We start from the raw sequence: 118,456 nt of genomic DNA, 5'->3' as shown, positions 1-118,456 counted from the left end.
CTTCCGCAATGCGACGGTCCCTACCTGGGCCTTTTCCTTCAACAGGGAAGATGGATGAGAACACCACTTGCGCTTCAAACTCCACAGATCCTTTCAAAAGGCACTCCCACCAGTGGGAGGAGGATCAGGGGTGCTTTGGGTATTCCTTTGGGGCTAGCACATTGACATTCTGGATGAGAGGCACAGAAATCGCTCACTTCCTTGTGAATGGTGGGCTAGAAAAATCTAAGGGCCCCTCGCTGTAGTGTCTTCTCCTGCCCCAGGTGTCCAGCCCAGGGCACCGAAAGAGCCAGAGGCAGCAGACCCCATGGGAACTTCCATGGCACCAACAGCTGTTGGAGTACCTCTTGGGTTGTGGATCCTTGGTCACCCAGTACAGGATCTCATTGTGGAACTCAAAGCGGGGCCCTTGTGGAACCTGTGGGTTGGCGGCCCCCTCCTCCTCGGTGTTGGTCACTTGCTCCCATGCATGACTCAATGTTGAGTAGTTCCTCATGAAATCTCCGTCGACCATCAGTCACTCGTGCCCGGCTTCCTCCAGCACTTCTGTCTCGATGGAGTGTGGTCTGGGGCCTTCCAACTGGTCAGGGGGCTCTTCCTCTGGCCTCCCATTCTACATTTGGCCTTGGAGCCACTGCAACAGTGGTCTCGGATTTGTTTCTGCTGGCAGTCAGCTTCCCCACTCCTGCATGACCTCCCCGAACCATCGACAGTCCTGTCCCAGGACTACGGGGTATGCTAGCATCTTAGCTAGGCTGACTGAGCATTTTTCCTTGTGACAGCCAACCTCCAGATTTATCCTGGTGGTGGGGTATAGCCATACATCTGTGTGGATGCACTGGAGATATATAGGGGCCTCTGTCCAGCCCAGTGACTTCATTAGGTGAGCATGTATGAGTATCTGGCTGCATCCCAAGTCAACCAGACCTGTCACTGGGGTGACGTTGACCCCTCTCGAGACCTGAAGTTTGGGAGGGCTTCTCTTCTGAACCCGCGAGTCTGCCACCCAGGCCTGACCATAGTTACAGGGGCAATCGCATCTGAAGTTCCCTTCCTGGCCACACTCATAACATCTGTCCCTCATAGTCTCTATTGCAGAATTTTGTCACAATGGTCCAGGTCTGCACCAGCTGGGGTTCCCCCCTTTGGAGTCTCATGCTGGGGTTCCGTGTGGCTCCTGGATTTGGGGCTACTATGCATGGCCTGGATCTAATCCTGAGTCCCCTTTCTTTGGCTTTGTGCTTTCTCATGGGTCCCTCCTGCAGCTTCTGGGACTCCCTGGTTTAAGTGCTTGTAGCCCAGGACCCTCTGTGGCTAAGTAATCTTCCATCAGATTCACACCGCCTCTGTGAGGATCATCAGATAGTGTCAATAGACACCCCCCAGAGGGGAAGGATCTGTGTAAACTGCTCCAGGAGAATGGCCACCGCAACTTGTGGTCCTGTCAACTTCTCGGGGTCCAACCACCACCAATAATAGTCCTGGAGTCGCTAAACCACTGCCCGAGGTTGAGCTCCTGTAAGGTCTCTCTTGTCGAAATCCACAATGAAATGTTTCAGGATTAACCCCCATGTGGTCCAAGATGGCAGCCTTCACTTTGGCACAATCGACAGCATCAGTAGGGTCTAGTTTCTGGGGGTGGTTTGTGCGGGCCTGGTCAAGTATGGGGCCACTAGGGTAGGCCAGTGATCTGGAGGCCAGCGAGCCGTGGTGGTGGCCCGTTCGAACGTGATGAAGGCGGCCTCTGGGATCCCATTTTAACCAGCCTCACCAGTAACCCCATCAAAGTGTTATCTATCCCCCAGCCCACCCCAGAGATGCTGGGCGGCCCAGAGGTTGTAGGAGCACCATCATCTGTTGAACCAGATGATCCTGTTGGACTTGGTGTTGTGCCGCTAGCTCCCTGATCAACTACCGCTGCTGTTCTTGTTGCATGGCCATTTGCTGCAGCGGCTGGGCCTGTTGTTGGGTGGCCTAGTGCTGCTGGCTTTCCAGCACCCACCATGTTGGCTGCAGAGTTTTATCTCTAGTCTTCCTCTTGTTGGTCCTCTTAACTGGGCCCGACCACTGCCCACATTCTCCACCATGTCTCACGCGGGACCCGGCATGTTGAGCGAGCCTGGCCCCATGCAGGGTTGGTACACCCTGTCACAAGGGGGCTGTAGGTGAGGATTGAGGTGGATAGGCAGAATGTTGGGGGTTGCCTTGCATACCTATTATCTGCATTATACCTGGCTTTAGCCAGAGCCTTTGGTCCTCTCACTTTCCTGGGTACTAAGGCTCCCTAAATTCATCCACAAAAAAAGGCTCTTGACTTTTGAGGCCACATGTAGACAGTCTCCCATACAAAAGTTCCATGGGGTGCTTCTGGGGCATTCAGTCTCTGTGCTCCTGCACTCTTGAATTTCACCAGATATCTTGAGTGGCAGACGCCACCCTCCTCCTGGTGTAAGTGACGCCAGTCTCAAATCCTCAGCTTCTCCACACAGCCTCGACAATGCATCACCCTAACAGGGAGTAAAGCAGTGCCCTGTGTCCCTCCTCCCAGCACTGGCAGCTCCTTCCCTGTGGGGCTGAGTCTGCTCCTGGTGTAGTTCATGGCCACACCAACGGGGAAAGCGCGGCCTGGCAACACAATGCCCTGGCTGTCAAGGGAACTCGGGACCTCAGCTCCCTGCACCAGGGTGGCGAGTTTATAAACCAGGTGTATAAGCCACATACTGGCCAGGAACTGGTACTGCCTTAAATAGCAGTATCTGAATTACAGATACAGTGACTCCCACTGAGCTTCAGATCCAGTTCCAGGTCCTGGTCCTCATCTACAAAGCCCCTGAAATGCTCTGACCTGGTTAACCCAGGGACCACCCACTGCTTCAAAGACATTGCAATCACCACAGACAACACAGGCTGGGGCTCGCTGGAGACGGAGACACAGGGATCCCCATGAAGAGCATTTCCCTACCACAGGGAATCAGGCTCAGTTTGCATCTCTCCTGCAACAGAGGGCAAAAGCTGTGTATGCACGTTGCCTTCCTCAGTAGAGGCAGCAGCATGCAGGCTGGGAAGCCCAGCTCTCCTTGAAAGTGCCTCACCCGAAGGCAAAGACCCCATGGAGCGCAGAGCAGAGCAAGCTGTCCTGCCAGGACTAGATTGAAGCAGAACTGCTTGTATGTGGTGACTAGATCCCAGGGTGACCAGAGGCAGAGGCTAGATTAGAGACACACGTGTACTAGACACAGACAATGGCAGGTCTCAGGACTTGTTCACTGGCTAAGCAGCTGCAGCCACATTAGGAGAGACAGCAACCATGAGCTAAGTTGCAGGTAGTCACGCCCTCATACCCCATCTAAATTACATCAAACAATGTAAGAGCGGGCTGTTAAGAAGGTGTTCCTGTCCTTAATAGTATCTACCACCACCAGATAAAGAAACAGATCTCAGGATGTTTAAAGAAAACTTTGCTTGATAGTATTCTGTCTAGCAAGGAATCACTTATCAACAGTTGTGGTTGTAAAAACTACATGTCTTATTGTTTTGTCTTGTGGTTCCCACATCTCTATTGTTTACCTGAAAGATTTCTGTCTGGTTCTTTGATTGTTTCTGTATGTTGCATAATTAATAGTGCAATATTTAAATCAACTAAAGTGGTGGTGTATGATTGGTTAAATAACTGTTTCATAATGGGCTAGGATTGGTGTTTTGTAGCCTTTTGTTTAAAATGATTGGTGAAGGGATAGCTAAGCAGGACCCAAGTTTTAACTATATAAGCTTTTGAGGTCCAAAAGGAAGTTCTTTGGAACCTAACTCCAGAACACAGCCCAACAGAACTGCCAGACAGACCTCCGCAGCCTGCCAGCCACATTGTGCAGCTGGAGTCCCCAGATGATCTAATCCTGAATGGCCACCAGGAGAAGTTTGTTTGCCTTGTTGGGAATGGTGCGTACGGTATGCTTAGCGGGTGTGTTCTGTTTCGGTAATTGTTAATAAATAGAGAATAAGGATATTACTGTGTAAGGCTTGTTCACTGGTAAAAGGCCCTACAAGCCTTTAGAAGATTATGTCTGGAGCCCTACAAATTGGGAAAGGCTGGATATTTAAATTAACCAGGTTATGCCTGGAGCCCTACGGCCTGGGAATGGGTGACCCTGAGCCCTAGAGTGTGAATTAGGTAAGGGTAGGTGCCTTTCCCCCAGAGCCCTACAGACTGGGAAAGAATGGGGGTGCCTTAACCAGGTTATGCCTGATTGGGGTAAAGGTGGAGTGCCTGAGATTGTGCAGGTAACAGCAATGGGAGACGCTGTTTGCCTCTGAACTCGGATGGTAGGAAGTTCTGTGCCCAGTGGCGCGGCTGGGGGGGGAGAAATGGCATGAAACACATCCCAGAACGTCAGCATGGAAGCCATCTTTCCCCCATCAGAAGGTGCAAAGGACTGAGTTCCCAGGCTTGCTCCCATCCCCGTGCCCTGTGCACATTCCATTACTGCCCCACGCCTGGCCTGTGACCGTTTGGTCTGAACGCGTCCCCACTGGGTAATAACACGTACCTTGGCAGGGCTGCCCAAGAGGTTGTCTGTTCCCTGGTCGGTGGTGAAGACAGGCGATCCGGATGCCAGGACAGTCTGGGCCAGCACCGAGCCTATGGCCATCACATCAATGCTGCCTGCGGTGGAGACGTGGAGGCCGCCGTAGGCCTTGGGGTGGGCTTCCGTGCTGTGCTGGTAATACTGGCGGCTGTTGACATCCTGCATGGAGACAGCGGCTGTGACAAACATTCGGAGAGGTGAACGCTGCCTAAGCCTCCTACAGCCACGCAGCAGGGGGACCGGGGGAGCTGGGAAGGCTGTCCCAGCTGCAGTAGCACAATAGTAGGAGCATTGAAGTTAGTTCATCTTATTAGTTCACCTAGTCCAGTGGCTGTAAAGCTGTGATGACCCCCCCATAGGTCTTCAAGGGGCTTGAACCTGAGCCCTGCAGATAAACGATCTTCGGCAGCTCCCACTGCTAACCACCGTTATCAGCAACAGGGAGTGTTCACCGTGTAGACAGGGGTTGTGTTCCAAGGAGGTTGGCAGACCCCTCTGCACACCTGTCACTCCTGAGGGGTTTGGATTCTTGCTGAGGCTGTTGGCCTGCTCGTTCCTGCCCAGGAATCCCTGCATTGTGCCCGCACACATCCCTCTGATAATACGCAGTGCCCTGGCGGGGTTTTCATGTAAGCATGGAAAGCACTGTGCGAGGGTGTGCAAGTGTCATCAGCCGTTTCCTTGATGAGGAAACAGAGACACAGCCAAGGTCACTCGAGGAGTCAGTGGCAGAGGTGGGAACAGAGTCTAGGTAGTGCCCTATCCACTGAACTATCCCCCTGCAAATACCCTGGGGGGTCCCTGACCCCCACCCCTCCACACCTGCTCAGAGATCTCCCTGGACTCCCTCATGCTGTTACACATACCGGGGCTCACCTGTGTGATCTGGATCTGGAAAGTGGTGTGGGGGTTCCGGAAGTGGGTCCTGTAGTGCTTCACTGCCTCGTCCCGCCGGTTGAAGCCGTTGCGGCAGCGGTAGCAGTGCCAGTGCGCCCCTTTGAACTTCTTCTCCCCTTTGATTGTGCCTACCATCTCGCAGTGACTGCAGCAGCGCAGGATCTTCAGTCCTGGCGAAGGCAAAGCCCCGTGAGGATCAATGGCTCCGCTACACACATGTCCCACCAGGCTGGGTGGTAAGGGCCTGGAGAAGGTGGAAAGACTCCCCTTGACTAGTGAGAGCAGGATCAGGCCTTGCATGCTGCATTCCAGGGAAATTATCACTGCCCCCCCCCACCCCTCCAGCTGAGCGGGTGAAGCTGTCACTTCCCGGAGCCAGGAGGAGAATGAGGCATCCCTGACCCAACCACATTGTGCTGCAGCTGTGCTGCGGAAAGCATCTAAACATTTCCCATTGCAGCTAACACCAGCTCAGCATGGGGAGCCCTAGTATAAATGGGCTGGCGGCAGCCACCCCTGTATTTTAACACTGGGTCACATAATCCTTCTTGCAGCAGGTCTAATCAGTGTGGTGTTTTGGAGGCCTGTCTACACTAGGGTGACCAGATGTCCCAATATTATTGGGACCATCCCGACATTAGGGGCTTTGTCTTACATACACAACTATAACCCTTGCCCCCACCAAAAAAAGTGTCCTGATTTTACACACTTGCTATCTGGTCACCCTAGTGTAGACACTAGGGCTCCCAACGGTGCTTACACTAGTGTGGTGCTGCTCAACCGGCATAAGGAATGGCAGGAAATGCTGAGAATGTGTCCTTAATGTAGACAGGGCCAGGCAGTGAATGTAGGGCTTCCCAGAGACCCTCTACCACTGCAGAACAAAAGGGAGGCTCTGCCACTGTCATTTGCCAGGTGGGCCCTCTTTATAGCAATACCACCCCAGATCTATGAGTCATAAACATGCCTACGCCTGAGAATCTAGAAAATGAGCACATTTCTGGGCTCTGAAGATAAACTCCGACATGCTTGGCATTTGCAGGGTTAAGCCTGACCAGTGCTATCTCTCCAGCAGGTGTTTGTATTCGATTCTCTTTAGTGTCTGCTCTGCAAAGAATACCGGTTTCTAGCTGCTCTTGTCTCTAATTACAACAGTGCTTTGGTCTGTGAGTAACCTACAGTTACTTTAATGTGCAATGATACAGACTCCATTTGTATTTCAGCACTAGTTGTTTAAACACATGCTATGGGCTGGCCCTTGTTCAGTCTGCTGGAGCCAGAAATCCGGATGTTTTTGTGTGAACCAGGAGTGTAGCAGTGTGGGGAACTGAGAGGAGGAGTGAGCGTGTCACACCAAGGGTCCAAGCACAGATCTGTGACCGGGCATCCTCCAGGACTGCAAAAAAACCCCACCCCAAACACTGAAATCAAGAGTTACAATATAAAGAACAAGAAAAGTCCTGAAACACGAGACAGAGAGAGAGTTTGAAGTGTGAAGTGTGAAATGTAAACCTGGAACCCTGGGATCTTGAAATCCAAGAAAGCAGAGAGAAAAAAAACACTCGGTGAGGATAAGGAGCTCAGAGGACAGGCTGTAATCTGAAATAGAAGCCAGGAGTCCTGCAAACTTGTAACCCCGAGAGAGAGCCATGTAAGAAGTCCTGAGGCCCATGAGCTCTAGGAGAGAGAGGGCTCCTGAATCCCCAAATGCCCATCTCTCTGGGCACTGTTGTAATATTGCTAATGATGAGCCCCGAGAGCCTGAACTCCAACAGAGAGCAGGTGCTCCGGGTATCAGCAGATTGCTGCAAGCAGGAGAGAAGACAGCATGGGAAAGCTAATCCTGGGACCCTGAACCTGCTGGTGGCTGTGGCGCGTGAAAGCAGCACGAGGCGTTGCAGGGGCCCTAGGAGCAGCCTCCGGCCCCCCAATCCCTGGGAGAGGGAGCTGAGCATGTGAACCCGCAGGGTAGACAGACCAAGGGTGATCCATGTGGGGACTCTAAACGTCACAGACATTCCAGCAACGTTAAAAATAACACCAGTATTTCCAATTAAAAGCTCTCCCCCCACTTTGCCCCAGTGCAGCAGTGAGCTGCCAGCCACGGGCTTGCTCAAGTGCAAGGCAGACTAAGTGACTGCCGGGTTGATCTGAAGGACTTGCCGGCTGACAGCAGGTGACGGAAAGCTGCTGACGGCTGCTGGCAGAGCCACCAGTGCTGCAGTGGTTCTGGGACTGCAGCAGTGCACTCGCTACCTCTAACCAGGCTTGCGTTTCGTTGGGGGATGGGGAAGCAGCAGAGCTCTTCGGGCCTTCGGAGCAGGTGCCCAGCGGGGTCCAGACAATCCGGAACAGGCCAGATAAGGTAAGGCGGTGGCTTCACACCAAACCAGCAGCCAATAGGATTCCTGGGAACCCGGGTCTCCACCCTCTCGTACGAGGAGCTCTGCAGAGGCGGCTTTTCAGAGCCCCAAAGCCAGCCAAGCTGTCAGATTTATGGCCTGGATTTGCTGCAGGAGAGCGAGCGCACTCCCCGTGCAGCCCCAGCTCCACGCCACGTCCAGGCTGCCTCTGCAGAAAGAGCCGACCTGGCTCCCAGCAGCAAGGGCATTGACAAGCAGCCAGCACAATGTCTCACAGGCTCTTCCATCCCCACTCCGGTTCCACGGCCTTCCCTCCTCACTCTCATCTAGGAGTCCAGTTTCTAGATCAAGATCATGCCTGGCCGGGAGCCGGCTGGGGCAGCTCTCCAGTCAGAGTCTCTGTGTCAGGCTAGGCTTCCCAGGGTCACGGGCGTCGGGTCCAGGAATCAGGCTGGTGTTTGCAGTAAGATCTCCTGCCAGTTGATCCAGCCACCCACTCTCTGGATCCTGTCATTGCCACTCCAAGAGCCAGCTGGGGCAGGAGGTGTCAGGGGGAGTGAGGCGCATCCACACAGCCCAGGGTATTAGAGCCAGGTTTCCAAAAGAGCTCGGCTCCATTTGCTCTCAGTGGGAGGGGGAGGGAATTTGCCACTGTCCCACCCGGGGGTGGTAGTTCTCCATTGTTCCCATGGGAGTGGGGCAGGATTTCACCACAGTTCATCCCGGGTGGTGGGAGGGAGCTATGGTGGGCTGAGCTGAAAAGCTGACCCTTCATTTAGGTGCTTCACTGGGACAGGGGTTGTCTGGGTGATCAGCAGTGCTCTCTGCAGTGCTCCTGGGCCCTGGACTCTCCACCTCTCGCAGGTTTTAGGGCCATGTCACTCCCTTGGCTTTACTGGAGTCATTTCGGATTCCCATGCGCCCTGAACAGTACATCAGGGCCCTGAATTCTGGGCAAGATGGACTGGCCCAGGAATGCCCCTGCTGCTGCAGGGTATCACAGCCCTCCAGCTGCCACCAGCACCAGAGGAAGTAACGCAGCTGGCTGGTGCTGCTCCCAGGGAGCAGGGAGGTAAGCGAACCCTCCCTGGCCTTTGCAGGAGTCACCTCATACCCTGAAGCAAGAGTAAACTTAGCACGTAGGCTGGGCCAGAAATGGGAGACCCTTTAGGGAAGGGAAAACAACAGACCAGAGAGAAGGAGCGGGATCCTCAGCACCACCCAATGAGGGCATCATGAGGGACCTTCCCCCAGATGTACAGAGCAGTCCTGCCCAGCAGTACAAAGTCCAACCGCAGCCGCACTGCTGCAGCAGTTCCTGAGCAGCTAGTGGGTATCATGCCATTTACATGCATCTGTCATGTGTCCGTATTGCACCATCTGCACCAACACAGCTCCCTGAAGCAAGGGCTGTGTCTTCCTCTATGTGCTGTACCGTGCCTAGCACAGTCTGACCAGCACTCAGTAAATAATAATCAGTGGAGTGTTGGAAGTGTTCATTACAGTTCACACAGTGCGTTGAGGTCCTTGGGTGAAATGCTCTAACAGGCTGGCAGAGTTTGCCTGAAGCACCCCATCCTGTTAACCCATTCCCAGCAAGATCAGAAGCTGCTAGGTGGGTTCTCCCGACTCTTAGAGGCAGGTGACTCATGATCCCTACCTGGAGAGAAGAGAGATGGGAGTGTATCTCTGGGGAGAGAAGACCTAGTGTGTGAGCTGAACATCCCTTAGGGAGGAACCCTAGGAAGGAAGGTTTAAGCTCATCTTTATGATGGTTTGGTGATTTCTTTTTTCATAAAACTAAGCCCCAGGAAGGGGCAAGTTTGGACTCTGCAAAGAGCATCGGATGTATTGGCAGAGCAGCAAGGAGAGACTTCCAAGTCCTGTCCTCCTCCACATTGTAAGGATTGTCCTCGGTCAGCGGTTACTCCGAACCACGTGTTCTTTACATTGATGCTTTACAGCAATGAAGCCACTGCAGAGGAATCTGGCCAAAGGAACTGTTTATCCAGGATACCTGGTGTCACATTCACTCCACTACGGATGAATTAAATCTTCTCTCTCTCTCTTTTTGTGTGTGTCGAGACAGAAGGACAAATATGCTAAAAATAAACAGTCACCTGCTTTCCCAAAGCTCCCAAATCAGCAGCTGAGCAATCACAAGAGCATCACCTCCAAAGGACACTTTCCAAGGGGTTGATTTCTCTGTAACAGATGCGTGCAATCGAAGCCATGTCAGGTCCAGTGTGTATCTCCACCCCAGTTACTGAGCTAAGCACAGAAGGCAGCGATCGCCGTATTCACAGGGCCACAGAGCTGTGACACAGATCCTTTCAAGGCCTCCAGTACTGCACTCCAGCTACTCCATCCGCTGCAGGAGCCCCTGCGAGTCACTGCTGCTGGGCCACACGCTAGGACAGCCCTGAGGCTGCTCTAGCCTGTGCTGGGGCTGGCGAGGGATAGGGAAGAGGCAAAGGTAGCAGAAAGCCATCAGCTCTGTGGCAGGGATGAACTGGGCTTATGTTGACTGAAGCTCTTGGCTTTCCAGGGCGAATGGCACAAAGACGTCCCCATTAAACAGCAAAATGTATACTCCCTAAGCTGTCCCTCCGCTGGCTGTTCTGTGACATGAGCAGTTCTGCCTACAGGGGAGGATAGGTGCAGAGATGGGGATGGTACAGGTACTCACTCAGCATGGCCTGGGTTACTCCCTCTTGGATTCACTCCCCGGAAGCGGATCAGCCACCCCAAACTCATACTGATGATACCTTTCTACTCCACTTCACCATCACGTGTTCCACATGTACTGGTACACGTGCGTTAAGTAAGACATACTCAGCATCCCGGCATCGAAATGCAGCCACTGCTTCACCAGGTGAAACTCTAGAAGGGTGAAATTCACCCCGTGCCAAGGCTTCACACAACCACTATGCAGCACCTATGACCCAAGCATGTGGGCTTATGTGGGACTTCTGTGATGCATGGCGGCTGTGTGGACCCTCTGCACAGAGGTGAATTTCATCGGAGGTGAAGGATGCCGGTGTTTCTAACGCAGCTTTCAGGGTGCTGTACGGCAAAACAGACACATTCAATACAAATGCCACTATCATTAATACATCATCTCGTGACCGATAAGCAACTGGAGGGGTACTAGAGATAGGAAAGGCTCGGCACGAGGGCCAGCAGTAGGAATAATAAAACCCACAGGAACTGCCAGATTGGATCAGATCCAAGGTCCATTTAGTCCAATAGCCAACCTCCAGTAAGGGACAGCACCAGATGCTTCAAATCATCTTTGGCAAAGAAACATTCTGCAGGAATATCCAGCTGAACCTGCAGGGGGTTCTGGGTGGGCGGAATGTAATGACACACATGGGAATCTGGCCAGGGCACAGGTAACCTGTATTAGGTGACACAACCCTACAGATTTCTGCTCTGCTGTGTCCTTCCTGATGTTGACAGTGTGTGGATGACTGTGTGTGTGGAGGGGGGGGGGGTGCCTTGCTTGCTTAAACCTGTGGTCTTTAAATATCAAATCTATATATAAAAGCTAATCAAAGGGTCATATGACTGGCTTGAGACAGCTTTGTAATAGGATTTTGGAGTGGCTGATGCTAAAGCTGCATAGCCACATCGACAAAATCTTCTTTCCTTACAAAATAACGGGCCACGCCTCTTTTTCCCCCAATCAAATGTAACAGTAATTCTCAAAACTAAACTTTGATCCAGTGGAAGCAAACATGAATCTGGAGCTGATACGGCTCTCACGCATGCAGGTTTACATTAGCAGTCCCTCAGTCGGAGACGGTGGGCCAGATGCTGGCCTCCAGCACAGCTGGCATCAGGCAGCTAGAAAGCTCGCTTTACTGGCTACCTGGGAACTCCCTTTTAGGGAGGCGACGTTGAGCCAGTGCAGCGTCACTGTCCCAGAGTGCAGGGGTGCAGCCGGATGAAATGGGGCCTGGCTGGAGTGCCTCTGCGTTTCAAGCTGTTTGCAGCTGCCTTGGGGCCAGATGTAACCAGGCAAAAATCAAGCAGCCATCAAACTGAATTATGCTGGGGACTGAAGCAGTCTCCAGCCAGCTGCAGAATCGAGGGGGCATGCAGGTCCCTCCCCTCTGTGCAGTTCAGAATGTGGCTTGGTGGAGTCAAACCAGTCTAAAAGGTTGGTCCTTTTTGCTGAACAATGGCTTCCTCCACATTAACAGCAGGCAGCTTGTTTAAAGGGACTTTGTCAAACATGTCTCCGTAGATTTTAATACACACACCTGTGCTCACACACTTCCCATTGTTTGTAAAGCCCCCCCACACCCCCAGAAACTGTCAAATCAAAGGGCTTCCCCGCTCCTTTCTCCCTTTAGCGTGGAATATATTTCCCTTCAGGTTGGAGCTTTTTAAAGGGAGTCAGGTGTTGAGTCTGCAGTAATACTGCCTCAGGCTATGAGCTTGTATCTAAACAGGTTCAGCCCAGACCATTAATGCATGGCTGGTAGTGCAGGAAATGCTGTTATGGAGTCAGTAGGTGGTGCTCTTCCCCCTGCAGGAACACTGTCCCAGCATTGTGTTAGCAGGAGCAAGGCTGCCTGAAGGCAAAAGCTCTATTTATTGACCCCTCCGTCCAGTCCATCTCCCTGACAGCGCAGGTGAGAGGGGCAACCAGGCGCCTTCCCCACTGGTGAGCGTTAAAAATCCCCAGGCACCTTTTGCAAGGTCAGGGGTGTGAGCCCAAAAATCCTGACCGGATTCCAAGCTCGATAATTACATTCTGCCTCCCTAAAATTCACCCTGCACTTTCCGATGAATGCGGGACTCTCCTTCACTTCCTGTCCCAAGCCTTTGCGTAGCGTGCACTTTGACAAACGAGTGCCAGCTGCAGCAGTGGTTTTTGTGACGTAGGCACCTGGCCATTGACCCACTAGCTAATTTCACATGAGCCCTGAACAGCATCAGATGGTACCAACCTTTCAGTCTCCCCTGCCCCAACCCTGGGCTGCATCCCAACTGGCAACCTAGGCTTTGTATTCCATTATCATTAGTCACCACCTGAGTGTGTATTTTGAACAGAGGCATAAATCAACTGGTTCCCCACCACACAGAGTAGCTCTGGCAGATATAGGGATATCTGGTGTGATTCAAGCATCACTGTGGGCTGCAACTTCTGCAGAGAGTACAGGAGCATTTCCAGATGCTACAATCAAACCGAACAAGCTGTCCAACCATTTCAGAGTGGGCTCTTACCTGCAAAGTCAAGCCCCTTGTCCACGTGTTTGACCCGATAGTGAGCCCGGAGAATGAATGGGTCCTGATAAGCCTCCGAAATGCTGCAGAATGGGCAGTGGGTGTGCCTCCCTTTGATACTGGCAGCACACTGGTCATCTTGGCAGAGGACTGGGCTGTAGCTGTGTTCTGTTCCTTTGATGCGTACCGAAGGATGAGCCTGGAGAGACAGGACAGCATGGCAGTGTCACAATAACACGCAGAGCAGGCAGAGTGGGATTAAGCACTATCCACAGAAGGGCATGAGCGAGAGCCTTCTCAGTTCCTCCTGCTCCAGATTCTCCTAGCAGAAGTCACACAGGAACATTGGCGGCACAAGGATTCATAGCATCCCAGGCCCAGCCTCTCCCAGCAGGAGGTGCTGAAGGGATGGTGTAGGAGCATTGTGTGTGGGAGAGCTCCCAGCTACTGCAGTCCTGGCTTCTCCCAGCAGGAGGTGCTGTAGGAGCTCCCAGCTATTCCAGTCCCAGCCTTGTCCTAGGTCTACTTTTAAACAAAAGCAATGAGTTCAGCATTCTTGTTTGGGAAGGAGAGGTACAGTGCAGTGCGGGAGCACCTCCCATTTGAAACCGGAGCAATCCAGACACAAAATGGCAAGCCAAACCCTGGCATGCGTTATTAAGAGGTTAATAAATCTTTGAGGTCACCTCCTGTCGGGAGCTCGCCAGACACTAATGCTATTAAAAGCCATACAGTGCTGCATCCCTAATGAGAGGCAGGAGCCGGAAGAGGGCACGGCTGGGGCCCAAGAATCATTAGACTGCAAGATATTGGAGACTGCAGCTGAGGAAAATGCTGCACTGGGCTCTCCGTTTCATTTCATAGCCCTCCTCCCCTCAGCACACACACACCTTGGCTGAAAACTCTCTTGCTGCAAATCTGTTTTTCCCTGAGTGGAGGATTGCAGTGAAAAAACCCTCCTGCCAGCATCTTCCAGGGAAGGCATGAGCAGAGTTAGAGTGCGACTGCAGGGTTCCAACACCTGTCCCTTCCTTTGGCTTCTTAGAGCTGGGTGCCCACAAACCAGGGCATTACTCCTCGACAGCCCCACACACGCCAGATGCCTCCAACCCCAGCACACTCAGCCCTAGAGAAACACTCAGTCACAACAGGCTTGCAGTGCTGGGAGCCAGGTGCGTCGGTCCCTTTGTAATAATGTGTCACATTAGCAACTTAGAGAATTTAAAGCTAATGCATCCCCCCCACGTCTCAGAGCTGCATCTTAAACAGGTAAACCTGGGCCTTATTGGGCTAGCACTTCCTCCGTGTGAGGAATCCTCGAGGATCCTGCCCATTTACTTCTCCCAATCTCAATCCCAATGATTCCTGCATTATGGCAACCCTCTCTCCTACCAGAGGGCACTGGACACAGTTCCTTGGCACTGTGCTGGGCAACAGCTAGAGGATATGGGATACATTGCATCAACGGATGCCTCCACAGCATGTCACCTGCCCCATCTGCAAGAGACAGGTCCAGGGTTTAGCAGCAAAATGCTGGTGGGGAGAGTCCTCTCCCCTTTAAAGCTGGAATGAGAACAGACACAGCTCAGGCTGTGTAGTCCCCAGTGAAATGTACCAGTGCGTTTGTTTGAAGGAACCAGTACAGGGTTGTAACAAGACTTCGGCCTTCTATAGCACCTTCCAGCCAAGAGTCCCAAAGTGCTTTAGAAACAGCAATGAATCACGCTTCACAGCATCCCATCTTGTCATTACCAGATGGGAAACCAAGGCACAGAGAGGGGAAGCGACTTGCTCAAGTCAGTGGCAGAGCCAAGACCAGAAACCAGGAGCCCTGACTTCCAGCCCATTGCTCTAACCAATAGACAATAATCCTCTCCAATCTATACCCTCTGCCACAGCAGATGGTGGCCAAATTCTTTGGAGAAAGTGGCTTCAGTGGAGGTAAGGCCAGGAGAGAATTTGGCCAGTTGATTCCATCTCAGTCCCAAGGTGCTGGCAATTCAGAGTCCATCTTGTTCCAGATGTGCAGACATGCTGCATTGACCCTCCTGCCCTAAATTCTTTGCTATCGGATGTAAAGTGCACTGTATATGTGAGGCTCTTCATAGCTGAGATTTGTTTCAGGCAACACCCAAATTCAGGAACGCATCACAGGAGGTTATGACGCATCCCCTCTCACTGCTGCTGAGGAAAGGGAGTCATGAGAAAGTTGTAGCACACCATCCGTTCTTTGGAGGGAGTACATTCCCTACCCATCCCACCCCACCACAGATTCAAGTCCTCGGGTTAGAAAATGCCATGCCGCTAGCGTTAGAGAAATGGTTTGCACGGTGCAGCCCACGATGCACGGTCCGTGGAACTGTCTATCGAGCCCAAACGTGAGCGGCAGCAGATTTATATTGCTTCTGGACTCAGACAAGCAGAAATTTCCACTCTGCTCTTGAGGGAAGACCCAAGTACTGGCAAATGGTGTGGCTGTGTGCATTCATTCCTGAATTAAACATTTATGGCTATGTAAATTAGTTGCAGACTGGTACATAGCCAGAGAGGCCTCCAGTGTCACAAAGGATGAGTATCCTGCATTACAGTAACTGCAGTGGTATTTATTATTAAACTAAGGATCATCATATTGCTTAGCAAGCACTTTTCAGCAAGTCATGGACCCAAACCCCATTGTGCCAGGTGCTGTATAACCGCAGAACAAAAAGACAGTCCCTGCCCCAAAGAGCTTGCAATCTAAGTACAAGACAAGAGACACCTGATGGGTGCAGACTGACAGATGGGGGAGAGCCACAGCGCTCAAAGCTCTTTTCAAAAGAGGTAATCATAATTACTCCACGTTTCATCTGGGGAAACTGAGGCACAGAGGGCAAAATGACTCCCCCAAGGCCACACTGAGTCAAGAGCAGAGCAGGGAACAGAATCCAGGTCTCCTGTCTCCCAGCCTGGTACCCTATCCACTGAAGGAGGGGTTAAAAAAATCACAAATATGCAGTGATATTCCAGTCCCTGCTAACATCAATCAGCAGCTGCAGATGTGCTGTGGGGAGTGGCTCTCCGGTGGCTTAGGACAGCAGTCTGCTCTCCAGCTGATGGACATCTCCACGGAATACCAGCTGTACCACACTTTTCCTTTCCCCTCACAACCATGTCCCCGGGAAAGGATCATCATGTCTGGAAAAGCCATGGTTCCAGGTCTGGAACCAAGAGACACCTACTGGGGAAATACTGCAACCTAGTCTGCTGGGAGCAGACCTACAGGAGTGTGCTGTGGTGCTAGTGAAAGGGTTTGATTGGTCAGCAGAAGTGTGGTGGATGGAGCCTGATTCACAGGCGTGATGAAGTCAATGGGGCTGTTCAGTACCTGTCAGGATCAAGGCAAAGTCACAGAATACAAAGGCAGGGCAGTGTAAGCTTCTCACCAAGGTGACTCTCCTTCCTCTGAAATATCTGTGTCAGGAGGCATCTTATCTCTACAGGCCATTTATTTCCCTGTCACTGTTTGCTAGTCCCCGGTCAATGTTTTTTATAGCCCAGAGCTAGGATGCTGCTGCACAAATATAGCATGTGCTCTTTAAACATGACTGGCCCAAATAGGTTGCACAGTCATGTACCAAATCAACCACATTTTAGGCCTGATTATCCTCCCCTTTACACTGGTTTTACACTAATTCACATCCACTGGAGTTATTCCTGATATACTCCCATGCAAGAGGAGAATCAGAACTTTTCTGTTTTATTAGTAAGTGTTTAGGAGACACAAGCGATATTAGCCCTTTGCACATGGACTGAAAAAAAAAATCCAATAAAGAAAAACACATTAAAAGAGCCTGGTCATTAAACATTTGGGTGTGAAACTGATCCTGCAAAGTGCTTTAGGTCCCACTGAATTCAGCCTCTTTCATGATGCGTGTGTGTGTTTTAGATCATCCAGATAAGATGCAGGGAACAGAAATAATTACACGGTGGCATCAGAATTCTATTTATGTCAATTGTTTTTTGCAATGAAAACTGATTAGACAATGCAAAGGACATAATGCAATAAGTACAACACACGTCTCCTCATCCCTGGCAAAATCCAGCATCTGTATTTCAAGGCACAGAGGGGTCTATCTGAGTGTTATTCAATCTACCACCATTACTGATAGCAGTGCATGTGTTGTTTTGCACCATTGACTTCTTGGGTATTTTATTGCATGAGGCAAGAGGTGGATCCAACACATTTGGGACCTTACACTTTGCATAAGGAAACCTTCCTGCCCTGAAAAACATGACAGAGAGAAATGTATGTGCCAGACAGGGTGAGGCTCCCTATGCAGCATCAGTTGCACACCAAAACTTTCAATAAGGAGGGTCTTCCACTGTGTTTTTCTTTACTGGAGAGCAGTGAAACAAGAAGCATCTCTAGGGGGAAAGTGAACTGAGTGCAGTGGGAAACCTGCACATTTACTAATGGCCCCAGTGCCAGCCCTGACAAATTGGTTATGACCCAGCAGAATAGGGATTCTGGTGACTCACAATAGCAGGTGTGAATCTGGACTGCGTCTCTGGCATTCCCTAGCATGGTTGTGCTGCTGTGTTTTGACTGGGCCATCGTGTTGTATGACAAAGAATGAGCCCTGCTGCATGAAAAACCCATTCTCTCGGAGTGGAAGGCTTTGAAAAGACAGCACAGAAGCAGGGTGTGAGGCGCACACTCGCCTGCTGTAACCTGTTAACACCTCAGCCTGGACCTCTCGGGGTATGACTCAACCCGCTGCTGAAGCGCTGATTCCCAGCACATGTTCTCTCCTTGCTGCAGCTCACAGGCCAGGCCTGCTCCCTTCCTGGCAATGGCAAACTGGCAGAGACCTGCTGAATCTACTGCATCAGCAGCAGCAACGACAACCAGTGAGTCACACCCAGTGAGATTCAGGGAGGGTGAGGAGCAGCAACAACAGCTCTGCCTACAGACAGGGGGGCGGGACTGGGGAGAATCAATGAGAAGGCAGCTGCAGTGACCCCCAATGAGAGCCAAGGGGGTCCCCCCAAACCTTTAATAAAAGTTATGTGTAATGGTGCTGCTAAGCCCTTCCCTGCTGACAGGGCCAGCCCTCGGGTGGGCAGGCTGGGCCACCGCCCACCGCGCCATACTCAGGAGGTGCCATGCTGGTACCTCCCACCCCCCTGACCTGCCGACAGCCATCAGCGCTTAGGGGCAGCCAGGCAGGTGCGGTAGCATCTGGAGAGGACAGACGGACGGAGCTGGACCAGCCAGGTAACTCCTCTGAAGCAGGGGTGCCCATCCTCCCCCGCTGCCCTGCTCCACTGCCATCTGCAGCCATGCCTGCTGCCCCCACCCCCACCCCCACCCCCACCCATGGAGCTGCCCTAAGCCAAGCTGCTCTGGACCTGGAGTCTGCCCCTGTCTGCTGCGCGGAGCAGGGCATGGAGGGGATGCCATAATAATTAGAATAATACGTTCCCATTCTTAATAATAGAGAAAAAACCCATAATCACATGTTAAAATTAAGTAAATACATTTTTAGTGGAGTGAAAAACAATGGACTAAAACCAAGTTAGACAATGGCAGTAACACAGAGTGTCTGTTAGAGAAAGTAATCAGATTTATTTGTATTTCTCTCTCTATCAAACTTGTATTTCTGATCTCTGTGTTAAAGCTCCAGAACTGATACCACAAGTCTTGGGATTGTTGTATTGTCCCCTGATTGTTCTAAATTTACTTATAAACTTAAATGTATTCATAAACTTAAAATGTGGCTTTAATTGGTGTTTGTATATATATTTTTTCTTTTTTCTTTAGAAATTAGATACAATGCCCCTGTCAACTAATTTCTAAATTATTATCTGCAAAAAATCTAGTTTTCAGGCTAAAGTTGTGACCCCACCAAAATCTGAACTGGTGCCCCTGGTGAGCCAGGAGTGGCCAGAGGGCTGCGGGATGGCCACGGGCTCCGGCAAGATGCAGCCCCATGCGACAACACAGACCCCACCGCGAGCTGCAGGCCGAGCACCAGGCACCACAAGCTGCTGCACCAGTGCTGAAGCCAGAGTGGCAATGCACCATATATTCCATGCCACCCTGACTTCTGCAGTGCTCCTGGCAGCGGCATTGCTGGGCACCAGCTGCCCAGCCAGTGCTAAATTTGTGCAGGGCTGAGTCCCGGCATCTCTTGCCACACAAATTAAGCACTGGGTGGAGCCTGGAGGTGATGGGGGGAGGGGCAACAGGGAGCTTGGGGAACCATGGGATCCGGGGTGATGGGGAGCCCGTGGGGGCCGGAGCGATGGGGTGGTGGAGCACGCGTGGGGCTGGGGCGGCAAAATACAAGTTCACCCAGGGCACCATTTTCCCTGCCTGCTGAGAGGCCAAACACGTGGCTGGAAAGCGGTTTGCGCTGTTTCTGTTCAGTGCTTTTGAAAGCTGCTTTGGACTGACTGAAGCCCTTATTCATACACAGAACACAGCAGCCAACACAAGGGGCTTCCAACAAGGGTCTTTGTGATGTGGGCGTCTCTGCGGATGGAACTAGACTGAGACCCACCACACTCAGTTCACCCATGCCACAGAAAAGCCAAACTGATGGTAGCAACTTTGGTCACAGCCCAAACCCACCCAAGCTGGATTTGAACTGGTGACCTGCAGAAGGAAGGCTCTGGATCCTATGCTGATGCCCCTAAACCACCCAGCTAAGGTGTCCCACTGAGCATCTGTGCACATGCATGGAATGTCAGAGCAGGACTGGCAGACAGGGCTTAGTGGACATGATGGGCAAACAGCTTGCCACAGCAGGTTTAAAGAGCAGCAATGCCATGCTGGGGTGCTGCCTGCATGGTTATGAGACTGAGTCTCCTGCAGTGTGCCCGCTGCTGCAATGCTCTGTTATGAGAGCACACTACAAATCACCCGTGCTGTGCTGTACATTTAGGGTGAGCTGTACCTGTCATGTGGGCACTGGGACGCAAGTTTGCACACCAGCCTGTATACAGGGCTTGTGACAAGCCAAGACAAAATAGGCTGATGAAGAACCACAGATCTACACAACCGATGCCTGGCTCTCTCCCGATGGTACGTGCAACCCAGGTAGAGAACCCTTGCTGACATGAAATTCAGCGCCTTTGTCTCTCTCACGCGCACATGCAGGTCGCTTCCTGCACACTGCCGTGGCAAAGCTGCCCTTTCAGATCTCAGCTAGCACATGCAGTCTATCTGAGCCTCCCGCCCCGTCCCACTGTATACGGTACAGGACATCCACCCAACATCTCCCTTCCACGCTGGTCGTTCACCCAACTCAGCCACTCTTAGGGCAGGAGCCTCCTGGCATTTCCTAGCCTCACTGATTGACATCTTTTTTAAGATCTCATCTGAAACCATCCTTTCTCCCTTGCCTGAACATCTGTTTTCTCGCCCATGCTGCTACGCATTATTTATCCCTTTAACTGTAGTTAGATATGTGAAGAGCTTTAGGATAGGTTTTGTACTAAAGATTCTTTACATTACTAAACAGAGCGGGATTTACTATTATGGTATTGAATGGTTTATGAGGCAGCCAACACCGCAGTGTCTAGTCTAAACCCAGCTTATTAACAGAACCTGCCCACAATGGACAGGAAAGATAAATAATTCACCTTCTCCAACATTGTCCTGCACCCTCCCAGATGGTCAGTTAGTACAGTGATGGGGGCATCAAAAAACCTAGACAGATTAGAGAGAAATGCCTGGGCAAAAGATACACTCGCACTCATGCATTCTCGCACTCACAAAAACGTATTGCTCCTTGGCCTGCAGAACGGTGAAAAATACCAGTGTGGGACACAGCAGGGCACAGACTCCCGCCCGCCTTTTACAGGCTCAGTCAGAAAAACTATCCAAGCTGCACAGCCTGGGCTTAGTCACAGCCCAGTCCACAGGATGCCCTCAAAGCATCATACAAACATTAATTAATCTTTACTACACCACTGCCAGGCTGGTAATCATAGAATAGAATCATAGAAGATTAGGGTTGGAAGAGACCTCAGGAGATATCTAGTCCAACCCCCTGCTCAAAGCAGGACTAACCTCAGCTAAACCATCCCAGCCAGGGCTTTGTCAAGCCACAGCTTAAAAACCTCCAAAGATGGAGATTCCACCACCTCCCTAGGTAACCCATTCCAGTGCTTCACCACCCTCCTAGTGAAAAACTTTTTCCTAGTGTCCAACCTAGACCTCCCTCCCTGCAACTTGAGACCGTTGCTCCTAGTTCTGTCATCTGCCACCACTGAGAACAGCCTAGCCCCATCCTCCCTGGAACCTCCTTTCAGGTAGTTAAAGGCTGCTAGCAAATACCCCCTCATTCTTCTCTTTTGCAGACTAAACAAGCCCAGTTCCCTCAGCCTCTCCTCATAAGTTTTGTGCTCCAGCCCCCTCATCATTTTTGTTACCCTCCGCTGGACTCTCTCCAACTTGTCCACATCCGTCTAAGCAAAAAGTCTAGGGGCTCTGGTGGGGGTTGAGCACTCCAGTAGTCTAGAGACCATCATGATCTTTAGTCTGACCTCCTGAATAACACAGACCAGAGAACCTCACCCAGTCATTTCTGCAGAAAGCCCATAACTCCTGTTTGAGTGATAATGTCTTTTTTAAAAAGTCATCTAGACTTGATTGAAAGAGTTCAAGTGATGGAGAACCCACAACACCCCTAGGTAAGCTCTTCCAATGGTTTACTCCCACGGGTTAAACATTTGCACCTAATGCTAGCTGCAAACAACAGAGCACTGTACCTTATTCTCCAGAACCGGTTCTTGACCTTGCCTGTTCCACACAAAGAGGAACTCATGAGAATTTACCCAGTACTTGAAATACTTCGCACAGCTGACAATCTATGCCAGAGGGTGGCAAGGTCTGGTAAGGAATGAGGGAAGAGGGAAGGTGTTTTGTGAAAGCATAATCTAAATTTTCAGGCTTCTAAACCACTTGGTGCTCTTTTCTTCCCCACAAATGTAACCTTGACTTAGAATTTGCTGTCTTTCGAGTGCTGGTTCCTTTTGAGAGAGAGAACATTCTAATGAGATCTTCAGCAGAAGTAAGTGAGACATTGTTACCACCGTAACTGTCTCTTCATGAAGCTTTTTGTCTGGGAATAATTCCTTCCAACCAAGATTTTAAGAAGCTCCTGTTTTCACTGCAGGGGAAGAGGAAAAGATTCGGAAATAACCCACTAGTCTTAAATCTACAGATGCCAAAGAAATGATAGGAGCAACCAAACCAAATACCTCCTCTTGTCAGACTGCCCCTGAACACAAGGAAGGAGGAAAAAAGATACTAAAGACCAAGGCCTAATGCTGTGAAGTTTATTGGTGTATTCTGACCCTCACTGCAGCACGACATCATGGCAAGGGTGGACAAAGTGCAGCTGTTGCAATGAAAGAAAACATGCCAGCAACAATGCCACAGTAAAGTTATGCTAAGCAGGAAGCTATTGGGCAGGAGGAAAGAGGAGCTATTCCCCGTGGTTATTATGGTGCAGGGCTGAAATAACTCTTAAAGCCGTTTTTATTGGACATCGATCATCCTGGTGATGCAGCAAAGCAAAGTCTGGGATGAGCCTTAAAATGTGGGTCTGCTCTGAAAAGCGACTATCTAAAAATAGCCCCTTCTCAGTCCACAGATCTGCCTGCTCTCTGCATCACTCACATTTGCTGACCAGGATGACTAAAGCTTGTATTGCTTTTTACTGCTCTGAACCCTGCAGACCCAGCACAGCAAGCTCAGAGGGAGCTGAAGTCTACTCCTTCTTGTGCAACATCAACAGAAATGTTTATTAGGTTCCAATCAGTGACCCCTGTGCAAACCCAATGACAGCCATGGAGACTGCACAGGTGTAAACTGAGGGCCGAATTCTTCCTGCAGAGTTATTATTGCTGGTGATTATATAGTAGAAGGAAAGAGCCCAGAGGGAGTCTGAAATGTTGACATTTAGAAATGAGAGGCCCAATTCTCCTCTCATACTGATTTACACTGGTGCAAGAACAGAATCTGGTCTGATATCTTTTTACATGTGAACTAAGTAAATCTGATCTCTTTTTTTCTGAATGAAAGAAACCAGGCTTGTGACCTGGAGACTTTGCAATATTCTCTTGAAGCCATGGACAAAAAACATTTGCTGCAGTGTGATGTGGCTTAAACTGGAAGCTTGGATTTGAGCTAATAGTCTTCAGGAACTTTTAGCAAGTAAAGAACTTTAGAATAATTTATAACGGCCTTAAATGTAGTCTGTGGAGTTTCTGAATACAGCCCCCTGCTTCGTCTTTAAACAGGACACTTTCCTGAAAAAGTGTCATCAACTTCCACAGAGCCTACATTGTGGTAGTGAAGAAAACCTTCCAAACATGAACTGACTGTAATCAATAGAGTGCTGTCTTGCTGAGTCAGCAGACAGCTTCAGTGCCTCTGCAGTTGCTCAAGGCTTTGCCAAGGTGCAGCAGAGTGAAAGGTGATCAGAATACTGGAAAAAGAGATAAACCAACTCCCTGCAAGACAGATGTAAAAGTATTTGGCAAAAGTATTGTTTGATTAATTTCACAACATTCATAGAATAACTTATTTGACAAATTCTTCTGCAGTATTTGACCAACTGGTCAAATATTCAGCAAATATTTTGTTCAACTAACACTGATGTAATTTGTCAAATAATATATTCTATAAATGTTTTTCAGCTATTTGGTCAGCTCTCATAACAAGTTACATTTTAAAAAATGCATTACCTAGGAAGTTGATGGACAATATGCAAGGCGCTGTGTGCTTTTATTCAGGTTCTTATATGGCTCTCATCACTGTGGTGTCTCAGCACCTTCCAATTATGCATTAAATGAAAATGTTGTTTATTTTTATATTCAATTCAAGGTATATTATTTTCAATTTCTGATGAGCCTCAGAAGTTTGTACTGAGGACGCACAACTACAGCATAGAACTGGCAGAGGTAAGGTTGAAACACTTTGGCAGCTGGGTATGAGACTGTTGGGATTTTTAGTACCTGGAGAGGAGCGAGAGGCAGGTTGGGACTGTGAAATAAGCACATGGGCTGATGTTTCTGCAAAAATAATTAGCAGTGAAATAGTTAACAATGTTGCCACTTATATTGCTATTGTTATATTTCAGAATCAACCTCAGTGAGATGAGTGGGGATAGCTCACATCTGTCACCACTTGTTTCAGGCTCTCTGCAGACTCAACACTGCATCACCAATTCCACTCACCCATATTATCCTTGCAACCATGAGAGCTACAGACACATATATACAACAAAAGCTGAGATTCTGGGCACAACTCTGGGGCAAAGAGTGAATTTGAAACAAATTCTGCAGCTGTGGAATCATGGGACACCGAGGCCCTTGACAATAAATTATGATTAAACAGTGCACAATCATTCTATTCCTTTCGATTGACAGGACTGAGCGTGGGGAGGACAGCATACGTATCTGTCATTTTTCAAGCCCTATTTTCAAGACCAACAAAGGGAGAAAAATGGGGTATGTGCCTCATTTTTTGCTTCTTTATGCTGTTTAAAGAAAACTTGAAAGGGGTTTCTGTACGTTTCTCTATCTGCTTATTGTTTTAGACAGTACAAATATCCTAAGAATCTTCTACTTTAGAAATATCAGGCATGTCAAGTCTCATCTTCCTTGGTTTTGCTAAAGGACTCCATGGATGACAGAACTTTATCAGCCTTGAAGCAAAGGGGGGGCGGGGAGAGGCTGACATCTTATCAAAGAGAATATCTCAGTCTGAATAAAAATCCCTTCCTCTCTCAGTAATGTTTCACATCTTTGGTATCCGTGTTCTCACAAACCTGCTAGTCCTCCAGTCATCCATAAAGCTCCATGACAAGGTAAAGTAAAAACAAGCACGGTGAAAAAATAAACTTTTATCCCTGGGGCAAAAAAAAAATAAAAAAAATCTTTCATGCTTTCTTTAAAAACAAAAACAAAAACCTAATATACTTTTTCCTTTACAAATCCCCTTTAATATGAGTTGTGACCACAAGAGACTGCAGCTCCCAGCACACATTCCTACAAATGGTCCCTCATCAGGAGACGGGAACTATACAAAAACCTGAGATAGACAGATACTCCTCTCAATCTAGGCAGCCTCTGCTCAGGTCAAAATAAGAGCACTGCATACTGGGGCCCATTGTCTCCATCTGTCACACCTCCTTATTAAAGATGACGGGCAACTGCAATCTGCTTCACTTCATGCACGTTTGTGGTGGCTCTTGGAAAATTGCTGCCAGTTTTTTCTACTGGGTGGTCATCCACACACATCCCTCCATGTGCATCATGACATCTCGAGCAAGACACACAAAATGAGAATCACAGTACCATTGAATAAATGCAAGCAAATAAGCTTCTGCTACTAAATTAATATCACAAACATTTCTAAGCAATGTTACTGCTATACAGTCTCTTTGGTCTGATCACAGCTAAAATTGTTTTGCCAGAGCCTCAGGTTGTGACTAAGTGGGATCTGTTTTGCATGCACGCTATTCCCTGTATGCTGCAGTAAATTTGTTGCTTGTCCCATCAAGGGCTGGTGAAAACATTTTGAATATTTCCCTCATTAAAGAACACTCCCATTAAGTCCATATTTTATGTATCTTGCATGTCCCCTCTCAAATTTGCCTTAGGCGCTCAGATACTTCAGTGATGGGGAGGGCTGTTTAACTACCAGATACATAGGTTTCGTTTCCCAGTTTCTCGTTAGTCCTTTGCAACTATTATCCTAAGCAAAGCACCTAAATAGTGATTCTAAAGTTACTCCATGCACAAGACTGTGTGTGGGTGTATGAGAGAAATCAGAGGATTGACCATGCATTGAGTCTGTGGGGTCTCAAAAGCTCTTTCATTCCGGGCAATATTGGATAGGATGTTGGGGACAGAAAAAGGGTTCTGGGGCTGGGTGCAAGGGGCTGGACTCTGGAACTGTGCAGGGGCTATGAGCGCTACTCTGCCCTGGGGACTGCCAGGGTCTCCTCATGCACAGCTTACTGCCAGTATGTCTTGCCTCCATCGGCAGTGAGCAGGAACCGCACAGAAAGGGGTCTATTAGCGGGAACCCCACAGAAAGGGGTCTATTAGCGGAACCGCACAAAAAGGGGTCATTAGCGGAACCCCATAGAAAGGGGTCTATTAGCGGAACCCCATAGAAAGGGGTCTATTAGCGGGGCTTCGCAGGAGCCCCCGATCCCAGGTAGAGCAGGCCAGCAAGCGGCTCCAGAAACACAGGCTCCGGCGGAGACCCAGGCCCCGCCAGCAGCTGATTCACTGGGATTTCCCGCACTAGGCCCTGCCGCACACTGCCCAGCCCGCCTGCCACAGCCCTTGGGCGCACCGCAGCTCAGCTCAGCTCAGCCCAGCACCGGCGGCCTGGGGCAGGCAGGGCGGGCACCGAGCGCGGCCCAAGGAACGAGAGCGCTGCCGGGCTGCGGGGGCCCAGGCCCAGGCCGGGTCCCGCGCGGTGTGGCCCTGGCCCGGTGAGCAGCCGGCCCTGCGGGGCGGTCGGGGGCAGGTTGGCAGCAGGCCCGGCCCGCCCCAGGGAGGGGAGAAGGGCCCGGCCCCACCTGCCCAGCGGGGACCTCGCCCCGCCCACGTGGGGTACGATGCCCCAGCATGCATTGCGGCGGGAGGGGTCCCCCTCCCAGCTCTCACGGACGGCTCTGACAGGACGGAGAGGACCCAGCATGCAGCGGGGCTGCAGGAGGCCTGATGTCCCGGCATGCACTAGGGCTGGTCTTTACTCTCCCATCATGCACTGGGGCGGCAGATAATGGGGTGGGGTCAGCGACCCGTGCCTCGCCTCCCCTCCCGGGTCCTGGCCCCTGTCCCCTGTCCCCCAGCCCGGTACTCACGAGGAAGGAGGCCATGTCCGGGCCGGCCACTCGTGGAGAGGAAACCACCGCCCGGGGCCGGACGGTACCGGCCTCCGAGCGCGCTCGGGCAGCTTCGGCAACTCTCGGGCTTTTCCGCCCTCCCCCTTCGGGGAGCTTCGGTAATGCTCGGGCCTTTCCGCCTCTCCCCGCTCGGGGAAGCTCAGACCCGCCTTCGGCAGGACTCGGCAGCGTTCGGCACGTTCCGGCCCCACTCGGGGGAGTCCGGCGGCTTGGCCACAGCGGGGACTGGCTGGGGGGCGGGCGGGGACTGGCTGGGGGCGGGGCAGCCGCTGGGCCGAGACATTCGTCGGTGTCTAAGATTTGCAAATTGCCCCGTGACCAGCCGGGCGCGGTGAAGAGGGGGAGGGGAGGGGACGGGGGGTTACAGGCGCCTACACCAGAACAGCTCCGAACAGCGGGGCTGTCCCGGTACAGCGGGAGCTCTGCCCCGCCCCGCCCCGCCCGCATCTCTCGGCCCCGCCCTCCAGCTGCGGAGCGGGCGGCCCGGCCCGGCCCGTCCGTCGCCCCGCCCGCGCTCAGCTGTCTAACCGGGGACGGGAAACACCGGCCATGGGGCGGCTGCTTCCGAACCGCTGCCGTCTGCTTTCAGCCGCCGGGCACGGAGCATGGCAGAAGCGCGGCCCTGCTGCAATCCTGGCGGGGCTGCAGGTGTCTGCATTGCCCCCGACACGGGCCTAGTCCCAGACCGTGCGTGGATTATGCTCAGATCCCGGTAAAAGGCAGTAAAAGTCATGCCTCGCTGTCATCTTTGCCCTGCCTGAGGAGAGGGGGCCAGGCTGACTTATTACTCTGGGGCTTTCTTTTTCTGTGTGCTAACATTGAAACAAAACTTTAAAAAGCCCAACACCCTGCTGGGTGATGGGGGGTAGGGTTACCAGTGTGACTAAAATGCTAAGTCACACCTCTGGCAGTAGAATGAAACACACAATGCAGCCGCTGGGGGCTTTTGAGAATCTAGGTTCAGAGAATCCCCAGGAGGGCTCCCCACCGAATGGACAAGAAACATCATAAGGATTTAACATTAAAGAAACCCAACAACTATGCAATAAAAGCCCTTCCGCTCTCAAACGTAGGTCTTCACAGGAATTTCATAAAGGGAAAGTCGGGTGTAGATCAGCCTTATCTCTGAGAAAGCAAAACACTCAGTGTAAAAAAAGCTGACACATCTACCCGTGTTTCAGAGGTGGGGAGTGATTTCTTTGTATTGTCCCTTTTGAACCAAAGGGCTAGAAATAATTCAGGGTCTAGTGGGCTGTTCCGATTCGCAGAAAAAGTTGGTGACAGTGAGGTATTTCTTGGATGCAGTTTTTTAATTACAAAGAATGTACGTACACAGTCCTGCATCCCTGAACACGGAGTGAACGGACTAGCAGGAAACCGCACCAAAGCCATTCATTTCAGCCGGCACCTCTGACCCAAAACACACTCCTCAGGCTTCTTCCAGGGTCATACACTACGCTTCCAGCTGCTCCCGCAGGCTGGCTGTGTCACACCCAGGCTCTGTCCACTTAGCCCAAAACTCCTGGGCGGGTTCCCAGACCTCTTTTATTAAATGAAGGGTGTGTTCACACACATCAGCCTCTAGGAAGTTTGTGAGCTGTGCAGTCACCTCAGCCTGACAGGATCACTACAGAATTAATTGTACTATCCTCAAGTGCGGTACATGCCAAAAGTGAGCAGTGCTTGCTCCTGTTATCTGTAGTATTTCCTCCTTCCTTGTCTCATCCCCTCCCTGCGTTTTGTTACCAGTGTTTGCCAGCTCTTAGCTCAGTGCTTCCCAGTCTTTTTGGCTCGAGGGCCACAGATATCATTTTTATAACCCTGAAAGGCCACCAGTCTCTGCCAGCAGGTCCCCGCCACTGCAGCCAGATGGAAGGAGTTCAGTGAGGAGGCTGTCTGGCAGTGCTTGGGACTGGCGCCGTAGGATACTGTTGCATTGTTACAGCGGGTGGGCTGTACTTTGACGGGCTGTACCTCGCAGGCACTAAACCGTCATGGTCTCCTCGTCAGTCCTTCCTTGGGAAGGCAAATGGGGCTAACTTCAGGTTCCAAGTCACAGGCACGCAGCACATACGTGGAAATGGCTGCCCATTTAGTCGCACTGTCAGTGCCATGGAGTTGTTGGACTCATTGTAAGTACCAAGTATTCAATACCATTAACATATATCCCCACGTAAACCCCTAGCTCTTAGGTAGCACGTCACATCCGCAGCACTCACAGCACTTTACAAAGGAGGTCAGTAGCATTAGCCCCGTTTTACAGATTGGGAAACAGGCACGGGGGGAGTGACGTGCCCAAGGCCACAAGCAACCAATGGTAGAGACAGGATTTAAACCCAGGTTTCACAAGTCCTAGTCCAATGTTTCAACCTGTAGGCCACACATGGATTTTCTTAACCTCATGCATATTCATACGGTACAAAAGCTGGATATCCTTCTCTTGTTTTCCTTGAGTCCTTAAATCACAGAAATATTGGGCTGGAAAGGACCTCAAGAGGTCATCATGTCCTACCCCCTGTGCTGAGGCAGGCCTCAAGTCAACCTAGCCCATCCCTGACAGATGTGCATCCACCCTGTTCTTAAAGACTTCCAGTGATGGGGATTCCACAGCCTCCCTTGGAAACCTAGTCCCTTAACGACACTTCTAGTTAGGAAGTTTTCTTAATAAACCAGAGCACCAACTGGATGCATTTCCTTCATTACCCCATACTGTACCTATTCCCAAGTGAGACATTAATGCACTCCATGACATTCATGACCAGTTAAATTAGAACAAATAAAATATTCAGCCACACAGTGTGTTGTCCAGCTACACTCTTCACTTATGCTAAGGGGCATCAAGTTACACATCTGGGCTGGGTTTGGCTGACACATTCATTGCCCCCTGCCACTAAGGGTTAAACATAGTCATGGTGGTTTGGGGTGGTTTGCTCAAATTTAGGAAGCTGGGTCTATTGCTTTGTATAAAATATGGATTGACCTCGATTCTCCATTCAAGCTTTGATGCAGATCAGACCTGGGCCTTTTAAAGGGAAAGTTCCAGTCGCTTTTTGTCTAGTTTTGTAAGTTTCTGCACTTTTGGGGTTTCTGCAGCACATAAAGCACAAAACAGGGTCTGATTCCTCCACGCCAGGAGCTGCCCCGGAGGCAGAGGGAAGCTGGATGCACTCAGATCTGAGGTGGTGAAGGCTAATCACTACTTCCTGTTCGTGAGAGAAACAGGATTTCGGGTCCAATTTCCAGGCTGAAGAGGTTCTTCGAAGCATCCAGACCTTTGAAGGTTCACTGTTCCCTAGCAATCTGCTGTGCATCCCAAGTGACTTGTAACACTAGTAGCTGAAAGACTGGGTATAATTTGTAAAGTCATGTGGGAAAGAGGCAAATATGTCTGAGAACTTAAGAACTGGCTGGTAACAAACCACGAGTCCCCATGATGATTCGACCTGGTGATATTGTAAACAAGAGGAGCTCTCAGCTCTGCCTGTAGCTGTTCCCATCACTTCAGCTGACTCCACAGACATTCCAGGCTTCAGAGTGACAATGCTGGAATCTTACTATGCAGATTGACAACCTGGGCAAGTCGGGGCCTTGTCATGCTAGGGGTTTGCAAACAAATGAGAGTCCCTGCCCTGAAGCTTACAATCAGAAGAGCTGTCCATCAAACCCAGACACGGCAGATCCCTGCCCAAACACTGAAATAACCCTTTATCCTCCCAACGTCACTCTTCCCCAAGGCACACCTACACTCTTAGTCACATTTCCCCGGAGCTGCTGGAGGCGGTCTGCCTCACTAAGTGATCAAGACATGTCTGACACCTAAATCCTACGTGCGTCTTTGTATTTACTGCTCATTTAAACTACACAGATTGTCTTCTGAGCTTTCATATCTCCAGACTCCTCTGACCTTGGAGCTTTCCAGTGCTTTCTTGTTCGGATTTTGCTGTGGTGGCTTTATGGTGGGCTATTTCTTACCACTGTGTATTTTAGAAGCAGATATCCGCACAGGATCCATGGGGCCCTCCATCCCTAGCCTCAGATGTCCCAGCAACCATCACAGACTCTGCTGAGTGGCAGCTTTGTGTGATTTATTTACATTCCCCTCACCCATCCCATCCTGTGCAACAATATCATATAGCGAGCTTCTCTACATTTAGCCCAGGGGTAGTGAGTAAGTGGAGCACAGGCCACAGCTGGACCGCCAGATGCTTTTGAACGGCACACAAAATCTTTTTACTTACTTATCATTACTGTTACTGCAGTGGGAAAACGTTTCTCTGGAGTCTGGACCTTGACAAAAAATAATTGACTATTCCTGCGACAGCCCTTTCCCACGGGAGCAGCGAGTAGCTTCCTTGAGAGCTCTGCACACACTGGACTGAGCTAGGCCAGGTTACTCCCTCTCCCTGGTAACATCTTCCTGTCCTTCCTACATCCTGCTGCTGGTGGATTCATTGGCTCATCCAGCCTGACAGGCCAATGAACGTGCACAGCCCCAATCAGCCTTCTCCAGGTGAGCGGACTGATACCTGAGTGATGGGAGTCCTGGCTCACCTGCCGGCTCCCGGCGCCGTGGCACAGGTAAGAAACCAAAGCCTAGATCTGAAGCCTGGCTCCCAACTCTGAGCACTTCAGTGCATGAGGATTTAACATCATAACGCAGCTCTGGACTAACCCCATTATTGGCATGGTTAGATTCAGCCTCTACCAGGGGGAGGGTCAAGACATGAATTGGCTGAGCCCAAAGCCAGAGCTGAGGGATTAGCTGGTAGCCACTGCACCAAAGGAGGACTGGGAGGTGTCTCTGCATCGTACACTTCAGTAGGAGCAAGCAGAGTTTTCCTGGTACTGCTGAGACCCAGATATGGCATCGTGGGCTTTAAAATGTGCATGACAAAACAACTCAAACACAGCTATAGACTAGGGACCGACGAGCTGGGCAGCAGCTCTGCAGAAAAGGACTTGGGGGTAACAGTGGATAAAAAGCTGGATATGAGTCAGCAGTGTGCCCTGGTTGTCAAGAAGGCTAATGGCATATTGGGCTGCATTAGGAGGGGCATTGCCAGCAGGTCACGGGAAGTGATTATTCCCCTCTATTCGGCATTGGTGAGGCCGCATTTAGAATATTGTGTCCAGTTTTGGGCCCCCCACTACAAAAAGGATGTGGACAAGTTGGAGAGAGTCCAGCGGAGGGCAACAAAAATGATTAGGGGACTGGAGCACAGGACTTATGAGGAGAGGCTGAGGGAACTGGGCTTGTTTAGTCTGCAAAAGAGAAGAATGAGGGGGGATTTGATAGCGGCCTTTAACTACCTGAAAGGGGGTTCCAGGGAGGATGGGGCTGGGCTGTTCTCGGTGGTGGCAGATGACAGAACAAGGAGCAACGGTCTCAAGTTGCAGGGCGGGAGGTCTAGGTTGGACATTAGGAAAAAGTTTTTCACTAGGAGGGTGGTGAAGCACTGGAATGGGTTACCTAGGGAGGTGGTGGAATCTCCATCCTTAGAGGTTTTTAAGCTGAGGCTTGACAAAGCCCTGGCTGGGATGATATAGCTGAGGTTAGTCCTGCTTTGAGCAGGGGGTTGGACTAGATGACCTCCTGAGGTCCCTTCCAACTCTAATATTCTATGATTCTATGAGGGCCGTACGAGTCATGGGGGGCGGGGGGATAGTGGGAGGGAGGTGTTTTGTGGGGGCAGGGATCGTTTTTCCTTGTTTTTTTGCTCCGACCTCAGTTTCCTGAGCCAGCATTTCTGAGGAGGGCAGTCGACAGACAAGCAGCCAGGTAACACAAAACTTACGTGAGCATGACAGTCAATTTGAATCTAAAAGGGGGGGTCCCTGCGAATTGTAGGTGGGGAGGAGGGAGGCTGGTGAGGAACCGAGGCAATTTGTTTTTTAAACTGTAACTTTAAAAAGTGAAATAAAATCATTTTTAAAATCAATGACACCACATATAAATCTAGCAGCCTTGGAATAGCAGAGACAGACCTTGGGGACCTTACAGAGACTTCTCCCTCCATGACCTTGAGTCACTGTAGGCATGGGCAAGGGGTAGCTCTCCAGAGGTGCCAGCCAGCCAATACAGTGTAGCCGCTTTAGTCTTACTGAGTATTGACTCCACACGAGGGGTAAAAAAAATTGCTACAAAGTCAAGGACAGACTCTGGGGTCTCAGGGAGCCCAGCAGTGCTGGATCTGAGCTGTCTTAATGACACTTCCACCAGTCTAGTCGGTCTGAGAATCTCCAAACACGTTACAAACACTAATGACTCATCACCTGCCAGGATGGGTCAGGATTATTATGCCCATTTTACAGACGGGGAAACCAAGGCACAGAGAGGGTGAGTGATTTGCACAAGGTCAACCAGAGAGACGGTGGCACAGGCAGGACCAGAAATTTGTCACACTCCAATTCTTTTTGTAAGTGCCTAAGCTCCTGAATCAAACTCAGGACACGTTTCCAGGGAAGTGTTAAATCCTTGTTTTGATAGGGCAGTCCCCAAGTTGCATCCCAGCAGGACAGCTCGGAGTAAATATTGCTACCAACTGACCACTCTTTTCTGGCTCCATGCAATGAGTTTGCTTGGTCTCAGTCCATGCCAAAAACAACCCCATCACAACTGGCACTAACTAAGCTTCTTGCTCACGGTCTCTGCAGGCTGGCCAAGGACTGACTGGAAATTGGTCCAAGAGGGAACTCCCCAGGGTCGGTTTGGCAAAGATGTCACCCAGCACACCCCCCCTCGTGACCAGAAGTGATATTGGAGCACCTCTGCCTCCATTTCCCCAGGGTCTTCTCTGACCTACCCTGGTCATCAGCGTGCCTTGACCCTCGAGCCAGGCCTCCTGTCAGAGCCTCACCCCTTCTAAGGCCTCAGAGTCCACTTAAAGTCAGACATGAAATAGCAAAACAACAAAATCACCAACCCAGCCAGGCTCAGCCGGCAGCTCCGGCCTCGCAGGCCAGCCCCAGTTGCTATCAACTGTCCTAATGCCGGCACATTCGTGGCCTTACCTCTCACCACCCGCGACCTCAAGCACTCTGAAGTTCCTGCTCAGCCCCTGTACTGAGCCAGGCTCCTTGCCACCCCAAAGCTGCTCATGGCCAGGCCAGGCCAGCCTCTAATTCCTGGGCATCCCCCGTTTAAACTCCCTTCTCAAGGTAGACGGCCAATCCAGGGACAGCAGAGAGGCTCCTGTGCTTCAAACTAACATCCTTTCCAGACATGGGTGGGGTTTGTACACCACAGCAGAGGCCCATTGCCTATCCCTGGGGCACTGAGCCCTATATGCCTGGGAAAAGCAGCAGTGAATATGGCGTGATACCTAGCCCTTTCCCGAGAGTGATATGGGGGTGCATGGGGATAGCATCATCTGAAACCACACCTCTTCCATGGCTTCCCCTGGACCACGCCACACAGCACCCCCCATCCAGACCCAACCCCTGGCTCCATTTTCTGCCCTGTGCTGGATCTGATCCCTTGTGCCAGGGCCGCTCAATGTGCAGCCCCCCTTTGGGGCTTCCTGATGGGCTAGACGGACTCTCCGACCACTGGAAATCTGAGTACACCTGGTCATAACATTTCTGGATCCGATCCCACCACCACCCCTTGACACAGCTCATCCCCTCATGGCAGAAACCGGGGGGCCAGGGTTGCCTCATGTAAATTGGAGCTGCGGTCACAGGCTTTCTTCTCCCCTCCCTTCCCACCCATCAGGGGTCGTGGGGCACCAGCAGGGCTGGCATTCCCAGCTGACCCAACCCCAGTCCCTGAGCTCGGGCAGGGCTTCCTCCCAAGAGCAGATGGAGGTCACAGGCTCTGACAGAGTGCTGCATAAAGCTCTCTCTTTGGGTCCCTGTCTCAGGGTCTGTGTGTGTCAAGGTCGCACCGTTCCCTAGGCAGGACGTGCTAGCCCAGCTTTCGTAGCCCACAGCGGCTGTGGCAGCCAGATGCGAGGGAATGCAGCTTCTTACAGGGCCGTGTGCTCCAGCTCCGTCACTGGAGTGAGTTCACACTGGCCGGAAAGCTCTGCAGGGTAGGCTATAAGGAGCTACCCGGGAGCCCGATTCTCCCCACACAGGATGCTGTGGGGAGGAGGATGGGGCCTGAGCAGTAGCCCCCAGAGATGGGCTAGAGAGAATTATGCAAAAGGTCTTTTCCATCTGTAATTTCTCAGGCCTGGCCCTGCTCCTGCACTGCTTATTGTGCAAAATGCCCCTTGAGCTCAGCGGGGCCTGGCATGAGTGAGGACTAACAGGATCAGGCCCTGCAGTTTGGGAGCTTCCAGGAACCCTCCTCTTCTCTCTGATGAAACCCCCGCCCCTGCCCCCACTGTTCAAGGCCTGCAGCCACCAGTGCTTGTCTCTAGGGGGGAGAGATGGTCATGCAGGTACAGCCACAAGGGCCCGTGGCATTGCACGGCCTAGCTTTTAGGTGCCCTGCTCCTGCTGCCCAGTGGAATTCACAGCCACAGGCTGGGCCCCAGGCTCCCGGCACAACACCTGGGGAGAGCGCGGGGCCCAGGGACAGGAATCACAGAAGCCAGAATACTGAGCGGGGAGCCAAGGGGGAACCTCTGCCATGAACCCTTTCCTGGAATTAGGCACCTAAGCCCAGCCAGCTCTTTGTCATGCAAACCCAGAGAGAGAGACACACACACCCCATGACAGGCAGTAGCCCAGTGGTCAGGACACTGCCCAGGCATGGGGGAGACCTGGCTTTAAATCTGCACTTTTCCTGATCTGGAGCAGAGAGATGAACCCAGCTCTCCTGTATGCCAGCAGAGTGCCCCAGCCACCGGGCTCTTGGCTCCCTCTGATTCTCTCCTGTTGAAGCTGCTCCACTTTGTAGACTAATTAAATCCTCAGTGGGGAAGGGACTTGAACTTGGGTCTCCCACATCCCGGGGGTGCCCTAACCACTGGGCTCGAGAGTCACTCATCCTGCGGCGGGGGCAGTGGTAATGAAAAATTCCCCTTGGGTCACCCCAGCTGTCTGCCATGTGTGATAGGCCTGCTCAATGCATGCCTCCCAGCTCAGGCCCCAGCGCGCTCAGCAGGGGAACGCCTGGTGTGAGAATGCACCAGGGCTTAGCGTGAGTGGGGGCTGAACAGGACGCGGGGCGTTGGCACATGGTGGAAGCTCAGGCACCTAACAGACTTTGCCAGCGAAATGTAGGCGACTAGGCGCTGAGGCAGCGGCCCAATGGGAATTCAAAGGATCTCAGTGGTGCCTCAAGTGCTGGACCTTGGGATCAGCCCTTGGCAACCAAGCCTCAGCCACACGCACTCAGGGGAGACCTTCCTGCCGGGGCTGCTTAGCGCTTGCCTCTGCTCCTAACAGGGCTAATTCCATTTGGAAAGAAAATCAAATCGCTCCTTCCTAATGCCTTGCAAATAGGATCATCTGGCTGGGTTGCTTCCCAGTCCCCCCCGGCCGCAGGCTGGCCAAAGACTGATGCAGTTCCAGAAAGAGGGCCCTTTGTGCACCCCAATTCCAGTGGCAGAGCGGGGCTGGGCCAGCTCCCCTCCGAGTTCTCTCACTCCCACTGCCCAGGTGGGACTGGATCAGACAAGACAAATCCTTCCTCTCTCCTTCCACCCCTCCAGGGCTCCCCAGGGGGCGAGGCCCTCTCTGCCCTCCATGCTTCCAGAAAAATCTGTCTCTGCAGCAAAGCATTCAGAGGTAGTTGCAGAGGCTGCTGATGAGAGCTAATACCCCTGGCCAACTAGAGCTGGTGAGAACCATCATGTCCTGGGGCTAACCCTCAGCGTAACGGTATTTTGCACTTGTGAAACGCCTTTCACTCAAAGATCTCAAAGCATCTTACAGATGGGGCCACTGAAACACTGAGAAACACTCACAGAGCAAGTCAGAGAGTGCAATAAAACCCAGCCGTTCTCACTGCACACACCAACCCAGAACCCCTGACTCCCAGGCCGCTGTTCTAACCACTAGACCACGCTCCCATCCAGAGCCCCAGGAGTCCTGGCTCCTGGTCTATTGCTCTGAGCACTTGATGACATCGTCTCCCCAGTGTATTTCTTCTGTAAAACTGGGTTTCAGTTTAATTCTGACCTTCTGTATGTGAAGGAGGTGCCATTTCCCCCTTCCGACTACACCCCCACTGCCTCACGTCCTGCTGTCACACGGAGCCGTCTCAGTTCTCCTGACAGCTCGCAGGGCTGCCAAGATCCTCTGCTTTATTACAGACAGCAGCAGCCTCCAGCAGCTCCTGATGACTGGGGCAGGATTCAGGATGCTCCTCTGCAGCGTTTCTCATTCCTGGCGCGCCAATGTGCTGAGCAAGTGCAGCTCGCACTGGCTCCTGCTGGACTCCTGCAGAGCGAGCGGTGAAGGCCTCGGAGCCACGTCTCACCAGGCTGTTCCTGTGGCTTTAAGAAAAGTGCTAGCTCATGTTCAGCCGCTCCCTGTTAACAGGAGCATCCCTGCTCCTCTGGGGAAGTGCAGAAGTTGCTCTCAGTATATTACAATTAAAGGGCCAGCACCTCCCACTTGAATGCTGCCAGGGAGCGGGTGCCTGAGGCGCCTGCAGTGAAGATTGTCCTTGCCTGGCCTGGAGCTTTGGTGGCCAGTCGTGTCTTCTAAAGCCTGAGCTCTCAAGTGATGAGAGGAGGGGTCGGGAACCCACCCCAGGCTCCCCAGGAGATCTGGGTCTGTCACGTAGGGGGATGCCTAAGGCAGCGTCACCATCTTCTGCTACAGGGGGGCTGAGCGTGATCCTCGACTCCCCAAGGCTGAGGGGCGGGCAGCAGGAGCTCTGTGGGGGCAGGGAAAAGGTGACCTCATGCTCAGGGGATGAGACGTGCACAGGCTGTGGAGGCAGCATCCCCAGCTGAGTGGCTCAGGGAGATGGTAAAGGGAGCCTGGCACTTGAGGCCACTAGCCCGAGTGGACAGAGACTGGAAGATGCCCCCATCTGATGCACGCTTGGTGGCTATGAGAAATGGGCTGTGGACAGGCTCCCCTGCTGTCGGCTCTCTGGGCTGGATGGCTATGACGGCTGAGCTCCATCTTTCCCCCCTGGGTCAGGGCTGAGCACATTTGTGGCTAGCAGTGGGTGCGCCTCTCCCACAGACAGAGATCGCCCCCCCCCCCACGTGAAACCAGCTCAGCAGTGACATTCGTAGACGTAACATCCCACTCCCAGCTCCCCCCGCATTGAAATCAATCCCCTCCCCAGGCAGCACCAGGGGAAGGAACCAAGAATCCCCAGCGCAGAGCGCCCCTGGCTGGGGTTGGGTGACTTTCCTCAGGGAAGCTGCCCCGGGGACTTAGGTGTGGCCAGAGGCTGGCTGTGAGCGCTCAGCTCACAGGTACCCTGCAAACAAGCAGTGATCCCCCCCCGGAAAAGTAGCGTGGGGAGGAGACGGGAGAGATCCAGCCAGAGCCTTTAAACACCCCAGAGCCCAGCACAGCGGAAGGAGGGAGGGGTGCTGTCCGTCTGCATAGCTGGGGGCCGCCTGGGGGGAAAGGGTAGGAGAGGGACGGGTGGGCTGGAAATGCAGCGATACAGGGATAGCGGGGGCGTGTGTGGAGACAGACAGACAGACAGATCTGCCTTGCCCACCCGCCCAAGCTCTCCCGTCCAGGCTGCCCCCGGGGCAGGGCAGGCCAGCAGGCGCTCAGCTCGCCCCGCCCTTGTGAGGCACCTACCGATAGGCCCGGCAGCACCCGTGAATTGGGAGCGAAACACCGGGCCAGGCCGGTGTCATTCTCCAGACCTGGTGCGTCCTCTGAGCCCCTCTGCCGCTGCTTCTGCAGCCCCTCCTTTCCCCAGCGGAGGCCGGTCTGCGGCAGCGCCCGGTGGTGCATGGGTGACACGAGTTTGCAAGTCATCAGCCTGTGCTGTTCCCGTGCCGGCAGGAAAACGGGTCCTGCGCAGCCGGGATCGCTCCTGCAGCCCTCGGCAGAGGAAAGTGTCTCTCACCGGCCCCCCCCGTCCCGCCCCAGGCTCTAGTTCGGCGGGTTACCAGTGGGGTTCCCGGGTCTCTCGCAGTGAGCCGGAGGCTGGGGTGGGGGGGCGGCGGTTAGGGATGGAGCCACGGAGAGCTGCGGCTGGAGCCGCGCTGGGGAGAGGTTCCTGGCCCTGGCCCTGCCCCACGCGGCCGGGGGTGGGGAACTGCCCCGCGGGGTGACCACTGCAGCGCGCCGAAAGGAGGAGCCGAGAGCCGGCCTGGCGGCGGGCAGCGGGCCGCCCGTCCCATCCCCTGGCTCCCCGACCCCCCTGCCCCGCTCACCCCGGCGCCAAGGGATGGAGGTGGCGGCGGGTCGGGAGAGGGGCTTTCTAGGTCCGGAGCCCCCGGCTCTTGCGGGGGTGGCCGGCCCCGCTCCCCCAGCGAAGAAAGGGAGGAGGGCGGGGCGGGGGGGGTCTGTTCAGCTCCAGGTCCTCTCTTCTCCCGGCGGTTCGCCGGTGGGGGGTCCCCTGGTGGGAAGGGGAGCGGGGCCTCGCTCATTCCTGGTCCCCTTCCCCCGGGTAGGACCCACCGCCCCGAGCCCAGCTGCAGACACCTCGCGCTGCTCTCCTGCCTTGCACCCCGTGCTCCGAGCTGGCAGCGCAGCCGGGGAGGGAGGAGAACCACCCCCCCCCTTCCCCGGCTCCGGCAGGAGGGGGCAAGTCTGCCCTATATAAGCGGCGGCTCCCCCTCGCCTGCCGCAGTGTGCCGGCCGGACCGGACCGCTCCGCTCCCCTTCGCCTGCCGCAGTGTGCCGGCCGGACCGGACCAGACCGGACCGCTCCCCTTCGCCTGCCGCAGTGTGCAGGGCCGGACCGGACCGCTCCGCTCCCCCTCGCCTGCCGCAGTGTGCCGGGCCGGACCGGACCGCTCCGCTCCCCCTGGCCCGCACCATGATGAGCTACAGTGTGGACGCGCTCTTCGGGGCCAGCTCGTACCGCAAGGAGAGCGCCCGCAGCCTGCCCCGCTCGCTGGCCTCCAGCGGCTTCCACTCGCAGACGTGGTCGCGGGGCTCCACCGCCGCCTCCCCGTACCGGCGCGGGGTCGGGGTCGGATCCGGGGCCGGGGTCGGGGTCGGATCCGCGGCGGGCGGCTACAGCCAGCTGGGCTCGTCCACCGAGAGCCTGGAGTCGCTGAACGGCGAGCCGCGCGGCCGCTCGGAGAAGGAGATCCTGCAGGCGCTCAACGAGCGCTTCGCCGGCTACATCGACAAGGTCCGGCAGCTGGAGGGGCAGAACCGGCAGCTGGAGGGCGAGGCGGCGGCCCTGCGGCAGCAGCAGGCCGGGCGCTCGGCGCTGGGCGAGCTGTACGAGCGGGAGATCGGCGAGATGCGGGCCGGCCTGGTGCGGCTGTGCGGCGAGAAGGGGCAGCTGCAGCTGGAGCAGGGCCGGCTGGAGGAGGACATCCAGCAGCTCCGGCAGCGCCTGGAGGACGAGGCCCGGCAGCGGGAGGAGACCGAGGCGGCCGGCCGCGCCCTGGGCCGCTACACGGAGGAGTCGAGCCTGGCGCGGGCCGAGCTGGAGAAGAAGGTGCAGGCCCTGCAGGACGAGGCGCTCTTCCTGCGCCGCGTGCACGAGGAGGAGGTGAGCGACCTGCTGCTGCAGATCCAGGGCAGCCAGGCCCCGCTCGAGCCGCGCGAGGCCGCCAAGCCCGACGTCACCTCGGCGCTGCGGGAGCTCCGGGCCCAGCTGGAGGGGCACGCGGTGCAGAACACGCGCCAGTCCGAGGAGTGGTTCCGAGGTGAGCGCCGCGCCGGGCCGGGCCGGGCCGGGCATCTCCCCGCTGCGCGGGGCCGGGGGTTGGGAACTTCCCCTCTGGTTTGCAGGCAGCCCGGGGCGCCCCATTCCCTTGGGCTCTCCCCCGGGGGGGCGCGGGAGCCGCCGCTGCGCGGAGTCAGCCCGAGTCCGAGGCGCCGTCGGGGCGGCGCCGGGCAGGGAGCAGCGGCGGCTGGGCTCGCCCCGCGCGGGGGGGGGGGGGGGAAGCGCTGGAGGCGCCCGCGAGCCTCGCGCCCTGACGGCGGCGGCGAACTGCGGAGCCGGGCGGTGCTCGGGGCCGGGACACGGGGGACGGAGCCAGCGAGGAGGCGGCGGGCGCCCGGCGGGGTCCCTCGGCTCCTGGCGCCCCAGGCCGGGCCCCGCTCCCCGCTCCCCGGGGCCGGCTCAGCGCACGTCCCTTTGCACCCCCCCCGCCCGCTGCAGCCCCGCTCCCCCCCGGGAATCCGGCCGCAGCGATCCGGGCCCCGCTACCGCCACCCGCCGCCTCGTTCGGACCCGGCCTCGCTCCCGGGAAGGGCCCGGTACCGCTTGTGCCAAGGCAGGCGGGCGGGCGGGGGTCGCTGCCCCTGGGGGCTGCCCGGCCCGAGGTCGCCACTGCCCCGGGGCTCTGCGGCCGGGCTGCGGGAGGGAGCTGTCCCGCCCCATGGCAGTCAGGGCGGGCCGGGCGCGGCACCAGCACCCTGGACAGCGCTGCTCCCCCCCCCCAGCGGGGTGCGCCCGGCCCGAGTCCGCCGGCGCTGGAGGGTCGGGCTGCGGGGAGACCAGACACCCTGGGGAGCCTCGGGCCCGGCGCCGCGGCTTCCCCCTGCCCTCCAGACAGCTCCGGCCGAGGCGGGACGGAGCTGCCCGGCCTCCTGCCCACGGGCTGCGGAGCGCTGCGGCCCGGCCCCGGAGCGGGCAGCCACGGGCACCTGAGAGCAGCCGCCCCGCACCCTCCCCGCGCAGTCCGGCCCCGGCCCGGGATTCCCTGCAGCCGGGCCCGGGGCCCAGGAACCAGCCGCAGCGCGCTGCCCGGCCGGGAACAGCGCCTGGCCCCGCTCCCTCTCTCTGCAGCCGGGCCGCCGGGGCTGGGAGGCTCCGGGACCCGGGGACGAGTCGGGCCCGCAGTGCGGGGGAGGTCAGTGATGTTTAACGCCTTCCGGACACGCCCTGTGCCGGGCCGGTAGCTGACCGACAGACGGGGAGGGGGGGGCAGGGATGCAACGTACCCACGTAGCCCAGCCCCGCTGCATGGCTGCCCAGACCCCCGCCGCAGCCCCGCCTGCCCCTGCGCTGCGGCTGCTGCTAGAGTGACTCCAGCTGGCTGCCGGGCCGGCTCTAAGCCGCTCTGTCCCGTTCCTAGGGGGCATAGCAGCTCGGGGCCTGGCCCGTACATGGGGCTGGGGGGGGGGGGACTCATGGGGTGTGGGATTCTTGAACCGCTCTGGGTATTTCCGCCTGTTGCCCCACTCTGGAGCCCCTATAGCATGATCATGTCCCCCCACCCCAGACGTGCCGGGTGCAGCTTCCTCCTGAATGCCAGCGGGATTGCAGCAGGCTGAGCTGGCCCGCCCCCAGCCTCCTACCCAAAGAGGGACAGCTCTGCAGCCCGCCCAGCTTCGCCAGACAGGAGCGCCATTGGGGCTGGAGTCTGGGGCTCAGCTGTCCTGGCCCGGCGCACAATGCCTGCTAACTCGCACGGGTGGGCCTTCACCCTGCAGGGCGGAGCTGCCAGTCAGAGATGCAAACCCTTGATTTTCTGGTGCTATTAGGGAGGGGTTGCAGCTGGGGCACGCGTTAGCACCGTGGCTGCCCTAGAAGGAGGTGTGAGAAAACATGACTCCAGCAACAACGTCTCGGGAGCCCCTGACACGAAGAGGAACAAGCTGCTACCTCGACAGCAGAAAATTGCCCCTGAAAGAAATCCAGGTCCTTTCTTCCGGGGCGGCCGGGGACTGTGAGCTGGCTGAGGAGGGCTGGTGCTGGCTTTCCTTACCTGCTTTGCAAAATCAGATGGACAAGTTTCTGAAAAGAATGTTAATAAGGCTAAACCTGTTCCCAGATCTGCAGCTCCATGGTCCCTCTCAGGCAGGTTCTCCAGGGTCTTTAGTCAATTTCAAATACAATGGCCATTTAGCCTGTGAAGGACTATATAGCTTGTGCTTTCCGGGAGATGAATGTTCTGAGCTAACAGGTCCTTTTCGTCTTCTCTGACAGGGGGTCTCTCGCAGTCAGTTTTGGGCAATGTTGCAAGAGAAAGGAGTGGATTGAATGTTAGGCTTGCATTGGAAAATGTCTTTCCATAATGGATAAAATATTTCAGCAGTTCGTCCTCTTCTGACAGCCTTAGCGTCTCCTAGTCTTTCAGATGCAGATCTTGGCAATGAAAAGAAGCATTGCACAAAATAAATTGGTGCAGGGTAAATGAGAGAATCCAGGGCTGCCGGAGGTGTCTGCAGGATACCACCTCCCTCTGAGAACCTCAGAGGAGGAGGGGGAGAGATGGGACTGAATGACAGGCACTCTGATACTAAGGGAGGGGTGCCATAGGAGAACATAGACAGATGCAAGGATTTATTGAGTGAAAGACGAGATTCTCTCTCTTCTTTCCTCTCTCCATCTCTCTCTTTCCATCCATCACTGCAGTGAGGCTGGACAAATTGTCAGAAGCTGCCAAGGTGAACACGGATGCAATCCGCTCTGCTCAGGAGGAGATTTCTGAATACCGCCGGCAGCTCCAGTCCAAGGTCACTGAATTTGAAGCCCTCAAGGGGACCAAAGAATCCCTAGAGAGGCAGAGAGCGGACATAGAAGACCGTCATCATGCAAATGTCTTGTCCTATCAGGTAACAGGCAGTGGAGGACGTCCCCCAGCTGCCAGTGTCCCATGCCGGCAAGGCCTGAATAACCCTCTCCCCAGAAGTGCAGGGTCGGGACACAGGGTGGCACAGCCGAGGGTGTAGGGCCTGGCAGCTCGTCGAGCTGTAGGACGGCGGCATTATGTCCATGCTGTGAGCAGAGAACACACACACTGTGTGAACCCAGCCCTGAGCCTTTCCTGAGGACTTGGCTTTGTTGGTAATTCAAATACCACCAAACCACAAACGTCAGCCGAAGCTTTCTCCCCATGCTTGGCTGTTACTAAGGTTTATCTGCAGGACACCTCCTTGCTCTGCCTCAGAGAGACACTCCAGAGCCTCTTAGGTTGGACCAGTTTGATCTACCCCAGAGCAACTCATCAGACAATCCCTCCAATTCCTTGACAGGGTTGAAGCACCTGCCAGGGGCATGGCTCAAGGGAGGAGCCCTGAGTCGCCGGCTGTGTCCTAGACTCTGCCCCATCGTTGCACTCACTACGAAGGAGAACGGGCTTGTTTTTGTGGCTCTGGGAACTTAGCCCGGTGCTGTGATCTGCTGGGGATAGCTGCACCTCAAGTGATCACCAAAGAGGACCTGCTTCTCGGTGGGAGGCGGGCAGACTCAGTCCTCACTCGCTGCTGGGATGGGATATGACTCCTCATGTTGTCATCAGACTATCACAGAGCAAACAGATGGGAAATGCAAAACAGCTGCTCCTCCCTAACATGGGGGAGACCTGGTGGCCATTACACCCTGACTAACCTGGAGATAACTTTGGCCTAGCAGAGAGCTGCCTATATGAGCACAGGGGATAGCGAGACGAGAATGATCCCAGTGAATTGCTCATCCGCGTCTAGCTAGCACTGCAGTATCTAAGGCACTGATGGATGAGCTCTGGCCACCAGGATGCCCCCAGGGGAGCTGCAGCTCAGTCCCTGCTTTGCTTGTGGAAATTGAGACCTGGGGCAGTCCAGCCTGGAATGCAGCTCTGTTTGTGTTTCTGCCGCAGGAAAGCATCCAGCAGCTGGACAATGAGCTGAGGAACACAAAGTGGGAGATGGCAGCCCAGCTCCGCGAGTACCAGGAGCTGCTGAATGTCAAGATGGCCTTGGATATAGAAATTGCTGCTTACAGGTACAGAGCGACACGGCTAGTGTCAGAAGGGGTAGACGTGCCAGCCTGGGCCTGAGCCTGATGCTCGAGTCTGTGCTGGCAAGTTCCTGGGAAATATCCAAAGTCAAGGCTGCAAAATAGCCACTAGCACTGGATGCTTTTCAACCTCCCCCCGGACCTCCACATGCACTGACAGCATCTTCACCCCCACGTCCTACCTTTCAAAGGCCACCCCAAGTCGTGTAACAGCCTTTCCCGAGACCCTCTGCCAGACAACCACCAGACTAGGCCATCACCCTCCTCCTGCTGCGGCTCTGTCTTCACTGCCGCTGAGGGGCACTCCCCACTCAGGGAGACATTCCCGGGCTAGCTTGCATCCGGCTGCTGCACGAGAAGAGCCGTGAAGCTGCGGTGGGGCAGGAGGCAGGAGCGGCTTGCTGCCTGGCCCGGGTTGTGTTTGCACAGCTGGCAGTGCCTGTTTTCGCCTCCTCGCTTGAGCAGGGCTAGTGTGCGTAGCCCACCCGAGCCGGGAACTACCCCTCCCAGCTGCAGTGTAGCCAAGCCTCAGTTACACACATGGCCCTGCCCTAGGCAGAAAGGGAGCGAATATTAGCTGCTCCGGTCCCAGGTTGTGCCTAGCTCCTCAGCTTATCCCCAGCTGTGTGCGCACAGCGAGGCAAGGGGAGGGAATTCTACAGTAGGCATGTAGGGAGAGCAAGCGGGGCTCCCCGGCAAAATACCCCCACCCCAAGGAGCTGGAGGGTTGAATGTCAAATGGAAGCCAGGACCCCAAGGGAGTCCTTGGCCAATTAAGGGCCTGATGCAAAGCCCATTGTGCTTAATTGAAAGACTCCCTGAGTTCAGTGGGCTCTGGGTCAGACCGTAAGTGTTCACAAAAGCAAAGTAAGATTTACCAGTCACATTGTCAGGGTTGCAAAGTGGACTCTGACTTCCTTTCTCTGTCTCTTTTGCCCCCAACAGAAAGCTGCTGGAAGGAGAGGAATGCCGCATCGGGTTTGGACTCGGACCTTTCCCCTTCCCCGAGACAGCCCCGAAGCTGCCCAGCATTTCTACCCACGTCAAGGTGAAACGCGAGGAGAAAGTCAAAGTGGTGGAGAAGTCCGAGAAAGAAACGGTGATTGTGGAGAAGCAGACAGAGGAAATCCAGGTGACTGAAGAGGTAACGGAGGAAGAGGAGGCCGAGAAGAAAGAGGAAGCTGTAGAGGAGGGTGAGGGTGAGGAAGAAGCTGAGTCAAAGGAGGAAGAAAAGGAAGAAGCTGAGGAAGAAGCAGAAAAGGCCAAGTCTCCAGAAAAGGATGAGGCAAAGTCTCCAGAGAAGCCTGCGTCTCCCACCAAAGAGGAAGCCAAGTCTCCAGAAGCCAAGTCCCCAGAAAAGGATGAGGCAAAGTCTCCAGAGAAGCCTGCGTCCCCCACCAAAGAGGAAGCCAAGTCTCCAGAAGCCAAGTCCCCAGAAAAGGCCAAGCCTCCTGTGAAGGATGAGGCCAAGCCTCCAGAGAAAGAAACAGCCCCCCAAAAGGAACCTGTTAAATCACCTCAGAAAGAAACGAAGGCACCTGTAAAAGAAGAGTTGCGGGAAGAGAAAGAGGAGAAAGCCCCAGCTAAACCGAGAGTTGAGGAGAAGGAAGACAGCAAGAAAGAGGAGGAGCCAAAAAAGGAAACCCCAGCCAAGGAGCCGCCCAAACCGGAGGCTAAGGTAGAAGAGAAGAAAGGGGAAGAGAAACCCAAAGAAGATGACAAGAAGAAAGTGGCCAAGGCTGAGCCCCCCGCCCCCGAGGAGAAGAAAAAGGACGCTGTAAAGGCTGAAGAGAAAGAGGTGAAGGAGAAGGAGCCTGCCAAACCAGCCCCAAAGCCCAAAGACGAGAAGGTGGAGGAGAAAACTGCTAAGAAGGAGCCTGAGCCTAAAGCTCAGGAGAAGGAAGCCAAGGCCCCGGAGCCCAGCAAGCCAGCAGAGAAGGAGCCGGAGAAACCAAAGGTTGAAGACAAGAAGGAGGAACCTAAAAAGGAGAAGGCTGAGCCCAGAAAGGAGCCAGAGGAGAAAGCGAAAGCTGAAGCTAAACCCAAAGAAGAGTCCAAGACTGCCAAGCCAGAACCCAGCAAAGACCCCAAGGAGACCCCCAAGGTGGAGGCACCCAAAGACACGCCAAAGGCTACTAAGCCCAAGGCGGAGAAAGTAGAGAAGTCCTCCAGCACGGACCCGAAAGAGGGCAAGCCCACGGAGAAAGCTGCCGCTGGCGACGACCAAGCTGAGAAGAGAGAGAAGTGAGGAGCGGAGGCTGGGACGTGCGAGAAGATGGGCCGCCCAAGAGAACTTTGCGGCTCTCCCTGCCAAGTGCCCCTTTCTATTTCTGTTTCCACACGGTGAGGTTTTGCTTAGGGGACAGGCGCCCGCCTGCATCTGAGCTGGAACTCCCGGGAGCAATATGTTTATGTGAAAGAGACCCCCAGCCCCCAGCCCGCACCAGTGGTGGTTCAATTATGTTATGATAGCTTCACTAGCCGAATGCTATAGCTGCAGAATGCCACATGTAAACACCTGGATTATAAAACCCTGCCGAGTAAGTGCATTTATTTCCTGTCTGTGCAATCGATGGACAAATGCAATACCGAATGTTCACTGTCAGCACTATATTACACCCTGGCGAAGTACAGTCGGGTAGAAACTCAGCCTTCTCATTTTACAGAGGAAATGACTGAACGCCTCCTTTGCAGACTACACCATCTGTGGCTGACTTCAAGAGAAGCAGCCTAGACCCTAGTCGCAGAAACACACCGAGAAATAAGACATGCACTATACAAACTAAGTCCACTTTCAATTGCTTCTGTGCAATAAGAAATAAAGTGCTTACAAACAAAGCGATCTCGGTCTCCTCTCTGCCAGATCCTGCCTGCCCGAGGAGCACAGTTCACCAGTGAGCAACGGTGGGCAGGGCTGCATGGGAGCAGTGGATTGGGAGCGCTTAGTACAAACAGCTGGAGTTCCCATTCAGTCGCTCTTAGCAATTGGGCTGTATGACAAGACTTGGGCCCAGATCCTCACTGGGCCCAGCTGCTCGAAGGAATTCAGGCTCCTAACTTCCATTGGAATATATGGGAGTTAGGCACCTAATTACCTGTGAGAATCTAGGCCTTGGTCTCTAAAGAAGGAAGTTCTGCTGTGGAATTAAAGGCTGTCCATGAAAAATAGATGGGCTAGAAATATTCCCTGTAGTCCAGCACTCACCGCTAGTATTACTTAATGACCTCCTACGTAACATTTGTATGTGTCTATGTGCAAGATAAGTGTGATCGTGTGTCTTGGATCAGGACACGAGAGGAGTACAGGTCAGGAAGGAATTTCTCTTCCTCCCATATCCAGCAGTGTACAGCTAGCTGTCTAGACTCCAGGGGTTGTGTCACCTGCCCCTGACACACAAAGTTCTGGCCTGGCTGGGGACAGGATGGCAGAGGATCCAGCAGAGCAGTGTTCTGCTAGAGCGTGGCAAACCCTCTGGAAATGGAACAGCAGTGACAGGTAGACAACCTATCTGCTGAGCAGAAGCTAATTCTGTGCCAAGTCCATGTCGCTGTGAATGAAGAGGTGTCCACAGGTGAGCTGTGTGTGACACTGGACGCAGGGCAGGAGCCATTCTTTGCTCCCCTTCACGGCAGAAGGGAGATGGATACCACAAGGTGCCGCCTTCCCTTCCCCTTCCGCTCCCGGACATAGTGTCAGGTTGCACCAGGAGGCTCAGTGCTTAGCAGGAGCACCCGAAGCTGTTGAGTTGGCCACAACTTCAGCATGAAGAGCTGCCCTGGGGGTCGTCGTGGAATCGGCCCAACTGGGACAAGACTCGGGTTCCTAAACTCGGTCAACGTGTAGGAGGACAAAGGGGAGTGGGAGCTTTTCCTCCTGAGCCTTTGCGCCCGGCTGCTGAGGGCAGCTGGGCATTGTGGCGTGGACGGGCGAGCCTGGCAGCTGGGCCTTACACTAGGAAGTGAAGGGCTGGCTCATGCAAAGGCATGCAGTGGGAAGCCTCTGGGCACCCAGTCACGCGTATTCCTCTGCAGACGACACACACACGTGGTGTGGTAGCAGGGGAAGAGACGCAGCTGCCACCCGGCGTGGGGCTCAGCCCATGGGGAGCACTTCCCCTTCATGCCTTTTCGTTCTTTGGAGGCTTGTTAATGACTAGCTCGAACCAGGACTTCCTGCCTGCCCCCCAGCACCTCATCTTCTTCTTGGAAGCCTCAAAGCTGCATGTACCTTTCTGTTCATTTCCCAGGCCAGAGCTCATGAGCATTGCACATGCAGGACGGGGGCTTTGCTGGAAGATCACGCAGCAGGAGAAGCCGAGTTGGGAAGGGCTGAGTCCTTACCTAGGAAAAAGGATCTGAGCGCACAGCAAAGGGAACGTGACTGAAGAACTGGCCCAGGGCATTTGGCACTCCCAGGGCAGAGCTGGGCTCACACAGAGTCCTTGGGATAAGGCAGGTGTGCAGCCCTCGCATTCAGGGTGTGGGTGCTGGTAGATGGGGGTGGGCTGGGATAGGTAGGAGGTCTGACCACATGGTCTGGTAGTCCCTTGTGGCTTTAAACTCCGTGACCATGGGATCACGTCCCTCCCCTTCTCCAGCCCTACGAGACCCGTGTTACCCCACTCTCAAACGGGCAAGGCCCTCCTCCTCAGGGCTCGGGGGGCAGCAAACCTCCTGTAGCGTTTGGGAGGCCCAACGTGCAAAGATGGGGGTAACAGTGGCTAAGAAGCCGGCTATGAGTCAGCAGTGTGTCCTGGTTGTCAAGAAGGCTAATGGCATATTGGGCTGCGTTAGGAGGGGCATTGCCAGCAGATCGAGGGAAGTGAATATTCCTTTCTATTCGGCACTGATGAGGCCGCACTTGAAGTATTGTGTCCAGTTTTGGGCCCCCCACTACAAAAAGGATGTGGAGAAGTTGGAGAGAGTCCAGCGGAGGGCAACAAAAATGATGAGGGGGCTGGAGCACAAGACTTATGAGGAGAGGCTGAGGGAACTGGGCTTGTTCAGTCTACAGAAGAGAAGAATGAGGGGGGATTTGATAGCAGTCTTTAACTACCTGAAAGGGGGTTCCAGGGAGGATGGAGCTAGGCTGTTCTCAGTGGTGGCAGATGACAGAACAAGGAGCAACAGTCTCAAGTTGCAGTTGGGGAGGTCTAGGTTGGACATGAGGAAAAAGTTTGTCCCTAGGCGGGTGGTGAAGCACTGGAATGGGTTACCTAGGGAGGTGGTGGAATCTCCATCCTTAGAGGTTTTTAAGCTGCATCTTGACAAAGCCCTGGCTGGGATGATTTAACTGAGGTTGGTCTTGCTTTGAGCAGGGGGTTGGACTAGATACCTCCTGAGGTCCTTTCCAACCCGCATCGTCTCTGGTTCTATACGGAGGGGATTTGGTCTGTGCCCCAGCCCGTGGGCTCTGGAGGTGCAGCGGCAGGGAAGCCAGCTGTGTGAGAGGAGGGCCTGCACGGCGCTACAAACCATGGGGGATCGAGGCTGCCATCAAGAAAGAGGAAACGAGATGAAGAGGTTCAGACGAACGGAAAGCCGAGCCAGAGCCCTGCTGGTGGGAAGAGGCAGCCTGTGTGAAGGACTGGGAGACTGGCATGTGAATACGCACAGCATGGGCAGGGGCTGCTGCTACCAGGGGTTAGGGGGGTTTAATAGCGAGAAGCCCAGGGGTCTCCAGCGACTGGTTTATTCCAACAGCAGCCGCGCAGTCCCACACTGCACTGCAGAGCTGCCACCCAGCCCCTGTACCTCCCTGCCCAGAGCTGTGGGGCTCAGGCCGTGGGAGAGCAGAGCAGCGATGGGGGCCAGCAACGGCCAGGAGGGAGCGGTGGGACCAGGCGAGTGGACGTGGGAGGAGTTCAGGAAGCGCCCTTGTGCCCGGCGTGTGTGGGTGCAGGCGAGGGGGTCCCGTGCCGGCTGCCTTACACTCCTTGCCGGCCTCGGGAGTGGATCAAAGAGAAGCCAGCGCTGCTCTGCCTGGGTCGGCTGCCACGGAGCTGGGGGTCTGGAGAGCAGAGGCTTATTGCTGGGTACCGCGGGCTGACGTGGAGGGGCTGGGCTCCCACAAGGACACTGGCAACTCATTGCACCCCTGCAGGGCATCAGCCTCGTCAGCAGGAGGGGAGTGAGCCCCCAAGAGATTAATGGGCCCCTCCTTACAGGCAGCCATCCCACAGGGAGGGGGCCATTCCCCTGCCCAGAACACCACTGCACATTAGCGCTACCCCCCACTAAAGATCGCAAAGCACTGTCCACAGGCAGGTCAGTACCACAGAACCCACCTCCTCTGCACATTTAACACCTGGGGAAACTGAGGCACAGAGCAATACAATCTCTGTCCCAAGCTCCCACGTGGCAAGGTGAGGAACAGAACCCTGCATCCTGATGCCCAGTGCTGTGGTCTGACCCCAGCCAAGACCTGCTGCCACCTTCTCACAATAGGAGCCCTGGCACCTCTCACAACACCGGCAGTGAACACCTCCCCCACACCTAAGACAAGCGCTTGATTATTAAATGAAAGCGAGCAGGACAGACACGGAGAGCAAACCGGGCTCACCAAAGGAGGCAAAATCCTGGAGCCATGACCGCAGATTCCAAGGTGGCCAGCAGCAAGCCTGAAGTGACAGCTCCACCTACACAGGAGAGGTGACAGACTCCAGCAGCTGAAAACCTGCAGATACTAGTGCTAGACACAGTGCTCAATTTCCTAGCTAGTCCATTCCCTAGTGCCCGACTTGTCTTCCCAAGGCGGCACCGTGGCCAGGTCAATGGCAGCTCAGGTGGTGAGAGTTTGCCTGGCGCCAGCGAGTGTGTTGCTTGTCCCAGAAGGGGTTAAATAGCTCACCTGGCCAAAGCACGAAAGGGCATAGGAATGTTTAGCATCTCTGGCACGTAAATACCTTACAACACCGTCTGTAACAGTGCCACGCTAATGCCTCTTCTCACTTCCAGGTGACATGGTAAATAAGAAGCCGGCGGCATTATCTCCCGTAAATGTGAACAAACTTGTTTGTCTTAGCAATTGGCTGAACAAGGAGGAGGACTGAGTGGACTGGTAGGCTGTAAAGATTTACATTGTTTTGTTTTTGGAGTGCAGTTATGGAACACAAATTTCTACATTTGTAAGTTGCACTTTTGCAATGAAGAGATTGCACTAGAGGACTTGTAGGAGGTGAACTGAAAAATAAACAAAAGAATGGTGTCTTTGTTACAGTGCAAATAATATAAAGTGAGTACTGTCACTTTGTATTCGGTGTTGTAATTGAAATCAATACATTTGAAAATGTAGAAAAAATCCAAAATATTTATAATAAAATTAAATGGTCATTCTATTGCTGTTTAACAGTGCGATTAAAACTGCGATTAATTGCTTTAATCGAGTCAACTCAAAACAAATTAATCGCTTGAGTTAACTGCAATTAATTGACAGCCTTAATCTACACAGCAGTGCATAGACAAGCAAAGCATTTCCATTTCCACCGCTACCTATGCCACGCTACGAAGGCTGGTGTTCTCCTATGCTTGGGAGAAGTGCTGTGTGATCTCACAGCCACACAGAGCACAAAGGAAGGTGATTTTGACTATTCATCCCCTGCAATTCAATTCACCTGCTGTGAAGAGCTGACTCAGTGCTGCTGGGAGTTGTGAATGGGTAGTTCCCGGAAGCCTAGATGCTTCAAACCTGATGCTTATGAGACTAAATCATCCTTTTGGGTCACCAGCCTTTGAAATTGAAGTATAGGCCCATTTTCCGTTACTGAGCTAGGATCTTACTGAGTTTTTAATTCATTATTTTATGACAAAGCCTCTTTCTTAGTCTCTCAATGAGGTGGGACGAATTCCAGGAAGCGAAGCTTTGATTGTCAGCATGGAGGGAAGACGTACCCATTATTTTTAATATTTCTTCAGAACCTCTAACTCCCTAATGGAGCTGTAGCACATCCCAGCCATCTGTAGCACACCGGCCTGGCCTGTCGTGGATGCAAGCTGTTCCCATGGATGTCGCAGTCACACTTGCTTAGCTCCCAAATTTGCTTCAAAGAAGCATCAGTAGCTTTCGAGCAGGGAAATGTGTCAGCCCTACATAAGGCTCTGCTGTTCTCTGGGAAAAGGGTCATTCAGGGGAAATACCCCCGTCACAGCCAAGATTAAACAAAGGCAGCCATTTCAAGATGGAGACCCAGGACAAATTAAAGGCCCACGACTGTTCACCTATTAATTGGTGAGCTAGCTAATTCTCCCCACACTTGTAGACACATTAAGCTGCAGACAGCTGAACTGCGTGGGGCTTGGTCAGACAAGGAAGGAGACAAGGAAGGCTGGGACTCGGGAGTAATGGGCTCAATTCCTGACTCTGCCCTAGACTTCCTGTGTGATCTTGGCAAAGTCACTTAAGCTCCACGCCTCAGTTTCCCCATAGGTAAAAATAGGGATAATGGTACTTCCTTTGTCTATTTAGATTTCAAGCTCTTTGGGGCAGGGATTGTTTCTTACTACGCGAATGTACAGCACCGAGCCCAATGGGGCACAGATCTCATCTGGGCTCCGAACCCCAACCTAATGAAGACAGTGTTCAAACAGAGCTTTGACACTACAGCTCCCATGCTGTTTTCTTCCCTAAGGCTAGGAGATTGCAGTTTCTTTCCCGTTTCTCTGCCCCCCAGCGTTATGCAACATCCTACGAACAGGGTAGGTGCAGGAACGGCATGGGGCTGGATTCTCGCAAGGGAGGAATAGATCTTTCTTGCTGTCCCCATTGCCTGGGGTGGGGGTTACACACATGACTAGACTAACAGGGCGTGGCTTTGTCTGTAAAGCAGCGAGGGACCCTGGGGCAGTCCTGGGACTCTGGGACACAAGCTGGGATAGGAGCGTTACTGCAGCGGCATCACGCGGTGGGCACAGGGCCAGTCGGCAGTCCGGCACTTGCCACAGCGGATCTCCCTCGGCAGGTACCTGCGTGGCTCAGAAAGGGGCTCCGGGCCGCGCTCCATGGAACGCTTGCTTGTGATGCACGAAGAATTGACTCCTCCCCTTTCAGGCTGCAGGCTCCTGGCTGCAAAGCAGAGCGTGAGCCCAGCTGGAAAACAAGAGGGAGCCGACGACGTCCCAGCAGGAGGCGAGGAATAGCCAGAGGAGAAGGGAAATGAGGCACGGCCAGTGGGGAACAGGACTATAGGAAGGGTTTTCAATAGCATCTCGGTGATTTAGAAGTGCCCTTGCCATTGAAAGTCAATGTGTCGGGGCAACAGGTGCAGGGAGGGAAGATGAGGAGGCAATCGGAGCAGCACGCGCAGAGCAGAGCAGAGCAGATGGGGTAAAGCAGCGAGGGGCCTGGAATGGAGAATAAAGGAACTGCTTCCAGAAAGGCCAAGACACCTACTGCGACAGACAGCTCCAAAGGCAAACCCTGCCCTCCTGTCTGCCCTCATTAGCAATTGCTGCAGGGATGCTACGCGATGGCACACAGAGCGAGGCTGGCCCTACCGCAGCCGTTCCTTCGGCAGCCAGTCTCTCCCCTGGCTGCCAGCCAAGTCCTCAGCCGAAGGAGAAATTACCCCCCAGTTTTAACGCCTACATTTCTGGAGGCTCCACCCGCAGGGTTCACTCTCTGGGGCTGCAGCGCCGCACACGCACTGGGGTAAAATGGCACAGCTGCCCGAGGACAGGCAGTTACCAAGGGGAACACGCCGCCACGGCTCTTCCCTAAGGGAAGGGGAATGCGCTGTACTGGGCTAAGCGCCTAGCATGACCTCACCTCACCCCCCAAATCCCTGCTTGCAGCTGGGTGCAGTAATGCCAGGTTACCCCTCCATTTCCTCTTTCAGATTCCTTAGAAAGGCCACCCTAAGAGCGGACGTCCAACATTACCCACACCTGGGCCGCTTACTGCCCCACACCGGGCAGAGAGTTCCTTGAACGCCCCTGGATCCCCCCCGAGTGCAGATCATTCATAAGCCACCCAATACACAATCCAGCCACGCAGCCCTTTTCAGCCTCCTGGCACTGGCGCTCTGGCTCAGGAAGGTCCACAGACTGGCCCCTCAGCTCATCTCCGACCTTGGCCTCCCCCAGGGACCTTCCTCCCAGTCCCAGGGCTGGCCCAGGGAGCGTTCCACTCTGTGCAGATTCCCCCGGCACCTGAGCAGGCCTCTGTCTTCTCAGCCCCTCCCTGGAACCTGCCTCCTGCTCCAGATGGCTTACTTTGCCCTGTTCCCCTCCTAGCCTCCAAGCCAGATTATCTCCTGACCCCACGTGGTACCCTGCCCCAAGCCGATCAACCCAGTTCAGTAACAGGAGACCCGAGACCCCCTTCCCTGTGTCAACACCTCTGCACTGGTACAACTGCAGCCAGACTGGGGGCTGCCCTGGTAATAGCAGTAGCAAAATCACCCCCAAACCAACCAAATTCGACCAGTACCAGATGTGCAGAGCAGGCTAATGTCCAGGCAGGTTCTGCTCTGGGGCACGCCGCTGGGGTTTTGCAGCACATTCCCCGACTGCAGCAGAAGCAATGACCTCCGTGCTGGCTCCAGGGGGAGATTTCCAATGAGTGGCCAGAAGAACGTGGTAAGGCAGCAAAACCCAACGGAGCCAAGCGTCTCCGAGATTTGTGCAGCGGACGCGTGTAAACCTGGCCTGTCTCCGCACATTTCGTCCCCTGGCAGACAGCTGGCAAGAGCAGCCGTGACGCCTGCACCAGACCTGAAGGCAAGTTCCGGCTACCATCGCTTCACTGCGCCAGAAGCGTCGATGCAGCCTTCCCTGCTTCAGACACTGTCCTGGACCTACCCTTCATTCTGGGGCTGAGAGGCTTAGCAGCTTCCCCTTGTACCTGGGAAGGGGCCAAGCGGGGAGTGCTGGGCCTCTGCACCTGCTGTCTCAGATTGGCACCCAGAAAAGGCGTCGGAGAGAGGAAGCAGCAGAGAAGAGTGTGGGGGGTGATTGGAGGAACAGGCCAGCTGCTGGGTGATCAGGACCTACCCCACCGTGCCACTTGGGAAAAGGGGCAGCGGAGAGTTAAGGGGTGACTAATGCTGATCACCTCTACAGCACTTTCCCTCCACAGCTCTCAGAAGGTGGGTAAAGTAGCATCAATAACATCTGACAGATGGGGAAACGGAGATCAAGCAAGCCAGTGGCCGTCATCAACAGAACGCAGGCCTTCTGCCTCCCCGTCCTGTGCTTTGTCCACTAGACCCTTCCTGGGACACAGAAAGGCTGGGGAGACGTGCAGGAGGGCAGAGTTCTGCACACATGAAGTGGGAAGGCAGCTAGGACAGAGGGGAAGTCCCCTGAGAGCCCTGGAGATGGAGTTAATGAGAGCCACCTGCTCTGGTGACCAGGCTGAGTCAGCTGAATAAGCTCCACATGGAACCTAAAGCCTGACACCTGATTATCGGAGGTCCCAAAGACCCCTTCGCACACTGTAAACTCTCAGGAATTGCTTTGGCACTGGACAGCCGCCTCCTGTAGGATGGAAGGCATCAGCCCCAATACACAGAACCAGGAGGGGGAGGAGAGGATGTATGTTTGGTCAAGGACAGAAGGGAAAATCCTCCTGTAATGGGCAGCCCCATGAGATCTCTACTGTCTATGCAGAGCCGACAGGACCGGAGCAGGAACGTGGCAGAAGCCCTCAGCACAGCAAACAGTACGGGACTCCCGGGATTGCTTTGGAGGACTTTGAGCCTACGCTGAGTGTAGAGTGCAGAGCTCCGGGGCCTGGCTTTGCAGGCGATGGCATGGCACTGCCAGCCAGACCAGGCAGGAACAAGTTTGCCCTCCCTTCCCCCAACTCCATTTCCCACTCCGCCAGAAGTGCTTTTTCTGTCAAGTCAGCTGGCGCTCCGCCAGCCAGGAGAGCAGTGATACAGCCTGCAGTGCAGGCTCCATTAAGGGGCTATTTTTATCCTCTGTCTCAGTCTTATTCAGCACATGCAGTGGGGAGGGTGAGCTGGGACGCAGAGAGCGAAACAAGCCGTGAGAGGCAGGCGAGATGGGCTGGGGGGGGATCTGTGACACGTCGGGGGGGGGGGGGGAGGGGAACTGACAGAGCCAAGCAAGGGGCAGTGAATAGCAGGGCCCCCCATCTGAGAGCAAAGCCCCGAGCCAGCAGACATGCTCTCTTGTCTTCGCAGGGGCCCAGCTACACTCCTGCAGCTGTGGGGTGACACACACCAGCCCATCCCACTCTCCATTGCCAGGGCTCACGGGGAACGGCTCCTGGGGTCAAAGGAGCCGAAGCTGCTCCCACAGGAGCTGGGATAGGCTTTTCCATCCCTGATCAAAAGAGCTGCTTCAAGGCATCAAGTGCTGGTGCAGGAGGATCAAAGTCCTCTCCTGGGCCCAGCAGAAGGGCAGGACAGAGGGGCAATGGGGTGGGTGAAAAGGCCCCCATGGGCATGGAGAACGAGAAGGGAATGACAGTCCAATGACATCCCCTGCGCTAGGGACACAGACATGTAGGAGCCTGGGAGCTGCCACTCAGCACGGGCTGTTCTCTGAGCCAGGCCCTGGGGACAGCTGCCGGGGCCCCTTTCAGGAAGCTGTGAGCAGAGCTCCTCCAACGGACACCTCCAGCAACGATCCAGCCGTGCCCCAGCCAGACCCACCCACCGGGTGCAAGTGACGTTCACACACGTGGATCAGAGGCAGACTTGTCTCCATCTAGAATTTAATATGTTTGAAAACCCCTGCCAACAAGACAGCAGAATGAGTGCGCTGCGTGGAGGGGCCGGACAGGGCTCCTGCGGGGACGAGGCTGCCCCCCGAGCAGCTGCGAGTAACGGTCGCAGGGAGAGTCGGGTGCTGGGGGAGGAGAGCGGTTGGAAGCAGGAGAATTCCCGGGGACGGAGTCAGCGGTGACTGAAGAACCCCTGAGGATGGTTGTACTTGAACGGTTTCATCCGGCTGGGCCCCCTGGAAGGGAAAAGGCGGGAACGGGGAGGTTAGGATGCCGCATGTCCCAGGCCTTTCGGTGAGGGGGATCTCCTGACTGGGGGGCAGTGGAAACACCCCATTTGGAGTCACTGCTGCATGGAGCTTCACAGCCTCCTTCCAAGGGCCATTTGCCCCAGTGCAAAACTGCCAGGCCACCTTGGCTCAACGGCAGGTGCTGGCCAGGGATCTGCAGGGCAGGGCAGGACGGTGCAGTGGGAGAGGGCTCGGGTGGAGGCTGGGACTGAGACTGGGACCGCAGCGCTAGATGGGGGACTTGCCCAGCGATGGCGATTGGTGAGCGTCAGTCCAGTGCACGGAGAAAGGGACGAAAGGCGAGAGGCACCTGCCAGCGCAGGAGAACCTGCTTGTCAGCGTGAGGTGTGTGGTGGATTCAGCAGGAGACCCCCCAGCTGGGGGGAAGCTTCGGCCTTGGTGCAGGACAGACGATGGGACGCACAGTGTAAGGCCATGGGGCCAGGCCGGCAGGTGTGGATGAGCCCATGGCAGACTCCTGGCCAAGGAGCAGCTGCCGTCTATGCTGTACCATGGCAGAGAGCAGGGGGCAGCTACCAGCACACTGAGATGCTCCGAGTGCTAGGAGGGAGGCGTCTGCAGAGCTGCACACTCAAGGCAACAGTGCAGCTCTCTAAACCACCTCATTAGACAGCCTTTGATTCACTTCATATTAATCATTTACCTCCCTGGCGTCTCCCCCATGGCGTCATGCTGGCCAGAGAGCTACGTCTGGTCCCTGTGTGCATCTGGACTGCTGATCCAGGCAGCCCTCTGCCCCTCCTGAAGGCCTCCTGGCAACGGGCAGGGCCCTTACCTGACCAGACGCAGGCACATCTTCTCCTGGGGGAACTCCTTGGGCCCTTCCACACTGGTGTCGTGGGACTCGGTTTCCAGGTAGACGTCCAGCACGACGCACAAGCGCTGCAGCTGATTGGTTAGCAGCTGGTAGCCAGGCCGTGGCCCGCAGAGCTCCCTGTAGCACACGTTGACCTCACTCTCCATGGCCTGCAAGAGCCAGTGGGTTGGGTCAGTCCCGCAGGGAACTCTGGCCAGATAATCACTTGTTACTCTCCCCTGCCTACGTTACGGACGTTGTCAGCTCCAGGGACCCCGAGCTGCTGCAGGAACCTCCCTCTTGAAGCAGGTAGTTGTGGTGAGAGGGGCTGGCTCGACACGCCCTGGGAACCCAAGGCCTGTCTGTTTATCCCCCCGCAGGCTGGCACCGTTTCTACCCATGTGCTTCAGCCAGGCCACCTCCAAAAGGCGAGAGCGGAGTTCAGACTCCACAGTCCATTCACCCCTGGCCTCTGCCGAACCTGCTGATTACACTGTGCCCACCAGTCCCTAGGCACTGCCCTGAGACCAGCGCCCTCCACGGCCAGCGAGCGGCCAGCACACAGCAGCGGCCCTGGCGTTGCAAACCACACCAGCTCTGACCCAGTGAGAGAGGACTCCTCCAAGCCGCATCGTTCCCTGACCCCTCTTCCCGCTCCCCGCAGCTTACCCGAATGTTGTCGTCATTGCTATTGGTTTTCTCCCCTTTCCAGGTCAGACACAGGCTAACGATGGGTGGCATGGAGGAGTAGCCCGGGTTCAGCACAACAGCTGCCTGGAGCTTGGCTAGACGTGGAAGGAAGAGTTCTAGGATCACACACCACCTATGAACCTCCCCGCTCCTCGGGGAAGCACACGGCCCCTGCACGGCTCTCTCGGGCTCCAGCTCTCAAGCCAATGGGAAGCTCCCTGCCCCTCTCATCCAGTTTGGCTTGTTTCCGGCGCAGCGGATCTGCTTTTCTGACTCTGTAGGCTGACGGCCTGGGCCAGACTGTCTTTCCCAGCCAGCTACTGACAGAGAGCACCAGGGCATTCTGCAGAGTGACTGCATGGGCGCATGTCCTGGAGGCACCGATGGAAAGCAAGGCAGTCTCTTATGGGAGAGCCAGGGTGCAGGCCGAGTCAGGGAGGAGGGACGCTAGCTTGCCTGGCTCCCAGGTGGCAGACTGAAGCTGTGCACTGGCCCAAGGCAAAGCCTGGAAGGGCCCACGCCAGTCACTGACAGGAGGAAGAACGGGTCCAGTCCAATACCAGGGGACAGCTGTCCCCAAAGACTGAGACCCACCAATTTAGAGTGTCCTGAAAGCTGCTAACACCTGCTCCAGATGTTTCCCCTCTCCAGCCCTTCGAGGGGAGTGGGCCCAACACCCCAGCACGGACGGCAGCTCTGTCCGTCCTTCCGACCGCGAGGAGAAGCACTGAAGCAGTCGCTACAGCCAGACAGCGCCTCTCGTCCCTCGGCCTGCGAGATTCTTCCTCTCACCACACTCAGTCTACAGCCACCCGGAGCTCCCGCACTGAGCACGATCCCCATTAGAAGTGCCTGTCTCAGTCCCCTCAGTACCGATGTCGTGGGGACAACACTCGCAACCCCCCGGCTGGCTGCACGTCAAGCGCATGCGCCTCCGGATGCCTAGACACTCAGTGATGTCTCAGCCTGTCGAGGACAATCAGCATGTGCTAGTGCCTCCTCCGGCCTTGTGGGGCGCAGATCCCACCGCAGAACAGCCGGAACCAGGATGCTCTGACTGCGTCTGAGGGGACAAAGGAGGCCACACGTGGCTCGCCCTGGGAGCCTGAGACTGGAGGAGGGGGAAACGCACCCACCTGTCCCTCTTTCCACCAGCGCCATGTAATAGAGGTGAGTGTCTTCAGCCAAGCCAGCCTCCACGACGTCTTTAGTGTAGGACAGCTCCTGCAGGGGAGACGGCCGGGAAGGGGGATAAACAAAACCGTGTGCTTGGCCCTGCAGCGCGGGCGCCGAGCACGGTGACGCGCCGGGTTACTGCTCTGCGTCTGCAAGGAGTGGAGCCGGTCCCTTGCTCCAGTGCTGCACCTACCAGGTAATCCTCATAGGGAAGCGCGGCCCACTTCACCAAGCGCGACACGACCTTGGAAGGGAAGAGATGCTGGCACTCACTGGAGACTGGCACGATGCCATGCTCTGAAACCAACGACAAAGCCGGCTGAACAGCACGGAAAACCCACAGGCAGGATCCAGCCCCACTAACGTTGTCTGGGACGACCGAGACAGAATGGGGGTCAGTAGCAGCTCAGGTGAATTCAAAATTGAAGGCCAGGGGCCTCTCTAATTTCGGTTGATGTCCATAGACACTGACTAGAGGGGTGCGCTGAGCACATCTGAACCTCGCCAACCTGTGCCGTGATCCCACCAGAGCCCCTAGGCTGGGCGGCGTTGGGGCAGGTCTGCACGTGGACGGGGGAAACTTCAGCATAGTGCAGGCCGTGCTGCGAGCGGTTCAGCTCCCTCCATGTGTCGAACTGTCCCAGCCTGGTGTTAGAGGGCAGAGCAAAAGCAGCCCACAGGATCCAGCCCAGCTACCGGGGGGAGACCGAGGGGGAGCAAAGCCTGCCTGATGCATTAGCAGTAAAACTGCCAGCTCCTCCCTGTCTGCAGAGCCTTCCCGGCGGGTGACAGTGCCAAAGGCAGAAAGAACAGCTGGAGTTTCCGCAGCCAGGTGGAACATGCAGCACTGGCCAGTCAGACCCATCTTCCATGGGGCATGCGGGCCTTTTCATCTGGCCGTCGGGAGAGACTCACAGGGCCATTGCGAGCACAGCTCCACAACAGGGAGGGTCAGAGACAATCGCTGCCAGGACCAGTCGTGCTCTCCTGCTCTGAAAGCAGGACCCGCGCACTTTGTCTGCAGGGAGGACGAGGGAGCATGTGTGGTCCCTCCGAGGGCCAATGCCCTATGCTCAGGGAGGAGGGAGTCCGCTGGGAGGATGTGGGGTCCTTACCAAGTGAAGCAAACTGCTTGTGGAGAGCCAGGCGGGACTGCAGCCTCGTCCTGAGCAGCTTCATAGTCATCTCCATGTGGCTGGCACTCAGCGAGTTATCGGCGCTCACCGTGTGCTGCAGACAGGAAGGGCTGTGATCGACGGAGCCTGGATTTCCCTCCTCCCCCACGAGCAGGGGCCGACAGCCAGTTGTACTGGAGTCCTTTGACCGTAGCATTCCACGGTACAAGGCACCCTGGGAAAATACGTTTCCCTCTGGGAGCAAAGGCTTGAAATGCAGCTCGGCTGACTCCCTGGGACAGGCCCAGCCCCCTCTGTCTCGTCCGCCTGCAGGGCAGTATCGCGCACTGGGAAGTGGAGCTAGATTTAGCTCTCACCAACCTAACAAGGCTGGGCCATGGCAGAGCCGGACTGTGGAAATACCAGCCTGGCCCCCCCAATTCAGCCCTAAAGGCGAGGCCAGACCCCTGGGCTCAGGAACGACTGCCATGCGACACAGCCGCGGCCACCAGCACTGGCTGCACCAGGGCTTTGGAGCTTAGAAGAACGGCAGCCGACGGCTTGAGACCCCAAGTGAGAGACCCAGGGGTGACAACAGCCTGGCAGGGCCTCAGGAAACACCTTCCATCACTAGGCCTTTGCTTGCCAGCGGCATGCCTCTGCCATACCTGAGGCTGATCTTTGGGGAAATGCAGACCACCCAGCTTCTGCACCCACACGTAGGGGTGCCCCAGCTCCGCCACATAATCATTCAGGGTCAGGATGCTAAGGAGACAAGAGGAAAATATCACAGTGCCACGTAGGATGGAGAGGGGGTTTCCCCTCCGGTGCGTGTGAACCAGACCAGCAGACGGACCATCTCCATCGGCAGCCTCCCCCACCCCCCTGCTCCCCCAACCAACAGTACGACTCTGGGGGCTCCTGATGCAGCCACGCACAACCAATCGGGCAGGCATTTGCGTCCCGAACTCCAGGTATCCACATTCTTTTCCCAGCTAAACAAGACTTCCATTACGTACGAGCCACCACCTTGCCCAGCCGGTCTGGAAGAAGCAGCCCTGTCCTTACTGGAGGGTACTGCCATATAGAGAAAGCTGCACCCCAGCGCACACTGGAGGGATAAGCCCTTCCGGCTCCCACACCGTGATGGGAAAGGCACGAGCACCCCGGTATCCTGCTCTACGCTGCCCTGCCTGCTGGTGCTGGACAGGACAAACTGCCGTGCAGCCGACTCACCCGACTTTATCAAACTGGAACTGGTTGGCTGGATTTGGAGTTCTCTTCCCGTGATCGCCAGGATACAGGCAGTTCAGAAGGGAGCCTGGGGACAGCAGGTCTCTGGGGGGAGGGGAGGCCACAGTTAGCCAGTTTCCAAAATGCCAGTGCTTAGGGACCATTAAGAGCAGAGTTTCCTGGCCATGGACGAAGCGCATCACAAACAGGGCCCCACAGCCACAGATTTCACCCACTGAATCTCCTTTTCCTGGAAGCTGTCTGCCCCCGCCTGGCTGTAGCTGACTTGGAAAACACGACCTGAGTGTAACCCAACGGTCTGATGTGCTGAGTTTGTGGGAGCCTGGAACCACAGCTGAGAGGGTTGAGCTATGTCAAGCCCTCCGAATGGGTGACTCGGAAACCGAACGACGGGCAATCTGTGGCCTCTTGAAAACAAACTGCAGGGTCGGTGTAAAATAACCGGCTGCGGATCACCCAGCAGACAAGAGGTGCAGCTGGCTGATCACCCCAGGCACGGTCACATTTCGTGCAATGGAAACCTTCGTTTTCAAGGTGTCTGCACTCGCCACAGAACCTGCACCATGCCCCAGGGGTCTAAGGCTGCTGCTGCAGAACAGAGACTTGCTGCAAAGCACATGGGGCGCTGGGATGGGGGGCAAGCTGGCGAGGGCCAGCTGCATGGGACAAAGGACCCAGCTGGGAGAGTTGCAGGCAGCCCGGTGCCAACTGCAACTCCAGCAGAGGAAGTGTTTGCCGCACAGGAACGCATCTCTCAGGCTAGCGGGGAGAAGGAAGTGAGCCCCCGCCCTCCTCCCCCCACACACACACTGGCCAGCGGGGGGGGGCCCTGCTGTGTGTGAGCACTGCCATCCCCCCGAGCCAGTGATGGGGAGCACCACCACGCAGCAAACCCCACCCCCACACACACCGGCCAGCGAAGGGGGGCACCCCTCCTCCCCACACATGGCTGGCAAGGGGGCAGTGCCATGGAGGACACTCTCCGAGCGAGGAGACCTGTCCACTGCCCTGAGGAAGCGCACGCTACGAGGTGCCCAGACAAGCAGCCCCCACTTCCCGTCTCACCCCGGAGCTCCTTCTGCACTGGGCATTTTCTGCTGAATTCATGTCCAGGGCAGGTTTCTGCAGCTGCAGTTTCAGCCCAGTTCTCCCATTGATCAGACTAGGATGGGTCTGGGCGTGCTGGAGACGGGGCATTACCCACTGCCAGGTGAGCCACACAGCAAGAAGGTGGAGGAGAGAGCCAGACACAGGCGTGGGGAAGGGAAGAAACTATTCATCTGCAAGATGGTAATTAAATGCGACAAGCAGATGAGATGCCCAGCTCCTCCTCTGCCTGGACGCGAACTTATTGATCCGGGCCCGCTGGCTGCGGCAGCAGACACATTCGGCACGCCAAGGGGAGAAGATTTCACTCCAACACATGCCGGTTATTTTCCCAGCGAGCAAACCCACATGACCATCTCCCTTTCCCCTGATCTCTCTGTCTCACTGCAGATTAGAGAAGGGTTCTGTCTCTGTAACAACAACTCAGTCCCCCCCCCAGGATTGGAGCCGAGTGCGTCACCATGGCAGCTGGCCGACAGGGGGGCGTGGGACGGGGCCCCCTTGCTGAAGGGAAGGTCGCTGCACGAGCAATGCGACATCTACAGCTCTCCCTGCTGGAAGCCTCATCCCCCTCTGCCTGACCCAGGCCCGCAGAGATAAAGGCTCGTGGGCTGCCCAAGCCGAGGCAGAAGGAGAAACGCAGGCAGCTTTTCAGCTGAAAGCAGCTGGTAACATGGAAGCAGGGGAAGGGTCTCTCACAACAGCTCTCCCCTCTCGGCCCGACGCTGCTCTTTAGAGGTCAGGGAAGAGAAGCCCTGCTAACCGCTCTGCTGTGCTCAAAGCCATTCAAGCTCTGTCACTTGGAGCCAGCAGCTCTTCTGCGGTGAGAGATCAGTGCCAGACAAATTCCAACCCCAACGCAGGGACTGGGAACAAAATCAGCCTTGACTGGCTTACCCAGCGCTGATGGGGGTGGTCATCTCTGCAGCAGTGGTCACCTTGGTTTTCACAGTCATGACATTGAGGTTCATCAGGTAGAAGAAGATGAGGTGGAGCACGCTATCGTCTGCGCAGAGACATCGGTGATGGGCATGGGGAAGAAAAGTGATTTGTGGGGATGAAGGAGCAGGGCAGAGAAGAAAGGAAGACGACAATCAATAGGAGCAGAACCCCATGAATGCTTTCACTGGTTTGTGTGGCTGCTGGCTCTGACTGGCCAGAGTTAGACGCTGACACCAAATGGGAGAGAACCATGTACAAATCTAAGCTAGAAAGATAAGGGAGGCAGTGACCCAGGTGAACTGACGTGCAGGGGGAGTTCTGGGAGGCAGCATGCAATAACCCACCCTAGGATCTGGCTAGGCCACTGGGGTTAACACCCCTTCTCAAACTAGATGTGCTGGGGTCCTGAACAAGCAGGGGTGGGCCACGCTTTGGTTCTAGGTCTCTTCTGAAAGACTGTCTGGTCCCCTGGCCTAAGACCAGAGCACTGGACCAATACTGACTCAAAGCCAAGCGCACCCCTTGCTGAACTACCGGCACCCCTTTTCCTTGGAGCTTTCCCATCAAGTGCTGACACAGCCTGATCCTGCTTGGCTGGTGGGACGGGATAAAATCCACAAACTGCTACTGGGGAATCCCACAACACGTGGCCCCGCCCTGGCCAACAGGACAAGCACTGCCATGTCTGGAAATGGCACAGACGAGCCCTTTGAAATGCCTGCGCCAGCACATCCGCTGTCCTGTGCTAGGGTGTCCCAACTGCAGGGCGAGGCTCCCAAGAGGTGGTCCTGGCAAATGGGAGAGTAACCCAGGGTGGCGGAAGCTCCCAAATTCTGGCATCGCAGGGAGCCACGCTCATGCAAAGGAGTCTCTGTTGGAGGAGGCAGAGCCGAGCGTTTCCACGGGAGTCTGGGAGCGCAGAGGCCAAGGGGCAGAGCCTGAGGGCCTTGAGTTTTGCCCCAACAGTTCTATGTTCCGAGGCAACAGATAAAACTCGGATCTCTCTGTGCCCGAGAGCAGCGAGGAGAACAGAACAGAAGAGGGACGAGTGAGGAACAAACGCCCTGGCCCGTACAGAGGGCATGAGAATACCACACAGTGGGAAGCCAGGCACATTTCTCTCTGCAGCACAGCTGCTTTGGCAACACCACCAATCCCACAGCTCGGGAATTCCAGAGGGTCACCAAGAACTGATGCAGGGTGTGGGGGGAAGAGGGGCACCTCTTGTGTGACACATCCCCCAGCTACGTGGAAAGGCGGATCTTTGACACTCAACTCTTGGGGCCGCATTCTGATCTTACGGGCGCTGGCGTAAATCCAGTGGCTCAGCTGAAGTCAACGGATTTACGCTGAGATCAGAACCTGACTCAGGCCCTCATACCTTTGCACTTGAGGTCTATGGTAACAGACAGTGGGTGTCTCTTCAGCATCTCCTTGCGCTTGTCGTCCAGCTGCACCCCCAGCGTGGGGCGGCGACGCTTCTGCAGCAGGGGAGAGCAGAATCACAGCACCTGAAAACACAGCACACGCTTTCCACCCACACCCCTCCTTGTCCCTGGCGATATGCTCTGCACTGGCAAATGGGACAAGCACAACAATGCTTTGTGCTTACCCCGTACGTTAGTTAGAACTACTCCATGTAGCATCCAGGTGCTGGGTAGGGAATTTACAGACGGGGAGACTGAGGCACAGAGCTGTGACTTGCCAAGTCCAGAAAAGGCAATTGGGGTCAGATCTCAAGATGTGCTGAGTCCTCTCTCTGATATCATCTGCATGCCTGACTGCCCCTACCCCGTGTGCACCTTCTCCTGCAGCACTGAGCCCTGAGCCCCGCCAGAGCCACCTATGAGCAATGCTTGGCACACACACAGCCCCGTCCTAGGATGGGATTTTCAAAGGCACTTAAGGCAGTTTGGTGGCTCAGCCACCACGGCCTTTGAAAACAGAGCCGTTAAAAGGCTCTGCAGACATTAACCCTCGCATTCCCTTCTGGGGAGCTGTGACTAAGGGAGAAGTTTGGTAATATGTTGATTATTCCTATGGGTGCCTCAGTTTCCCCCTGTGCTTTGCATTGCTATGCATGGAGTATAAAGGGTTAAAAAGATGCTCTTGGGGCACAGGCGGGGATATGAGGTGTTAGGTCACCTAGCTGTCTGGGGTGTGAATGGGTTGTTTGGGACTGGCTGAAACTGACCCATATCAATGAAGGATCCAGAAAGGCAATGGGAACCCCAATGGGCAGGATATTCACACCTAGCAACCAACAGCCACGATTCTCCTCCCCCCTCCACAGGGAAGGGCCGAACAAAGACCTCAAGCTGGAGAACAAAGGGGAAAGGTGTCAGATGACTGGGTTAAGAGCTGGCCTTTGGAGAGACAGACAGACCCACTCAGGCTATGTACACACTGAAGGGGCGATAGATTTATCGGATCGATTGTGCAGCAGTGAAGACACACTCAATTGATCTGGAAGTCGATCTAATAAAACCACTTCCCCAAAAAGCGTAGCGCTGCGTCAGCAGGAACGCATTTTCCATCGGCGCAGTGCAGTGGAGACGGCGCACTAAGGGGAAGTTTGGAAGTCGACAGGAGTTATGCAAACTACTCTGTGTAGCTTGTATAACTCCCGTCGACTGCCGCTGAATTTCACCGGCAGGGTAGACCAGGCCACACACACTGGGGTCTAAGGAGAAAGGGACAGATAAGCAGCGCTGGTGCGAGAAGCAAAGATTAGGATACTCGCCAGGGCAGATAAAAATTTTTTTTAATGTTTTTCTTGGTTTTTTAGAATCAGATAGTATTTAAATCAGATGGTTTTTATTTTGTTATTCAAATGATAGTAAGTTTTTTTTTTGTTTTTTTTTTTAAAGTAATGAACAAAAATGAGAAGTGAAATCCATTAGTTTTAAAAGTCTGAAGGACAGCCCAAGTGACATAGGAAACTGTCTTATTTTCATGAGATTTAATAAGTGAGTAGGAACTTGTGCCTATGTGAAAGTGACTGGAGCTTATTTGAAAATTTTCCCAGGCTGACCTGAAATAATCAGTTTAATTCTACATTTAATTGACTACAGTTTGACTAATTTAATTGACTAAAGTTAATCCCTGTTTAGTTGTAAATGTGAAACATGTTTTGATAAGAGAAGTTTATGTATCCAAAACACTGAAAGGTTGGTTTGTTTAATAAAAATAAATCTTATAAATACTGTTTTGTGTGTTTAATTAAATACTGGTTACCATCCTAATGCAGCTTGACACAAATCATGAGCCAAAACTAGTAAATAAGCAATATACCATTCACCATTTTCTACCATACTAAAATGTAATAATAATCTGAAAATATTAAGATATATAATTACTTTAATAAATTTATATAGTTAGTTTATCCCCCTAGGTAGCAAAAAGATATACAAAATCTAGTGTAAAGGCTCTATTTAGTTGTAAATCAACATATTTTAATGGTTATATGAACCAATGAAATTGTATCTTTCTTTATAAAATCACTGAAGTACAAATGGAAAAGCTGATTACAATCAGTGATGTAAATGAGGTTTTCCTCTTAGCGATTTAAATCATGGTTCACAGGCTACGTCTTCACTGACGGCGGCAAATTCATCGCTGTTAGATCGACTTATCTAGATCAACTGAGCGGTCACTGAAGACCTGCTCAGTCGATCCAGAAATCGACGTATTAAGACCACCTTCTCAAGTGGCATAGCGCTGCGTCGTCGGGAATGCGGTTCCTGTTGGCGCAGTGCAGTGAAGATGGCGCGCTGAAGAGAAGTCGACGGGAGTTACACAAGTTTTGTGCGTAGTTTGTGTAACTCCGGTCGACTGCCGCCGAATCTCGGAGGTAAGTGAAGACAAGCCCACAGTGTGGATTTACATCGCCTTGATTTAAAACAATCCACACGCACACCCCCAGGCTAACCAAAGGACTTCCTGATTCTGCAGGCCAGGTGCCTAATAAATTGTTTCCTTCTTTTGGAAAGGCTGCCTGGCATCCTTGCAAATACTCTAGAGTCCAGGATAACCCTCATGCAGGAGTCTGTCTTGGCCGGATTTGCTGCAGGAAGCCACGGAAAGAGACAGGGACTGCTGGTGCCTAAAGGCCCAGTTTGGGGTAGTGGTGGCACATTAAAGGGGTCACTCTCTAGGGACTGGTTGCTCGCTGGGCATAGAGCAGACTCTGTGATCAGTGACAGGAGGCATCGTTGTTCCTGTTTTACAGATGGGCGTGTTGAGGTGCAGAGAACTGACTTGCTCAAGGTCACATGTCAGATCAGTGGCAGAGCAAGGAAGAGAACCCCCAACCACACTCGGTCCCCCCGCCCCCCAGCTCTATCCAACACTGCGCTGGCAGACCCAGAAGCAGGCTCGCCCACGCGAGGCGATGTTAGAGCATGCCCCAGAATGGCAATACTGCCGCCGTGCTAGTCCCTTACCGTCGTCTGCTCCTCTTCGGCATCGGAATCGCTCTCGTCATCTGCATGTTCAAAGAGAGGGATAAGCAAGAGCCATGCAAAGGAAGCCATGAGACACTCTCCAAACAGCGCAGTGGGAGGGAGGCACCCTGGCACCACATGCACCAAGGACCCACTGTCCCTGCATTGCAGTGTTATTCCTAGAAGCACCAGCCCTGCCTGGGGAGACACTGGTGAAACACAAACGGGCACTTAGCAGAGCTGAGCCCTCGACACATTACCTGCCTTTTGGTCCTTTTCCAGCCCTACGTTATTGAGATCCCCCATGCCGGAGGGACTCTTGCTAACAGTCGTCCGCGCTGGACCCCTCCTGCTTTCAGCTGGTCTCTCCGGGAGGGGGAGTCGGGTGTGGTGGAGGTGCTACGGCTGTTTAAGCAGTCACTGCACAGTATGAGCTACAGAGCTGTGTCAGCCCGGCCAAGGAACTGCTTTGCTCCTCAGATCCTTTCGCCACCATCCCACCTTTATCAGCTTCCAGCTCCCAGACTGGGACACCAAGCCGAAACCTACCTTGGGAGTCCTCTGGTGGCTTGTAGAGGGCTTTGGCTTCTTCCACACTCCCTTCAATTGCCACGGCCAGCTTCTTATCTGTGGAAGGCAAAGGGCCATTCAGCATCTCTCGAGGTGGGACACTCGACGGGAAGGCTATGGAGAGGCATCGAGCTTGGAAGCAAGGATGCCAAAGAGCTCGTCAAGTTACTTCTGTAGCCTCTTCCCCACTCATAAAGGGAGATTCAGGGCCTGGTGGGCAGCTGATCTGAATCTGCAGCATCACAAACTGTGCTGCTGAGATGCAGGACATTTTGTTTGTAGTTGTGGTGAGATCAGCCTCCCAAACAATGCTCTGCGCCTCTCCACAGGTGCACCAGCAGGAATGACACAGACACTCAAGTGACATCGTGGTGTGAGGGGGAGCACAAATTTCCCACTCCGATTATTGTTTCACATGGTTAAAGGTTTTACTTCATCAAGTACATTACCCCCCATCGATAAGCCCTGTTCCCAAAATGTAGGTATCCCCTACACCAGGGCAAAACACCAGCTGGGTTGTGATCCTGCTGTAACTGGATTTTGTGCAATGCAACAGGCTCATTGCTGCAGCAGGTAAGTGCATCTGGGCTGAAGAGCTCAAAATGAGCCATTGCAAGAAAAAAGAGGAGCTGGAGATGAAAGCTGGCCAGAAGCGTTTGGGATGCACATCTCTGCATGTCAGCAGTTCAAATGAGTAAGTAGAAAGAACAATTCAAAACTGATCAAAAGGACATTCTTTTCCACACAACATTTTATCAGACTGTGGAACTCATTGCCACTGGAAGTCGTTGAGGCCAAGAACTCGGCAAGAGTCAAAAAAAGGACGGGGCATGTACATGGGTAACAAGAATCACCAGTTACATGAATGATGACATCGGGTGCTTCAGGACATAACTATTTGAGAGCCGAATGAGACCTAATATGGAGGCACATTATCCCACATCTGCTACTGCAGGGTTCTTACACCTTCCTCGGAAGCATCTGGTGCTGGCCACTCTTGGAGACAGGGCTAGATGGGCCTCAGGTCCAATCTAGTCTGGCAATCCCTAATTAGTCTCAGCCCCAGGAGCTCAGCTGTGGGATTGATTCAGGGTTTTCCAGGGTGCTCATCACCAGAGTATCCAAGCACTGCACAGAGCATTAGATCTGCACAGAGAGGGCCACTGAGGATACGCTGGGGATCCACAATGTGCCCTGCTGGGCTCTAGGAAGCTCTACCTGGGATGGGGATTTGGTTATTTTACAAATAACCTTCTGATGCCAAGGGGGCTTCTGGCAGGTCTCAGACACAAGAAAGGAAAGGTACGGTCCCCCTGCCTAAGGACTGGGAGGAGAGTTTCATGTTAGCTAATGGGGTGGGCCAGTAAAAGGACAGGAAGGAGGGAGAGGGAGGAAAAGAAGTGCTAGCCCGTTGCTGTGTGTGTGGAGAGGCAGATGGCAGTTGAACAGGCCTCAGCGACAGCGAATTTGCCAGGCAGGGAAGGGGGCCCTTGAACTCTGGCAGATGAAGTTACAGGAGCGCACGGAGCTCCCGTCAGTGCAGAGGGCATTAGCCTGGGCTCGCCTGGGAGCTGCCCATCCATGTGCTTTGACAGAGGACTTGCGGGGTTGGATCACCTCCTCACTGCACGCGAGCCAAGCCATGTCAATGTCAAGGCTCTGCCCTGGACCAGGTCTCCCTGACAAGAATTATGGTCTCCAGGAGCTGACCCCCACCATACACAGTGAGCAGGAAGGCCTGGTCTGCACTTCAAACGTAGGTCGACACAGATACTCGTTCTGGGGCGTGAAATATCCAGTACAGACACAGCTAGGCTGACAGAAGAATGCTTCCATCAAGCTAGTTACCATTCTTGCAGCGCTGGTTTCCTGCCCCAATGGAAAACCCATTAGGTCAGCTGCATCTCCCACAGGGTTATGCCTGCATAGCTGCACCCACAGAGTTGTGCTGCCATTGTCCCACCAGCGCAGACACGGCCTTTGACACACCCTTCCTGAACAGTCCTGGATCACGGCAGCCCAACAGACAGAAGTATGGAGTGCTACCCCCATCCCACGCGGGCTGTTCACATATCTGAGCCAGGATGCTGGCTTTAAAGCCGGCACTGGTGCAGTGTCCACAATCCCTGGTGACCTTGAGTGGGGCGCACCAGGGATGGAGGGGGCAGAGGTTTGAAAAAAAGCTCTCACAGCAATTCTTCCAGGGGAGGGGGAGAGGGATTCAGCAACAAAGGAATTAGGTTCTCAAATGATGCTGCTTCCTCAGGCTGGCTCCCCGGCTGTGGCTGTGCCCAGGCAGGCCCTGAGAGCGGCAGCAGGGGCGGAGCTACGCAGGGGCACATGGAAGCGGCGGAGGCAGAGTGGATCGGATGAAGCAGAGTCGTCCGCGAGTCTCACAGCAGCAGGTTTTTCTGCAGGCAGCTGTGAAATTTGGCCCCATGAAGGACGGACTCCCCCGCTCCCCTTCAGATCACAGCTTTCAATGACACAGACAAAGGCTGTCTTAGCACGCTCCTCCTCTGCCACTGATACTCACCACACGCTTGACCATAGGCATTGGCTTGGACAAAGAGAACGTAGAGAGGTGGTGGCAAGTGTCTAGCTGTCTCGTACTGCTTGTGCGCCTGGTCGAAAGGCATGAAGAGATACTCCTGGACAGGGAGGGAAGCCTGGAGGGACACAATCACACACACACTGTTGGCACTGGAATTGTTTGCATACTGCCCAGTCGCTCAGCAGTCTGTACTCTCTGCTGCAGAGCGGGAGACCTGGCACCCGTGCCAGGGGCATACACGGCCCATTGGGCAGCAGTCAGCAGGAGTAACTCTGATGGACTCCACAGGGAAGCTCAGCTCTCCTTAGCGAGAGGCCTACTGGCTCTGCAGATGGAAGAGAACCCACATCCTTCTCCTGCTCTTCCCAGCCAAGTCTGATGCAAGGGAATGAAGCCACGGATTGCTCTCCACGGACGGTCCCATTTAACAAGTCTTCTGCCAGCACCTCGGCAGGGGCCTCCGCACAAGCAATGAGTTTCGACAGGAAACCCTCGCCCCACGAGGGCTGGGAAGTGCAGGAAAAGCAGCAGGGAGCAGTTCCAACACTGCCAAACAGCCTCACCCCCATGCTCCCAGTGCCCTGAACGTCCCTGTTAGGGGATATAGCCAGCCTGTCACCAAGCGCTCCACCTCCCACAACTGAGGGCTACAGGGCAGCACAAGCCAGGCCAGCACAGAGGACTCTGATCCACCTAGTAGGAACACACAGCGTCTCACTGCAAGCAGCCAGTCTCCAGGCAAAGAGGAGGGTAGGATTAAGCCCAGGAAGTACCTGCATGATGCTGTTAAGCCGGGGCTGGAGGCTGCTCAGATATTCCTTCTTCACTTCTATCTCCTTCAGGATCTTCTCCTTGTTGGCCAGACACTCCTTATACTTCTGTGCCAGCCTGCAGAAGAGAAAGGCAGTTACAGTAACACGTTCACAGATCAGAATCCCTGCTTCCTGTTGGTGCATTTCTAAACCTCAGGACCCAGGCCTCCTGATTCCATGCCAGGGGCTTCTGAACCGAGATTGGCCAGTCTATGCTTTCAAGTCAGCTTCAGAGCCTGTCTCAGTCAATATCTGACCTTGCTGTCACCTCTGAAGTGATGTGATAAATGAAGAGTTCATTAAAACCCAAGGGAAAGGGAAGACAGACAGCAAGAAACTTAGCAGAGCAGGAAAACTAGGAAAGTTGAAAAGAACTCTGAAGAGAGTTCAAGAGAGTGTGAAACTGCTAAGAGGTGGGATCTCTGCACGGGTCTTCTCAGAGTCGAGTGCCTGTGGAAGCAGCCCAAAGTGGCTGGTAAAGTTCATTTCAGACTGGCTGGTCCCTTCTGGCCTTGGAATTTATGAAAATAAAACTGAGGAGAAGCTACTTGAGAAGCCTGAAGAGTAAAAGTGCCATTTAGTAAACGCAGCAACATACTTCAAGTGCTGCTCTACTCTAAGAAGTGATGACAGACGAACGTCTCCTCCTTACTCACCAGATCTACTCCCGTGTCAGAGTCTCACCTGCTGACTTTAGCAACAAAGGACATTCATTCTGATTTGTTGCATCTATTAGCCCCCAGAGCCAAAACAGCAACAGGAGAGTCTTTTCCATCTTGTGCTGTTGTCAGAAGCATTTTTGTTTTTTAATTTTTATTAAGTGCCTATCAGCAATAGCTGTGCAAATCCCTGGAAGACAGTGAGGTTTCACATATCACTGACGGACTTATTTGGCCTAAAGATCCTTTCCTCTTGACTCTCAGAGCCCAAAAGGTGAAAAAAATACCCCATTTTTAATTGCAAACTGAGGATTATTGCTGCTCAGAAAATGGTTCTTACCCCCTGTGATTTTTTTTCTCATCAAAACATGGAATGCCTGAAAATTAAAATATTTTGTTTTGGAAATGCCACCGCAGTGCCTAATGGGGGTTGTAGTTTGGGTGCCTGATGCTTCCATTCTGCTCTATTCAGGCTCCTTGATTGGACTACATCTCCCATGATGCACCACGATCTCTCCTCTTGAAGAGGGAGGGCTGCATCATAGTAGTTGCAGGGCCACTTTGCACCATGACAGATGAAGTCCAGCTGGGGGCCTGGCCCCTACAGAAGAATGGAAGCATGAGGCAGCCAAACGACAACTCCCATTACACACCGCGCTGGCATTTCAGAAGCAAAATATTTCAGATTTTCACCCAAAACAAATCCAAGTTTCCCACGAAAAGCCAGCATTTTTGTGAAAAATTCTGTTTTGTCAAAAACCCGATTTTCCTTTGGAACAAGTTTGGACAGAAAGGATGAGGCTGTTTGAAATGGAACTTCTAAGACAAACATGGAACCCGCAATGCCAGCTTTACAGAGACCCTCACTGAGGATTACAGCTTTATATATACAGCACAGCCATAAATATCACAGGGTGTCATGGGAGGGGGAGACTGACTGGATATCGGCAGAAACGGAAAAACCACAGAGCTCCCATTCCGAAGAGTTATAGAAATAAAACCTACTTTTAAGCTAGTTCAAGAGACTACATCCCACAACATTAGAGTTGCCATGTAAGGAGAAAGAGACCATGAACACTGTAGGCACTATGGTTAGGATTTGCATAGGTGACTAGTGATTTAACCACACAACTTCCATTCACTTTTATGGGAAAATCTCACCCCAGCTCTTTGCTTTTCAGACAGTTTCCAATGTGCAGATATTTTTAATGGGACACTAAAGCAATCCTTTGGCAGGATGCTCCTCCTGAAGTTACCTATTGATTGATGATTTAGGATTGATGATGGCTGGGGCCCTGTTAATAACCCTTTGGAATGCAGCAACGGACAAAAACCGGACAAAGAATTGCATGCTCTCAGCTCCCCCCAGTGGTACATCTAATGTGCGCAATTAGCACAAATTCACAGCCATGGACTTGCCAGGAGTTCTTTATGCCAGGCCAAGCGTCATGCATCTCTTCTTTCCATCAAGGTTTGCTGTCTGATCAACCACACCAAAAAGCCTAAGGCAATCCCCCGTCTAGTGCAGGATCACGCGCCAGTTCCACAGCCAGTCTCCTGGACACAGACGCACAGCTGCTCAGACCTATGCACGGCCACCACAGCCCACTCCTTGCTACAAGAACCAGCCACCAGAGTCACTGATGCTGACAAGTGGCCCTAGTTAAAAAGCCCGGTTCTACATGGGGCTGCCGGAATCAACGACGTCAGAGTTATAGTCATCATAACATACACCTCCCCTTCCTTTGAATTTGAGGGAATGGGAATTAGAGTTGCTGGCTAGGCATCCCTCACACTCATCTGAAAGTTCTGATGCTTTCAAAATGCAGAATTACACTCTTCACAGCTTACTCCAGTGAAACAAGGGATGCTGCTCCTCTGGAGAGAAACCAGGGCCCAGCTCTGGCTCCCTTGAATTAGTCACACGAAAGAAGGCTCCCTGAACTGAGAAACAGGATCAAGATACTGTTAGAAATAAACTAGAAACTACTGTGTGGTAGAAACAGTTCTGAGAGCCAGGCCCATCTATGGTACAAAGGGATCAGCCATTTGTCCTTCTGTAGCTAGTGTAAATTCACTGTGTAGCGTTGCTTTGTTGTTACTAAAACAGCGAGAGTTCTGTGGCACCTTAAAGACTAACAAATGTATCTGGGCATAAGCTTTTGTGGGCAGAAACCCACTTCATCGGCTGTTGTTACTGTTTCATTTAGTGACTGACAAGTATAATACACAAAGTTATTTTAAAAGAGCATGCCCCTGGGCTGTGATATATACACCAGCAAACGCTTGGTGCCAGGTAGAGACAGAGCTGATCTGAATGCTGGTCAGATGGTCGGCTGGCTCACCTTTTGCGCTGCTCCAGCTCCCAGTCAAGGCGGGCCAGGGTCTGTTGGTGGGGCTCGTTGAGGGTGATGTCGGGCTTGCTGATTTCTGGAGGAGCCTCTTTGTAAAACTCATCCACACTCACTAGCTCAATCTCCTCGTGTTTTGACCTGCAGAGTGGGAGGAGGGATCAGTCTCGGGAATCCCCGTGCAAGGTGATCCATCACCAGCGATCTCACAACAACAGCATGCACTGTTTGTTTCTCAGTTTGGAGACCACTTTGCAACATGAGTTACTATGGTCCGGGAGAGCAAAATGGCAACAGTTCCTGTTGAGTATCTGGTTTGTATCTGAACAGGACCATGCCTTTCCTGGGTATTGGCAACGTCTTCCCACACGGGTGTGTGTCCTGGAACTTACTGAGGAGTCAGCCTAGGGACAGCTCAGAGACTTGACTGTGGAAGACTCAGCTCTGGAATAACTATACTGTAGCAGTTCTGTTAACCATTTTAGAGGCTGATCCAAAGAAAACTCCCTTAGACCAGCACGATCCCTATAAAAAACCGCACAGTATTTATCCGGAATGTCCTTCTGACTCTTCCCTATGCATCAACATCTCCTTCCATTCACCTAGAAACCTCCAGGATACCACATCACATGCCAGATTCTCAGCCTAATATGGTGGCATTCCAGATCCTCACAATCCTACAGTAACTGTCCTTAGACAGTTGTGAGTCTCGGCACCATATCCTCCCTAAGCCCCGTTGCTTCTGCCACGTGCAACCCAAGTTCCAGCCTCCTCCTCCCTTGCTGCACTCACTTAAACTCCAGGCATTTGGTGATCTCCTTCTGCAGATGCATCACCTCGTACAGCAGGTTCTGGAGTTGCAGGTGATAGGCATCTACTTTCTGCTTTGCCTGAAAGAAGAATGTGATCAGATGAACGTAAAAGACACAGTGCAGATAAAGCCAGAATTAATAGAGCAATGTGCCCAACAGACGGCCAGAGAGACGGCTGCCATTTGGAGATGGCAGATTTTAAGGGGTGGTGATAGTGAAACCCAGCAGACATCATGGACATGACTGGCACCCCACCACCAACCTGTATAAAATGGTCTTGAGCTCATTATTAGTGAGAAGATCAGGGCATGAGCGGTGAGAACCAAATCAAATTTGATGTGAGATACTATCAAGATGACAATTACTGGTGCTATGGTAATGGTGCATTAGAAATAACCAGAGAGAAGATTCTGATCCATACAGAAATCTGGAATCTGAATAAGCAACTTGATTCTCCACATTAAAAATAAAAAAAGAATTGTATTTAAACTTCACGGCAGGAGCAAGGGACAGGCCATGCCATGTTCTGGGGAAGTGGCTGCAGTGATCAGCAGCAACACAGCTTCTTAGCTCACTCCGTGTGTGAGTAAAACTAGATAAGACCACGAGTAAAGGTTTTTCTGAAACACCCATCACTGTGTCTCTCTCCCCCTCGCTGTGAGTGATCTGATTGTACTGACACAGACGCTTCCAAGCAGGATCTCCAGATAGAATAGGAGGAAGAAAATGCAGTGCAGCACAGACTGGTACTTGAGAGCCCTGGGGTCTATAACCAGCTCTGCTGAGTAAACTGGGGCCCATCATTTCTCCCTCCCATACCATGGAGGTAAATGGGGGATACTCACTTCCTTTGTAAAGTGCTTTGAGATCTAGCAAGGCAAAGTTCTATACAAGAGTTAGGCACTATTTTCTTCTCAGCCCTGCTACATATCAGAACAATAGCAGCTTCTTGACTGGTAAGTCATGGCTGCGACATTAAGAGTGTGATGCTGCTTCGTCATTCATTACAGCTATTAGAGTATCTGCTTCACTGCAATGGAGTTTCCCTGGAAGCCTCTAACTCCGAGACCAGGGGATCTAACCCAGTGTGCACTAAAGTACTAGACAGTCACTCCTCCCTGCCCCCCAGAGTCCTGAGAGGCAAGGATTATACTGCCTCCTTAACCCCTCTGCCATTCCAGGTAATATCCCTTTCAGGCTCTGGCCTCCACTGTACCTCATGGGTTTGATCTCTCCCCTTCTTTAGTCGAATATGAGCCAAGCGGTTGAGTTTCTTCAGGGTCATGAAGTGCATGCAGCTCTGGATCCGCCGCTCTTCTATCGCGCCAGCCTGAAGGGTTGAAAGGAGAGCTGGGGTAAAGGACGTTTACTTACTAGTAACTGTTGTTTGAGTGGATTGTTACTGCGAGTGGGGGAAATACAGTACACCCTCGCTATAACCAATTCCTGCGGATCCAAACCATCTGTTCGGTATAGCTGCCACCAGGGCCCTGGGCCAGAGGAGCTCTCTGCCCCCGCCCACTCGAGGTGGGATCCAGGGGCGAGGTCCGCTATAGCCCACGGTTCACTATTGTGAAGGGCGTTACAGCAAGGGTGCACTGTCACTAGAACAAGCAGGGATCTGCAGAGACTGGAAATAAGGTGTACTTTTTTGACAGTGAGGGTAATTAACCACTGGAACAACTGACCAAGGTTTGGGTGGATCACTGACGTTTTTTAAATCAATATTGGATGTTTTTCGAAAAACTCTGCTCTAGGAATTATTTTGGGGCAGTTCTCTGGCCTGGGCAATACAAGAGATGAGACTGGATGATCACAATGGTCCCTTCTGGGCTTGGAATCTATGACAATTCTCAAAGGAGAAACACTGGTTAATATCTCTAGGACCTCCCAGGGCTCCATACACTTCCAGGCTCCCTGGAAATAAACATGTAGGTTTTCCCCCCACTTTCATTCCTTAGTCTGGGAAGGGGTCAGAATCACAAGATTCCTCATAGGCTTAATACAGGTCTCACTCAGGATGCAGGTTTCATGACTTCCTTCCCTGGGATTTAACCCTTTCAGAGGCCAAGTGTGTTTACACTTTGGTTTAATCTTCCAACAAGCCTGACTATTACCAGGTGGATCTACCTTATCCTGAAGGTGCACAGACTTCAGCCAATGACTTGCACCCATCTCTCGATTGTCTGAGACGTAGTGACAGCCCTGGCTGAAGTCCTCCACACAGCCACAGAACAGGCACAGCACGGGCAGTCACACTGCGAGCTCTCCCCAAACTATATTCCAACTCTGATCTGATGTGACCATCCCAGCGGGGCAAGCGGTAAATTCCATCTCCAGGCTCTTCACTCTCTAACAAAGGTCAGTAGAGTCACCTTGCTTTGTGAACACTTGCCTAGTAGGAACTAGAATGAGACCCACCAACTCTTTCCACATGGGCCCCCAACAGGCAGCAGGCCGGGGTAACTAATAACCAGGGCTGGATTCACTCCCTGGTAAATGGCTTCCTGTCCCCATACCACTCTCCTGAGCTGTTCTGCTGAGACTGTAATAAATGCCTTCCCCCTTTGTGCATCTCACCAGGATGCCACACAGATTTCAAACCTCTGCTTTCTTAGAGCAGCAAAAGAGTATTTAAAAATGCTGAGCTGAAAGAACTCTAGGGGCTTCTTCTTACGCTGTCTTTGCTGCCTTTGCTCTTCAGATCCTGGATTTCTGCCATGAGCCTCTGAAGCTCTTGGCATGTTTGCTTGTAGAGTTCATAGTCTTTGCTGGGATCGCGGAGTTCCACCTCCGCCTCTTCACTGTAATATTTCACATCCTGCAAAAAGCCAGAAAGAGAGAGAGGCACTTAACCCTACAACTCATCCCCCTGCCCTTCTCTGAAAAGGCCCTGTGCAAACAGCATCGTGGCACCTCTCATCCTGACAATCCCTCCATTCCAGGTTTAAAGCAGCTTTCTGCATCGCAAGAAGATCTGACTGACTGCTGGTGCGGCAAACTCCACAGGGGATCTAAAAGTCTGGCAAGTTTATCCTGTCTCTTACACTGTCACAAGAAATCAGCATCAGTTCCCATCCTGCACTGGAACTAGTTGGACAATCAAGAGAGGGAAAAGAGCAGAGAGTGAAGTTCTTTTAATTAGCAGAGAGGTTGGAAGACAGTTGTTTAGTGCTAGGCTCCAGTTTAGTTGTCACCCACACCCATCCCCCCCTCAATCTTTTCAGGGCTTCTTTAAACATCCCCAAGACCTTTTTGGGGCCCAGGGCAATCATGAGACACGGCGATAAAATTACTCTCAGAGCACAAGGTGCAAACTCTGGCTCCCAGTGTCATAAGCCTTCTTTTCTCAGACCACTGGCCATTGCCACTGGCAGCAGGTTCATTAAAGCCAATGGTAAAATTCCCATTGACTTCAATAGGAGTAGAGTAAGGCCAACTCAGTGCTTTTGAAAAGCTCAGCCTTATAACACAGTGTACGTCCAGGGTGATATTCTTCTGATGTCAAGAGCTTCCAGAACAAAGCACTGAGCTGAGCAGAGCATTCCAGCCAGCTCTACCAGCGTCTGATCTGCAGGCAGAATTGTCACAGGTTTACAACCATACTACCCTACCTGGTCAGTCTCAGCCCTGCTCCGCTTGGTCTCCTGCGGTGCCCCATCGGTGCGGATGACCTTGGGTTTCCTCTTCTTGCTTGTGTCAGACGACATTTCTTATTTCACAGGCTGTGGATCAGGGGAGGAAGACAAAACCAGCTTGTCTCCAAAGGAAAGCCCCTCAGTTCCTTTGGAACAAACTGGAGCTGCTGTCAGAGCACTAGTATTCCACCGGGAGGGTAACCCAACCCCTCCTGCCCTATCCTAGTCATTACAACTCTTGTGCTGATCATCTCCATCTCAATTCTGGCCTCCTCAAATCAGCATCAACCCCCTCAAAGTGCACCTGCTAAAATGAGATTCCTCAGGCAATCTGCCCACATCCCTGAGTCCCGTCACTGCCTCCCCATTTCAGTGTCAAACCTCCCATGCTCACCACTGAGGCCCTCCATCACTCTGCCTCATCTGCTTAGCCCACCTAGCCTCATCCCATCATATCTCTGCCCCAAGAATGCTTCAATGCCTCGCGTGTCTGCTTTTCCCACAGCCATCTCTGTGCTCTTTTCCATGCCATCTCTTACACATGAAAACCCTCCCAGCTGTGTCTTGTCAAGCCATTGCCCTGTCCTCATTCAAATCCCTCCGCCTCATTGCAAACAAGAAACAGCCCCAAATTTAACCTAGCCACCAAGGCATGTACAAATTCAAGCCAACCGCTTGATCTAATTGCTGCGAGAGCCTCGTCCGCTCCCTGACATCCATTACTCCAACTCTTGGGCACATCATAGCTAACATGATATCGTTAGCTCTTTGGGGTGGGGTCCTTGTCCGTCCGTTTGTCCCATAAAGAACTCAGCACACTGGTGGGTGCTGCAGATATCATCATCATCATCTGAATCATCATCGCAGGGGGTGGGGGTGGGAACCGCAACCTGGCTCCCACTCCTTGTCTCTGCCCTGGGGGTTCACTCAGCCAGCAGCCCCCCGAACCAAGACGGTAACCCACAGGCCGTCCCACGGTAACCCACAGGCCGTACCTCCTCCTGGTGTGGGACCGAGCACACGGGTACAGGGGTCAGGCCCCTGCTAGTGGCCATGGGCGTGAGGCTGGGGCCAGCCTGGGAGAGCCTCTGTGCAGCATGCGCAGGCCTGGCCTGGCCTGGCCATGCCCCGCCCCGCGGAGCCGAACGCGGGCACAGTGCCGGGGACGGGAGAGCGGCAGCGAGCACAGGCTGCCCCAGCACAGGGCCCCACAACCTCATAAGGGGACCCGGCCCGAAACACAGCTGGGGAGAGGGGCCCTGTCACACTGGCTCACACCGCCCCCCAACCGGACACACGGACCTGCCCCCCTCACCGCCCTGCCCCCAACCGGACACACGGACCTGCCCCCTCACCGCCCCGCCCCCCAACCGGACACACGGACCTGCCCCCCTCACCGCCCTGCCCCCAACAGGACACACGGACCTGCCCCCCTCACCGCCCTGCCCCCAACCGGACACACGGACCTGCCCCCCTCACCGCCCTGCCCCCAACCGGACACACGGACCTGCCCCCCTCACCGCCCTGCCCCCAACCGGACACACGGACCTGCCCCCCTCACCGCCCTGCCCCCAACCGGACACACGGACCTGCCCCCTCACCGCCCCGCCCCGCCCTGCCCCCAACTGGACACACGGACCTGCCCCCTCACCGCCCCGCCCCGCCCCCCAACCGGACACACGGACCTGCCCCCTCACCGCCCCGCCCCGCCCCCCACCGGACACACGGACCTGCCCCCCTCACCGCCCCGCCCTGCCCCCCACCGGACACACGGCCCCGCCCTGCCCCCTACCGGACACACGGACCTGCCCCCTCACCGCCCCCCACCGGACACACGGCCCCGCCCTGCCCCCCACCGGACACACGGACCTGCTCCCCATCACCCCGCCGGACACACGGACCTGGACGCCCCACCCGCACTGCGGATGGAGGGGCTCCGCGCGCCCGGCCCTCCCCGCCCCGCTGCCCCGGGCTCTCACCGGCTCCCGACTCGCCGCCCCGCGCGGATCCCGCGGAAGTGCTGCCGGGGCAGGGGCGGGTCAGCGAGGCTAGAGCGCCCCGTCCCCGCGCTGGCGCGCCCTCTGCTGGCCGCGGCGGAGCTGGTGCAGACACGCTGAGTTGACGCCGGGCTCCGCGCACCCCGCTGGAGCCGCTGCCGCCGGCGGCCGGAGATGCGCAGCTCGCCGCCCCCCATCTGCGGGTGGCTCCCCCGGGCAGGGGATGGCGCCTCCTCGCCTCTGGGGAGCCTGCGGGCGCGGTGGGACATGCCTCAGGGCAGCCCTGAGCGTAAAGCCCCGACAACCACTGCCTCTTCCCCTGCAGCGAGAGAGCGCCCCTGTGCTTGTCCACACTAGCCCCAGGGGAACCACGCCCACAGCAGATCGAACACAGTTTGCTCTCGCAGTGTAGACAGGACCAAGCCCTTGTTTTAACCAAGGCTGAAGCATGCTGCTGTCCTGGCCGCTCTGCAACTCTGCACCTGGCTACAATCAGGGCGGGGGGCTACGGGCCTGTAAAGAAGTCCCCAGGCAGAATAGTTTTGACAAGACAGATGGGGCCTTAGGTTGGCTAGGGAGGGGGAAGATCACCAGGGCAGGCGGCCTGCGACACGTCGGGGTCACCGGTGTGGTACTCGGTGTGTTGGTCACCAGTGTTTATCAGCGTAGGCTGCGTGCGTGTGTCCCTGTGTAGATGCTGTCCCAGCTCTGCGCAGGAAACTGAGATGGCTCTCACGATCGAATGAATCGACACGCCCACGGATTAGCTGAGTAACGAAGGCGCCCAAGCCGGGTTTATTGCGTGCGGCACAATGAGAAATGACTTACAGTGTATCTCTGGGTCAGTTTCGTATAGGCGGCGTTACAATGGTCTCGGCCCAACGGCGGGATTTTCCGTTATCCCTTAGACCGGACACCGGTATTCCCTCTGACATCCTCTTTTATACACTGCTACATACACTTTCGGTCTGCCCCCTTTCACGTAGGTAGTTGCCACCCTCCTGACGTAGTCTAATACCACCTTTTTCCGTTGATTGGCTGATTTGGGCACCGCCACTCCATGTATCATTTCTACCCATCAAAGTGTCATTTCAGAGAGTTAGTATCTTGGTACCTCTTATACCCACTACATATTTTAGTAATATTTTGGCAGTCTTACAACCTTGCCGAATCAGCACTTTCCTATACCAGTCTCAGTTAACTTGAGTGACCCCTTATACTTCTGTTCACTCGGCTTTTTCCATTTAGGCCTTAGCCTGTTTTACAGGCCTTAAGCTCTCACTTCTTACTACAGCTAGAAGCACAGGACCTGGCTTTTGTTCTTGATGCTGCTGCTGATACACTGCACATTTCCCCACCCTGTGCCTCAGTTTCCCCATCTGTAAAATGGAGATGATACCTTCTGCTGGCTGAACGGCTTAATTCATTAACATCTGTAAGACTCCATGAGAGAGGAGTTGCACAGGGAACACGTAGAAGCAGGTACTTGATATGCAGACCCTACACATTAGCACTGATATCACATTCCTTCTACCTGTCAGACCCTGGCACATTTAGTTCTGTCTTTGAGCCCCCATGGATTTCTCCATAAAGGGGCTGATTGACTTTCACCCTATGAGAACATAGCTCTCACAGCTGAGGTGTGCTGAGATCCTTTCTCTACACACATTGCCCTCCTCTGCTCAGCACCTAAAGGTCTTCAAGGCAGCAACACAGGGATACTTGATGCTTTTTCCATTTTATTTTGTTTGCTGTAACCTCATCACTGCTGGTACAAAAACCCTCTTCACAGTTTCTGCCATCTAGAAATGTCTCCCTCTGTCATTCTGTCTTCTGGAGTCTCCTGATCTTCTCTTTGTGCCTCTTACTCCTTTGTTTAAACGGCCTGATATCTGAAAGCTATAGAACATTGCTACAATGGCTATACAACAGTGCTGTCTGTAATTGACAGCAGGCACTCTTACATGGGTCTGAGCACACTTTGGGATACAGTTTGTACCTTGAGCAGGCCAGCAGGTGCTCATCCTGCTGAGAAAAGGTTAAGTGGTTTCTGTTGACTCTCCCAGGGAGGGAGGTAGCTCATTACCCCAGCTGGATCTAAGAGAGATGGGAGTGGTTCTCTTGGGGACAAAGGACCTATGGTGTGGGCTAGGCAGTCCGACTCCTGAGAGAGGAACCCTAGGAGCAGTCAAGCCAAGGAAAAAAGTCTGAGCAGATCTTATGGCTTTACTAACAAAAATCAGCAAAATGCCCAGGAGGGGGCAAGTTTGGACTTTCCAGCCTGCTTTACATGCTGTGTCCTTAGAGCAAGTTGGAAAAGGCACCTGCTCAAAGCTCCCATCAAGTTGAATTGCACTCTGCACAATGAGACAGACCGAGGCTAGCACGGGAAACATTTAATTACATGTGCAATCAGACACACACATTTCCACAAAGAGAACAGATCTATTTTGGTTTTTTGCCACGTAGTCATAAGTCATAATTCAGATAAATAACACACAAGAGGACTGGGCCACTGTCAGAATGACCCCTATAGAAAGCTGACCACCTGTCCACTCATTCAGGCTGTTCTCTCTCTCTGCCCCCTCCATGCTGCGGATAGGTACACACCCCCCATGACTGACAGCTGCACACACAAGGAAGAAACAGTCTTAAAGAGAGAGACTTGGCTCCACTCTAAACCCTATGGACCCAATCCTCCGGTCAGATTGCAGTTACCAGAGAGTCCCACTGCATTGGTGCAGGGACTGGATTGCAAGGTTGGGGTCTTAAAGCATAAGAAAAGTGATTAAAACTGGCACCTCACTCCAGAGATCTGCTCCGTGTGTTTGTGCACGGGCTGGGACAAACGGACCCTCTAATTTACAGCTCGAGCATAGAAACAGCTCATGGCTCAGTCTCGGATCTGAAGAGCACTGGACCACAGGCCGTAGAAGTCCTGGCTACACTGCTGCGGAAGAATTGCATGGGCCATTTTTGCCAGAGTAGACAAGCTGCAGATCTGCTGACACAGCCCAGCGTGTACTTTTCGCTCCACCTGAACCAAAGCAGCTCTGGGAGGCGGCTTCTAGTCTTAGCTAAGCACAGATTATTCCCATGGATAACAGAAGGGGGAGAAGGAACTCTGCTTCATTTGCAGCTTCTGCACCAAGGGCCCAATCCTGCCTGCTGTTGTGTGCCCTCTGTTTCCACCAAAGCCACCAGGAGGCAACACCTCCTATGATACTGGACCTTCCCAGCACCTTAGCGTCAGGCTGGGAATGCGCAGCAGAAGCTAGATAAAAGCTTTTGGACTCGTACAGTCTGTTAATTGGATCTGGGAGCCATTACAAGAAAGGGTGAATGTGGAAATGACACGCTGGGTTCCACAGCTGTACAAAGGAGGGGCATGGCTCAGTAGACGTGGGCAGCACAACCTGGTCCCATCAATGGGTGGAAGGAAGTCCTGTTCCCAAGGACAGCGGTATGGCCAAGATTACCCGGGAACAGGGCTTCGCAGGCAGGGGCTGGAATTTCAGCCTGGAGAGAGTGGAGTTCTCCCCTATCCCAGGCTACCCTGTGCTGACAGCTGTGGTACCACAGACACAACGGAGACATCAGTGTGATAAAGGGCCCCTCCCCGAGAGGGCATGCTAGAAAAAAGACCAGCAGCAGCCCCTCCCCGAGAGGTGGGAGAAATGGCTTGTAGGGAAGTGGGGCTTCAAAACTTCAGTTGCCTGAACACTGCCTCAGCACCAGAGCAGCCGGCATCGTCTAGCTAGCTCTGCGTGTGCCACTGGGGCATGGCTCCGCTATGCTGGGCTCTGCGCTCGTGTCTATTAGCCCCAGGGGCCTCCCCCGGAACAGCCTGGGGCCAAGGGGAGTTCAGTCTCCATGACCATTCACACACATCTGGTGCAGCCACCTTTGCCCCATCTCCCATCGGCTCTCCCGACAGCCGAGCAGCCTGGCAACGGGGAAACCCCTGGACTAAGAGTATGGCCTAGGGGAGAGAGAGAGAGACAGAGAGAGAGAGGGGGACAGACTCCTCCGGGGGAAATGCAGAGAGCCCCCAGCGAGTCTCACTCATGTCTGTTCACTGGTTCCGCGCTGCAGGGGTCACTGGAGTGGGGAGATCTTCAGAGGGATCATTATCCGAGACTCCATGGTCCGAACCAGAGGGACTGCAAATCAAAAGGAACAAAACAAACACGACTGTGCATGGCAGCCCTGGCAGAGAGGCTGCATATTCTGCCCGAGCACCAGCAGAGTTTAGCTGGGGTTGATTTAGTTGGGGTTGGTCCTACTTTGAGCAGGGGGTTGGACTAGATGACCTCCGGAGGTCCCTTCCAACCCTAACTGTCTATGAGTCTATGATTGTACCAGCTCCTGAAGAGGTCACAGCTGCTCCACTTTACCAGCAGGTGGCACTGCAGGGAGTGGAGAGCACTGATTTTAGGTGAGTTCTCTACTCTGGTCCCAGCCCTTCCCTGGAGGCAGCACTGTAAGGAGCAGGATCCAGTGCTGGCTAGAGAGAAGATAGTTCAGCTGTTTCCCCATCCTCTTCTGCCTTTGAGCAGCCAGTACTGTTTATAACTACATATAATCCCCACAATATACCTCACTGGGCAATACTATACCACAGGGGGCTTTTCTTCCTGACCACAGCTGAAAATTGGCATAGGCCCTGGAGCATGAGGATTAGCGCTCACAACTACTCAGTCCCCAGCAGCAGCCACTCCAGAGAAGCGCTCACCTGTATAATACACATTCTCATCCCAGCCTCGCTTCCTCCAGGCAGCGTTTCTTGTCTCCTCTCGGGATTCCAGGTTCTTATAGGCTGAAAGAAGAAAACATCAGGCATGGAAGTGGGGGCATCCCTCCCATTTGCTGAGTTCTCCAGTATTTGCTGCCAGCAGCAGCCTAGCAAGAAATCCAGGCAAAAGGGAGTGGTGCTGGAGGACACAGCCCAGTCTAAGTCTTGGTGGATCTCCATGGTGTGTTTTAATGCGGGGGCCCCAGTGGGAGGGAGGGGGTCTGGAGGGGAGAGTCTTTGATGGGAGGATTGTGTATGAGAATGCAGTGGAAGGTTCACTCTCTAGGAACAATTTGATTCTACCGAGGGTGCCACTGTTAGTGGTGGGGATAACTGTCCACTTCGAATTGGGCTGAGACCCACCAAACTCATTGCACATGGATGATCCTCCATTGGGGAAGGGTTACAGTCATTACACAGATGGAGCAGCGGCAGGGCTGGCTACAGACACTTTGCAGGCTGCTCAGAAGTGGTCCATGGCCATCTCAGCTGATTGCTTTTTGCAGGAGCTGTGGGTTCCCCCCGTGTCTCTCCAGCAGATTTCAGTGCGAGTAACAATGCTCTACCTCCCTGCACCGTCAACTGGATACAGTTATTTTCACTCCTTGGCCTAAAACGTTGTGTATGCTGCCGAGCATCATTAAACAGCCCGCACGTTCCACTCCAGAGTTGGCTGCATTTTGTTGGCCCTCCCTTTAGAAGCAGTTTGCAAAACACATAGGGATCCTTCAATATGAAAGGCACGAAGGAAATATATAATGTTCCTATTTTAAAAATCACATGCATCTGCTCTAGACAATTAGGCTGTTTCCCAAGCAGCAGCTGTAACTGGACCTAGTAGGAAATGTCAGATGAAACATTCTTTCATTAGAATTTGCCATTTTGTCAAAATGGACATGTTTTGCAAGACTGCGCCAATTTTGGTGGAATTCCACCAGAAGCCAAGTGTGAACCTAATGGAAACCTGCCTGCTGTCCTGCCAGTTCACCTGCCTGTTTGCCTGGTGGACTGATAGGAAGCCAAAAGCCTGGGGGTGGGTCTCCACTGCAATTAAAACACTCACAGGTGGCCTGTGTCCGCTGACACAGGTTTGTGGGGCTATACAACTGCAGTGTAGATGTTCAAGCTCGATCGGGAGGGAGGGTCTCAGAGCCTGGATTCCAGCCCAAGCCTGAACAGCTACACTGCAATTTTTGCAGCCCCACAAGTCAGCTGACATGGGCCAGCCATGGGTGTTTAGTTGCAATGTGGACATATCCAGAGAGTTCAGATTCCCAGGTCCTTATTCGTCTGGGTTCCCAGAGCTGTCAGGTCCCCGGCTACCCATCAGCTCACCAGGTGCCCCAGAGTTTGAGCTCCCAGTAGAGTGGGGTGGAGAAAGGAAATTCAATTTTGTGGAGAATTTGTCTTTTTGTTGTTTGTACAGCGCCTAGCGCAACGGGTTCCTGGCCCGTAACTAGTGCTATCTATGTGCCCCGGTAATACAGCTACATAATAACTTAGAAATACTGGGGGGTTGTTCTGAATCGGAATAAAACCTAATTCTGAAATCTCAAACTCCTCCCTGAGATGGAATCACTGCTCTCTGCCCAGCTCTCATTGCTACAGACGATTCAGGAGACCACAATGTGATGGACAAAGCCACGATTGCCCCAAAGACACTTGGTGACAACAAAGCAACTGACAACGCTTTCAGCTCGAAAAGTGGCCAAGAGGGTAAAAACAGAGGCATGCGGGTAAAGGGGAGATGGCATGTGTGTGTTAGAAAGGGGGCCAGGGGGATAGGGAACAAACTTAGGGCCAGCAATCAAACCAAGTCTCCCGTTTGGAACAGCCAGGGTCTGAAGTTACTCACGTGGCGAGAGACGACGTGGGAGTTTGTGCTCTCGGATGCATCCCCGCAAAGGGGAGACCCTCATGCTGAGGTGGCGGCAGAGCAGGGTTACCCAGCCCACTGAAACTCAGGCCAGACAACGGCTAATAAACACTCTTAAGGAAAAAGAAAGCCACCTACCCCAGAGGTGATGTACAACATAGAGCTCCCCGATCTGGGAGAAGAACCCGCCCACAGCTTCCTGGTTTTCCTGACGGTATTTAATGGCCCGCGCCCTAGCAAAGAGAAGCAATCAGGTGTCATCGCTCTGGGACACGACTGGCATTGCCAGAGGCATTTTAAAGTTTCCGAAGAATCCTAATTATTCAACCTCCTGCCATGCAAGTCTCCTCCTATACAGAGCCCAGGCTACTGGCTAGCCAAAGATACTCAGCGTCACCCACAGGTAGCAAGAAGTGGGCATATGCGCACTGCCATGGGCAGCAGCAGGGTCTGAATTTGGAGACGTCTGCACAGGAAACACAGGCCTCCACCATTAGAGCTGCAGGAGAAACAACATGAGCTGGAAAGCAGCAGCAGGTAGCCGGGCGCCCGAGGGCCACATTGTCATACACGGAGCGTGTTACGTGCACGGTCTGAATGGTCGGGTTCTACCTGGCCTCTCCAGCTAACAGGATGCAATTAACAGCATTTGAGGGGGAGAGCAGAGCAAATGAAGCGGAGAGGCAGCCAGCTGAGATTCTATGGCTAGTCCTTTACAGGAGGAAGGATGGTCTAATGGCTAGTGGACTTGCTTGGACGAAACCTCAGCTGACCTGCGTTCCATTCCTGCCTCTGTCACAGGCTTTGGGCAAGTCATGTCATCTCAGATCCTGTACGACGGGGATAACACCTCCCTGCCTCGCAAGGGGGGATGTGTGAGGATAAAATCCACTGCTGCTTGCGAGGCGGTAGGGTGCTACCGGGATGACAAGGGCAACATAAGCTTTGTGGGCTACTACGGTCCATTTCTACACTGCAACAATAATTCAAACTGTACAGCAGAGCTACACACCTCTCGCGATAGGCCCAGTCCTGCAGCCTTCCCTCGTGTCAGCTACCCAGACTGGGACTGTCACCGTAGGGCCATGGTGCCTTCCATGTTCTTTGTATCTATATTACAGTGGCAGCTAGAATTTCCAGCTGAGATCCAGGCCTCCGTTGTGCTAGGCACTGTATGAACACATAGTAAGAAACACTCCCTGCTCCAGAAAGGGTCTGCTCCTAACATTCATCTGAGGTAGGGAGGTAGCATTGTCTCCACGTTACAGATGGAGAAATTGAGGCTGAGGTGTTTCTTAACCTGGAGTTTTAGAGGTTAAGTGACTGGCCACAAGGTCATGCTTCAGCAGAGAGTCTGCCATAGAGGTTAAGTGACTGGCCCAAGGTCACGCAGAGAGTCTGTGACAAAGGCAGGAAATGGATCCCATTCTCTTGAGCCCCTGTGCTTTAAGCACTAGGCAATCCTGGAGTCAATGGGGTTACTCGGGTATCTAACAGGACTGGCCTTTTGATTACACTGATCTTCAGTACTGTGGTCTGTGCTATCGGCCACAGAAGCAGCGAGCATCCATTACCCTCACTTGGAGCCACATCCAGCATTCAGCAAAGAGACTAAAGACGGGAGTAAAGCTTGGTGAAGGGGAAAGAATGAAGAATGGCACTTGGCATTATTTAGGGCATTTCCTTCCATGATCTCAAAGCACTTAAACCAAGTGGTTACGTCCCCCTGATGGGGTAACTGAAGCATGGAGAGGTGAAGCATCTTGTCCCAGGTCACCCGGCAGCTGATCATGTCACCTTGACGAGCCATGTCACTAATGCACCTGTGGCTTTGATCACATGCTGCACTAGAGACTTTCGGGGGCAGGGACATTTTAGTACACACATGTACAGCGCCTAGCACAGTGGGGTTCTGCTCCCTGTTTGGAGCTGCCTTTGGGCACTACCACCTTACAAACCAACAACATACAGCATTGTCAGGCCTCGAACTCGGGTCTCTGAACTCTGCGCCTAGTACTCTAAGTCCCAGCCCCCTGCTGCTTACCTTCTCAACACAAACGTTTAATGTTGCCGTGGGTGGCGCAAGGTGCTCGCTGCTCTGCTTTGGGCCTCACTTTTGGGACTCCTGGCATTCAAAGAGCAGTTCCGGGGAGGGCTGATTTCAGCTACAGCTGGATGGACCAGCCATGGGTCCCTGTTCAGCCACAGAGCCCTGCAGGATGGGGCTCTTTTCCCACCCTGCACAGCTCTGGGGTAATGTCACTCCTGATTGCTAGTCAGGGACACACAGAGGCGTGGAGGTTCGATGCTTACCAGTTATTGCCCCACTCGATCATGGTCCCTGGCTGGAAACAAAGAGAAGGAACAAAAACCCACGTCACGACTGCATTTATCCTCTGTAAGCTGGGGATCAAGGTCTTCCTCTGGGTCCGCTTGCCCACTGGGTCCAAAAGGAATGCAGCACTCCCACCTGCACCATCCAGTAGGGCACAGCTGACTAGCTGCATCAACAGAGGTGCTCACTCCCCAGATGAGGATAGCAGACCGATGGCCAGAGCCAGGTGCCCCTACCTCCTCACCCTGCCCCCACACAGGTATTTCCAGTGCACGTTCAGAGGCTGAATTGCACCGTCCCACGGAAGAACAGGCCAGGCCAGGCTGAGGTCAGGTCCCAAAGCTGAGGGTCACACCCAGGACTGCCCAGCCACAGCATCAACCCTCAGGCTTCAGGAGATACCAGGCCTGTGCCGAGCAAGGAGCTGGGGACCTGCCTGCGGGCTGGTCTAAGGGCTGCGCTGCTTCACTGCTCTCTGTCCTTAGCCAGCTGCAGGGTGAGCAGCCCTGGCCACTGCTCCCCACACAGCTCAGCCAGGAGCGACTCACCTTCAGCTTGTACGTTCTCAGCTCGTAGATGTTGGGCCCGACACGGGGCAAAGGCTCGTTCCAGAAACTGAATTCCAGGAGTAGCTGGTTCCTGCGAGACAGCAGCATCTCGCTCCTCTCCTTCCGGAACTCCAGGTACTCCTGCAACGAGCAACAGCTGAGAGAAGCCGCTGCCCCCAGGGGCTGGGAGCGTGAATCCCAGCGACAGCGCACCAGGGTTCCACTGGGCCCAGGGGCCAAGCGTGCGAATCCGGGCCCTAGTGCATCAGAGAAGGGAGGTGCATTGCCTGGAGCACCTGCAGGGGGAAGGGAGAGAGGCAGGGGGTTGCCCGCTGGTGTGCGTGGCGGGGAGATGACCGTCTCTGGGCAGGGGGCAGCGCGTGCAGCGCCGTCACGTGGCAGAGCTGAAGCCGAATGACGGTTAGGATGGGTTGCGGCGAACGGCGCGGTACCTTGTTCCGCTTCAGTTTGTTCATACAGTCCATGAGGGCCGGGTACCCGCCGGAGAAACGCCACAGGTGCACTGCAACGAGAGAGGTCAGCCTGGGCGGGGGCCTGGGAAGGCTGGCACGAGCGGGCAGCGATTGGCCAGGAAGCCGGCCATGCGGCCACAAGCCTCAGGGCTAATCCCATCTGCCCTGCAAATCCACCTTCCCCCCCAGCCAAGGAGGGCTGCCCGGCGGGATGGAGGAAGTCAGTTCGTACATGCTACGGCTCACAGCCATCTCTCCTTCCTAGCCTAGTCTGGAACATCGCTGCAGCCCTGATCTTCACCGCAGCCCCTCTGCCAACCTCACCCTGCCCGGCCCATCACTGACTGGCTGCCCCAGGCCGGACTTCTCTACGACTCTGCTTTGTTGCTTCGGAGTTTATCTGTGCTACCAACCCCAAGCACAAGAGGAGCTGATGGGAGCAGGGGTGCTGGGTTAGCGTCTCCTTCATTACAGCCGGAGACCTGGGTTCAAGTCCTAAGTGACAATGTGTCAGCTGAACTGAAATCCGAGTCTGCCCGCATCAGGGAACCGCCCAGGTGATCTGACGTGACTGACAGCATCTGGGAGTAAAAGAGCAGGGGGGATTCAGAGCAGGGCTGAAGGGCATCAGCAGAGCTGGGGGGAAGAGAAGCAAGAGTGGACTAGCAGGGGCAGGAGTGAGGGGCGGGCAGAGCAGGCCTGGAATAACAGGCTGAGCTGCCAGGCACCGGCAGAGCCGTACGCAGTGTTCTCGTAACATACGTGGCTCCAGGCAACACGGCTCAGGAATATCCAAGTCACACACTGTAAAGAGGAGATTCACGTCTACACTCACCTGAGTGGGGATTTTTGCAACGCAGAGCTCCCGGCTTTTTCATCTGGTTCATTTCATTTGAGCCCCTCTCTGACCTGTGATTCAGTCTGTTTCCACCCGAGGGCGGGAGAGCCACAGGGAGAGAACTACACACGCTGCGCCCCACGCCCAGCCCTGGCAATGACTCATTCTGGCCTCCATCACGCACCCCCGTCAATACGCTCCCCCTTGTCTTCCCAGCAGCCTGCTTCCTGCAACCTGCACTTTCAGGCTGCACCTGGGACTCCAGGGCCCATGCAACGCCTACCCTGTGAGCCACGAGTCCTGCCCGACGGCTGCCCGCTCACCTGCCTGGTCCTGCTCTCCGTACCACGTGTTCCAGTTCCCAACCAGGTCGCAAGGGTAATCAACGTCTGAGTGCAGCTTGGGCAGCACTGCCTCCCTGCAGAGGGCACACAAGGTCGGGGGCAATGCCCACGGGTGGCTCATCACAGGGGTCCTAGGGTGAGGGCTCTGCCCTGCAGAAGAGCTGCAGTTAAGGTCCTTCCTCCTGCGGCCCAGGCTCCGAGCGACGGGCAGGTGGGGAAGCAAGAGGCAGAGACCTGAGGCTGGCAGAGCCTCCAGCTAATAGGGGTCGCACCAGCTGCCTGCCAAGGCAGAGATTTCAGTGCGTGCCGGGCTGGGGTCAGTGAGAGAACACAGTGACCAAAGACTCCCCTACAGGGTAACAGGCTGGTCTCCGCCAAGACTCCGCCCAGGCCCCCCTGCTCACCCTCCCAACCCGCAGGGAACGTCCGCGCAGGAGCTGGAAGAAAGCGGACGAGCAGCACCACGGGCAATGCAAGGAGTCACATTGAGCTGACACACTCATGCTTCCTGGGGCAACACTGAAAGCCAAGGAGCTGGCGCTAGTGAGAGGGATGTGCTGGCCTTGGGGAACCTGGGCCCAGGTGGGAGCGGAGAGGCAGTGCTGGGGTTCTAGCATCAGCCTGCCGGGGTCTCAAAGCACTTTGGAAACACACAGGAGCGAGATCCCACAGCCCAACGGGGGTGAGTCAGAATCACCTCCCCTATCTTACAGATGGGGAAACTGAGGCACGGAAGGGGGAAGTGATTTGCCTTCGGTCACACAGCGAGGTGGTGGCAGAGCAAGGAGTCCTGACCCGCAGTCTTATGCCTCACCCACAAGGCCCCCCTCCTCCTCCTCCTCCCTCCCCAGGGCAGGGGCCGTACAAGGAACAGCTCCATCAGCTAAGCCCTCCACAGCCTATTGCACCACAGACTCCTCCACGGCAGGAGAGAAGGGGGGGAACCGGGGGGGGGGGGACGACGACGACACACAACAGGCACTTACGTCAGGCTGTTGTAAGCATCCAGACATTCGGGCTTCACGTTGTGAACTGCAGTGGGGAACCAGAAAGAGAAGCCACGTCAGCAGGACAAAACTTCATCCCAAGCCCCAGGGAACACCAGGGCAGAGCTGAGAGCAGCCAGCCATCCCCAGGCTGGGCAAAGCAGTGTGTGGGGGCTGGTCTCCATGCAGCGGTGAACCGTCAGGAAACAGCTAGCACCACATCTCCCCAGGCAGCAGGATCCTGCCAGGCTCCCCTCCTCCTCCGAAAGGTACCACCGCTCTCACAGACCCACAACCCCCTCCCTGGTCTCTGCACAACAGCGGAGGCCATGAACCAGCCTGGGATGTGGCACGACTGGCCAGGAATTGGAGAGCAGGGGGCGCCGCGGGGCAGGACTAAGGCACGTGGGCAGATCTGTGCAGGGAGATGGGCTGGGCTGGGCTGGGCTGGACGGCAGGGGTGTGCTGGGCAGTGAGATGTGCTAACAGAGCCCTGTGTGCCCACGTCCCCGATCCCTGAGAATGTTTATCAACCTTCCTAGACCCTTCCCTGGCCAGCCGGGTGATTTGCCAGTCAGATTCCCCTCCCCCATTGCCCCCAGCTCACAGGACAGACGAGCCCGCCATGGCCCCGCTAATGCCACCCAAACAGGGCCAACTTTAAACACCAGCAAAGCACACGTCTGCTCGGGGCCCTGGCACACTGCTGCTCACCGCCTGGCCCGCGTCTCCTGCAATCAGGGCAGGCAGAGTGGAGAGATAGAGGCACCCCTCCAGCAGGATTGGTGGGGGGGGGGGGCCTCAATTACCAGCGGTTAGAAGCCCCACAAGGCTGTCTCTGAACACTGACCCCCCCCCCCAATGGTGACGTGGAGATTGCTGCAGCCGGGAAAGGAACACGCTAGCCAAGGGAGGGGTCGGAAGAGGAGCAGCTCACACTGGATCTTGTACAGGTTGCTGGTCTCTTTCTTCGACAAGAGGGTGGAGTGAGCGTCCTTTCGGGGATCCACTTTGTGGACAAAGAGTGAGCGGAACCAGCTGCCCTCATGGTTCTTGGAGTATCTCCTGGAAGAAAGCGCAGGGTTCAGCAATGGCAAACAGACAGGCCAAGGTGTAAGAGGGAGCAGATAAAGAGCAGCATCACGCCCTCTCTCTGGCACCCAACAGGCTGTCAACAGCAATAGGAGGCATCTGCCATGCACTGCTGGGTCCCCTGTGGGTCCAAAGCCATGGCCCTGGAAGAGGCCCTGGAGGACAGACGTGCGCACTGTCCCAGTAGTGCGTAACCGCAGGGAAGAGTGTGGCAGATGAGGAGGAAAACCCTGAACACAACCACCTAATGGAACTAATCCTGTTACCTCTGTAAGGAACCGGCCTCTTGAGAGCACCTAAATCACACTGGCAGCGAGCAATGCGTCACCCTCCTCCGAACCCCGCCCCCCTCCCCCCAGGTGTTCACAACAACCCAGTCACGAATTCGAATCCCCCACCCCCACTGGATCAGGCTGGCTCGTGCAGTGCTGGAGTTTGACCACCTTCAGGGCATGCTGGACTATTTGTTGACACAGGGTTTTGCCAGAGGGGGTGGGGTTCAAGGCTCTGTTTGAGAGGTTGCTGAATCCGCTAGCCGACACTGAGACAGGTTTCTGCATTCGTCTGTGGATTTTAATTGACTCCACGTGCTTAGAAAGGAGGACAGGCATGTTTTATCAGCCAAAAACAGACACAACATTGATTGTCACAGGCTCAAAAATATTTACATATAAAACACAGAAAGCAACATTTTTAATGGAAACCTTGGTGATTAACGATTGATTTCCTAACTGGGATTAAAAAAAACCCACCAAACCATGGGGTTTCAGAAATCCACTCACCAGTGACAAGTAAGAAGGGCTGCATCCCAGCTGCGGAGAATGCAAAGGACGACAGTATATGGGCATGGCTAGCAGATAAAATTTGCATTCCTGGCTAATCGGTAGCTCTTCAGGAGAACTAGCGCTTTTGAAATGTGGTGCAGTGTCTTTAGTATAGCAAAGCCTGGGCCAAAGAGAGACCTTTATCAGGTTGTCCCCTCTTCAAGCGAAGGTATCCTCCAGCGCAGGGATGTGCCGCCTTCACTCCAAGACCTTGTCTAACAAGCAACTGCATGGTCAAAACTCTTTACCTACACGTGCAAAGTAAGGGGCTGTCTCCAGGGAAGAAAGGTGCACATATGTGGGATACGGGTACTCCCCATAGAGTCTACCCATAACCCCAGCAATTAATTATTGTTAAAACAAATCAGCTGCGTGGTAGTGAACAGTGACATTTACAGTGTTATGCTTCAGACCCAACGACCCAGCAAGCACCTCCCTCTCAGAGCTATTGTTGCAGGCTGCCTGCAGACTCAGGAAGATGGTACTGCATCAGGATGTCTTTGGAAAGTCACTTTCACAACGATAAGTGCCAGAAACTTACTGGAGGTGCCAGAGTAATGGTGGCATTGTGTACTGAGGCAGACACAGAGCCGTCTCACCCTTCTCTGTTCCTCCCATGAAAATCAGCAAAGAGATACAACATACACAATTTGTGCCTGACAAGACCTTTGCCCCAATGCTACCCTCTCTAGTAACGCATTAACAACCGAAATAAAGATAAACAAGCCTTTTCCTGGCTTCAAACAAACCTGTCAGATGCTGCCTGAGCATTTCAAATCTCCACTGGGGCACTGGGCCTCCACCGTCATACTTCCATCCTCTCAATCCTACTAATCCAGGGCAGCCGGGCGGGATCCCGTGGGCTGGCAGGGTCGGGTCAATGAGCTGCCCTTGCCATGGCATTGTTAAAAAGAGGTTTGAGATCTAGCGGGACAGGCCAGATCACTTACCACTAAGCAGAAAGCCCTGGGGGCTCTGTTCTGCTGCAGATCTGTTACGCCCACCTAGGGGGCATGACGGCCCTCGCTCAAACAGCTCTTGGTGCCGCAGGCCCCATTCTCCCCTTGCTCCTTCCATTTCAGTGCCATTACTCCAGATCTGGAGGGCAAAATCAGGCCCCTCGGCTTAAGTGTAAATGACCCCAGTGATTGCAAGTCAGCTCCTAGGGTGCCCCCATCTCTCCCGCTCCCCTCAGCTGCATGAAACTCAGGGAGATTGATTCATTCTCCCTCCTAACACTTCTGCCCTGGAGCAAGAGCATGGCATGGCGTGGCGAGCCCTGCCCTGCCCAGCCCTCTGGGACTGGCAGCAGAGGGCTCCTGGGCTCAGTCACAGCCTGGGGCTGCCCTTCCCCCACCATCCAAATCGCTGCCCCCCCACTTCCCTTTCCACACCCCAGGGGGGGATTTTGCACATGCAGCTACTGAAGTGCAACCACAGGGTGAGGAGCCAAGGCCAGTCCCGGAGCAAGAGCAGACGGTCGGGGTGAGGGTGCGCAGGGCGCAGGGGCCGGGCAGGCAGAGAATGACCCGGAGCAGGCAGGACAGGCGATGACAAAGGGCCCCGGGCAGGGGCTGCAGAGCCCGGGTGCGGGGGGCCCTAGAAGGAGGCGCTGGCTGGGAAGGGGCTGGGGCCGGACAGGTGGGGGGCAGTGGCCGCAGGCAATGGGAGGGGGCGGGGCGGGGCGCAGCGGCTGGACACGTTGGGGGCCCAGGGGCCGCGGGAGCAGCGGGGCCGGGTTCGGGGCTCACCGGGCTGCGCTCAGCGCCGGGCAGGATCCGCGCCGCAGCGCCGGGCTCCGGAACACCCGCGTCGCCATCTTCGCGCTGCGGAGGCTCGGCTCGCTCGGCTCAGCCGCGCCCGTAGCCGGGGGCCGGTAGGCGCGGCGCGGGGGCGGGTCGGGGCAGGCTCCCGCTGGCTTTACCCGCCCGGGCAGCGCTGCCGGGGCCGCCTCCCGCCGGCCTCAGCCCGTGACAGCCGGCCACAAATCCCCCCGACACCTCCCGCGGCCCGCCCCCATTCCTCCCCCCGCCCCCCCACACTGCCTGTCCTGCAGCCCCCCGCCCCCCGGGAACGGGGCCCATCCTCCCCCCGACTCGCCCTGCTCGGTCCCCTCCGCTCCCGCCCCCGCACCGGCTGTTCCACCCCTGCTGTGCCCACCTGGGGGGCACCCGGGGGCCGCTGCCCTTGATCCCCAGACCCAGGCTGCAGCAAAGGGGGCAGAACCAAGCAGTGTGGCGAGCTTGCCCTGTGGGCACAGAACCGCTCACCCGGGGCTGGGAGGTGGGTGCTGGGGGGCGTCCGCACCCCCTGGAGTGAAGTGGTTTCCATCATAGAATCATTGGCAGGGACCTCAGGAGGTATCTAGTCCAACCCCCTGCTCAGAGCAGGACCAACCTCAGCTAAATCATCCCAGCCAGGGCTTTGTCAAGCCGCAGCTTAAAAACCTCTAAAGATGGAGATTCCACCACCTCCCTAGGTAGCCCATTCCAGTGCTTCACCACCCTCCTAGTGAAAAACTTTTTCCTAATGTCCAACCTAGACCTCCCGCCCTGCAACTTGAGACCATTGCTCCTTGTTCTGTCATCTGCCACCACTGAGAACAGCCTAGCCCCATACTCCCTGGAACCCCCTTTCAGGTAGTTGAAGGCTGCTATCAAATCCCCCCTCATTCTTCTCTTTTGCAAACTAAACAAGCCCAGTTCCCTCAGCCTCTCCTCATAAGTCCTGTGCTCCAGCCCCCTCATCATTTCTGTTCCCCTCTGCTGGACTCTCTCCAACTTGTCCACATCCTTTTTGTAGTGGGGGGCCCAAAACTGGACACAATATTCTAAATGTGGCCTCACCAGTGCAGAATAGAGGGGAATAATCACTTCCCGTGACCTGCTGGCAATGCCCCTCCTAATGCAGCCCAATATTCCATTAGCCTTCTTGACAACCAGGGCACACTGCTGACTCATCTCCAGCTTCTCATCCACTCTTACCCCCAGCCTGGTCACAGGCTTTCCCATTTGGTTCAGTGGCTCTCAGCGCCCCCCTGTACAAACCATTCCGATGCCCCGCAGTGCCAGGAGGCTGGAAACGCTCAGAACCTTGCTGCAGGCCCGGCTCCTCTTGCTTATTGACCGGCCACCGCGCGAGCCTGGCAGGTTTCCTCAGGGCCTCAGTTAGAATTCAGCCCTGCCGCTGGGCTTCTGGTTAGTCCTGCTGGCCAGTGTTTCTCAACCTGTTAAGTAGCAAGTCCCCCCTAACTTCTGAAAATTGTAATAAGTCCCCAACACTCCATTTTCCACGGGATTTTATATTACAGACTAATGTGAGCCGCACATTGGAAGAAGGGCTGAGTATACAAGGCCGTGATAGGACAGATGTCAGATCTAGTGTGGGGCGGGTACCACCTTTACACCGGGGGTGCACAACTCAAGTATGTAGCTGGGCTAGAGGTGATGTTGGCCAAAGCTAGCAGGCTTTGAGCGGGATGCCAATGCTGGGGAATATAAAACACCGCGCCACATTTTATGCCATAGATTTGAGAGGAGGAAGGAGTGAGAGAGAGAGAGAGACAGGAGAAGAGGGTAACGGGTGAAATCTGGGGCTGTCACAGCTGTCAATGTCACTGCCCAGCTAGAGCAGTGGAATTGACACGTTTTCAGGGCACTGGGCTTTGAGCCAGGGAGGGGAGCTGCCACCTGGGCAAGTTGCAGGCGGCTGCCCCTGGCTGCCAGCCCGGGAGGTGGGCGACTGCCACCCAATCCGAGCTGGGGCAGAGGAGGCTTCTGTGCCAGCCTGAACACAGGGATGTGGGCAGGCGGCTGCTGCCCGTCTCCAAGCCGGGGCGCTGGAGGCTGTCCCTCAGCTCGGGGCTGGGGCGTGGGTGGCTGCCACCCAGCTGCGAGCCCAGCTCACAAGACGCAGGAGGCTGCCCCTGGGCTCCCGCCTGGAAGCTGGGACCCGGTGGGAAGCCGGGGGGGGGGAAGGGGAGGGGAGAGGGGGGCTGCTGCCTGCCTCCCTCAGAAGCTAGCGGCTGCCGCCTGCCTCCTAACTGGGAGCTGTGACCGGGTGGGAAGCGGGGGGCTGCCGCCCGCCTCCCCCAAGAGCCAGCGGCTGCCACTCACTTCCCAGCTGGGAGCTGCGACTGGGTGGCTGCGTGCGCCTTCCCCAAAAGCCGGCGGCTGCTGCCTACTTCCCAGCTGGGACCGGGCGGGAAGTGGCCTGCTGCTGCCCACCTCCCCTTCACTCTGGTTTTCCCCAGGTAGCCCCTGCCTGTGTCTCGCACACCCCCAGGGGTACGCGTACCACAGGTTAGAAACTATGCTGTTGGCGATGCATGAACCAGAATAGCCCCCAACTCCCTCAGCCGGGGCTGGACTGGCAGCAGTGCTCCTAAGTCAAAAAGCAGGGACGCCTGGCATCGGGACCGCCAGTGCACCAAACAGGAGCGGGGCAGATCTGCTTAGTACCAAGGTGCCTGTATATTGACCGAATGAGAGTTAAACCACACTTGAAGATGGTCAAACCTCCCCTAGGCTCCAATCCTGCACAGATCCACATCTTGAGCAGACCCTGGACTCAGTGACCACTCTATGCCTCAGTTTCCCCATCTGGATGATAACACTGACCTGGCTGGAAAGTTATTCAATTTAGTCAATGTTTCTACAGTACCGTGATATCAAGTATCAACATCAACAGCTTTCAGCCAGCCCTTTCCTCAGACATGCTCTTAAACCAACCCCATCTGTCACGAACCAATGAGTATTATTGTAATATATATATATCTATATATATCTATATATCTATATAATACTCCCTAGGAGCTCAGTTATGGAGCAGGACCCCATTGTGCTAGGTGCTGTACAATCACAGAACACAAAGATGGTCTCTCTACGGTACTTATATGGCCCCTATTTCTATAGTAACTGAGCACTTCACAGTCTTTAAGGTATTTATCCTTCCAACAACCCTGACAGCTAGGGAGGAGCTATTCTTCCCATGTTAAAGATGGGGAACCGAGGCGTGGAGAGGCTAGAGACTTGCCCAAGGTCACAGAAAAAGGGTGTGGGTGAGCAGGGGATTGTCTCAGTCCTAAGCTAGAGCCCTAGACCTGGGGAGCTCACCTGCTGTCAAGAGCTCAGCCGCCCCCCCCCCCCAAATTTCAGCTTTTAAAGCCTGACCCTACAGACACTTACTCGTGTGTGATTATCCCCATTGAACTCCACAGTACTACGCACATTAGCAAATGCTTGCAGGATTGGAGCCTCTGTTTGCAAAAGGCATCGGCTGAACTGAAACTAAAGGGAGTATTTGGATCAGTGTATCATCCCTTTGTGACAGTCTGTACCCCTGTGTTCACCCCTTTTACATTTTGTTCAAAGCATAAGGTATCATTTGAAAACTCACGATTTGCTGATCATTATTGTCCTGGTAAAATATGTGTAGCAACATTGTATGTAAAGATATAAGATTCCACTCTATGATATTCCACTATATGATAGTTCCAACATGTTCTGGAGGGCAGTCACAAACAAGTTCCCCAGGCCCCAGGGACAAAACGCTAGCCAACACCTCACCCAGCTGTCAATGAGATCAAATGGCTCACCACCTGATTAAGTGGCTACTCTTTGGCAGGAGAAAGGGTGTGGGCAAAAGATCTACATTTCGACAAAGAAGCAGTTTAAGATTCCTGGCCACACAAACTTTCTTTCTCCTGAACATCAGCTGGTGATGATTCTTGCACAAGAGAAAGGACTATAAGTGGAGAGGGTAGATGTCCCCAAATCATCTCTCCCTTGCTCTCTACCCCTGGCATCATCAACACCTGGAGAACAAAGGAAGCAGCATTGGCTCAAGGGGGGTGGGTCTTGACTGAAGGATTCAGCCAGTAAGACTGCTGGAACGTGCGTTGAGAGAGACCTTTGCTTTGTATTCACTTAGCTTGTTAAGTTAGCTGTTAGTTGTGTTTTACCTTTTATTTCCTTGTAACCAATTCTGACTTATATGCCTCATTACTTCTAATCACTTAAAATCCATCTGTCTGCAGTTAATACATTTGTTTTGCTGTTTTATCTATACCAGTGTGTTTGGACTGAAGTATTTGGGAAACTCCATCTGGGATCACAAGATTTGTGCAATCATTTTCTATTAATAAATGACAGACTGCATGAGCTTGTATTGTCCAGGAGAGGGCTGGGTAGCACAAGATGCACATGTCTGGGGAGATGTCTGGGACTGGGAGTTTGCTGGTGTTGCCATGTAATATATACATATATTGTACATACTGGCTATATCCCTCATATTGTATAGCTGGGAGTGATTTACACGCTGGAGGCTGTGTGTGGGCAGACCAGGAGAGGTGTGTGGGCAGACCAGGAGAGGTTACGCTCACAGGGAAGCAGTGTAAAAGGCACCCCAGGTTGGGAAATTGAGGGGACACAGTTGTCCATCAGTCCAGATTGTGTCCTGGGTAATGTCACATTCTTGGATACAGCTAAGTGCCTCTCCTTAGCAAGGAACAGGTCAGGTTACTTATCTCTTTGAAGGATGCTTATTCTCTTTAATCTCTGAGGACAGGACAAGAAGCGAGCAAGGCAGATTTAGGATAGTCATTAGGAAAAACGTGATAACTGTCAGGATAGTTAAGCACTGGAGCAAATGACATCGGGAGGTTGTGGAATCTCTGTCACTGGAAGATTTAAGACCAGGTTAGACAAACACCGGTCGGGGTGGTCTACATAATACTTAGCCCTGCCTCGGTGGCAGGGGGCTGGACTAGATGTCCTGTTGAGGTCCCTTCCAGTCCCACATTTCTATAATTCTATGTTAGGATCCCTGGGAATGGGGCCACAGCTGGGACAGATGTCTGCACACCCTAAAGAAGACTGAAGGCTGGAAGAACTGGGACTTTTATCCTGTAATTCTGCCTGTAATACTCAGCACCATCCAATCTCCTTGTTCATTGTCTCAAAGAAGCCACGGGACATTGGCCTGCTTTGCAACTGAATCCCATCCATAGCTCTTCTGTCCCTCCAGAGGGAGCCCTCCAGAGCAGCTCCTATCGTCCTGGAGGTGGCTGATTCCACCTGGGCTAAGGAAGCCATTCCGGGTCTCCCTGCTGTAACTTTGACTTTGATCTCAGCAGGGGTTATGGCAGGGATGCAAGTGGGTTTCTGCTGTTGTCCTTTGTACCAGAGCTTGTAGTCAGCTCCCTGTGGAGTGACGACCCCGCCTGTGTCTTCTCTTTGGCAGGATGAACGTAAGTGGCTTAACCTTGTCTACACTCAGGAATAGCCCCGGCTGAGCCACTGGTGCCCCGCAATCAATGGTGTAACCGCACCAGTGCTGTAGATCAGAGAGGGGCATGCAGTGCTTTGCACTGACTAAGCTAGCTGAGGCTTGCTGCTGCGCTGCCTCCGTGCAAACTGCCAGCCTGTCCTCATCTGCACTTACGGACCACACTGCAGCAGCTATGCGGGCAGCTGGTTACCTTTGGCTGAGATAGTGTATCCCAACATAGACAGAGCCGGAGATTCAGCTAGCCAGACCCTGACCTGCAACAAACCTGCAGACCTGCTGACACTGAGGGCTGGATTCTCCCATCTGCTAATGCCACTTTGCACCTCAGAAACAGCATAAATTGGTTTTACTGGCCAAACCATAAACTGCCTTCTCCTGCGGCACTGAGTGTTACAGACTGCTCTGTGGCCAGCGTTACCCTCCCAGTGACTTTAGCTGCCATCACATGCACACTCTCCTAGACCTTCTCCTGCGCTGGGCTATGTCCCTAGGCCCCAGGGGCAGCCCATGGAAAAGCTCTGCTTCGAAGTGTTTTGAGGAGATAATCCTGCGAACAGCCTGGCACTGTGATTTCCAGCTGTCCACATTACAAGCTAGCTCTGCGCAGAGCAGTGGTGTCTATTGTGCCCAAGGGTAAGATTATCTGTAGGAAACCTTTCCAGATGCACAGCCTTTATGCTTCTCTTCTCTCCACATCGACACCAGCTGTCACTGGTAGACTCCAGGGACTGCTCCAGACATATAGCCATTTCCATCCCCTCTGGATCCATGGGGCCCGATGCTGTTCCCCCTCATTGGGTGTGTTGTAACCTTACCTTGGGACATTGAAGAGGCTGCAAAAACTGGCTGGTAACAGGTAGGTACAGCTGGCTTGTGTGAAGTTGCCCAGTAGATTCAGTTAAGGAAGCGTGACTCTCATTCCTGATCCCACTGAAGCCAATAGCAAAACTACCACCGACATCAGTGTGAAGTTGACTGGGTGCTCTGTCCCCTCAGTGGTGGGTGGCTTTGCCATGTGCTGTTTAAATGTAACTATTTCCAGTGGCATAACTAGGCGCCGGAGAGTGCTGGTGCAAGAATAGATTAGGGCCCTGTGACCCTAAGAACCTCTCAATGCCCACTTCTGTAACAGAACTCCTATCAGGCCTGACAAACTCGCTACACCTACCACACTGCTTTCTTAGGATTTACCCAAAATGGGTCATGGGATGTGTTGTGATGGGGTGTCCACCCCACAGAAGGCCTGAAGGGCTTGAGGTGGCTAGGTGGGTCGAATAATTGCCCAGCTGGCCCTGGAGGAAGAGTCAAGGAGCAGGGATGAATTAGATGAGGCTCAGCTGGACAGGAATGGGGGCAGGGGGGTCGGGGGTAAGGGTACCCATATAAAGTCCAGGAGCAGAAAGCAGCTGGGGGCTGCAGGAACGTAGTCTGCAATCACGCCAAGGGAGGGATGTTTGGGGCTATAGAGGCAGGTAGCTTACTGTTACCCACCGGGAGGAGGGCGTTTGGGATGGCAAACCCAGCCAAGTAGGAAAGGCTCCAGGGAAAAGCAGCAAGGCACAGGGCAGTGCAGATCTTGGGTGCAGTCCCTGAGCTGGAGCCCACCTGGGGCAAAGAACGGGTCCGGGTTCCCCTACCAACCACTGGGGACATGGCACAGACCAGGCAGAGGAGAGCGGGCTGCCTGGGATCGTTTGCCCCCAAAAGACTGTGATGCCCCGGAAGGGGAGGACCATAGGGAGCTGGCCAGAAAGCTGCATCTCCTGGTGTGAGAGGGGCTGCAGGGTGAGGGGATGATGGGTCAGGAGACCGCCAGAGGTGGCCACAGCACCTGGAAAGGGCTAGTCCCCAGAACAGCCAGGAGGAGGCACCCTATTGGTGAATGGACCTGTGGCAGGTGTCTACTGGAAGCTGACATTTGCTGTGTGAGGTATGTATGGGGATGGCTAAGAAGTTGAACTCCGTATTGCAGATACATGTTGGAAGGTGTGTCCCAGGCAGGGTTGATGATCAAGTTTTTCCTCGACAAAGGAATGTGGCCTTGTAAGCCAAAGCATTTAGTGAGTGAATCCCTGGACGGGTGGGTGGAAATTCACCAGCTCTTAAAATCTTCGCCTTTGCTAACAAACTTATATTTGTTTGCACGACAAGTAGACTGCCATGCTGTGGTGTTACAAAGGACGTGATCCTGGGAGTACCTGGCGAGCTGTGTGTACAGTTTCTCTTCGGAGACAGCTTATCTGGTTATTTCTGTGAGCGTCCAGCGATGGGGACTGGGAACTATAGAGAGGGATGCTGGCTGAGGGGCTTGAGGGCTGGTGTGTGTCTGTCACAAACCTGCACAGAGAGGGCAAGATCTGAAGTCAGTGCTTATTTGTGGCCAGAGGCTATTGGCTCCAAGGAGCTGAGCCGCAGCGGGTAGAGACAAGCTGGCTTCCGGCTTAGGGTGGGTAGTGGCAAGGTACCTCGCTCCTCTGAGTAAACCTGGGGAGCATCACAAGGCTCCCTTCCTGATTTTGAAATCAAGAATTGTTTACCCCTAACATCCCCTACTCACCCCCCAGCCCTCACCCTGCTGCCCCCCAGCCCTGCCCACTGGCCACAGCTCACCAACAATTTGCCCCCTTGTCCCTCACTCACCACCCCTGGACTTTCCTGGCCACTTACCGGCATCCCCAGATCACAGCGCCCCTCCCAGCCTGAACAAGAGCATTCTGGCAACCAGCCAGGTGTCCAAGTTACTGGGATGGACGGTCAATTATTCTGCTTCCTGCTTTTAGCCATTCCCAGACCTTTGCGGGAACTAGCAGAACTAGGCAAAGCAGGGGTGGGGGAGACAGCGAACACGTGAAGTGAGCCTGGGTCTACGCGTTCGCTCTCTGAATATGCTGGGCGAATGTTTGTGAGAAACAGGAAGTCTGGATATGTTTTTAAATTGTTGGTATGGGGAAACTTCGCTATCAGACTAACAGCTTCAGACTGCTTGCTTAACAAGATATATATATTTTAGTGACATGTCTCTGTAACTCCTGCTGCTGCTGGTGTTTGTTTAGTCAGCTATGTAACATCCTCTTGATAGAGATGTGTCTGTAACTTTGGGGGTATAAGAGGGAGGTAGTGAGTCTGAGTCAGGCAGATCGCTTCATGGGCACAGTGGAAAGATCTCCAGGCACAGACGGAAGGACTGGCCATCCGGAAATCTGTGATGGATTCACCTGAAGACTGCTCAGACTTGTGAGGTAACTATCAAGTTTTGGGGTACTCTAACCACCTGTTGTATTTGTGTGTGCTTAAGACTAATAAGTGGAGACCTTCGGTAAAACCATTCCAATGGGAATTGCTGGAGACCAATAAAATAAAGCTTTAAAGTTAAGAGCACTTGGTTTTGACTTGTCTACGCCAGCCACAGAGCAGGCGAAGGTACTGCGTTTCCTTTGCTTTGTTTCCGGATATCGACTCGCAGAGACTAAAAGTTACTGGGTCGAGGAACCCTGGGTAACAAGCCCAGGCTAGGGCAGCTCCTGCCAATTCCACCCACTCCATTCACTCCCATCACCCACCCTGTGGTGCTGCCACCTGGTGCATGGGGCTGCAGCACCAATCACGTTTGGCTCGACCACCCACTCATTTGATGGAGGGGGGGGGGGCCAAATTTGCGTGAGTCCCCCATTCACCAGGTGAAGTGCTGGAGTGCTGCTCCACCTGGGGGCATCTAGAACCTCATGGGCCCTGGCACAACTGCACCACTTGAATCATTGCAGCTATGCCCCTAGTTATTTTCCATCACAGTGGTGGGTGAAGCCATTTCGGCATTTAAAGTGTATCCTGGGCTGGGAGATCTTCATTTGACAGGTGCTTTATTAATGTCCGCTGTTGTCAGAAGTAGTAAGGACTTCTATACCTTTCATCACCATATACATTTCGACACGTTTCCACACCCCCTTTTTGGTTTATTTCCCGCCCCCCGGGCTCATTTTTCAACATGTACACTGTTGGTGCAGCAGCCAATTTGAAATTTTAACAATGTTTATGGGGAGCATTAGGACTATTTGCATGTGTTTGTTTTTTTTTTTTTCACATTTAGAGCCATTTTAAAGGTTAGAAGAAAAGAGAACTTTTTTCAGAAGAAAATAGGCCTTTAAACATTTTAAACCAAGTTTAATAAACAGAGGAATAAAGTGTTCAGACAGAGATGTTAACAGGTCTTTATAGAGAAAAAATAACATTTATGCATTTGGGTAGTTTTGAAATAGTCTGAAAAATAGTTGTCTTTTGAAATGCATTTAAATATTAGTAACAGAACGTGTGTTTTTAGAGAAAGTGTGTGTGTGTGGGGGTGTCAAATAAGACACACAGTAAGAGGGGCTTTAAAACAGCCAAGAACAGCAGAAGCCTTTAGCCTGTTACAGAAAGAGAAAATTAACTCAGAGGCTGCAGAGAACGTTTTAAAACGCGGAAAGGCAGAAAGCCTGTGTCACTGGCCAAGCGGCAGAGAAAAGAGACTAGCAGCTTACTGCTGCAGCTGCTGCCCACTAGTGGTCAAATGCCAGTAATTCCAGGAGAGCCAGCCTTGGACAAACCATGTGGCTCAGCTGAGTGGATCAGAAGTTCTGCTTTAGAAACATCACAGAACTGTATTTCTGAACCAGTTGTAATGTCCCAGGGGCATGGCTTTTGACCGCTGATCTGTTTTAAAAAAAAAAACGCATCTCTTTAAACAAAGGAATGAAAAGAGAAAGACTGTACATAATGCAAGGTTTTGTAGAAATTCACCAGCCTTTAAAAAATAGTGATAAGTTGCTTTTTAATATTTTCCCTAAAGGAAAACTACAGCTTACAAGTCATAAGGTTTTAGAGCAAAGAAAGCTTTAGATGTATACACTTCATGCAAAACACACACACAGGCGAATTTAAAAGAAAAACCAGCTTATGTAAAACAGGGGATAGCAAGCTTCTCTCTGCTAAAAAGTGTTAATTCTCCCCCATGCCCTATTTTCTTTCCTAACTTTTTAAAACTTCTAAAATGCTGTTAAATCATAGAATCATAGAATATTAGAGTTGGAAGGGACCTCAGAAGGTCACCTAGTCCAACCCCCTGCTCAAAGCAGGACTAACCTCAGCTATATCATCCCAGCCAGGGCTTTGTCAAGCCTCAGCTTAAAAACCTGTAAAGATGGAGATTCCACCACCTCCCTAGGTAACCCATTCCAGTGCTTCACCATCCTCCTAGTGAAAAACTTTTTCCTAATGTCCAACCTAGACCTCCCGCCCTGCAACTTGAGACCGTTGCTCCTTGTTCGGTCATCTGCCACCACTGAGAACAGCCTAGCCCCATCCTCCCTGGAACCCCCTTTCAGGCAGTTAAAGGCTGCTATCAAATCCCCCTCATTCTTCTCTTCTGCAGACTAAACAAGCCCAGTTCCCTCAGCCTCTCCTCATAAGTCCTGTGCTCCAGCCCCCTCATCATTTTTGTTGCCCTCCACTGGACTCTCTCCAACTTCTCCACAACCTTTTTGTAGTGGGGGGCCCCAAACTGGACACAATATTCTAAATGTGGCCTCACCAGTGCAGAATAGAGGGGAATAATCACTTCCTGTGACCTGCTGGCAATGCCCCTCCTAATGCAGCCCAATAAGCTATTAGCCTTCTTGACAACCAGGGCACACTGCTGACTCATATCCAGCTTTTTATCCACTGTTACCCCCAAGTCCTTTTCTGCAGAGCTGCTGCCCAGCTCGTCGGTCCCCAGTCTGTAGTTGTGCATGGGATTCTTCCTTCCTAAGTAAATGAAGTAAAGCTTTAACAAATAAACTTTTAAAACACCAATCAAAAGGAGCGTGCATGTAGATTTCTTTATTTACAACATTTACGTAAACTTAGCAAACACCCTTATTTATTTCTAGTTTCATGCCAGGAATTAAACTACCTCTTTTTACATATAGCCTTTGTCTTTAAAAATGGTAGAAAGACCCTCAGGAACATTGTCTAACCTCTGTATCAATTCCCCTTACTCCATTTACTTAAAGGCTATAAAAATACATTACATTTGTTGGGAAGTTAGCATCTATTGACATTAGCTGTAAGGAGGCCTTTACATTTAAACTTGGTAAGACTGGCTTACAGGATATCCTTTGTAAAGTGCGAAGATTCTGTGGGTGAATGTAATATTCCATCCTTTACATTAAAAAGAGAGGCTATCCTTTTGTAACTGCCTGAAAGAGGGAGACAGATTGGCCTTTCTGACCTTTGTTATCTGAAGAAACACATTCCTCGCTTCCTTTTTGCTAAAATGACTATTGTCAGTGAAAGAATATTCTAAGTTAAAACTTTCTAAATGTTAAAGCACTGAGGGAAATGTTACTATCGATAACACATATTCTCATGTTTCCATAAAAAATTAAAGTTTAACAAGACAGAGGTCAAGTGTCAGTATGAAGGATTGAGTAACGCTAGTAAGGAGAGAGACGAACATGTGGCATGGTGCTTCAAATATGTTTCCCCACACCTCTCCTCTGTCTTTTATAAACTTAACTTTTGCAACAAAAGAATTTTTTAATCATAGGATTAAAATAAACAAACCCTTTAACACCAGTGGACTGGCTACTTGTGTAAGCAGGGTCTGAGCGTCCTGCTGAGCTGGGTCTTGTTGCTGCTAACTCTGACCGGCAGCAGGGTTCCTGTGCTTAGCCTCTTTTTAAATATTTTTTAAAAAATTTAATTTATTTTTTAATTTCTGTTAAGCCAAAGAAAGTGTTAACAAACTTTTTAAAAAGATGAACATGAGAAAAGAGTTTGGTCATTTTTGACAGATGAAAAACTCTAACATAACAACAAAGACCTGTCTTTACACTCTAAGGCAGGGGTTCTCAACCGGTGGTACGCATACCACTCGGTGGTACGCGATGGAAAACGCGCCGCCGATTCCGCCGCCGAATCCCCCTCTCACGGCCACCGATAAACCCTGACGCCGCCGAATCCCCCCCCCCCCATTGCCGCCGCCGCTAAACCCCGCTGCCGCCACCCCCCCCGCCGCCTCCGAAAAACCCCGCTGCCGCCGATCCCCCCCTTGCCGCCGCCGCTAAACCCCGCTGCCGCCGATTTCCCCCCCCCATCCTTGCCGCCGCCGCCAAACCCCGCTGCCGCCGATCCCCCCCTCTTCCGGCGCCGTGAAACCGCGCCGCCGCCGAATCCCTTCCCCCGGCTGGCGGTCAAAAAAGTGAGTGCCGCCGAATTAAAGCCCCCCCCGCCGTGAAACCCATCCTCCCTGCCGCCGAAAAGTGTGAAACGGCGGCAGGGTTTCGGCGGAGGGCAGCGATCCCTCCACGCAACCCCGCAATTTTACTGAGTCCTACTCTGGCCAGGTACAGTGAGGTGAAGTGGTACTTGACTCAACTGTACCTGACCCGAGTGGTACTCTGTAAAAAAAGGTTGAGAACCGCTGCTCTAAGGGATGTTTTGTAGAGGTTTAGTGAAAGAAAAATATTTAAGATACACTATTTTTGAAAAGATAGTGTATGTGAAATCCTTGGAAATTATTTGTATTCAGAGAGAAATCAGCAAGGAACACAGCGAGATGTAAACCCATGGAAAGTCTTTATTGAACTACAAGTGAAACCAGCCAGAACTGGCTGAGCTATCCCCTAATAGTCTAACTCTGGTGCTATGGCAACATGCCAGGCTCTGTTGCTGTGGCAACCTAGGCAACTAAGCAGGACACAAAATACACACGAGATAGGGTAGTGTTACTTTAAAAATAAAGTAATGTCTACAAAAACTTTTCTATCTGTAAATTGTAAAGAAAGCTTTAAATGCCAGTGTATAATATAAAAATCCTCACAAGAGAGTGCTTACGTTAACATTGTATTTAACACACAGGGGAAACATTACTGTAGATAAACCACACTTAGATGTGTGTCAACAAAAAGAAAGTTTAAAGAGAGAAAAACATGAAGGATTGAGTGACTAGTAAAGAGCGAGATGAACAAGTGGCAGAAAATGTAGAAATGGCAGAAGTGCTAAATGACTTTTTTGTTCTTTTTTCACCGAAAAGGTTAGTAGCAATTGGATATCTAACATAGTGAATGCCAGTGATAATGAGGTAGGATCAGAGGCTAAAATAAAGGAAAAACAAATTAAAAATTACTTAGACAAGTTAGACGTCTTCAAATCACCAGGGCCTGATGAAACACATCCTAGAACACTCAAGGAGCTGACTGAGGAGATATCTGAGCCAGTAGCGATTATCTTAAAAAAGTCATGGAGGACGGGGGAGATTTCAGAGGACTGTAAAAGGGCAAATATAATGCCAATCTATAAAAAGAGACATAAGGACAATTCCTGGGGAATTACAGATCAGGCTTCTTAACTTCAGTGCCCTGAAGGATAATGGAGCAAATAATTAAGCAATCAATTTGCAAACACCTAGAAAACCTAGGTTAGTCCTGCTTTGAGCAGGGGGTTGGACTAGATGATCTCCTGAGATCCCTTCCCACTCTAATATTCTATGATTCTATGAAAACAATAAGGTGATAAATAACAGTCAGCATGGATTTGTCAAGAATAAATCATGTCAAACAATAGATCATGTCAAACTGATAGCTTTCTTTGACAGGGCAACAAGGGAAACAAGCCTTGTGGATGGGGGTGGGGAAGTGGTAGATGTGGTATATCTTGACTTTAGTAAGGCTTTGGATACTGTCTTGCATGCCCTTCTCATAAACAAACTAGGGAAATACAACCTAGATGGAACTACTTTAAGGTGGGTGTATAACTGGTTGGAAAACCATTTCCAGAGAGTAGTTATCAGTGGTTCACAGTCAAGCTGGAAGGGCATATTGAGTGATTTAGATAATGGCATAGAGAGAACACTCACAAAGTTTGAGGACGATTCCAAGCTGGGAGGGGTGGCAAGTGCTTTGGAGGATGGGATTAAAATTCAAAATGATCTGGACAAACTGGAGAAACAGTTGAAGTCAATGGGATGAAATTCAGTAAGTACAAATGCAAAGTGCTCCACTTAGGAAGGAACAATCAGTTGCACACATAAAAAGTAGGAAATGCCTGCCTAGGAAGGAGCACTGAGGAAAGGGATCCGGGGTCATAGTGGATCACAAGCTAAATATGCGTCAACAGTGTAACACTGCTGCAAACAAACAAACAAAAAGGAGCAAACACCATTGTGGGCTGTATTAGCAGGAGTGTCGTAAGGAAGACACGAGAAGTAATTTTTCTGCTCTACTCCACACTGATTAGGTCTCAGCTGGAGTCTTGTGTTCCATTCTGGGCGCCATATTTCAGGAAAGATGTGGACAAACTAGAGAAAGTCCAGGGAAGTGTGACAAAAATGACTAAAGGTCTAGAAAACCTGACCTGTGAGGGACCATTGAAAAAACAGAGTTTGTTTAGTCTGGAGAAGAGAAGGCTGAGGGGGGTGATAACAGTTTTTAAGTACATAAAAGGTTGTTATAAGGAGGAGGGAGAAAAATTGTTCTCCTTTAGCTTTGTGGATAGGACAAAAAGCAATGGGCTTAAATTGCAGTAAGGGCAATTTAGATTGCACATTAGGAAAAACTTCCTAACTGTTTTGGTAGTTAAACACTGGAATAAATTGCCTAAAAAGGTTGTGGAATCTCCATCACTGGAGATTTTTAAAAGCCGTGTGCCCCGTCTGTGCCTAGGGCAGCCACCTGAAAATGCCAAGGTCAGGGCAGGCTGTAAAACGAGAGCAGATTCTCCCAGCACTGGTGGGTAACACTGAAGTCAGACTTCCCAACCAGCCATAACAATGCTTCTGATTCCCCACACTGGTTATCAAGAAGCCAAAATAAAAATATACACAGCCCCCTTTACTGCATTTCAGTGTCTGGCTGCCAGTCAGCCACTAGGTCCAGTAAAGAGACCAGTTATTTAAACTCTATGCTCTTTACCCAAAAGGTTTCTCCTGACCCCAAAGGGTCAGCCACAGTACCAGATCAATATAAGTTTAGATCTTACCCAAAATACCACGCTGCCAGCCAATCCTTTCGTAACTAAAACTAAAGGTTTAGTATAAAAAGAAAGAAACAAACTTTAAGAGAAATGTTAAAGGATGAAAGTACTCAGATACATACAATTGATTTGAAAGTCCATATACATCAGGTTTCTAACAGAATTGTGGAGTTTGCAGGCTTGTATATGTTGCAGGGTCGATTGGAGAGAGGGAGAGAGATTGAGCCGGGTGGAGTGATAAGGAGTGTTTATTCGGTTACAGCCTCTAGTCCACTCGCTTCCTTCGCCTCGCGACCAACGCAGTGAGCCCCGAGTTTACCACTTTACAACTTTTTATCTAAAATAATATGTAAATACACACACTTCTATAACCCCCATAAAATCTGGTGATATAAAGGATTATAAAATGAATATTAATGGCTCTGGAAGGCATATAATTATACCCACCCCTGTTTGTTATTTCCCACGAAACTTGCATAGCGTGTGCATTTATCTTAACAGCAGGAATGACCATGAAGTCCCTTAACAAACTAGCAACAAGGGAAGAACTAGGGGGAGAGATCCCGAGTCTTCCCTAACAGACGTGCTGCCTGGGAAAGAAGAGAGAACACCCTTTTACCACATTCTTTGTCCAGGTGGTGAGGGGAGAAATAAAAGGGAGAACATAGCCCACTCATATTACGCCCTCATTACCATGGTACCTATGGGGTAGGTTGCCCTGTTCTGGACACTGCTAGAAAGTTGCTCTGATTTGCTCCCTTCTTCCCTAACTTCAAGGCTAGAAAAGTTGCTGTGGTTTGCACATGATTATTGCTTGTCTAGTACATGGCCTGTTTAGCCCAAGTCAGGGGGTCCCGCGGAGGACAATTTGTGTCCAAAGCCTGGGCCCAACTCCCAGCTCCCCAGGAATGTGGCCCAGTGCTGACATCCTTTATCCCCACGCCCACAGTATAGTCCCTCTGGTATACATCCAGCACCTGGATGGGTCTCAGGCCTTTGTTTCACAGCTTCAGTTCAGTTGTAGATGAGTTGATCCAGAGGTAGGCTGGAGACTAAAGACAGAGACTGAAAGACAAAATGGATGTTGTGCAGCTGCCTTTTATGTCCTTTGGTCTTTGCCATGCTGCTTGTGGAATTTTACAGGAACAAGATGGAATCCAGGAGTAAGTCCTGGTGACTCATCAGGTATATCCCTGGCTTCTCCCCCTGAACCCCCTGGACCTGTGAATTTCTTAATGGGCCATTACGCAGGTTAGTGCTGCAGTCATCCTGTCTGGGGTGCTGCCCAGACACAGCACAATTTGAAATATAGATATATCAACCATATCCATAACTTCCATTACACACATAACACATGAACATAAACATCATCATCTTACTTAGCACATTATAGCCTTTCTAACAGTACCTGACACAGCATATCTCACATGAATTACTATAATTCTGACATACTGATGTTAAACAATATAATAAATGCCCCTCCCTTGAATGCAGCCAGCGTGAAAAGCAGGTTAGACAAACACCGGTCAGCGATGGTCTGCCGTAAGTGCAGGGGACTGCACTAGAAGACTTCTTCAGGTCCCTTCCTGACCTACAGTTCTATGATATTTGAAGCAATATGTTTTCACACAGTCCCTCCTGCTTTTTAAAAAAACTGTTCACTTTTGCAACAAAAGAGATTTTTTAGAAATAAAACTATGGTTTTAAACACACCACAAAGAAAGCAGCATTGTGTAACAGAGGCCTTCTTTTGTTTCAAGTCAGTAAGAAATTGCTAAGTTTACTCAAATAATTATCATCCCTGTGACACAACTGAAATAAAGATTTTAGTGATTTTTTTGTCTAAAGGACTTGCATAGTAAGACACAACCCTATAAAATAGTCTTCAGGAATAGAAATTGTGAAGAAATAAGTTCTTGGGGCACAGGAATATTATATAAAACCCTTATGTAAAGAACAGCTTGACAACAGAAAAATAAAATGTAAAAAGACGTGTCATAGCATCATAAATGTTTAAAGGAGCGCCTTACAGAATAGTGTTAGTCTGATTTTTAAAGGTCTGCTTAAGTGAATTGGTCAGAATAAAAAAAAAAAATCCCTAAAATTGATCTAAAGACTTATTGCTTGTAAATTGTAAAAGCTTTACAATCCGGGGCACAGTATGACACCCACCATTGATAGTTTTTACAATTTTTTTTTTTTTTTAAAGAGACAAGCTAGTTCTTTGGCAGCACAAAGTTCAGAGGTAAGGGTGTAGCCTCTGATGAGGCTATCTGAAGAAACTGTCCCCCACTTCTTCCTTCTCCCCCCCCCCGACTTTTTTAACTTTAAAACTATCATACCCATGTTGTTTTGCTAAACATACAGCTTTTAATCATATCAAAATTTAAAAAAAAAACTTTTGAAAGTTTACCATGTAAAACAGGATATAAGAACAGAAGGACAGCCAGATTGGGTCAGCCCAATGGTCCGTCTAGCCCACTATCCTGTCTTCTGACAGTGGGCAATGCCAGGTGCTACAGAGGGAATGAACAGACCAGGTCATCATCAAGTGATCCATCCCCTTGCCCATTCCCAGCCTCTGGCAAACAGCAACCCCTGCCTGTCCTGGACACTAGCCATGGATGAACCTATCCATGAACTTATCTAGTTCTTTTTTGAATCCTGTTATTGTCTTGGCCTTCACAACATCCTCTGGCAGTGAGTTCCACAGGTTGACTGTGTGATGTGTGAAGAAATACTTTCTTTTGTTCATTTTAAACCTGCTGCCTATTCATTTCGTTTGGTGACCCCTAGTTCTTGTGTTATGAGGCGTAAATAACACTCCTTATTTACTTTCTCCACACCAGTCATGATTTTATAGACCTCTATCATATCCCCCCTTAGTCATCTCTTTTCCAAGCTGAAAAGTCCCAGACTTATTAATCTCTCCTCACATGGAAGCTGTTCCATACCCCAGTCATTTTAGTTGACCTTTTCTGTACTTTTTCCAATTCCAATATAGCTTTTTTTGAGATGGGGCATCGAGGTTAACGGTAATTGGGACAAAATACGACATGGTTTTACAAAAGATAGATTGTGCCAGAGCTCCTTCTTTGGGCAAATAACAGATTTTTTAGACAAAGGGAATGCAGTGGATCTAATTTACCTAGATTTCAGTAAGGCATTTGATGCTGTGCCACATGGGGAATTATTAGTTAAATTGGAAAAGATGGGGATTAATATGAAAATTGGAAGATGGAAAAGGAACTGATTAAAGGGGAGACTACAACGGGTCACACTGAAAGGTGAACTTTCAGGCTGGAGAGAGGTTACTAGTGGAGTTCCTCAAGGATTGGTCGTGGGACCAGTCTTATTTAACCTTTTTATTACTGACCTTGGCACAAAACGTGGGAATGTGCTAATAAAGTTTGTGGATGACACAAAGTTGGAAGGTGTTGCCAATACCGAGAAATCATATTTCTGTGACTATCTCGGGATATCATACAGGAAGATCGGGATGACCTTGTAAACTGGAGTAATAGAAATAGGATGCAATGTAATGGTGGAAAGGGCAAGGTCATGAATTTAGGGACTAATAACAAGAACTTTTGCTATAAGCTGGGGATGCAGCAGTTGGAAGTAATAGTGGAGGAGAAGGACCTGGGTGTATTGGCTGATCACAGGATGACTATGAGCCGCCAATGTGATGTCTATTGTTTGTTTTGTTGCTTATAGATTTAGCCTGAAAAGTAAAAGTGTGCAATTTTACAGTAGGCTGCCTGGTTCTGTGCTAAATTCCAGCATTTACATTCTGGGCAGCAAGAAAATGCGGCAGGTTTTCTTTTGCCTTGTTTGTAGGAAGACCTATTTAGCCCAGCGCAGAATATAGTCAAAGTCAGTCTATGGCTTTTCGGGATATCATTACAGATTTGTATGCAGTTAAATCATAGTGAAAATTATTAACCACTTAACTTTGAGTGCCTTTTTATCACACAACTTGTGTTGGTTTGGGCTTTAATTTAATATACAAAACTAATGGTGCAACAAGACTCATCCTCCTTTGCCTTTAAAGAGAAGTTCCTCCTTACTTAGGGATGGAGACCAATGGACGTTTGAAATGTTAGTCCTAAACTACTGGCTAAGTATCGCTCAGGATGAGCCATTTAAACAGGCCTGCTATAAAGATGGAAAGGCCTACAAGTCCTTTGAATCAAGCCCGCCAACACCAGCAATCAAGCGGCTCATGAACAGAAGTTATCCAGGTGCAGTTGTGTGAATTGAAGAAACAAACATACCATTGACACACATGGCATTTTAGACATGTCATGGGAGCAGAATAACAGGGATAGCTGCTGAAGAATGTGATCACCAGGACAACGTAGAGGGGAAACATACGGTCAGACCACTGACCCAAATTTTATGGTGC

At 53.0% G+C, this 118,456-nt stretch overlaps 4 protein-coding genes across 6 annotated transcripts in view; 1 reads left to right on the top strand and 3 right to left on the bottom strand.

Moving 5' to 3' along the window:
* Positions 1 to 27,213, bottom strand: part of LOC137154587 (uncharacterized) — a 40,560-nt gene extending 13,347 nt beyond the window's left edge. For both annotated transcript variants that reach the window (XM_067550314.1, XM_067550315.1), the window contains exons 1-4: positions 26,965 to 27,213; positions 13,082 to 13,280; positions 5,460 to 5,650; positions 4,545 to 4,742 (exon numbers count right to left, since the gene is read on the bottom strand). In XM_067550314.1, the coding sequence (XP_067406415.1) occupies positions 4,545 to 4,742; positions 5,460 to 5,650; positions 13,082 to 13,280; positions 26,965 to 26,979 (603 nt within the window). In that variant the 5' untranslated portion in view covers positions 26,980 to 27,213. The remainder of the gene's footprint in view (positions 1 to 4,544; positions 4,743 to 5,459; positions 5,651 to 13,081; positions 13,281 to 26,964) is intronic.
* A 12,596-nt stretch (positions 27,214 to 39,809) lies between these two features.
* NEFH (neurofilament heavy chain) lies at positions 39,810 to 47,578 on the top strand. The gene is made up of 4 exons (XM_067550254.1): positions 39,810 to 40,718; positions 43,379 to 43,578; positions 44,601 to 44,725; positions 45,686 to 47,578. Exons 1-4 carry the CDS (start codon positions 39,872 to 39,874, stop codon positions 46,986 to 46,988), a joined length of 2,475 nt encoding a protein of 824 aa, XP_067406355.1. The 5' UTR covers positions 39,810 to 39,871; the 3' UTR covers positions 46,989 to 47,578.
* A 9,827-nt stretch (positions 47,579 to 57,405) lies between these two features.
* THOC5 (THO complex subunit 5) lies at positions 57,406 to 82,684 on the bottom strand. Of its 2 annotated transcripts, none has more exons than XM_067550251.1 (20): positions 82,643 to 82,684; positions 80,640 to 80,750; positions 79,703 to 79,846; positions 78,242 to 78,355; positions 77,006 to 77,103; positions 76,208 to 76,354; positions 73,165 to 73,279; positions 72,374 to 72,506; positions 69,817 to 69,894; positions 69,268 to 69,308; positions 66,204 to 66,303; positions 64,778 to 64,886; positions 62,756 to 62,857; positions 62,188 to 62,284; positions 61,520 to 61,634; positions 60,598 to 60,701; positions 60,365 to 60,452; positions 59,208 to 59,323; positions 58,518 to 58,708; positions 57,406 to 57,667 (listed from the first exon to the last, which is right to left on the bottom strand). In XM_067550251.1, exons 2-20 carry the CDS (start codon positions 80,733 to 80,735, stop codon positions 57,604 to 57,606), a joined length of 2,052 nt encoding a protein of 683 aa, XP_067406352.1. In that variant the 5' UTR covers positions 80,736 to 80,750; positions 82,643 to 82,684; the 3' UTR covers positions 57,406 to 57,603. The 2 variants fall into 2 exon arrangements, with proteins under 2 accessions (XP_067406352.1, XP_067406353.1); XM_067550252.1 differs by lacking the exon at positions 82,643 to 82,684 and adding an exon at positions 82,533 to 82,598.
* A 2,357-nt stretch (positions 82,685 to 85,041) lies between these two features.
* NIPSNAP1 (nipsnap homolog 1) lies at positions 85,042 to 98,694 on the bottom strand. The gene is made up of 10 exons (XM_067550250.1): positions 98,523 to 98,694; positions 95,793 to 95,920; positions 94,856 to 94,901; positions 93,849 to 93,943; positions 92,667 to 92,737; positions 92,215 to 92,355; positions 91,645 to 91,676; positions 89,470 to 89,564; positions 87,396 to 87,479; positions 85,042 to 86,823 (listed from the first exon to the last, which is right to left on the bottom strand). Exons 1-10 carry the CDS (start codon positions 98,588 to 98,590, stop codon positions 86,759 to 86,761), a joined length of 825 nt encoding a protein of 274 aa, XP_067406351.1. The 5' UTR covers positions 98,591 to 98,694; the 3' UTR covers positions 85,042 to 86,758.
* Between the last annotated feature and the right edge of the window lie 19,762 nt (positions 98,695 to 118,456).

The sequence above is a fragment of the Emydura macquarii genome, unplaced genomic scaffold, assembly GCF_026122565.2.
Source record: "Emydura macquarii macquarii isolate MOO-44397 ecotype Brisbane River unplaced genomic scaffold, CSIRO-AGI_Emac_v2 contig_1254, whole genome shotgun sequence".
Taxonomy (NCBI): Eukaryota; Metazoa; Chordata; order Testudines; family Chelidae; genus Emydura; species Emydura macquarii.
Note: the sequence above shows the minus strand (reverse complement) of the source record. Positions and strands in the feature narration are given on the sequence as shown.

Excerpts from the sequence above, each read along its gene's own strand:
- NIPSNAP1 (XM_067550250.1), bottom strand. The coding sequence starts at position 98,590 with ATGGCGACGCGGGTGTTCCGGAGCCCGGCGCTGCGGCGCGGATCCTGC. Across the intron at positions 92,356-92,666 it reads ACAAACTGAAGCGGAACAAG|GAGTACCTGGAGTTCCGGAA; the intron begins GTACCGCGCCGT and ends TGCTCGTTGCAG. Across the intron at positions 87,480-89,469 it reads TGTTGTACATCACCTCTGGG|CCTATAAGAACCTGGAATCC; the intron begins GTAGGTGGCTTT and ends TTCTTCTTTCAG.
- THOC5 (XM_067550251.1), bottom strand. The coding sequence starts at position 80,735 with ATGTCGTCTGACACAAGCAAGAAGAGGAAACCCAAGGTCATCCGCACC. Across the intron at positions 69,309-69,816 it reads GCCACCAGAGGACTCCCAAG|ATGACGAGAGCGATTCCGAT; the intron begins GTAGGTTTCGGC and ends TTGAACATGCAG. Across the intron at positions 61,635-62,187 it reads TCCCCAAAGATCAGCCTCAG|CACACGGTGAGCGCCGATAA; the intron begins GTATGGCAGAGG and ends TCCTGTCTGCAG.
- NEFH (XM_067550254.1), top strand. The coding sequence starts at position 39,872 with ATGATGAGCTACAGTGTGGACGCGCTCTTCGGGGCCAGCTCGTACCGC. Across the intron at positions 40,719-43,378 it reads GTCCGAGGAGTGGTTCCGAG|TGAGGCTGGACAAATTGTCA; the intron begins GTGAGCGCCGCG and ends CCATCACTGCAG. Across the intron at positions 43,579-44,600 it reads CAAATGTCTTGTCCTATCAG|GAAAGCATCCAGCAGCTGGA; the intron begins GTAACAGGCAGT and ends TTTCTGCCGCAG.